We start from the raw sequence: 144179 nt of genomic DNA, 5'->3' as shown, positions 1-144179 counted from the left end.
AACAAACTTCTAAAATACAAAAATTCTCCATTATATTTCCAGTCCAGCATCATTTCTCTTGTGTTTCCACACAATTGTCCACATTGATTAAAAGAATTCACTGCTTTCCTAAGTGTAAAGCTACACATACCTATGTAAAGCATTTCCAGAGAGAAACTCTAACACATCATTGGAAAATAAGGACAATACTTTGTGCCTGTTTTTTTTTTGCTACTATGACTAACATTACTTTTAAAACAAACACACACACAAAAAAAACCAAAACCCCAAAATAATGTAAAAAGTTAAAGTCCTTATATTCAAGACAAAACTTTTCAACTTCTGCCAATGTGTGGAAGCCTCTAAATAGGGTCCTTAATTCAGACAAAGCATTTCCATACATTCCTAAGCCCATTCATATGTGGGATGCTCAGCTTCATGTTACACTTCAGCTCCATCAGCATCAGCAGCACAGGACCACGTGTTCAAGTGATGTCCTAAACAGGGACAACTTTCTGATCGGGGCCAGACAACAGACAATCGCAAAATACATCTCAAAATCCCATCTGACATTTCTAGAGAATGCTTTTCTTTTCGATTTCTCTTCTCTCCCTGGTAAAATGTTCAGGTTTCTTGGATGTCTCATGTATACAGCCTAATACGCAAGTTCCACCTTCCGGAGCACTTTTAGATACTTGCTTCCAATGTTCTCTGTCCCAGAAAACTTTTTTTTTATCCCAACAGCATTTAATGTGTTAATGCTTCACATAAAATGTTACAATTCCTGATTTCCCTACATTTTGAATACTCTTCCAGGCCAAACAGGAAGAAAAAATATGTGGTTCTTTTTTTAATTTTTTAAATACAAGAGCAAAAGTTATTTCTGCTACAAATACTTGTATCCTGCAATACTTCCAGGACTTTACCATCATGTTTCTTATATCTGACACAAATCTTAGTGGTTTTAATTTATTTTCCATTTAAAAATTCAAACACATTTTGTCAGGGGTACCCAATAGCTTCCCTATTTGTCTGAGGGGGTACCTGGTGCACTGTATCCTTCTTCCACCCATCCACAACAACTGAATGAAGGCCCTAAATTCCAGAAGACTCTGAGCACATGCTGACCTTACTGAGTCCTTTGCTATTACTTTGAGCAGAGTCCTGGAACTCATCCCAGATCAGTTTCTGCTGATCCTCTCTATGTATCAGTTAATCACTGCTAGGATATGAATCATAAAAACACAAAGGTTTGGTTCTATGGACAAGTTACTACAATGTAAGTGAACGTGTGTATTTCTAAGCATACTGCAGCTACCCTGCAATATCTTCATTGCATGTATCCTTATTCCACAGCAAACATGAAGTTGTGTATCTTCCCACCTCCATTGATGGGTAAAGCCACGTCACTTAGACTTGGAAGTAAGGACACAGATGGGGTGATTGTTACAGAGTGATTATTAGTGCAAACCTCCCAGGTTGCCTGAGGATAACTTTTGCTTGTAGCCTTTCCAAACACTACTCTCCCTTATCAGTTCCAGTGGGCAGAAGGTTATTTGCAAGCAGCAGAACAAACACTCAAAGCTGACAGAAACAACTCCAAAGGGTGTACATTTTAAGAGGGAGTTACACTATTTCTGAGAAAATGCACACGTTCTGCAATCATACACAAGGATGTAAGTTTTCAAAGAAGTTATAAATAATTTTTAGTTCTTTAAGGCTACATTGTAAGAGATAGGATTTAATTTTAAAGTTAGCTGCTTACAGGACAAACACTGACCTGGAAACAGCTGTGCGGCAGTCATGTCGACTAATGAGTTACTCCAAGAAGTATCTGGTTACTCACTCTCCAAACATGTATATACACTCAAGCTTTCAGAATGACTCAGTCAACACCTGAAGATGAGTCTTGAAAGCCTGTTTACATTGCTGCATAGTACTGCACATCCTGTGGCTGGTTGTATTTAATAATCCCAGTAGTTAATGCACATATCCATAAAACAGCAAATAATAAATATCTGGGTTCCCAGAAGCTGAAGAGCTAGATGCAATGTTAAATAAGGAATTATCATCAGGCCACACTGGAAATTTCCTTACACTCTTTAGACTCTGAGTGTGCTTCTGATGCAGACTCCCAGCTCCCCTGACATTAACTGCCTCATAATAGATCTTCCTGGATGAGTTAGCTCCGATGGCAATCAGACCTCCACTTCTACACATACTCCATGTGCTTAAAAACAAAGGTCATTCGGTGAAGATGTTATTAGTTACTGCATAAGATTTTGCAACGTAGACTACTGTATACAGTGATGTAAGTGGGAAAAATGATGGCAGTGACTAGATGTAATTATATGTAAAACCAGTGACACGCCACATACAATTCAGAAAGTACAACACAATCAGAGTGTCAATTATTTAAACCATAATTAACATAGCTCTGCATGTCTTTCCAGGGCTCTCACAGAACATAGAGCATTGTTATAGTGGAAGAAAAGAGAAAATAAAATATTAATGGAGGACTGCTTTGTTCTCAGCACAGTGAGATAGAGGTGGTTGTAAAAACCGGATTCCTGCAGTTGCTACCGCTTTAATTAGGAAGGTCGCTATCTTCCTAGACTTCCTTGGATTCCTTTAATTTCCACAGAGGAAAACAGCTTCTGAATTTTATTGAACACAGTTGAATTTTTATTTTCAAAAATCAAAACAGAAACATTTCTTGGCATCTGTTATGAGCACTGGGTGTTATTTGCTCTTTAGAGATAAAGCTGGTTTTATACAGGGATATAGCTTGTGGGGAAAAAAAGAAGGGCCAAATATATTCGTACTGGGAAAGCTGTTCAACAGGGATATCACAGTCAGCAGAAAATATCTAGCCAACCTAATTCATCCCATGCTAGAATCCACTTAAGGCCAAGGAAATACAATAGATAATATATAGTTTCACAACACTGATCCAAATGCTGTCTTTAACTCATTCATTCCTGGAATCTAACAACTTGTTTTCTGGCAAAACAGTACAACTTAAAATAGCACAAGAGCTTGGACATCTCCTTGCACTGGAGAAACAGCAGTTGTAGGGAATTATCTGTGCTCAATGACTAAATGAAAGCTTGGCTATTTTTCATCTGAATTACAGTCCAGACAGAATCACTGACAAAGCACATAAAATTAATACTGAAATACAAAACAGTGGCAGAAAAATTACTAATAGAATTTCTCATCAATTATAAATTACAATTACTTGGGGATTCAATTAGATACATGCTATTTGGCATAAAATTAGAAAAAACATCTCCCATGCATTAACAGATAGATTGATATGTTTTGGTTACTTCAGGTTTATATTTCTTTATAAGTCTTCATTGGATTTACATTTATGTATAGAGCCTATAATGAAAACAAACTATAAGAATAAGATGTATCTTGTTTTTATATTTTTATAGATTTTATGTCCTTTCATTTAAGTGTGTAATGGATTCACAGGTACTAATGGTTGTTCTGTTGCAGAATGAATTCATGAACCACTGCATAAATTCTGCATTTCAATTTTGAATGACATTTTTGCAGTTCATTCTTTACATCACTCCAGCCCAAGTTGCTTGAAATGGAAAACAAGAGTGAAAAATGAGAAGAGGTTATCCATGTGCTATTCAGGGTAGCTCCAACTCTAACATCTCTATCTTTAATTTAAAAAAGGGTTTCCTAACTCTAAGTCTGCAAATAGTCAGCACCACTCTTCTTTTGAGGAGCAAAGGTTGTTAGATGTTTGAATGAACACAGTGAAAATATGATTACTTTGCATTTACTCATGTAACTGAATACAAAATTTTCCCTGAATCCAAGACATCTGAATTGGATTAAAATTGCAGATGCTTCATAAGATGGCAACCAGTGCCACTTTCCACATATCATTATTTTCAGGTACATTCCATCATGTGGCTTCAGATTTTCCAGAAAGATGCATGGAAATGGCGCTCAAGACCTATTTAGAAGACTTAAAAGATCCATTGCTCTTGTGATGGTTTTGTGTCTGACTAAATTTCATTCAAGTATAGGTTAGCTTATTTATAGACCCAAACAATTCTGCTTTACCATTTTTACTAAACATATGTTTTAAAAGTAAATCAGCAGAAAGCACTCATCCTTTAAACTATCACCATGAAGCAATTCCCACCAGAAGAAATGCACTTGCAGGGTGCATTTCGAACAGCACATCTATACCTCAGAGAAACCATCTACCCCAGGGCATCCTGCCACACAGACAGATAAGGCAGGGGGTGGATAAAGACCATGCAAGCCTTACACACTGGTTTAGTAACACGCCTTGAAAGTTTCAAGTGTCTTCTAAAACCTGAGTGTCCAGAGACCTATCCATAAGGCAGGTGCTCATCATGGCACTGCACCTTCCCTCAGGGTTGACATAATTTCTCTTGCCGTGCTGTGAGTTTGCTCCTGTTTATTCTGCTTTCAAAGGGTACTCTGAATCATGCCTGTTGAAACATAATTTCCAGATGTTTTTCTTGATTTACATGAGGCAGGTCTTCTGAGTATAACAGCAGAACAGGTTACTGAGGCTGCAGGTGGGAACTGGGGCCAGCTCTTGATGGTGAGTGGGTGCACAGCAAAGGTCTTCAGCAGGAAGAACAAAAAAGGACTCATGTCTTTGACAATATGATTCACTGCAGATTTCACAATGTGCCGGTTTGGGCTAGGACAGAGTTAATTGTCTTTATAGTAGCTGGTATGTGGCTACGTTTTGGTTTGTGCTGAAAACACAAATAAGCTGATCATTCAGGGATGTTTTTGTTATAGCTGAGCAGCGCTTACACAGAATAAAGGCCTTTTCTGCTCCTCACACCACCCCACCAGGGAACAGACTGGGGGCACACAGGAACCTGGGGGTGACACAACTGACCCCAGATGACCCAAGCTGAACGTGACATCATGTTCCATACCATATGATGTCATCCTTAGCATACAAACCTGGAGGAAGAAGGAGGAAGGGGAGGACATGGTGGTAGTTGTCTTCCCAAGTAGCTGTTCAACATGATGGACAGCTCTGCTTTCCTGGAAATGGCTGAACAGCTGCCTGATCATGGGAAGCGGTGGATGAATTCTTTGTTTTCCTTGTGCACATGGCTTTTGCTTTACCTGTGAAACTGTCTGTATACCAATTCATGTGTTTTCTCCCTTTAACTCTTCTGATTCTTTCCCTCACCCTACCATGGGGGAGTGAGAGAGTGGTTGTGTGGGGCCTAGCTGCTGGCTGGGGTTAAACCATTACACACAGATAATAGAAACAATCTCATCTGGTGACCTTCATGCCCAATCCTATCCCCACTGTAATTACAAAATAAACTTAAACTGATTTTAAAGAAGGCAAAAACACCTCTCTTTGTGTATTTATTTTTGACAGCAATTTTATGGATTCTCTGTGAGGCTCTGGCTGAAAATACTTTTGTCACTGACAGCTATGGCTCTAGTTACTATTTGTACATGACTTCAGTAAATACAAACCAAGAAGCTTTTAAATTAGTGAACTGAGATCATTTCCGTATATCTTTCAGTGCAAAATATTAAAAAAGCTCAACAACTCAACACATGGAAATAGCTGTTTTATGAAAGAGACTACCAGGTAAAAAAGGAACAAAATGGGATAGCTGAAAGGAACTTCCATAATTAATGTAAAAAACAAGAACATGCATTAGTAACAAGACAACTCAGTGGCCTATACAGGGACACTCATTAAATGATGATAGTGTAAGCTGACATTAGGAAGAGAGGGGTTTTATCAGTAAAAATGGGATAAACAGCTTAGCTAAAGTAGTGTTGTACTTATTTCAGCTAGGATAGACTTAATTTTCTTCCCAGTAGTTGGTACAGTGCTGTGTTTTGGATTGAGGATGAGAATGATACTGATAACACACTGCTGTTTTAGTCCATTCTGAGCAGTGCTCACACAGTGTTAAGGACTTTTCAGTTTCCCACCCCACCAGCAAACAGACTGGGGGGCACAAGAAACTATGAGGGGACAAGAAGCCAGGACAGCTGACCCCAACTGACCCAAGGGGTATTCCAGACCATACAACATCATGTGTAGTACATAAAGCTGGGGGAAACCTGGGCTGGGCACAGGTCAGCAGGTAGGGAGCTATTGTCTTCTGTATCACTTTTTTTTTGGTGTATTTGAATTCTTTCACTATTATTATAATTATTATCCCTTTGTTTTCTGTCCTAGTAAACTGTCTTTGTCTCAACCCAGGAATTTTACCTTTTTTGTCCCCCAATTCTTTCCCCCATCCCACTGGGGGTAATGATGGGGAAGTGAGCAAGCTGCTGTGTAATGTTCAACTACTGCCACCAACCACCATGATAACTATTTCCCACATATTTGTTTCACAGGTAGTGGAAAATATTATTGAAGTCCTACAAAACCTTTATTTTATTCTAACCCTTCTTTTTCCGTTTTTTTTTTTTAATCAAAGAAAGATTTTATTTTTAAGTGGAAATTAACTTTTTTCTTTTGTTTACTAAGAATAAAAATGGCAATTAAAAATTTAAAAAAAATAAAAGACCAGAGGAACTGTTCCAAGAATAATGTAGAAGCCCTGACATCATTCACAATTTCAGCACAAAGAAGTGTCCTTTTTATCTCCCCTTTTGAGGACAAAGAAAACCAGTAGGCATCAAGTTCACCACTACCTTGTAGGCAAGAAAATAATAGAGCAGACTGTATTACTGGAGTTAGAGTTCAGGTGGAATAATTATAAAATCACACTGTTCCTCCCCAACTCTTAAGACCATGGGCCCAACCTTGTCCCAAGCAACAAACCAGGCCAGTCTGAAAGCAGCTATGCTGCTAAGCAGGGAGGAAGGAGAAATCTACAGCTCCTACTTTTCCATGGGAATTCAGTCCTGGGAAAGCATCTTTAAGCTCCAGTAGGTGAGATTTTCAGCTGGCAGAATCAGCTTCTCACAGCAATACAGAGCACTATCCTGAACAGGGCTGTTGTGTTCCGTTTGCCTGCCTTGGTAGGCAGTGCCCATTGTTCCACTGCTCAGGCACAGCCCCACTGATCACCCAGTCCTTGGCAAGTGGGTGATCTGCAGTGAGGGACTCAAAGGGCTATGTTTGCACACTGTTTTCAATAGAATAATAGAGATTTCATAGTAAAAGGCTGTTAAATGCATGTATTTTGGACGTCCTTAGATACACATATTCATAGAACTCATAAGACGGGTTAGTGTAGACAGACACATGTGGTGACTTCATAAGTAAAGCACACAATAAATTCACAGGAATTGAGCACTGTGTTGTGTTCAGTGCAAGCAAACATGGATTATACATTTAAAAATTCTGCAAAGCTGGAGAGCACCTAATTACAACCAACAATTTAAAAGTGAAAAAAGGACAAGACACACAAACACAAATGCAAATTTTAAAAAGGGAAACTTATTCAAGGTAAAAATTTTATAACTTATGTTCAGGGTAAAACCAAAGTCTTATCGAGTAATATGTCCCAGTGTTTTGATTAAGGAACACCCCAAGGAAATGTCAGCAGGACAGCATACAGAGAGCAAAGCATTCTCTAGTAATGGGGCATGAGTTTATTAAATGCAAGAGTCGTGGCCTAAAAAAACCACTAAAGACAGACAAGAAATATCAAAAAAGAAGCTGTTCTGGCAAAATGAACTTCAGCTGTATCACTCTGCAGATACATGGTGTATGTTACTAATGAGGAACAAGACAGCATTGCTTGCATGTAACAAAAGAAGAGCTAGAAATACTACAGAGGAGAAGCAAGACCAGCGTAGCTTAAACTAGAAACTTTTACAGGTGGCAATTCAGAAGTTTCCAAATAGCAAATCTTGCAGGTTAAATATTGTATCAACATTTGCTTCTTTGTTATCTTAAGAAATAAATCTACCTAAGAAAATGGTATCAGGCATCTATTTTCTTCTTATTGTTGTCGGAAGAGAGTAATATAGCTGCAGGAATAAATAGGGCCAGGATAAAAATCTGGAAATAAAGAGGTGAAAATAACTCTTCTCTTCTGACAGTGCAAAGGAAGAACATCCTGTCCATCAGGTTGCTTTTAGCAATACTGAAGAGGGAATGATATGGGACTATTTGTATTACAGACTTTTTTACCAGTGCAGGAATAATTAAAGGTTCTTTGAAGTACTTAAGCAGTACTTCAGCAAACTATTAGAACATCTGTAGTTGAGGCCAGATACTACAGGGGTGTTTTACCACCCTGTATTCCTACTGCTGCATAGTCCATTTGACAAGTACTGTCAATAGCACTGGTCTGGTACTTATTCATGCTGGTTTTCTATATAGCTGGCAATCTAATATCGCCATGCTAACAGCAGAGGCTTTTTTAATTTATTCTAGTTACTTTGTTTAACTTTATAATTGCTTTTATCTCAGAGGGTTTTTGTTTGTTTGTTTGTTTGTTTGTTTTCCTGCCTGGCAAGATGTCCATGGTAAGAAAGTTTAGAAAAAAAGGTGAAGTCAACAAGCAGTTACTAACTGAGCCTTCCTTAGGTGTCTTTCCATTGTGAGGACAGGGAAAAGTTTACTAAATACAGATGTCACCATGTGGTCAGGGCTGATAAATTTTGACTATTTCTTAGAATAATACTTATTTTGTAGCTGTCTTATGTGGTCCTGTGGGGTTTTGTTCGCTGTTATGTTAGCAAAACAGAGACCCAAATGTGAAACTTTTCTTTCCTCGATGTGGGTGTTCAGAAAATTCCTTGCCTGTGAAATCCATAGGATATAATTGAAACAGTTTTGCAATCAAATGAGAGAGAACTCAAAATAGGGCCTTTGTGGTATTTGCACATTGAAAACAATTGTGAGTTTTGCCTGAAAAATAGCTAAAGTCTGAACCCCCAGAGCAATATTTTCCATTGCATGTAGTCAACACCAGCACACCATCAGTCTCACTTAGGCCTCAAAAACAAAGCTTAAAAGGACATAAGTGATATATAGGCCTTGTGCTGAGCCTCAACCCAAGAGTAAATTTCCTCCGAAAGCAATTTTATGTTGCTTTCATCATCACTGGCAAAGACACCGCTTACAAACACTATAAAGTGCTTTCCTGCTCTGAGCCTGATGGCAAGCAGTCCCTCTCCTAACTTTAACCAAATAAAAGTAACAATAAAACATTGCTTTGTACCCATCTGGGCAATTATCACTAGATGCTGGAAAGTAATAATAGTATGTCTGCATAGTAGATGGTAGCTTTTCCAGAATGAAATTAAAATAGGTCCAGAACAGGAACTAGTTCTAACCGCATAATAAAATTCAGCTAGAATTGAAAAATGCAGCTCAGTTAGGGAGCAGCGTCTTAACTCTTGCTGTTTCTTTTCTCCTGCCTCCATCCCTGATCCTTGCCGAGCCTTTGGTGCTCCACAGGGAGTTAAACAGGGCCTTTGCTCATAGGCCTCTGAAAGCTCCTTATCTACAGATCTGAGCACCTTCTTTTGTTACACTGCTCTCTGTTTGTTTCTCTGTTAATCTCAGCAGAGTCCTGTATTCTTTTAGCTTTTTGCCCTTTCACAGGACGGATTAACACTGTCCCTTGCAGGCTTTGGTTGAGACCTGTGTGCAGCTCTGAGGAGGTGCTGCCCCTGCAACTACAGCACCTAGTTTTTAAGAGGCCTCCTTAAGTAATACAACACCCCAAGCTCAAGAAATTTTCATCTGCGCTGACACATTAGTGGCAATAGTGAGGTGTGCATAGCAGAGGACAGCATCCAAATCTCTGTCTGATGGTGGGGACAGGAGCAATACACGGGTGCATTAATTGTGTTTGTAGCAGCAGCAGACTAATGCTGTGGGCACTAGCAGGACAGGAGAGACAGTGGGGCCCAGTGTGGGAAAAGAGAGCTGCCTGACAGGGTGTAGTCACATACAGCATGAAAGAGGGATGTTGTCAGTGCTAGGGTAAGCAGAGGAGGAATGCTATAGGAGATGAAGGTGGCTGGGGATCAGGTATCCTACAGCCTGCTGTGCAAGATGGGCTGCAACAGACAGGCAACGGAGTATGACACAAATGGTGAGCTACTAAGGAAAAACAAAAATCTCATGACAAACTGAAAGGGGGTGAAAGGGGAGGAAGGGGGATGCAATTATAAGGCATTTACAAACCCCTGCACAATTTCAAATGTTGTGAGGACAATGCAAAAATCATTGTGGGATCTGGCTCCAAAACAGCAGTAACAAGAATGTGTTCTGTAGTTTTACAATGATATAATTTATGCCATATCTATATCGAGAGGAACAGCACACCAAAAGCAGTATTTGATGTAGAATTTTTAACTTTGGTTTCACACTTATTTTCCATTAAAAGGAAAACCAGGCTGCTGTCAAATAAGCTTAGTCTTTCCCGTGGAAATTTATTTAATCTCTAGTTTTACCACAAGCCCTTCCCCTCCATCTTAAAATACATTCAGTAAAACAAAAATACTACTTTCTATTGCAGGGCAGTTACCTCAAATAAGCATGTTAGAAAACCCAGATTATTTGGCAGGGGCAGGGAGGGTTGTCAGTTTTTAAACCTGTGTATTTCCTTCTCTCTCTGATTCTTAGGAAATTAGAAACAAACCGATCAGCTGAAATTAAAACCTAAATGCTTTTAAGGAGGTTACCTTGTCCATTTTTTCTTTACTACTTTTACAGCAGAATCAGAATTCATGTTATTTCAAGTGTTGGCCTACTTTCAGCAGTGATTATGATGGTACCACAATGTGCAACTTGACATCTCCTCCTCTCCTCTCATTCAAAGTCTCCCAGGGCCCAGCCATTTCACAGAGGCTTGCTTTAGGCATTTATTAAATATGCACCTTCCAGTAGGGTTTAAAAACACCAACTAATCTCATCAGAGGCCAGAGACCTCCAGATATGTAAATCTACATCTGTTCCTCTTCAAAGGAAAGATTCTCCTGGATTACTCCAGGAGAAATGCATCCCACCCGGATATAGCCACTGAACCAGAGAAAAAGAACTCCCATGGCAAACGTGCCACCTCAAACTCACCAAGATCCAACAACAACGAAATTACACTTAATGTAATTCACTGTTAGCTTTAAGAAGCAATTAAGTAAAAGGCAGTACAGCACTTGCCGTAGGCTGTTGGTACCAATAGGGGCCAGTGGAAAGAGGCATATAATGTTAAAATTGGTAACGTTAGTATTAACATAAGGATGAACTGTAGGTGGCTGCTTGACTACAGTGCTGTAAAATAGCAGAGTCCATTAACAAGCAGCAATCTCCTGATTCATTTTTTTTGCCTTTTTAAAGTGTGCTGTCGATGTTTGCCAGTGAAAGCATGAAGCAATATAATTAAGTACTAGCTTTTTATAAAAAAGACAGGATTCCCTCTCTCTCTCACAAATGCTCCACCAGTATCTTCCCCTTCCCATACTGGAGGTGAGATCAAACAATTTTATGAACAATATTTCAAAGCTGTTAGAGAGGAACTACACATTTCACTGCAGCAGAGCAGTCTTGCATGTGGCACATGCAATTCCCAAGAATGAACAAGGCCTTATTTAGCTTTTTACATCTCATTTTGTATAATATAATTTAAAAGGTGAGCAAAAAGATTTTTCTCAGTACCAAGTCATGTTCTGTTCATGTACTATGAGTTTCACAGCAGAATTAGAGATGCTTCACACATGTCTAAAATCTAGCCTTAAAAGAAAGAAATTTATGAGCCAGAAATTACAGTGGAATCTCACTTTTCATTCAGTCCTATCTCTGTGGTTTTATTGGGTACAATTCAGATTCATAATTTGACTGTGATGAAAAGTAATCTGAGTTTTCTATTGTTTCTTGTTTCATATTTTTGCTTGGGGTACCTTTGGTAAGCTGCAGGCTTTTGGCTTAATCAGGCAAATATCAGTCTGTCTCCTTCGGAAAGAAGTGTACATGTAAATATATTAAAATAGTCCTGAAATATAGCACATGATTACATGATTTTGTGATTAAATAATTTACTCAAGTTTTAGCTACTTAAAACATATCTATTTCTCAGATTCTGAAAAATTTCTTGGTTGATGCCATCTTCTGCATCTAGAACTAGAACATATAACTGGTGCAATGATTTTAATACGCTTAAGGTTTATAGCAGCACAACTTTATGATTAAAGGGTTTCAAGATTTTGTTTTATTTATTCATTGAAAAGGCAAATGTAGCAGCTACAAAGATGTAGGGGAGATATCCCTTGAGAAAGACAGAAAAGAGGTGAAAACTTGTTTTGGAAAGAGTGAAAGACATTTTAAATTACTTAAAATAAAAGTTCATGTTTAATGAAGCCATCACGTAAAAAGTGAAACTCATATGTTCAATTAGGGCTTATATTTTTCTCACAGATAAGATCTGAGCAAACTCTTTAAAAGTCAATATTATCTGTCATAACAGCAGTTCTACCTCTCACATTGCAAACAAACTACACAAAAAGGAGGGAAAGATGAAACAAGGGATATGGGCAGTGTGAATGGAGCCTAAATCTTTTAATTAACATCCTCTGAAAAGCACACTCTTTTTCCACCAAACTAATAAAAAGTGTGAGTGTGGGGTCTTTGTTGTTGTTCAAGCCTTGCCTACACTCTAAGGAACTGAGAAAAGGCTAATCAGGGTTATTTAAAGCCACTTTCTACTTGCCAGGCTCCAATATCTCATTAATTCACTCTTAGTTAGCATCATTGTTTGATAGTGTTTGAAAATCACCAAAGAAACAAGGATTTCCCCTAATCCTGTCCATCAGAGGTAATGATGGAAGACGATACCACACCATAGCATGTAGGACTTGGAAGAGAAGTGTGTGCATGGGGAAATACCCCATTTTGACTGCAAACTACCATTCTCTGTGACTTAACACATAGCTGATAAATTTTATGAGAACATGCCTGTTTAGGCCTGAACTTTACAGAAAAAAGAACAGATGTTATGATGGTAGTTTTAAGGAATTATTCTAACTAACCTCTGTATGAAGCTATGGCCTGGGTTCTTTAATCATATTGGAGAGGGCTTGACACAGGCAAAATTAATGGCTGCCTATATGTGTATTTGACTTGAGAAAAGATTTTTATCATGGTCATAAGCTAGAAAAGCAATTGCTTCAATGACTTGTTGTCATAATCTACAGCATTCAATTAAAGATGAAGACTGCTGTTTTGGGGTACTTTTAATGGAACAATACTAACTCTGGTGACTGCAGAAAAACCTTGATTAATACCAGCATGTATGCCCTCAGCTCAGCAATCATCTTTGTCATGTCCACAGAACTGCACTTTAGCTCCCTTTCCAAGAGGTTTCTCCTCGGTACAAGCCAGCCTTTACAGCTGACGCATACACAACATTTCTAGTAGCCCCAGTTTCCTTTTAATTCCTGTAATGGGAACAAAATAAGATTTCCTTACAAGCTGAGTGCAGTCACACAGCCAATAAGAACCACAGCTGTCAATCTAGTACTGTAAACACAAAATGCACAGCTTTTAGAATATATTTTTGTCTCGTGATACTTCAATTATTTTGTAATGTGAACCTTTGCAATCTGATCACTTATTTTTTATTAGTTACAAGCCAAAGTTCAAAAGGATGATGTGAAATGTCTGGTATGGAGTTGTATCCCAGTGTATACAACTGTCATGACCATACCTATTATTTTGTGACTATGGATACTAAGCAGGAAAGATTCAGAAGTTTTAGCATATAAGACACCTTCTAAAGACATGCATGTCTTCACTCTACGAATTTCCCTTACAGTTTTCCAGACCAAATATCTATCTTCATTGTTGTATTGTAGGGTGAGTAAAAAATTCAGGAATAGTAACTATCCTAACTGGTACTGTGAATACAGGTGAATCATGGTAGCAGCAATATGAATCACCATAATACTCCCACCCCCCAGTTCAAATTCTGTCAGCCGAGCATATATTGTGGCCTTAGAGCTCTCAATGCCATTAATGGTATGTTTGTTCATAATTTATGGTTCATGGAAAACACCTGCAAAACAAGGTAGTGTTCCTCCTGCAGTTCCTGTTTCCCATCTTGGAATAAGAGCACTTGACACTGACTTAAATGTCTCCTGTTTCTAATTAAATTTTGTTCTTTGCTGCTCACAATAAAAGACTTTTAAAGTTAACAGTACACAAAATAAATAGTTATTTCTGTTTGCAAACTGAAAAAATAGGGCAGTGGCACTGGTTAGTGCTGTTCCCACAGTGCTCTGATACTCTTCTGACAGTATTTTGGCTCTTTATCACAAGTCCCAGACTCAAAACTCTTCATTAAGTTGTTTGCATTTCTAAGTGCAGCTTCAATTTTAATCCATATCTTTAGAAAGAGCTTACTTTGTCTCATGCATTTCATATGTCCTTTACTACGATGGGGAAGGAAATGTAAGTATTGATTCTAAACTAAGTTTACTGAATCACACAGACATATGCTGAAATTGCAGCATAAAATGTATTTTATAAAACAAAGAAAAATAAGTGGAAAATGATTGCAGCAGAAATTGTTTATGAATAGTTATAGAACACAGGACTGTATAAACCGCAAGGGAGAGAAGTTCTTATACCAAGCAGCATACAATCTAAATAATAAAAGTTTTCCTGATAAAATCAACTCACAGATAGAAAGAATATGCCACAAAGTTTGTAATTAGGTTAATATGAAGCCATGCATACCCACAGTGTAAGGGCCTGAAAATTCTGTCAAAAATAAAGTAGTAGCTTTAAACTTTAAATATTGGAAATACTTTGATAAATCTTTCTAAGGTTTGTGGCTTCATTAAAAGATCAGTTTGTATTTACATCATACCCAAGGAATTCAGACTGCAGAATAAGGTTTCACACTTTGTTTGAAATCTGTACCATTTCCAAATCTCCAAGTAAGCCAACTCTGAAGACACTTCAGAAGTTAAAAAATGTTAGATGTTTTGTGTATTTGTGACATAACAAGAATAGATATATCAATTCCCCCTATAAAATGAGAATCCAGTCAGTAGACTAATGTGGATAAATGGAGGCTTTCAATCCTGGTGGACACTTCACCTTATTTTATATTACAATGCTACTTTATTGCCACTGCTGGTTGTGAAATGTCACCGCTTCTCTGGCTAATTAAAAGATGGGCAGCAGATTGCCATTAATAAGATTTGGCTTCCACAAAATAAGGCTCTCTTGGTGTGTGGCTGTGTAAGTCAGCTAAGAGAATCAGACCTCCCCTTAGATGAAGGGAATCTGTACAGATCACATTGAAGTAAATCTAAAAGTAATCCGCTGTATAAATGAATGAGCTTTTTGCAATTGTGTTTCTGAGTGTATGCAGGGGTCCCCCTTAAGGTTTTACAGCCGCAAGGATGTCACTCACTAGAGCTGGGACCTTGGAAGAAATACATAGCTGGTAGAAAACAAAGATTTAGCTTTCAGGTCTGCTCCCAAGTATGACTATATAAAAAACCCCAAACCTAACTAAAGCTATTCTTCTCCATGCTTAAGCTGTACAACAATGGTGGGGGAAAGAAAGGGGGAAGATACTAACATTAAAAATTGCTGCTAAATAACTTCTCTTAAGACTTCTATCCCCAGTAAGACTTTTATTCTTCTGACCTTTTTCAAGATCAAAAAAGATCAATAGGGTGAAAAAGCTTGATCTCTCCTGTGGTAATGACCCTATTTTACAAAGCTACTGAGCCCATTATAAAAAAGAAAATAATATTGAGCTCTTTTAACAAGCCATTCCTCAAAAGACAAAAGGTACAGGTTCAGACCGAAGTTTGCTGGCTTCAGTAAAACTACACCTAGCCTGCTGCAGGTTGAACAGAAGGACTGTAACATCTTCCCTTCTGGAAACACACCAATGGTGAAGCCCTCTGAAGGGGAAGACTCAACACTGCACACAAAGAGCATCCACGATGACCCAATTCACTGTTGACCTCTTCTCTGTGCCAGGACAGGGATTTAACTTTGTGGGTTCCTTGCCTTCTGCCTCTTACCCAAAACCTGCATTTGCTAAGGAGTTTACCCAAGATGGGGCTCCCAGAGGTACTCTGTAAGATGTGAAGTTTTCCATACTGAAGTTGAAAAGATTTCAGATAAAACTGCATAGAAGTCTGTTGAAGGACATATGCTTGTACAAGTCCCCTCTTGAATATGTAAAGGTGGTATTAATCTCTTGAAAAGATTTTTCCTAATCAAGTTACATCTGGGATGAATTCAGCTCAAGATCCTTGGAGCTATTTTCTGTTCTCAAAACTTAAGCAACTTTCAACAACACAAACATATGCATAGGTTATCAATGCACATGCTCTAAAATGGAGGGCAGCAAATGTCTTCATGGGGTTAGAAAAATGTTTTACATTATTGTGTAATTACTTAATTTTTCCATTAAATGTGATAATGCTTGCTGGATCACTAGAAGAGCAGCCACTGTTTAAAACAGAACATAAACCTACACAGGCCATTGGGCTGACCCCAGATGACAGTTCTTATCTCCTAACCTCAGCAATATCCAATCTTTTAAATTTATATATCTTCCTAACATATAAAAGATATTTATGATATTTATCTATGATATAAAATATGCATAATATACACATATAAAACTAAAATGCAGACCTGTGAACTGATAAATGTAGACTGCCACTCCAAACCTTCCCAAAACCTTTTCAACATGCCTTTGTGCAGCTGTGTTTGACAATAGTCTGAGCTACAATTTGAGGGACTTGAAAGTTCAAAGTCATGCCATAGCTTCAGTCACCCCTTTCTTTCATGTTTGAATTGTGTCTGCTTCTGGTTTTCCTAGGAAGTATGTATTTTTAGCAGTTAGTTCAGGGGATTGAGTCAAATTCTGTTCTCAAACCTGTAGATAACATACTGAAAAGAACTTTGTCTTGCTTTTCTCATGCATAAAATAAGAATTTACATCACTGGGTTGAGAAATGATGGATCTTTTGAAGTATTTAGATGTCCATCAGCTCCATTCTGCCATATTTTAATAGTTTAAAGATGAATAGTAAGCAAAATATAGTCAGAGAAGTATTTTAATTAAAGGCACTTTGGTGTCCACTTTCAGGATACTGAAATTCCTATGAGACTGATGATGTGATATAAAGAATACATATATCACAGACAGAAGGATCAATAAATACATTGTTTTTTCTACCATATAAACCTTTTGTTTCGTCTCCCCAGTGTGCTTGGAGAATGTCTTGCCACCAGAATAGCTCATCTCCAGCTGACACCAATAAAAATACAAAGCTTTTTCTTGCCTGCATTTATGACTTGCCTGTCAGTGGTTAATATTTCCAAGTTTTAATTTAAAAGCGCAAAAGGAAATACTGTCCACAAAGGATATAGTCTTAATTTGAGAAATCTTCCGCTTAATAGGAAAGCTTAATTAAAACATCCATTAAAAGTCCATAATATTAACTTAGTGTTAAGAATCTGCAGAAGTGCTTGATTGGATTCTTTTTTCATGTGTAAAATTAACATTAGCGACTTTCAACAAATGTCTTCAGCAGCCATTGCTATTCAGAGAATGGTAGCAAAAATTAAAGCCAGGCAGAATCCTGGCAATTTTAGAAGTGGTAGATAGCTCAGCCCTGTTGGAAACACACCAAATATTATCCAAAATAAATTAATGTATTTGCATAATTCTTTGATATATATAAAAAATTCCTTTATTTTCCCACAAATGTCTAACCTTTGGCCCCTCTTTAGTGAAGCTGCATTTTCTACAGTGTACTCTTGAAGAACAAAGTACAACAGCAACTGGCAAAGTTTTTGAAAATACTACTGGAGCGAGGCTCAAGGAGCCAAAATCATTATTTTCGTATGGAGTGTTTCATACCAAACACAAACACTGGGGGGTCTTGACTGAACTCCTTTGCCCTCCTGCTGTTTATGCCTATGATACTGGGCAATTACACAGTATTGGCTGAAACAGTATGCTGGGTAAGAAATTTCTCACTTATTGGGGGGTTTGGACTTCACTTGTCAACAAAAATGAGACCATATAGTAATCCTAATGAACTGAAGGGGCAGATCATCTTGCTTCCCTCCTCAGATCTACCCTTCTTCTGTTTTTGCCTTCCTTTAAACAGGATACACTTTGCTCTATGCAGTTTGAAACTTAAAGGAAAACCAAGTTCCAAATTAATGTAAAACTGCACCACAAATAAAAGTTCTATGGCTGAAGAAGTCTGCGGGAGTTGCAGTTAATGAGACTTGGCAGTGGCTTTTGCCAGCATGCTTATACTACTGCTGAAATGTGCGCACACGCAGCACAACACAGAGCCTTCCACATTGCAAGAGAACTATAAAAGACAGGTTCCATTAATCAAACTTTTCTTTTACCTAATAGTTATTCTAAACATATTTACATCTTAAAAGGATTCCTGATGAAAGTGCTTTGTGTCATCTTCTTTACACATCTTTTAGGAAAATTTCAGGGTTAACCCTTTTCTCATTTTCATTTTCACTTTTAGAGGGGTGTTCCTCATGTGAAATTTCACAGTTTCTCAAAAGATTTCTGTGTCATTTCCACTCTACACTACAGTCTTTGTTCTAATCCATATGTATAGATCCAGGGGTATAGTACAATAGCAATACACATGAAGCTATATAACTCTGCCTACTTAGCTCTTTCCTTGCATTCCCACTGCCATCAAGACAACAGCGTTTAGCTGTGCCTTTAGCACAGAAGTTTATCTATTTTAGCTCCCAAACCAGATCAATTAAGAACTACTAAAACCCTCATGTTGCAGTTCCTTCACGCCACCTCTTTATGAGGATGTGCTTTATGTGTCAGCCACAAAAACACTGGCACTCTACAGGTGGCTTCTGCCATAGAGATAAATCAAATCCCACTCTTCTTAAGGCCAGTGTTATTGATTTCACTAGGAGTAGTCCTGGGCCCGAGCATGTGCATTGCCCTCAGTGACTGGCCTCAGTCATCACCAAAAAGTTAATTGTCTGTGATAGATCCTCATTTAGTACCATTTACTTGGTCTAGCAGGATGGCAAAGAGCTGTGAGTCATAAGTGGTGGTGAGGAAGACTTTCATATAATACTTGCTGCTAAGAAAAATTGGAAAGGTTTGTGCCTTCTAGAACTGATCTCCAGACATGCCACAGGACTAGCCCCAGAAAGCTGGGTGGGATTACAGACAAATATGAGTTTTAGAAGTTATTGGCTTCTGTTTCCCTCTGCTGTTCTGCACCTACTAGAAGCAGAAAACTTTTCCCATTGGGGCAGGCAGTGCCTGAATGGCTTGTGAGAGGCGGAACAGTCGCTGAGGCCAAAGAAACTGACATCACCTTTGTGTCCTATGGAGTTGATTAATTCACACAACAGCCATGCTGGGCACTCTCTGCCAAGCCACAGCTAGGCAACACACTGACAAGTGTCCCAGAATCAAACATGTTCTTTTCAAAAACACAAATTAAAAATGCAGGTTAGCTTAGTGGGTCAGCAGTGGCATAACTGCTGCGTTAGAAGGGCCAGCATGACCTTCTGGATAACTTATGGATATCTTATCCATTTTCTCATTGTTGTCTTTTAATAAGAGTCAACTTTGCAAATAAACTACTCCCCAAAAACACACACTGAAATCACTGAAATTAATCTCACTTTGTTAGTAGGTCTGATTGTTGGCTTTGTGTCCTATAGAAAGAACATCTAGTACGCAAGCAAGGTATTTTAGCACCCGCAGATAGTTCAAATTAAGCTATTGCTGTAATTTTCAAGTATTTCTTCAGAAAAAAAAATAGTGTTATTTGCAGCTATATTTATTAATCATTTTTCCCTAGGTGTGAGAAACAATACTTTTCCTTCTTACTTTCCTTTTTCTTAGTTACACTAGGTAAGGAAAATGAAGAGCTATATCAGCTTATAAGGTAGCAGTATTCCTGTAAATGGGTAAGTCATTCTGGCCATATACTGGCATAAGTGTGGTATGAAGTACTGCAGAAGTGTTAAGCTATCAACATCCACAGGCTCTGTTGGTTTAAAACATCATACTGAAAAGCAAATGATCTCTTCCATGATTGTAAACAAGACTAGTATTACTCTAGCTCTATAAAATCAATACAAAGATAAACGAGAAAACTAACTCTTTTTGTGACAGCTTTGATTGTTTGAACTACACCTCTTTTCTTGTTTTGCTGATTAAATGTACAGTAGATGTTAAAAATTATTATATAGAGATGGCTCAAAACTCATTTAACCCCTTTCCCAACTCAAAACCATAAATTTTCTATGATAAAATCTTCATGGAGTGACAAGTAACTAGGACAAGCAGAAATGTGGTAGAGCACACATCCGTTGTGCACCCAGCACTGGAGCATGCAGAGTTGTCATGGTTTAAGTCCAGTCAGTAATGCAGAACCACACAGCTGTTCACTCACTCCCCCCTTTTCCTCCCCCAGCTCCCAGAGGGATGGGGAGAACAGAAAGAATGGAAGTCCCATGGGTTGAGATAAGAACAGTCCAGCAACTAAGGTATAACACAAACCACTGCTGCTACCACCAATAATAATGATAAGGGAAATAACAATGGAAGAGAATACAGCTGCTCACCACCCACCAACCAATATCCTGCCCAACCAAGCAGTGATCTAGCCCTTACATGTAACTGCCCCCAGTTTATATACTGGGCATGACGTGCTGTGGTATGGAATATCCCTTTAGCTAGTTTGGGTCAGGTGTCCTGTCTCTGCTTCCTCCCTGCTTCTCCTCCTCCCCAGCAGAGCATGAGACTCAAAAAGTCCTTGGTCAGACTAAACATGACTTAGCAAAAACTAAAAACATTGGTGTCATCAAAGCTGATCCCAGGCTGAAAGTCAAAAAAACCAGCATTGCACCAGCCACTAAGAAGGAGAAAAGTGATTACTACTGCTGAACACAAGACAAGAGGCCAATGCAGTCTATATGTATTGTCCACCAAACACAGACCTCTTGAATCTGATGCTGAACCAGCTGAAATGAGATAAAAAGGATGGCCATTTATGGCTTCATCTCTTTTGTTATCCAAAATAAAATTTCAAGTTTATAGATGCAACAAAATGCATCAGAATGTTGCATTCTCCCATGTTTTATGTAGTTCTGTGTGGTTTTATGCAGACTATTCAAGTAGCCAGTTTACAATTAGAGCAAATATTTGCAGTATTCAAGTCACCAGCTACAAACAGTTCGTAAATATTTTACCTTTTAAACCCCATGGATTTTGTTGACACTTTTCTATTGCTCTGGTAAATTCTTTTTTTTTTTTTTTTTTTTTTAGATCAATAGGGAGATACAGAATAAGATACCAACACAGCTGCATGGCAGTGTGAATGGCAGCTAATGAATATCCAAACCCCCAGCATTACTGGAGCTTATTGTCCTGGTCGTCAGACGATTGGACTCATCATGGAAGTTTCAGCATGTTTACCTTCTCTGCTTTGCTTTTGCATAGCATTTTATCTAGAAAGCAGGCAAGAAGGCAAAGAAAAGCAGCCACATTTATATGTGACACTCCTCAAGCCAAGCATGGGGTAACTTGTAGGGTTTATCTATTCAACACCACCAGATCACCAACAACAGATGGCATTGAGAACAGAACCTGACCTGGAGTCCCAGCACTGTGCTGAGATAAATAAAAACTTGATAAAAACAGCAATTGGCTTTTAAATATTTTTACTCAATGAAAAATTTTGCTATGCTAGAACTATACTGAAACTGAACTCCAAAGGAACAAAAACAGAGATCATAGTCCATGTAACCAAGTTAGGACAGCCTAGATATTTCATCCAACAACAAACTACAATCTCAACCTTCTAGCTGTGAGGAATCTGTTTTAATCCCTGTCTGATAAGGAAGTGTTGAGAATAAATTTTCTATTACAGCACTACTCGATCTTGTGACATCCAGTAAAACCTTCTTAATAGTGCCAGTGAAAAAGATGTGTCTTGTATATATCATGATCTGCTGAAATTTTGGAACACCCTAAAGTTTTCAGAATATTAATAATCTTTGTTATAAAGACTAAATTACTTAGTCTTCATGTGCTATCCCTTTGTTCCAGTAATAGGATCCCCTCTGTTTGCTAAGGCAAAGTGTCTTACTACTAGTACTTGAGAGGAAAGAAAGATTGCGCAGCTCACACTGAGGGGCCTCTCCTTTCCTTGCACTCACAGAACTGCTCAGACACACACAGCTCCTAGAGGACTGAAAACACATGCTAAACACTTTATAAAGCAGTGAGCAATGAAATGGTTTAGAGTGGACCCTGAATAATGCCTGGACTAACTTCACTGATTTCAGTGGAATTAAACAGAGGTGGCTTTTGGCACAACCAGTCTATCAGTGTAGAGGTTTTTATTCTGAGGTCCTGATTTTGCTGCCTCCTGCACACAACAAGGCAATTCACTGAGCACAAAGAATAGCAACCACAGCAAGAGGAGCTATCTGCAAGGACAGAACCGGGATGAGGAATCAAACAGGAGCTAAAGAATGCCTTGTTTTTACTGCTGCATTAAAAAATAAATAAATCGGGCAGCATACAGCTTACAACGATGTAGCACTGCTGCCTGCCTTAAAGTCTTGGTGCTGTGCTTTAAGAGTATTGATGTAATCACCTGATCTTCCCTACTTACCATAATAATTAATGTACAAGCAGTGCTCTGGGGGACCAGCTCCAAGGCCACAGAGGGAAGAAGAAAGAGCACATTTCAAGAGGATTCCTTTTTTCAAACAAATAAAGTGGTACTTAGAAACCATATCAAATCTCTAAAGCTGAATTTAATAACCACTTTTTACAGAGCTTTTTTGTTTTCCATTGAATTATGCAATATCATTGGAAAAAGTAGCATCTATAATTAACTGACAGCAGCATTAGAATTAAGTAGGAGGGAATGGTGATAAATAGCATGCTTTCTATCCCCCATATTTAGTGAATTTGTGCTTAAACTGAGGAGGGGGTTGGAGGAGAGAGCAGCAAAAAAATTCCCAGTTGAATTTCTAAATGTGTACGAGACTGGTACTTTTTCTTTCTGCTACTCTAAAGTACTCTGCACATGGGAGACTTCACTCGTCTCCACAAAAGCCAGCTTTTATGGAGCAGAAAGAGCAGAAATAATTTAGTATAAAAGTGTCAGGTGTTTTTTGCTCTGCCCCATCATCTGCAGTGCCCTTGTCCTAAACTGATTCCATGGCTGTGACCTTGGGTAGGCAGCATGTAGCTCTGTAGGGACCTGGTTTCAGTCTGCCCTTCCTCTTCCTTACAACAACTTCTCCCAAGCATCAGCCTGACCTTGGTGCCTGGGGGGTACAGCAGCCCCACCTCTGAGAGACCACTGGTGCATCCATGACCACCTGTCTTTTCACTGACACTGGGAGCTGCCATAGGCAGTAATGGGCAAGTTACACATCAGAGAGGAGCTCCTCACGAGAGCACACCATTCCTGAGAAATGCCCCACAGAAGAATGCCCCTTTCATAGTGAATAATCTGACTCTGCCGAGCCCTTTCCTCCCTGAAGTTCTGCTTTTATAAGAAGGCATCCCCTTTGAAGATGAGAGAGTCAGAATAAATTATATTGTTTAAGGGAATCAACCGTTACCAAATCATGCAAATTCCTTAATGTAGACCAGGTTCAACAGAATAAGGACAGACACGTATATTATAATCCAGAGGAAACTGCATGGGGTGGTTAACACTTTACTAAATATTTCTGTGATGTTATAACAAAGAGTTAAGTTCTCCTGCAACTACAGCTTTGCCAGTCTCTTCTTTCTCACTCTGAACCCGTAAAGAAGTGGCTAGAGTATAACTGCCTCTTCAAATTACCTGGTGCTACTGTATGAGCATAAAGGCTACAGATCACTTACACAACTTTTCTAGTGATTAGCAGTACAGGTTATCATGAAAAGCAGACAGCTTCTGGTACAGTGAGCTAATTACATGGTTACTACAAAATAATGGAAACAGAAAGTAATTAAACTGTTGTAGGCATTACTGCTAACATGCTATCTCTTATCTTGAAAATCTTGCAGATAATTAGCTCATGTCAGTACACTGGTATTTTCCTCTGTGCACAGTTTTGTACCTCAAAAAAAGGTAGAAAAGTTCGGTGATTAATAGCTATGCCAGAAAGTTTATGAAAGACCCAACTGCTGAAGAGACAAAGGACCACAGAAGCTTCAGCTGGCCAAGAGATCAAGTACCAGCAACAAATGCACTCTGCGATGGAAAACCTGATTAAAATTTCTCAAAGAAATCATTATGGGTGAGAAACTAATTGAAAGACCTCCCTCCTGCCAGAGCTTTGCTAGAAAGAGAAGACTTCAAAGGCATAGAGGGAGAGCTAATGTTTTCACACTTAAAACTGAAAAAAGACAATCCTCATGTTTGTGTTTGTTCAGTACACACTTCTCAAATGTTGCCCCCTCATGCTCTAAATCTGCTGGGTGGAAGATCTAAACCTTGAATATACAATGCATTTTAGCTAGGGTGTATGGCGCTATTCTTCCATGCTGTGTGCTTGTCTATTCATACGCTTTTATTCTTTATTCTTCAGACTGATATATAGTAAACAATATGGTTAGCCACTTAAAATTCTCTAGGTTATTAAAATGTGAGTAGCATTTTTTTCCTCTCTCCTGGATTTCATCTGGAGCCACTACCTAATTAACATCCAGAACCCAGCAGGAATCTGAATAATAATAAAAAAAAAACTTTTGTTGTTCCTTGAATAAATCTGTGTAATTTAAACCATAATCATGGGGATTTCATCAAAAGTAACTTGGTTCTTCCAAATCCCACATCATCATTACAAACAACTTTGTAGTGCAATTTCCAAGGCAAGATATCTCTTCACTTTCATACTTTAAAAGAAACATTACAAATGACAGCAAGGATGTATTTTATATGTAAAAATCTAGGATCTCAATGGTTAGAGAACAATGTACTTCCCTGTATCTTCTACCAATGCATACACTGTATTGTAAAGGACCAGCTCATACAAATCCTTCATTCTCTCAAAGACACATTGTCTTATCAGTGAAGAGCGAAGGTGCAGTTGGAGTATAATGCAAGTCCATTCCTCACAAGCTTAGAGCTTAAGCTCTTTGTTATTGGTTATTAGGGCTGGACTCCTAGAGATAAACCTACAACTACTGTACACCAGTGAAGGGCAAATAAGTAAAATCCCTGACAGAATTCTGTTGTAAAATGATGAATAAGCCTCCTAAATTGCCATAAGGCGCTAGTCACAATGGAGTTGTATTTGTCAGACATGCATTGTAACCCTAAGGTTATCATAGTGGGCCAGCAGATACAGGAGGAGTGCTTAACACTATCACCCCCTAATCGTATCTCTTACAGACTAAAAACTCTGCAGGAGCATTACCACTTAAAGAGGTGGTAGTGTTCCTATCGACTGAATGGAGACAGCATTCAGTAAAAGAGCACACCATAGAAAAGACTGACACATTCACACAGGCTGCTCCCAAGTATACCCTCAATTTAGATCTAAAAAAAATTCTTGCAAATCATATCCCCTAGGCTGGGGTTCTAAATAATAAAATACTGTAGATTACTACTTTATTAGTTTTTTAAAAGCTTATGAAAAATTATCTTTTGCCTGTGGGAAGACATTTTATCTGAAGTTATAACAACTCCAACAGTTTTAAGATATCAAATTTAGAAACTAAACACTGTAAGAAACAGATGATATACCCTTCTCTTGCAAATTAAATTTTCAGGTTCTAGTTCCCTACAAGTTATTTTACTGTATTTATCTTAGATTTGACTAACATCAATATACATCAGAAAGCATGACAAACTAGTGTAATAAATGCTATATATTATGGGAGGTGGCCAAACTCTTTTCCCAAATAAAAGACACTAACTTTTCAGGAAATGTTTGCCCTTATACCAACTTTCAGACACATGCAAGCAAGTTAAAGTGGTTCCAAAATAGTCCTTAGCCTAATGATTAGGACATTCCTGCAAGAATCATGGATATATTTGCAAGATGCAGAGGAAGGAACTGAACTTGTGCTCCTCTGTAGCCCAGATGACTGTTCTGGTCAGTTGGCTCTATGGTCATTCTTGCTCACTGGCTCAATTCCTCCCCTCTCTGCCATGACCAGTTGAACATTCAGTTATTTACACCAAGTGGAACAATTCCAACAGGAGAGGTTGAGATGCACTTGCGTACGCCTGCTCTGTCATTCATATTTTTCATCATAATAAAAATTTCAAAAGCTTGACTGTTTTAGGACAAAGGATCATTTTCTGGCCAACCATATACATTGTGTAACAAAAGAGAAGGAAAAAAAGGCCACAACATTTGTAACAGTGCGTTTCGGCTTCATTATAGTTGTTTATAACTGTATGAACTTAGGAATACATGCAAAAAAAAAAAAAAGAAAAATCAAAATTAAATATCTATGATCATTCTAATACATGTAAAATAAAACGGTCTTTGTTTCACATGACTGAATACTAGGTAGATCTTATTCTCATTTCAAGAATTATCAGCTGAAGAGTACTATTCTACTTTTAGAATATTACACATAGTGTTAAGTACAGCAGAAACAGTAAAATACAAACATATTCAATGAAATTTACTTTAAATACACAAATAAAGGGAAAGGACTGCTGTATTAGTGCAGCTTTAAAGCACAATTTCACATTATAACAAACAGCAAAGCGGTAGAGGTATGCAGTGCAACTCTGCAGTATTTGTGATGATTTAGAAACCCTTTTGGATTCATTCATGCTTAGGTGAAAAAAGAAATTTAAATATCAACAGTTCTACAGTGATACAGCAACACAGCACAAGTGTAGATTTTGCTGAGTACATGAACACATAATTAAAAGCGATTTCTGGGTGCTCTTTAAGTGTTCTCTTCAATCTTCCCTATGGTCATTCTTACAGATCTCTAGTGCTTTAGGCTAATATATATCTTTTCCTGATTTCTTACTTATTATGTAAAACCAAAATCAGTCTACTTCAAGCAAAATATGGAAAAATAACCAATTACCTCAAACTGTGTTCAAAGAGGAGAAACTGGGTTCCAATATTTATGAGATTAAAATAATAGAAAATATTATGTTGTCTTACTAACATAATAGTGAACAGCAGAATTGGATGCAACTATAAATCAGTTTCCTGGACTGGGCAAGGATAATACTCTGCTATTAGGCCATGAAGGACAAGAAAGACAGAGCCTTTTTTGTGATGGGTATCTCTTACCCCATGTCCCACTGGTTCCACTGCAATGTAACATGATGAAGATTTACACCTCTGGTGTCTGTAGCAACGCATTTCAGGAAAGTGAGCCCACTTTTTGGCTTTTCAAGGCAAGAATTCAATTTCATTGATTGCTTGATTTATGGAGCAAAACCACTTATTGCAATTTACAGTCACTACTCTCATTCTTCCTTGGTCTAGGGAAACCATTGTTTAAGTATCAGTGACAATGGGCTTTTGCCATGGAAATCAGTATATTGCTGTTCCTCATTTAAAAGCAAACATTAAGCTTATCAAGAACAGTAAAGGGATAAGACAAAGAATTCAAAACTGTGCATGAAGAAAAACTCTTATCAATGCACATTTGTGAATGTCCAACCAAAATTTTTCTTCATTTAATTTCTAGGCTTACGTAAACTGAGATAAAACACTTTCTAACATATTCTAATCCTACATGTATGCAGAGAGACACTTAATGTGATGTGCAATGTGAACCCCACCAAATCAATGCTTCAATATTACAGCATAAAATATTTTTTCCTTTAGAGAAAGAACTAACAAAACCTCTCATACAAGCTGAACTCCCTCCTGCTTTTTTTAAGCTGCATTTGACAAGCCGCCAGTTCAAGCAGCTGAAGTCCTTGCTCAAGTGGCAGGCAAGTAGATAAAAGCTCCGTGCTTGGAAAAGCTGGGAAAGATTTTACAAGGTGCTGTAAGTTATTGACATCGCAGTTTCGTTCTAGAGGGACGGGATTGCAAAGCTGGTGTTTAGATTGGTGAGGAAAGGATTAGAAAAGAGACAAACTTTCCTGTGTGATAAAAGAACAAGAATTCACGATATATCTATTTACAGCTGAGGAATACACATCCTGAGGTGTACAACTTATATCAGAGTATCTTGTTCTGCATTGCAGATACATGAATAGCAACCACTTAAGTAACTTTTGAGGCTCTAACCCCTTGGACTAGTAATGGTACATCATGTTTTCTTTTCTGTTCAACCCTGAATTTACACACATCTTCCTTCCAAGATCTTGGTCTTTCTACCAGTGCTTAGTCTCAATGGACACACAGATGAGTTACCCAGCCTCCCTGATACCCACAGCAGGCCAACTGCTACAGGAAAACAGGTTGAAGAACTATCACCGACATCATTAACAGCTGCCTGTAGTATGTTATAATGGATGATGATAATGCCATTTTATGCAGGACATCAGCTTTCCCACATCTACAAAACACTGCTGACTAGTTATTCATTGGTGCTTAGGTCTCCAATAAATAGCACATCCTTTGCCTTCAGTGGTGATGCCAGCTCCACATCCCAGTGCAGAGATTCAAGGCTGGCAAGCACACAGTCGAGCCACTGTCCCCCAACACTGGTAACAGCAACACTAAGGCATTGCAAACACAAATGGAGAATAATTTATTTTATAGGTAAGGAGCAGCAGATGGCACTCTCCACTCTGCCTTATCACAAAGCAGGATCTCAGCAGGGGGCAGTCTGTAATTAGAGGTAGTTTTTGGTGCAGTTCCGAACCCAAATGCCTATCACTTACAGCCATAAACAGGCTTGTGATGTTTTTCCACAAGGAAAAATACTTATCTCAACATTGTAATCATGTACAGAATCATAGCCATAATTTCCAAAGACTGCTCATGTGCGAGGTTCAAATAATTCTGCACAGAGCTACTGGAGAGTAACTGCTCCTACCACAGAGGAGGCTGTACTTGAGGGATGGGTGACCTCTGCCAAATGGCCTACTCTGCTGGTCTATGCACAGCAAGCTGTGGGTGGCCACCTATGGAGAAGGATCATTTTTCCATATCAGAAGTGGACATTAACTGGAAGAAGATCAAAAGTGGAAGGAAGTGCAAGAAAAAACAATAGGAAATTGGTTGGCTAGGAAGGCTGGAAAGAGCATTACCTCAACAAAATTAAACAGATAGACAGACTGGCCAATTTGTGGTATCTCTGTTTATTTTGCCTTGTTACATGAAAGAAGATTATTGAAAAGTGATGCACGCTTACTCAACAGATCTGCTTCCTAGGTCTGATCCTTCATGTTCAGCCCCTACGGGAGCGAAAGGAAGTTCTTCACATTTTTATTCAGGGATTGCATTCAATCTTCTTTGCTAAAGAAAAATTATTTCATTATGAGGTTCTATACCACACTAGCAGGATTTTATATGTTTTTATGAATTATGTGTGCATACCCACACAAAACCTTCTCAAGCAATAGCTTTAATTCACACTGAAAATAAAATGCCATCTGGCTTACACAGTAGCCTGAAACTACAAATCCTTGGCCTTTTCTTCCACATTTTGCTTGATGTCCATCCAGAAACCCACTACAGTTCAAATTCCGCATTTCTCAAGCCATGTGGAACCTTCCACCAGCATTCATTCAAATGCATAGCATGCCCAGAAGGTTGATGGATGTCAGCAGCCTGGGACAGGGGAACAGAGGTGCAAGGGAGAGACGGAATAACCGAAGTTGAGCAGGTCAGATGTTTCCATTCATCTCAGTTGTGGTATAAATGTATAGGTGCTCTCCTGGGTAGCCTGGTTTGAGGGCTTTATAAATCATAATGATAGTTGCTCAGAAATTTTCCTGAGAAACATGTTTCTGGACGAAAATGCCAATTTATCACTACTAAAGCATTCTGAGCACATGGATATTAATTTCCATGTGAATGGTGAAGGACCACCACCCGACAACAGATTTACAATTGAAATCTCAGTTTCCCACTAACTTACTTGTCTTGCCTGTTTGCAATGCCCATTTACCTGTGATTGCTTGTCCCATGGCAGTCATCTTTCTGAGCCATGAGGCTTGAACATAAGGACTACATGCACCAACCTGGTGCACATGTCACTGTGTAGTTCCTAAAACTACCCAATTCCCCATACCTGTGCTAGCAGGGCTCCTGCTCACAGAGCCCTGCAAATATCCAGAGAACAAATAAAGACAAAACAGTCTCTCAAGCACTCAAAGAAAATTAAATCTGGGAAATGTGAGGTCCCTGTTTCTACAGATCTCCTGGGTGGTGGGGAAATAGCATATATTGATGAATAAAAGGAGGTATGCCAAATCACCAGTGTAATTTTCAAGATTAGCTTTATCAAATAGTCACAAGAAAAAATGTCTCATGTTGGACAGTAGCATAAAGTTCACGAAGTTCAGGATTTCTAGTATTTACCAGAAAAGTGTCTTGGACAGTTTTGTAAGTTTTTGGGTTTGGATTGTTTGTTTGCCTTTCTTTTTTTTTTAGTTTGTTGGGCGAGGGGGGCATCATTCCATCCCAACACACCCAGTCTGTTGCCAGCACCTATAATAAATGCTCGGAGCAATGTAGTGATATTCTAGCCACTCCAGCCAATGAACCGGCTTCATTTGGAGCTCGGCTCAGATGCCTCTATACAAATGCCCATAGCATGGGGAAAAAACAAGAGGAATTAGAGATGTGGGCACAGCTACGGGGCTATGATATAATAGGCATCACAGAAACATGGTGGGATGGCTCCTATGACTGAAGAGTTGGAATAGAAGGTTACAGGCTTTTTAGAAAAGACAGGCCCGGTAGGAGGGGAGGGGGAGTTGCCCTTTATGTTAGGGATAGGCTGGAGAGTATGGAACTCTCTCTGGGGACAGGTGATCAGTTAACAGAAAGTTTGTGGGTCAGGGTTAAGGGGAAGTCGGTAATGGGAGACATTACTGTGGGGATCTGTTACAGACCGCCTGATCAAGAGGAACCTGTGGATGAAGAACTCTACAGACAAATAGGAAAAGCCTCACACTTGCAGGCCCGTGTTCTCATGGGGGACTTCAACCACCCTGACATCTGTTGGAGCAAAGGTACAGCCCGGCACAAGCAATCCAGGAGGTTTCTCGGTTGTGTGGAAGACAACTTCTTTCTGCAGGCAATAAAGGAGCCGACGAGGAGAGGTGTCCTGCTTGACCTCGTGTTCACCAACAGGGAAGGGCTCGTTGGAAATGTGACTCTCCAGGGAAGTCTTGGATGCAGTGATCATGAGATGGTCGGATTCCAGGTCCTCAGGACAGTGAGAAGAGCATGCAGCAAGCTCACTGCCCTGGACTTCAAGAGAGCAGACTTTGGCCTCTTCAGGAACCTGCTTAGCAAGGTTCCATGGGATATAGCCCTAGAGGGCAAGGGGGGCCCAAAACTCTTCGTTAATATTCAAGGATCACCTGTTACAAGCTCAGGAGTGTTTCAGCCCAACTAGAAGGAAGTGCAGCAGGAGGGCCAGGAGACCTCCTTGGATGGATAAGGAGCTGCTGAGAAAAATTCACAGGAAAAAAGAGTCTTATAAAAGGTGGAAGCAAGGACAGGTGGCCTGGGATGAATACAGGGATGTTGTCAGGGTAGTTAGGGACAAGGTTAGGAAAGCTAAGGCCCAATTGGAGCTAAACTTGGCAAGGGATATTAAATATAACAAGAAGGGATTTTATAAGTATGTAGCGGCTAAAAAACAGACTCAGGACAATGTAGGCCCCCTCCGGAAACTTTCAGGAGAACTGGTTACACAGGATTTGGAGAAGGCTGAGGTTCTGAATGGCTTCTTTGCTTCGGTCTTCACTGGCAAAGGCTCTGACCGCACCACCCAAGCCTTGGAAGGTGGACACAGGGACTGTGAAAACCTAGACCTTGGACCCACTGTACGAGAGGATCTGGTTCGAGACCATCTTAAGAACCTGAATGTACACAAGTCCATGGGCCCTGATGAAATCCATCCGCGCGGCCTGAAGGAGCTGGCAAATGAATTTGCAAAGCCACTGGCCATCATATTTGAAAAATCATGGTAGTCAGGTGAAGTTCCTGACAACTGGAAAAAGGGAAATATAACCCCCATTTTCAAGAAGGGGAAAATGGATGACCCAGGGAATTACAGACCAGTCAGTCTCACCTATGTGCCTGGCAAAATCTAGGAGCAGATTCTCCTGGAAGGCATGCTAGGGCACATGGAAAACAAGGTGTTTGGTGATAGCCAGCATGGCTTCACTAGGGGAAATCCTGCCTGACCAATTTGGTGGCCTTCTATGATGGGGCTACAGAAATGATGGACGGGGTGGAGCAGTTGACGTCATCTACCTGGAGTTGTGCAAAGCCTTCGACACTGTCCCACATGACATCCTTGTCTCTAAACTGGAGAGACATCAGTTTGATAGGTGGACCACGCGGTGGATAAAGAACTGGCTGGATGGTCGCACTCAAAGAGTTGTGGTCAACGGTTCAATGTCCAGCTGGAGATCAGTAACAAGGGGTGTCCCTCAGGGACCAATGTTGGGACCGGTCTTGTTTAACATCTTTGTCGCTGACATGGACAGTGGGATTGAGTGTGCCCTCAGCAAGTTTGCCAATGACCCCAAGCTGTGTGGTTCTGTTGATACGCTGGAGGGAAGGAATGACATCCAGAGGGACCTTGGCACGCTGTGAGGTGGGCTGATGCCAACCTCATAAAGTTTAACCATGAAAAGTGCAAGGTCCTACACCTGGGTCAGAGCAATCCCAGGCACAGCTACAGTTTGGGCAAAAAGAAAATTCAGTGCAGCCCTGTGGAGAAGGACTTGGGGGTGTTGATCGATGAGAAAATGAACATGAGCCAGCAGTGTGCGCTTACAGCCCAGAAAGCCAACCATATCCTGGGCTGCATCAGAAGAAGTGTGATCAGCAGGTTGAAGGAGGTGATCCTGCCCCTCTACTCTGCTCTCGTGAGACCTCACCTGGAGTATTGTCTGTAGTTCTGGTGTCCTCAACATGAAAAGGACATGGAACTGTTAGAACAAATCCAGAGGAGGGCCATGAGGATAATCAGGGGACTGGAGCACCTCCCATATGAAGACAGGCTGAGAAAGTTGGGGCTGTTCAGCCTGGAGAAGAAAAGGCTGCATGGAGACTTCATAGCAGCCTTCCAGTATCTGAAGGGGGCCTACAGGGATGCTGGGGAGGGACTCTTCACTAGGGACTGTAGTGATAGGACAAGGGGTAATGGGTTGAAACTTAAACAGCAGAGGTTTAGATTGGATATAAGGAAGAAATTCTTTACTGTTAGGGTGGTGAGGTACTGGAATGGGTTGCCCAGGGAGGTTGCGAATGCTCCATCCCTGGCAGTGTTCAAGGCCAGGTTGGATGAAACCTTAGGTGACATGGTTTAGTGTGAGGTGTCCCTGCCCATGGCAGGGGGGTTGGAACTGGATGATCTTGAGGTCCTTTCCAACCCTAACTATTCTATGATTCTATGATTCTATTTATCTTTTTTCTCAAACAGAAATAAAGAATTTAAAAAAAAAAAAACAAGCAAACAAAACACAACAGCAACAAAAATACTCAAAACCAAAAAAACAAACCCAAAACCAACCCTCCCCCCCAGACTAACAGTTCAAATGCCTGGGTGGGGAATTATTGTGAATTTACCATACTGAAGATAACTCTTCAAAACCATCAAAATGCCACAATCAAATCTTTGGCTACACAGTTAGAATTAAGCAAAAAAAAAAAAAAAAGCCAAATTCAGCCCAACACTCACACTTTCAAGTGCAAAATACAGCGTAAAAGTCAAGATCAGAAGTGACTGTCTCTGACAAGCCCACTTAGTGACAAAAGGTGTCAGATACAACTCTGTTGCCACATGCTGCCAAGTAATTGTTTTGAGAATGAAATCTGTTAATGCAATGTTGGTGAAGGGAACTGCTGAACTCTTCAGTGCACCTCACAGCATTTGGAGCAAGCTTTAGATGAAAAGAAAAGACAGCAAGCACAAAACTGTTGAATAAAATGTTCTAAAGAGACCAAAAAAAAGACATGAAGACATGACTTCAAAATAAAGTGAGATGTCTTTATATGGATGTTTGATTAATAGGTGTAAATAAGTTGTAAATAAGTGTACTGGAGAAATCCAGTCTTCTCTCTCCCTTATTGGCATCCCTTAGCAAAAGCAAAGTCATAGCTATTGTTATGCTGTCAAGCTACATCTATTTATATACTGGCCTAAAGCTCTTCTCTGTACTGGTGTCCTTTCACCCGCTCAAAATAAATCCACCTCCTCACGAAGAGGCAGATTAGTTACTATTATGATAGTTCTCAAACTGAAAACCATATATTATAAGGTAAACGCTTTTCCTGCATAGACACCAAAACAAATCCAGTGATTTACTGAAGTCACTTTGGAATTGGAAGAGGGCAAATCTGGCTCCATGTCATTTACAGTAATGGTTTCAACGCTGACAAAATATAGAAAGTTGGAAGTCTAAATTACCATGAATTCAAAATGGGAAGTCTGAATTATGAGTGAGGAGTGTAAGATTAGAGAAATATGCATAACGTAAAGGCACATATGATCTGGACTTCATTTTTCCAGCTTGCAAAGGAATAATCACAAAAATATAATAATGCAAAATTATGCTTGAGTTTCTTCCCTCCCTGGGAGAAACAGCGACATTTTGTAAAAGCTCAAGCTGGATGTAAAACTTACTCCGATATATATACAAGATTTCTTTCTTCTCCAAAAAAACCCCAAATCCTAAACAATTACAGTGAATCCAATGATACTGGAAGTATAAAAAGTTAAGAAGTTAATACTGATATTCAACTAAGGTGGCTTTTTGTTTGAGGGTTTGCTTTTTTTTTTGAAGTCAAGCGAGCTGTCAATACTCTGCAGTCATTTGAGGTGTAATACATCTTGGAGCCACTGGGCAACTTTTGATCAATTTCAACAGATTTTTGTATTAAGCTCTTAGTAAAGCCCATTATTGGCCATCTTGTGACTCATATGGAAAAAAAAACAAAACAGTGAGTTTTATGACTAAATCCCCCAAATCAATGGTTAGCATCCATTTATATTTTGTTTACCTTCATATTTGAAGCTGCATTGATGAAGGAAGAGGTGGGGAAGAAGAAGGGTGCCCTGCCGATAAGGCACTGGCTCTTCTCCCTAGAGGAGAGGTAATTGCAAATAGGCCTTTGGTATGTGAAGGAGTAAAATGCCATTTCCTTCTCAGCTCTGCATAACTTAATTGGAAAACATGGGGAGAGAGTTTTAGAATTGATTCTCAGATAATCATAAAATGCAGGGACAAATGGGAATTTGCAAGGGGGCCTTAGAAGTAATGGAGAGATCTGGCAACCAAACGTGTTTAATGTATTCCTGTGTTCCCTTTTGTATATTTAAACATAGGGCTAGAAGGAATCACTATGATATACTAACCTGACCTCCCTGTCCAACAGACACTGCAAGTCCTGCCTGAAATAATTCCTGCTTGAGTTAGAATTTTGTTTTTCCTAAGGGAAGAAGGTGGAGGAGGACTCCACAAATGAAATCCTTGCATCACTTCAGCTTCCCCATCAGGCACTGGATCCCACAGCATGCTCTTCACCAGCTCTTGTTATGTCTCTACAGTAAGTTTTAATACAAATAGGTGACAGTCTAATCCTTCAAACAGTGTAAAAGAGGTCAGTCATTGTATTGCCACTGCCCAGAGTGGTATGCCACTGACTAACTCTAATGTGTTAGCTTATTTTTTGTTTTTTAAGCAAGCTGAGCAGGGCTCAGTCCAGAGTTTCCACTGTCATTGCAAGGAGACTATTGCTTTAGGACCGCTGTGGTCTGAACTACTTTCAAAGCCTTTAACCCAGTTCTAATTTTGCTGTGAGTATATCTTTAAAAAGAAAAATTGTTATGATGACACCTAAAGAAAGCTGAAGTCTCTGGGGCCAGCATTATGTGTTCACATCAGGAAACTGACCACTGTTGTTAAAAACTAAATGTTTGACATGAACTAAAGTCACAGAAAAATATGATTCAGTCCTTCAGCAAGCACTGTTTATGAAACCTTGAAAGAGCTGAAAGCCCAATATGATTTATATCCTGGAAGCTGGTATGCAACCTTAAACATGTTCTTTTTTCAAGTTCATCTTGTCATCCACAGATAAATATAGATTAGGACAAACCAAAATAAATGGGTGGGTACCAAAATCCACAAAACAACTAACCATAATCGAAATGCTTGTCCTTCTATTCAATAGCAAAACCAACATATACTTGGTTTAAATTGCTGGTTGGGGTAAAATGAGTATTACTGGACAGGAACACTTAGCCAGTATGATCCAAACAAGTCAAAAAATAGCCAGAGTACAACCACATAAAATAAAACATTGACCAGATTTAAGTATAATTGGTCACCCTCCCATGTTTTCAGATTCTTATTATTATAGCTTAGGAGGCTCTGTAATGTACCTTTGGAAAAAGTCAAATGGTTTCACTGGGTTTCTAACCTTTGCACTTCTGTAAAATGATCCACTGAGAATGTTACCGTATGAGACTAAAAAAAACCCCAAAACTAGAGCCCACAAAACCCACCTTTCCTCACAAAGGTGCATCAGACACTTACGTGACTGTGAACCATCACCAGTGTCTCCAACCCTGTTTGCTTAACATATCCGCATTAAGAAGGCAATGTGTGAGCAGTGCTAACTTTACGTGATCCACCACAACAAGCTGTCCTATTTTCAACATAAAAATGGCATTTAAATAAACATTTGTGATTTGTCATCGGGAAATAAATGTCAGACACCATCCCACTGTGTTTCCAGGATGGGCAAATCCAGTGATCAGACCACAAGTCCCCAAGAACACTTGTCTGGGACAGCAAGGAGGATTATTTAGCAATGTTATGTAACCCAGCAGGCTAAATGGGTCCTTTGTATATGGGAACAAACTCAGCAGTATTTCCCTTTTCTTTAGTTACCCTCTTCTAACCACTTCAGCCTCTCCTGTTCTGAGCCTCTCTGATGAGACACCTGAATTTACCCACATTATTTATGCTTACATTAGTACCAAGCCCTGGGAAGCTCTCCTCATGCCAGGAAGGACTGCGTGCCCTGAAACCCTAGCAACACAGAATCACAGAACACGAGGAGAACATCAATGCAAACCTGTCACATGGCACTGCTATATCCAGCCTTGCAGGGTCTTCCAGATTAGCTCTCACAAGCACCTTCACAGTTGAAAAAAGAGGGCATGTAACACATTAGTGACATTTCTTATTGCAATATTTACAGAAAGGTTGCATGTATATATAGGGAGAAGCCCTACAAAACTTTGCAAATATCTGGAATCTTTCAGAACTAGAGAGCACAAGAAATAGGAGGAAGCACTTAAAGTCATTGATAGGCTGAGAAAGTTGGGGCTATTTAGACTGGAGAAGAGAAGGCTGCATGAAGACCTCATAGGAGTCTTCCAATATCCAAAGGGGGCCTACAGGGATGCTGGGGAGGAACTCTTCACTAGGGACTGTAGTGATAGGACAAGGGGTAATGGGTTAAAACTTAAACAGGGGAAGTTTAGATTGGATATAAAGAAGAAGTTCTTTAAGGATGGTGAGGCAGTGGAATGGGTTGCCCAGGGAGGTTGTGCATGCTCCATCCCTGGTGGTATTCAAGGCCAGGTTGGACAGAGCCTTGGGTGACATTGTTTAGTGTGAAGTGTACCTGCCCATGGCAGGGGGGTTGGAACTAGATGATCTTAAGGTCCTTACCAACCCCAACTATTCTATGATTCTATGCACACGTTAATGTGTCCATATTCAGTGATTTTTTTTTAATCATCATACATGATTGTCTCCATAATTTTTTCCTGGTCTTCAGCCTTTACCTATCTCCTTTTTCTTCTCACAGCTTGCAAGATCCTCTAGAAGGATTCTCTTGTCTTCAGTGTTTAGAAAGGGCGTAACAAATCACAGCCACTAAATAAGCATGTATTAAATGGCATCCCAATTTTAAATCCTAAGGGACTGGAAAGTGCCATTCAAACAGCTGCTTTTTTTCATTTATGCATATCCAAAGGTCAAACATGAGCTTGAATGCATAATACATAATCTGCCTGTGCTCATCAAAGGAGAGGTACAATCTTTGATTATTTTAGAGTGGAAAGAAATGGGTCTGGCTAACACTGAGCAAGATGCCCTGTGAGAAGTAAACCTGGCATGAGAAGCAATGCAGGTGATAGTCAGTTCTTCATCTAATCTTTACAATAGTTGAATCACGTAATGCTTGTGTTTGAAATCCTCAAGAAACAAGCAATATATAACCTTTGGCATCAGGAAAGCGGACTTTAAACTAACATAGTTTCCTTAGACAAGTAACTGAAATTTTGTAATGTACAGAATCTCACCATTAAACATAAAAGCTGTGATAAGTCTAAGTCTATTGATAATGCCTCTTTGTTTTGCATCTTCTTTTAAATAATAAGCTTGTAAGTCATCAGTAATAAGATTAAGACATTTAAAACATATTTGTATGCAATATTTATAACAAAATTTAAAATACATTATCACCTGAGGTGGCAACAACTGTTTATTAGAGAAGCATAAAGATATTGCTACTGAATTTACAAACCCACATTTAACACAGTATGTTTGATTTTGGTTTTAAAATTTTTAGTTCTCACTGAACCAGATGGGAAATTGCAAATTAAAATAATGCATGCTGCATCTGGAAAGGAATGTGGCATATTCTTTCCACAGAATGAGGCATATGTAATTCACAGCCATGAAAAATTTACAGAAAAATGTGGTCCTGGAAAATGTATAATTAAGAATACAAATGGGCAGATCAGTAGTTTGGCAAAATGTATGTTGTGTAATTCAGTACTGACATATAGAAATATTTTCATTCAAAATTTGAAAACCTTTAAAAAATTATCCTGATATAAGCAAGTCATCTACCTGTAATTTATTGGCAAAGAGATTTGAGTGGGTGAAGCCAAGGTGATAATGTGAAAGCTTATACATTCTATTAAAAAATCACCAATTCTCTGATCTCCGGATCCAGGCAGACCTGCTGGTCAGCACAGTGCAGCTATTCTTTCATCAGATGAAGGCTTGCAAGCCACAAACACTGCATCTTATCCTAAACAAAATTTTTATTCTATCCACACTGTCAATTCTCAGAAAGGATAAGAAGAGAAACTAATCCATGGATTCCACTCTCTCTAGTAAGCAAAGTAAAACAGACAAAATTAGTTCAAGAAGATGCTCAAATAATATTTTGTACCATCATATCTGTATGATCTACTGTAATTGTGTGATCATCATAACTACCATCTGGTGAGTGATGAAGACAGTTGACGTACTGATATGGGCTGACAGATTTCCAAACTGGTAACATCTAGCAGTACCATTGTTTCTCAATAATTTGACACCTTGCTAGCAGTTTGGTGTTTCAGCTGCTTGACAACTAGTTTAATACCCAAAAAGATTTTTTATATCCCTTAAGCAGCTTAGTGAGCAAATAGTAAGAATTAAAAATAACCCCATTTCTCTTCCTGGCTTCAGGTATCAAAATAGCCCTAGTGATATCAGCTGGACTGAAGTTTACCTTGAAGGTCACAGTCTGTTGCTTAGATATTTGTAGAGCTGTTAGACTTACCTGTCAGACCCAAAACCAAAGTCAAAGAACAGAGATTTGACTTCATTATTTTTATTAAGTGGCATTAATGATACATACACATGCTTGCTTACAGCTTTAATAAATGAGAATAGAAAATTGTAGCAAGCATTCTGGGACAACTATGCCACACGAATTCTGATTGTTATGGGTGAAACAGATGCAGCCTAAGGGAAAAAAGCTGATGAAGGCTATATCGTATCAAATAACTCAAGAAGTGGCAAATAAAGATTTAGAAGAAAAACACAAAAAAAACCCAAACAAACCCTAGAGCAATTTACCCATTGAAGAAATGTCACACTGGGGACTTTCAAGGCCAGACTGGACTGTGCTTTGAGGAATGTGGCCTAGCAGAAGGTGTCCGTGTCTGTGGAAGTGTGGGTTGGAGCCAGGCACTCTTCAAGGTCCCTTTCAATCCAAACCATTCTATTATTCTATGGCTTACTCCATTTTCAGTCAAAACTTTCCTAGGTCATAGTATCCATAAAAAAAACACTGGATCATGTTTAAGATCTCTCTATGTTATGCATGTCTTCTTTCTGCAGTAAGGAGCACATTTTCTCTGCTAGAGAAGACCCTTGTATTTTTTCACTGCCAAGGGACTTCAACTTACACAAGCTTGTGCTTACACACACCATCATCTCTTGTTTAGTTAGACTGCACAGTCACAGACAGTTTCCCTTGAACAAATGGCATGCTAACAGTTTGCTCTGAATGTAAAAGGGTTGTCACATCCCAAACCTGAAACCCCCAAGCACAGAAGAATACGGACAAGCCTAATAGATTGCTTGAAGATGCCAGATGACATTTTAGATGTATGAACTCAACTCTTGTCTATGCTATATGAAGAACACCATGTTGAGTCCCTAAAGAAGAAATTACCTCTACCGAATGCATCAGTCTGAAAAAGGAAACTTAGATTATAAATCTGGTCAGTTTGGGAAGAAAAGGCTATGAATCCTACTGAGGGTTGCATGCCAAGTTCTGATTTGAGAGTCCAAGCAGGGGTCCTGTTGAGCAGTGCACTATACACAGGCAAATCTGGCTTCCAGCACACAGACTGACACACTAATAAATCCATAGATAAAAGAATAACATAAAAGCTACTACATAAATAATTCAATCATATTACCTGATTTTAAAACTTTCAGTCAGCCTCACAGAGAGTTTCATTATGGACCAGTTCTAATTCTGAAGTATTTTAGCAAGGAGTTTTGTCATTTATCCAGAAGTCAAAGTCTTTGCTCCCTGATCTTGTTTAGAGTAAGGTCTTACCTTACCTTGGGGTAAGATTCCTTCCACTGGATTCAAGAACAAACCTATGATCAATGATGAAGATTGGAGTAAGGACTCTGGGATTTTGCTTGCTTCTTTGCTCTTAAATCATCGTGTCTTCAAATTAGTATGTTGTTGAGTACGTACATGAGACACCAATTCTTTGTTCAATTAGATGCTATTTTTCAACATCCTTTTAAGTTTTAAACATATTTAAAACCTACTTCTAAAACAATCAGCCAGAAATCCAAGAGCTTGGGAATCTCCCATTAGGGCAAACTTGCTTTTCACAAACAGCATATATTTAAAAGGGCTAATTTTAATTTTCTCTATCATGCATATGGCTAAATCCAAGATGGGTAAAGATGGTATGTCGAGTGCTAATGACAAAGCACAGGAAAGGCTGACTGGCTGGTACCATTACAAGAGAGTGGGGTATGAGACTCACAAAGTGGGGTCAGAAATATCTCCTGGCAATGCAGTACTCAAAGGTTATTGGCAGGAAATGGGTATTAGCAACTGCTAGCTAAATTATTTTTAAATTTAATGTGCTGGACAGAGTGGGCAATTGGCCAAATTCTTCTCTCAGCAACATAAATGTAATTCTGAAGTGACTCCATTGACCTGAGCACTGAAGTAGAAATGTGAGTCTATTTCTATCTTAAATATATTGCAGACTGTCACATTAGTTCTGTCATCCTGTGAGATCCTACAGGTAAACAGGTCAAGACCTGTCAATAAGCAAATGGGAGATTGTCAAACAACCTCTAAATGTGTGAAGGAAGAGGAGCTGGTACCATAAGAGGCATCACTTTTGAAACATATCTCCTAAGGGCTTTACCTGAATGATGTCCACTTAGGCCCAAACATTCACCTTACCTTAGCTATAGTGCAAGAATCCCAAGAGAGATTTCTACTCATAGAAGGATAAAACATATAATTTCTTCCACTCATGCCTTTTGATGTCTCTTAAGTCTTCTTCAGGTTACACTTCTGAAGACTGCTATCCTTCTCCCTCATACTCAGCTGGGCAAGCTGCTCCCACAAACAGACCCTATTCCTTTTTCATCAGGATGAGGTTTCTCACCAAAGACTTATTTTCTGAATTACTTAAACCAGCAAACATCCCTGGGACATAGGAAATGAATGCACCAGTAAGTCTGCTACTAGATTTAAGGCAAAGTAGCAACAGGGAGACAATGACCTCTTCAGCTGCATCCCAGATGGAATGCCTGTCATTGCTGGGTACTTGGGTGTCTGTGGCAAGGCAGGGAAACATGTCTTGCAGGTCTTTGTGGTGAGATGGTCTAAGAATCGTTTTGAGACAATTTAATCAATTTCAGACCTTGCTTGCTCTCAGAAACATTCCCTCTATCAGAATGGTCTGCTTGGCTCTAGCCCTTGTAAAAGCAGCTCTGATCCCCACCAAATATTTTTAAGTACTTTAGACGGACAGTCTAAAATATGGGGAAAATTCCTTGACTGATCTGCAGTGAAGATGAAGTGAATTTTTGCTTTACATGTTGTTAGATGGCAGTATGCTTCTGTGTTAAAGACCTGGTATGCCTTCTAGTGCTCTAGGAACATTTGGGATATTAACCTTGGAGTTTCAGTCAGGTTACAAATTTTCATTCTACTGACCTACATTATTGGTGCAGTCTTAATGCCTGCACTGGTCTTGGTCTCTTGTCCCAGGCTTCTGTTTTCTGCACAGACAACCTGAGAAACTTCAGATGCCATTAGTCAAGAAAGATACTTAAAAGTTACAAGAGAAGAAAAAGTCAGAGAACTCTCTTAAATCATAACTGTTTTGTTCAAGTTATAGCACAATTTTAAAAAAAAATAACCTATTTTGGTTCTTATCTCTTAAGGAAAGCACCGCAAAATATCAAGAAACACTAATAAAAAAATAAAACACACAATCCATCAATACCGAGATCTCATCTTTCTACAAACAATAGATCCTTCACTTCACAGTCACATGGAGCAACCTCTGCTAGGCCTCTGCCTCCAAACAGTGTTTCAGTATTTTTATTTCCTATGGTTATGCATATATATGTGACAATAGGATCAAGCCTTGCTAGCCAAGTTATCTTTTCTTTCCACTTTTCAAAAGCCACTAAACTTTGAATGAACTAAGACATCACGATCAGTTCTGCTGTGCTCTCATTTTAACACCTGAAGTTAGCAATAATCAATAACACTGAACAATCTATTATCTTAAAAATAAAAGTCACATAAATCTTCTATAATCAAAAATCTCTTTAGATAAGAAAAATATACAGAAACTGATTTGCTAAGCTTGGCAGATTATAAATAGCTGTAGGTACATAGAAAATCTTTTTGATGCTATTTTCAACACAAACCTTCCAACACGCAACCCATTGTAAAGAGTATACATCAATTTATTATCAGCTAAAAACTGCCATAGCCACCTGGTATAAAGTGCTTGTCTGGTACAACCCTACTCTGCCAGTTCAGATTTGACCAAAATTGTTTGATGACATAATTTTGTGCTAGCAAGCACATACTGGATCAGGTATCATCTGTCTGTACTGCTCAGAGTTTAATGCCAGATAAAGTACAGAGTGTCCTTCTATAGTCACCATAAAAGCATAAAGCCAGGACAAAGCCTGTGTAATGTGCTTTGACTAATTCAACAGAAACATGATCATGCCAAACCCAGTTCAAAGTAGACCCGATGGGTGATGCAACAGTGCCCAGGTCTAGTGTTAATGATTGTGAAAATGACACAAAACCACCAGAATTTATTTCTCTGCCCTCACCCACAGAACACTTTTTACAGCAATGTGCACAGATCTGAAATTATGACTTTGGTTCTAAAAATCAGTTTTGGGTACAACTGAGACTGCTTTTCTGTAAACACGTGCATAGTAGAACTTGGCTATGACTGTGCTCTGGATCAACCAAATGGAAAATAAATATTGAAGTGGAAAAAAGAATATACTCAAATCAAGCAAACAATTTACAAAATTTGGTTCTTGGTGTTTGTTTTCCCTAATAACCATCCTTTCCAAACCTAGATATTCTATGATTCTATGAACTTAATTATCGAAACCTCAGGGTCTTGTTCAAGGATGCAAGAGGGTGACAGAACACTGGCCTTACCAAGGATGGTAATTTGGGTGTCCACACTCCCTGCACGGCTCAGTGGCTGCTGCATCACTCTGACAGCAAACCTCAGGCCTGCTTGTGATAAATGGTGTCCTAAATGTCACATGGCCAGGGAGCAAAAATGGGTGTGAGATAAAACTTACCTCTGTGCCCTCTGAAATATTTCTTATCAGTGATATGCTCACTTTTAAACCAATTCATTTACCAGCTGCTGCGAAACACTCCTCAGCACACAACACAAGCAGAGTGGACACAACAAAAGCAGAGTGGAGTGTGTTTTACCACACGCATTGCCCTCTGGCAAGAAGGGGACAAGCTCTAACCAAAAATTACGTCTTCATTGTTGTGTCTTTTATCCACATGCGATACCCACTGTATGGGAATGCTGAGGCTGTGAAACTGCAATATGCAGAAAATTACATGTTAGCTACCTCCATTATAACAGGCTGTCATCTTTCAGCACAGAGCAGCCATTAATCATCCAACAATCATTCAGCCACCCTTTCGGTGAAGCATTAAACTGTGGCCTTTTCTGTTTGTCTCTGGTGATCATCCAGGTGGAAATTAGAAATCCCAGAGTGCTTTTCAAAAGGAACAGGGGCTAACCTGGGTGACCTTCAGTAATAAAAGAGAAAACCTGTTTCCATTGTCCACAGCTGTGTGTAAGCTATCACCAAGTACATAATAGATGCCACATTTACCTACACAGTCATCACTTCTCTAGCATTTAACTCATTCATCTGTAGAGTGGTTTGGGACACCTTGAGTATGAAATATGCTTTGTGAAATCAAATTCCATTATCCTTTACAGCATGTTGACAAGCATTTTCAACCAAAAATTTCATAGTGCCCCTGTGATTCAATCTTAAAAGAATCTCCTGATGTAGCAATTTGCAGTAGTGCTTCACCTTCTTTCAGGGAAGTAAGTGCTCGGTACATCACAAAACATATGCTAATAACGGTGGGCAAAAGTCACTTAACATGGACAAATGTTTGTTATTGGTTTCTCTCTCTTTTTCTTTACTTAGATTGATTTTCTTGTTAAAATTATGATGCCTGTGGTCTCTAGATTGGATGAAGTCTTGTTCTTTCAGAGCTTCTGGATGAAAGACATTTAGGGACTTAGATAATCACCTTCTTAACTAGATTTTGAGGTCATTTTCATGCAGTAGCTTAAAAGAATTACAACAGAATTTAATCATAAATTCTGTTACTATAACTTAGCCTTAAAAATTTGCACTTACATTGAGCAAGTAATATTTTTCATGTTTTATTCACTAAAGCCCAATTCTGAAGACATTTTGATCCATAATCAGCAATGTCCTAAAGCATATTCAACTTTTCAGCACAATGGTGAAATTTAAAACTAGAAAAAAACACGACAATGGAATGTAATTAAGTGTCTAACTGATTAGAAGTGGGTAGAAATAAAATACCCAATTCCTTAATATTTTTATAGTTTCTAGCCAAGTGCATATAAAATATGTGCTCAGTGTTAAGCAGGTCTTGAAGAAGGGGCTGCGACCTGCAGAGGTCCTCTCTATCCTTCTCTCTTCTCCCATTCTATGTGCTCTGCTACCTGCTCACTTGAGAGAATTTGCAGTACAACAATTGGTTTATAAGATTGCAACAGGTTTTGCACCATAGTCACTACAACATTATCCAAGTGACAAATAAGCTCACAAAGAAGCAACCAGTGTGATTTTTACTGAGGTTGCAAAATTAATTTTTAGCAATGTTAAGTCATATAGGGAACAGGACACACAAGCACAGCCACATGAAATGAGAATAAATATTGGCATAGGGGACATACCATTATGCATGCTTTGTGCCATATATCTGAAAAATCTCACAACTACAGTTAGATTGAGGCAGACATAAATGAGTTGTTATTCCCTCTCAGTTTTTTTCAAATGTACAGACTATATGGACTGAATTAATTTCAAATTGTTCCCTGATGTGCACTGGAAGGCAAGATGCTCATAGCAGGAGGTTCCACAATCATGTGAATTTGTGTACATGCGTGTGCTTAAACTTCATACATCACGGACACAATTTTAGAAATCAGTTATCATTAAGCTCTACCTAATCTGTGTATAAAGTTAGTAAAGTTAAGCACATGCATTTCCTGGGGAGGTAAACGTAGTTAAAGAGATGGAGAATAAGAAGATTATGAATGTGAGATACAAATACTTAATTCATTTGGTGCTATTGCTTCTACAAGCACTGAGCTTTCAAATATGTTCTTCAATAAGGGAGCACTTACAACATATGTTGGGCAATTGCACATTCCTTTTTTGTAACACCATCAGTTGAAAAAAAGACAAAGTAGGACAAATTGTCTCCAAATTCAAAACTACAGAAAGTGACATTTAAAATAGCACATTGGAAACTGCAATGAACAACAAAATGCATGAAGTCATGAAGACGGCCAAGGTGAATTCAGCACAGAGACAGATGTACGTTAAACCACACTGGCCCAACAGCCCCTGGTGTCAAAACTGCAAGTGTCCTGCCTGCAAAGAGCAAAAGAAAAAGGACTGCTACTCCCCCACTTGATACATTGCTGGTTACTTGACCAATGATTTATATCAGGTGCCTAGCGTACCCACTCTCAATTCTTCTGCAATTAAGGAGGACAGGGCAGGCCAGTGACAAACGGTTTTCCTACAGCGCTTTTGGCTTTAGCTATTATCCCTTAGATATCTTTAAACTAATTCATCCCTCTTTAGAATCCCAGGTTTGGGTTGATAAATCAAGTGAGACCTGTGTGTGCTGGGAGCTGATTACAGGGTCATTCCTCAACAGAAATGTTTGACCATAGTTTCCCAACTTCATATTTTATCTAGCAGCTGGTGATGTATCATCACTAATCCAAATGCAAAGTATCGGGAAATAAAAGAAGGAGGCACTGTTTATAATAAATCACTGACAGGGAAAGCCTGACCTTTTCATTTCCTACAAGGTATTTCATTGTTAGACCACAGACAAACAGAATTTTTCATCTGGTGCTTAATATGCATCAGAAGAGAACAAAGGTTCATAAGAGAAGAAGAGGAGGGTACTACCTCCAACTAGAGGACACTTATCTTTCCACAGATCAAAAAGACAATGTAGTTAATAACACTCTTTCCTTAAGAATCCTTTATTGTTTTTATTAGACCATAATTTAATGATAAAATGCACTCCATACCTTTCATCCTGAAGGGAGATTCAGAGACTTTGTTAACTTTAAAATGCTTCTTTAAAAACATGTGATTTTTTAAGACAAATGCTTATCATTAAAAGCAACTGTAAATGACTGGCACTATAATGATATATAAACATGAGAAGATAACATTGCTATTATTAATGCTCAAGCTTGACATGTATCAGCCATATGTTATTATTAGTACAGCAATTGTGGCTGCAGATGGGAGCACTGCTAAGACCGGATGCCGTACAAACACCTAATAAAAGGCTTCCTCTGTGAGGAGCTTCTGTTTCACCTTTCACACACAAAGGTTGGAAAACAGAGGTACAACCTAGACAGGATTAACCCAACACCTTTTTTCAAAAATAACAAATAAACAAACAAATAAACAAAAAACCCAAACTAATCTGTTCAGCCGAGGTATCTCCTCAGTCTGCCTCCCATAATCCTCCATCATGTAATGTGGTACCCAAATGCAAGATTCTGCCCCCTGCTACATACAGCAACAAGAGCATTGTGTTAAAAATGTGGAGGCTGTTGAAATGCCTGTTTCCTTTCCTCCTGTTGAATAGCAGGACCCACTACTAGAATGAGACACCAGCTATGCATGCCTTTGCAGCCTGGAAGGATTCAAGCCATAGCTCTGTATGCCCTAGTACCAAGAAATCCTAAACACTCATTCATACACACTCATGCAACTACAACCATACAGAACCAACTCAGGATCACACCATCAAGTCCCCTATACTGTCTCTTTCTCTGTAGAACATCAAATAGTTGTGTGCATAGGCTAGAAGCTGGCTTCAGTTCCCTTGAAAACTGGTGAATTTCTGAGATTCTTTCTAAAAAAGCTCAATTAGGAGCTTGGAAAACCTGAAGCCATCCATGTGTTACCAGGCAGAACATGAGCATTCAGCTTCATTAGCTGTAAAACACCTACTGCCAAAGCACCCAAATGTGTGCATAGCTTCTATCATTAGTGCTGGGATTCTTTGGGTTTTTTTTCCCCATTCTTCTCCCTCCTTAAGAATCATACTAGAGAAGCTTTATTTGGGCCTTTAACAGACTTTTCCTTCTTGTATCTTCAGATGCTTTACTTTGGCCTACTTAGAGTCCCAATAAGGACACCAAGATTGCTGGCAGCTGGTGTCTCCAGTGGTACCAGCATCCTGAAAAGTGACAAGAGAAAAGCAGAGCAGTGGCTTTGCCCTACTAGCAAGTCTCAGAGAGTATTCTAATACTTAGGAAACATCAGCTTAGATTGCTCAACAATGAAAATGATACTGCAGCAAACCCTGTGGGTGTTTCTGTTGTATTGGTAGTCTCCAGCCTCACTCTCACAAAGAGCTGCTGTATCGCTACTGCTAAGCTGCATGTGTGTTTTTTTTAATTTGCCAGCATCCTAATGTATTTTACTATCATTAGCTGCTACTTCTCCTCTCACACAAAACAAGTTTAGAAAATCTATTTTACTAAGAGCTAGTATATCTAATTTGTACAAATTTACTAAAGCTTGTCAGTCACACTAAAGCATTTAATCATCTGTGACATTAAAATAAAACACTTTAAAACCTTTGGCACAGAGTGCTCCTGTTAAGAAAGTACTGTAATAGTATTCACTCTGCTGGCAACACAGAAAAGAGCAGCAGAAAAATTAACTTGAACAAAATATTCATTCTTATGAAACTTCCACACTGGTCAAAGTTAGAAAATCATAGAAACTTAGAATAGTTGGGGTTGGAAAGGACCTTAAGATCATCAAGTTCCAGCCCCCTGCCATGAGCAGGGACACCTCACACTAGATCACATCACTCAAGACTCCTTCCAGCCTGGCCTTCAACACCACCAGGGATGGAGCATTTGCCACTTCTTTGGGCAACCTGTTCCAGTGCCTCAGCTCCCTCACAGTAAAGAACTTCTTCCTTATATCTAACCTGAACTTCCACTGTTTAAGTTTAAACCCACTACCCCCTGTCCTATCGCTACAGTCCCTGATGAAGAACCCATCTTCATCACCCTTGTAGGCCCCCTTCAGATACTGGAAGGCTGCTATCTGGTCTCCATGCAGCCTTCTCTTCTCCAGACTGAACAGCCCCAACTTTCTCAACCTGTCTTCATATGGGAGGTGCTCCAGCCCCTGATCATCCTTGTGGCCTCCCCTGGACTCGCTCCAACAGCTCCATGTCCTTCTTATGTTGAGGACACCAGAACTGCACACAGTGTTCCAAGTAGGTTCTCACAAGAGCAGAGTAAAGGGACAGGATCATCTCCTTCAACCTGCTGGTCACGCTTCTTTTGATGCAGCCCATTATCTTGGCTTAACATCTTGGATGTTATTTCAAAGAACAGCTCCTTCCCATTGTGATGATTTGATATGTTTCAGCTTCCTGCATACAGCAGCCATGTAGGCAGGCAGAAGCTATTACAAAGTCAATACTAGGGGGTTTTGTGTAATTAGAAGTCATCATTGCCCAGAGGGAAGGAAAAAAAAAAAAAAGAAAAAGAGTAGGAAACTTTCTCTCTGCCTTTATATTACTACTGACAAAAAAATCTGAGCACCAAAATTAGAGAAGTTATCTTAAGGGGAATAGCTTTTTGCCCTCCTATGCTGAATCTTCACTGCAGTCAGGATGGGTAGAAACTGCCATTTAATTTCACTCCTCTTCTCCTGCCTTCCCTTTAGAAAGAGAAAAATAAATTGGAATTGTCACATTTACTTCATTCCAAGACTCAGTCTCAAGGAACATGACTAAGTATAATGAGACTCAGAATTAAAATAGAATGAGAAAAGATAAGTCCTACACTGTGTTATTTAGTGCTAGGTGTGTAGCACTACATCTTACTCAGGAGCAGCAAGCAGGTAGATCTCTTGGTCACCAGCCTAAAGCAGAGGTGAGAGCCCATGTGGGACCACAGAACAAGAGGGTGACATACTGGTCCCAGAACATCAACCTTGGGGGTCCCTGAAAGATTAACACCCATGTTCAGTGAGGTTACACTCTGGATTACAAGATTTGTAGTGGTGTGGCCCATCTTCTTTAAAATTAGAAAAAACTAAAAGTTAAAAAGGAGTTGTTATTTGCTGTAGTTTCATATGCATAAAAATGCGCCCTATGAAACACACTTTGAGGTTTGCACAGCTGCCTGTAGAGTACTATGAATTGTATGTAAATACATTGGAGACAATATCTCTATAGCTTGGTTTACCCCTCTAATTTTCTTTATTCATGTGCACAGTTTCCATTGCTGTTGATGGGAATCCTATTCATGTATTAGCAAGGGAATAAGTTCTTTAATTTTCAAATCACAGCCCTATCTTCTATAAACTAGAATCTCCTCCTCCTAATTCAATTGGACTCTCTGAGACTGTCACCAATAGAAGGTGAATCAATCACTTCATGAAAGGCACCTCTACATGACTGTTATAAGAAAGTGATCCTTTTCTTTAAGCATTAAACATGTCCAAGGTAAAAGAAACATAGTAAGGAAAAAGAAAGTACATGGTAATTTGCCAAATTCTAAGTTAGCTTAATTTGGGTGTTATTATACAAAGGCCAAGGTAAGTGTGCATATTTCATTTAAAAAAAATAGCAACACTTCACATTTCCAGTGAACTCATAGGTAGCTGGAAAAGAGTTAATCTGACACAGGAGCATCTTTTACAAGGGAAATCTCCCTCTTTTCTCAGAGCTCTACATCCTTTATGGTAAAACATCTACTTTCTCCCCATTTTAGTTTTACTACTGTAAAAGACAAACATCAGCTTTCTTTTGGTGAGGATGTTTGACAGTGTGATAAAATGAAGAGGCAGGGGCCAGACCAAGCAGAAACTGAGCATCTGTGATTTCCACCAGCCCATGAGCAAGGGACACAGAATGCAGTTAACAGGCATGCAGCATGCTCACAGTGACTGACAGAGACACCCAGCATGTAACACCCATTTCAGTCATGCAACTGCCTGTGACAGAACAGTATGAATGATAACAGTTTCCATTGCTTCAAAAAGCAAATGGATGAATTCTTAGAAGAAAAAATGTGCAACCAGCACTATTAAATTGAGAATTGCTTAGGAAACTCATGAAACGAACTCCCCATGATACTCATGGCAGACAGTATCTGCGAGAGATACTGGGAAGACAGATCTCTTGCCTGATCTGGTATGGCAATTCTAACAGAGGGCTGCATGACCAGATTGCTGAGCTTGGACGGCACACACATGAGGGCCTGAGGCCCTAACTTCACCTGTTTCCCTCCATCCTCATTTCCACCCTGGTGAAGATGAAAATCTGCTGCCCATCCCAGGTGTAAAACTGGGAGGGGCTGAACAGCCATGTCACTGCCAGAGCCAGGAATGGAGAAACCAGTCCTGCATGTCTCTGCCAATTGCCCTGGAAAAGTATTCTCATCTTCTTCCCCTACAGCCCGAAAACAAAATCAAATAATTTCAGGGCTGCCTACAGCACAATCCTAAAATCTTGCTGGTAATTCCTTGAAGTGCTTCTGGTGAAGAAGTTTATGATTTTAATCCACCATCCAAAGCCTGGTTAAATATCCCTTTTTTAAAAGCCTCTTTCTCCCCACAAAGAGGAGGTTTCCATTTCCCTTCCGGGGACAGGCAGAAGTGTTCTGATACCCAGCAGCTTCTCCCCAGCCTGCTGAGACTTTTGTTCTCTTTCTGCAGCACTCATGGTAGTGGTGGCACTCCCCTCTTCCCAGGATCCTGCAAGGGCAATTCCTCCACTCCAAAACACTTTCCTGAAATGATGGATAATGAATACTTGGACTTATTCAGCACTATCACTACCTCCTCTGTAGTGGTCCAAGGCCAAGCAAAGCAAGGCATGAGGACAAATGTGAAATATTAGACTAATATAGTTGGAAAAATAGACAAGCTCTTTGGTGCATAAATCTCACTTTAGGCAACCTTGTGCGCCCAAACTTTGTGTTTCTTCCAGACAGTTGTTCTAGTAGACCTGTCTTTTGGGAGTTACTTTGTTTTCATTTGTCAAACAATTCAGTAAGCTTGTCAAGAATTAATTAGTTGGCTCAGGCAAAAAAAAAAAAAGAGTAACAACAATCCCCCACCTCTGTTTACAGCAGGACTGTACCAGCCTAGCTGCACCCGTATTGCTGCTGCCATTAATAAAATCTGTATTAATCTGCAGATTGCCTTTCCTCACAAAACCCCAACAGCTCTCAGTCTCCTCTGCTTCTCTGTTTGGCAAAGCAAAACTGAGGGAGGAAAAAAAATATATGGTAATTAAATTCCCTCTCTGTTTTAAAGGGACAAGCAGTCCTTCTGCACTAATCTGCTCCTTGCATATTCAAGACAAATACAAGGGAATTAATATCTTACAGCTCTTGCTAATGTACTAATTATAAATTGTTGACTACCAAATGAAAGGTAGGAACAATGATACACAAGTTATTAAAAACCATTTACAGTAACAGGAAGTTAACAATTTCTATCCAGAGGATTCTGCTATAGCAGATTGGATTACACTGCAAAAAATAAAATCTCCAATATAATTCTCCAATTCTTCCTCCATCAATCCCTTCAAGATTAAGGAGGTTTTAAGTCATGGTAATTTGGAACAGGAAGGATCCAAACATGTTGGTACTCTCAGTATCAAGTAAAACCTGGAATTTTCCTTAGGCAAACAGTGAAACTTAATTAACAGGTCAAACAAGTGATCTGAGGGATTTTCGTAGCACTTGTTTCCATAGTCACAGAGGGAATACTTACCTCAGTATGTAACAGCACCCACAGTGACTACAGGCCAATCCCACTAGACTGGGTAAACTGATTGTCTGATTTTACTCTCAGCATAGTTGCCCCTTCTCCATATTCTTGGATCTTTGTGAATTTTTTTCTTATGTTCCCCTGCAAAATGCATCATAACTGTGTAGAATTATTTTTATTTTTTCAATTTTGATAAAATAGAATATTGTCCATCTGGGTGTGTTATTGCTCAGAACAAAAAGAGGACTAGTGGCTGATAGAGGATAACACTAAAGTGTCACACCAGAAGTATTTTTAGCTTAGCACATGTAGCATAGAAGATTATTGTTTTCATAGCGTATAACTCAAGATTTCGGATGGATTCATTTCATCCTACCTCTAGGATTCAGCTCTAGATTTGCATTTAGACCCTTCCATTTCATTAGAAAAAGCAATGCAAATCCCTTGAAGCTGCAAATTTTGAGGTACTGTCTCTACAGAACTGACAGCACAGCAGACTAAGCCAAGAAGTCTCACATCTGCTGACCTAGATCAACCCCTGTGATACTGTAAAGGCCAGGATCAGCCATCGTTGGCTCTAGCATACAGACAAAATTTTTCACCTAATCATCAAAAAAGTTGAGGAGCCCAATTCTCAGCTTCTCATGAAGCTTCTCACTGAAGTAAAGAAAAGACCCAGAAGGAGAAACAGGCATGTAATGAAGAGTCATGCGAGATCAGCACAGCTACACCTTTTATAATAATTACCTTTGTAAACGTTGCGTGCACTGGCACTTTTACCTGATCAGACACTAACAGGCAAAAGGATTCTTGGTGGTTATCCAGTTTTTCACAGAATCACAGAATCCCAAGGGTTGGAAGGGACCTCGAAAGATCATCTAGTCCAACCCCCCTGCAAGAGCAGGGTAACCTAGAGTACATCACACAGGAACTTGTCCAGGCAAGCCTTGAATATCTCCAACGTAGGAGACTCCACAACCTCCCTGGGCAACCTGTTCCAGTGCTCTGTCACTCTTACAGTAAAGAAGTTCTTCCTGATGTTCACATGGAACCTCCTATGCTCCAGTTTACACCTATTGCCCCCTGTTCTATCACTGGATATCACTGAAAAAACCTAGCTCCATCATCCTGATGGAGCTAGGGTGGGATCCACCCACCCTTTACATATTTGTAAATACTGCTGAGGTCACCCCTCAGTCTCTTCTTCTCCAAGCTAAAGAGACCCAGCTCCCTCAACCTCTCCTCATGTTCCACTCCCTTAATCTTCCTTGTGGCTCTGCGCTGGACTCTTTCAAGCAATTCCCTGTCCTTCTTGAACTGAGGGTCCCAGAACTGGACCCAATATTCCAGACGTGGCCTCACCAAGGCAGAGTAGAGGGGGAGGAGAACCTCTCTTGCCCTAGTAACCACACCCTTTCTAATGCACCCTAGGATGCCATTTGCCTTCTTGGCCACAAGGGCACATTGCTGGCTCATGGTCATCCTCCTGTCTAGCAGGACCCCCAGGTCCCTTTCCCCTTCACTACTTTCCAGCAGGTCAACCCCCAACCTGTACTGGTACATGGGGTTGTTCTTCCCCACATGCAAGAGTTTTTCACTTATCTCACTAAGATTATTCCTGTTTGCTTTTACAGGTCTTGTTTGTACTGATCCCAGGGTAGGACTCCAAGGAAAGTGCTCCAAAAGGTAGCAAGACTGTCCTCTGTGCTGTGGCACTCACACATTTCATGGATAATGTTGTGTTGGATTATCTGTACTCTGTATGCACCTATGTTGTAAATAAACTTTCGGCCTGGGCTATATCTCCCATATTGCAACAGAGCCTCATCATTTGGAAAAGAAAAATAATAAAGCATCATGCAAGATGTCTGACCAGGGGATCTAGTCACTAAAAGAGTATATGTAAGCGTGAAATCATGAAAAAGCAATTACTGTGAGATACTACTGCAGGTTTTTTTAACCAAAGGTTTCTGGGTCTCCCTCCCCTCCTCCCCCTCCCCCCTAGTGCTGACTTGTTTTAGAAACAAAATCAATGTACTTGAAAGTCTACTTTTTTTCCTCTCTAATTATAGGTGGCCTGTAAAATTGCTTTCCTAATCAGTCCTTTCATAGATCCTTACACGTACAAATAATGCTACTGAAATCAGGAAAACATGAATGTTTCTATCTGCATTAATATGACTGCCATATTAGGCTCCCAACCAATCAGCACACAAGATAAAGACATATGGAATTAAGTTGATTGTGTTCAATCAATAACAAGTGAACTCGAATTAATGATTCAAACTTTAAAAAACACACTTAGGGATATGAATTGTGCAGAGAGGTACGTTTTGCACACTATGTGAATCTACCTGAGAGAACACATAAAACATTCATTTCATTTTCTGCTATGTGCTTGTTTAGTACAATACACTCAGCCATAATGAAGTAGCTAACAATTTTACAGTCTTGTATGATTCATGCTGCAAAGGATACCATGCCATACTGAAACCTTTTTATTATCAATCACTGGGAAACACAACCTTGAAGACTGGCATTAATTAAGGGTATAAGGATTTACAAATGCTCCTACTTCATTCTCTAAATATAAATATTCATGGAAGTATCTATGGATCACCTCTTGAAGTAAAAATTGATCTTGGAAAATGAGAAGCTGTAAAAGAAATAGAAACATAATTATAAAAGGCTGCCTTCAAACCTTACAACTTGAACACTTTATAATAATCATTTTCAATTTTTTGCAAAAAAAACCCCACAGAATGATTATGGAAATACAACAAAGGTGACCAAAAACATGGATTCCTTATTAAAATCAGTTTAAAAATGAAAAAATATTGCCTTTCTACTCACTTTCTTCTTTTTCTTTATCACCAGTTTTTCTATGGGCTCTTTGTGGTCTGTTTCTCAGTGCAGAAAGCCTGTTGGATATGCATCTATCATATGTGCTTTTATATCTCTTATCTCCATTGTCTTGTGTTCAGACCAAGATTGCTGTCACTTCTACCTCTATATCTTCCTGAGCAAATATTAAAGTTTTTTTCTACATGTAGTCCCAAGCTGGGCATTAGCCATAACTACAGTAGTTGCTCTTCATTTGTATTTCTATTCCCAATTCTCTATGTGTAAGCAATTATAGTAAATGCATGCACATTGAAATGAGCTAATGTATGTAGAATAATGTATGTAGAGTAATGTAGAAAATAACTAAATGCATTATTTGCTTAAAAACATTGTATTTGTTTTAACGTTTATTATTCCAAAGCACACTAATATATACATGAAAAAATTACATATATAACAATAATAAACATAAAAGAACTGGTTCCATCTCAGCTAAGGTATGGATAAATAATTCATTTCTTAAAAAAAAAGATATAAAAAGATTGGCAGCAACTACTGATGCCTGTGGTAAGGAATGCATTCCTGCAAAGAGTCTATACCTCATTAGACTGAGGTAAGACAAACCCTTTAGTAACTACAGATCTGAACAAAGCACAGAAATTCAAAGTTTCTCCTAGCTTTAAACACAAACAGAAAACTAGGTTTCAGCTACACTATTTTCTAGGTCGTCAAGAAACAGATGTTTTTCATTTAACATTTCCATAAGTAAATAAAACTGCTCCTGCTGATAAACTTTCAAGCAAAATGACTGAAAACAATTGTCCTGAAGATAAAGTGAGCAATCTGAACTTGCCCACACTTGAGTTCTCCAAGTTTAAAATCTGCCAGCTAACAACTGGCAAAGAACATGATAAAAATCAAACCAAATTGACTTATTAGCTACTTTGATTTCTTTTTCTCCTCTTTTAATGGTGTTGACAAGACTAGTAGATGATGCAAAAATATCTTTCTGTCTCTTCAAACCCCTTGTTTATCTACTTGTCTTTATTATTTTGTTCCAACAAGCATATCCCAGCTTCTGGAATTCATCAGCCTAAAACATTATTTAGTCTTTTCTATCCTCAGACCAGCTCTTATTAACCTGAACCATTCAGTGAATAATGCTTATTCTTGTACAGCCTGTGATTAAAATAGAACTGTATTCAGGACTTTCATGTATGAATTCTGCTTTGGAGAAAAATTGCTGTGCTGCTGGACAACACATTTGAATTTTCTTCCCTATCAAAATTATTTATTATTTTTATTAGCTAATGTTGTTCTACTCCTAATTATGGGTAATTAGATGATAAGTTGTCAGCACAATCCATTCACTTAGAAGCCTCTACATTTAATTAACTCAAGATAATTTTGAACACTTAAATGTCAAAACAACATTTAGAAAACAAAACATTAATATGTTGTTCATTGAACTGTACATTATAGAATGTGATTTAAAGAACCAAAGATTTTAGTGTGATGACAGCTCTCAAATCCTGCTTGTGGAGAGACTAAATTTGCTGTATGTTTTGACATAATGGCTTAGGCCTTAGCTGGTCACCTGTTACAAGGCTTCAGAGCTGATGGCAGAATACAAGCTGCTGTGGGGCTTGGTGGATAATATAACAACACCCTTACCAAAACTAGCATGTAGGAAGCCTTCTGCAGACTCAACCTCCACTCATTTTAATGGGTAAAGCATGAGGATGGTTCCTCTAGACAGAAAATGTGAAAGAATGTTAGAATCAAAACCATCATCAACAAGAACAGTTAGTGCAGTTTTCTGTTTCTGGCAATAGCCTCAGTTTCCTTCTCCTCAAGGTGTACAGAATTGCAGTGGAAGAAGGGGTGAAGGATGCCAGCCCAGCCAGACAAGGACACTAGGTACCAGCACTATATTGTTCATTAAGAATAAACATGGATTTGGCCTTTGGGGCCATTATGGGCCCTCATGGAAATAAGAGATCAGCGTGGGAGAAAAGCTTATGACCTGTTATGGTTTTGAAAAGATACTTGAGAACATCTTTTCCTCAGACTACACTGATTTTTCAGGGTACTGAGCCCAGGCTGGTCAATTCTAAGGGGTAATCCTTATTCCTACAGTGACTAATTGTAAGAGTTTTCATAACAGAAAACCTGCCAGAGGGCAACTGGGATATTCAAGGTAATATTTGATGGGGAGTTATCTTTTCCTCTTATCAATGGGACTTCTGGAAGGAGGCTTGGAAAAACTTGTGAACTTCATGCCTTGCTCACAGCCAACTAGATCAGTGGATGAAAGTAGATTCTTGCACTGTGAGCTTCAAGGTTACACATTAACACACAGTGGCTTTAAAGTTGTCTTTGCCCTGACTGAAAAAGTGATGCTGTAAGAGATTCCTCTCCTGAAGATTCAGAGTTGATGGGATCTAACCTGCTGTATCAAAGTTTCAAACTGTTCTCCAGGGTCAGTGCTTCTGGTATTGGGAAGGGCTTTCTATAACATAATCTTTAGTATGGTTATCTTTCAGCTGATACTTTTGTTTGCTTAAATTTCTCACAAAATCCTCATGGCCATCCAAATGCAGCTTTGTAACACTGAACAAAGCAGCAAAACAAAAAAAAAAAACAAGTCACCAAGTATACTTCCAGCACTAGGTCAAGTCATAAATATTTCAATTCACATGGCATTTGCTCTTTCACATCTCTGAAAATTCTCCTACTTTTCACTCTGACAAGCTGTCATTGTTTCTAGTAACGCATTTTTGTTTCAGTGTTGGGAGACTTTTCATTACCTTCTGTATCAGAAGAACTGTTTTCTACAGTACACATCACAAATGCCTGAGTGAAAGAACAGCACCTGCTTGCTTTAGTACCAAAGCTAGAATTTGAGAGCCAGCACAAATGACAATAAAAAGAAAATACTGAGAATTTGGGGTGTCTCATACCGAGTAGACAGAATAACTTTAAGGCCGATAAAATAAACACAATTTCCTTCTGTTGTACAGTAGGCATTATTCATTACCAGTATGGTTTTGTTGTGGCTGAGCTGTGTTTTGGTACTGAACATCAACAACATGACAGAAATATTTCAGCCTTTCTATTCTCTTTCTACAAATGTGGATGTAACAGTAAACCCAAGTGACAGGTACTCCCACACAACCTGGTATTCAATCAGTAAGCACAGGTTGAACAGCATGGGGCCCAGATGAAGCTGCGTAAGCCAGTACCTATTAGCTGCTTCCTTTGACTCTCCTGCTACTGCTCAGGTAGTGTGCAGGACATTGCATTAAAAACAGACAAAAAGATATCCCAAATAAAAGGTCAATAAGGTAGTCTGGAAGCTTTTTCTCTTTCACTTTCTGATTTTTAAAACAAACAGTCCTGTCAAGATCTCTGTGGTTTTTCTGTGCCTGAAAGATAATTCAAGATTTATGTAGAGTTTGGGAAAGTTAAAAAAGTGCAGCATGCAGTGTAACATTTTGGAGCCACTCTTACAAAACTAAGACATGAAGAAGTAATTGTCATGAATGGATTTTCCTGCTGTTATTCTTTCTCTCTCTTCCTAAATTCCTTTCTATTACCGCCTGTAAGACACAATTTTCAACACTAACTTCATGTTACAAAGATCCTGTTATGCTCTCCTAGTACTGGGGATGCCACTTCTGCCTTTCCCCAAACTAACAATTCTTCCCATATATTTTTCAGCTCCTACCAATGTCTAGAATAAGTGAGATAATTTTGTAGCTATGAAGTTCATGACTGTGCATTTCTCTTCCTCATGATATTTATGTTCCAGACTCTTGAATGAAAATCCACCCTTTGTCAAATGAATAAATTTAGAAATTTAAAGTGCATGTTCTGAATGAATTTGTATGCACATACATGAACATATATAGAGGAAGTCTTAGGCAACCCAGTAAAGTTTCTCACTGTGTGCTCTTTGAAGCTCTATGCTGTAGAGTTAGACATGCCAAAAGCTGAACATTCAGTAAGACACTGAAATAAATTAAAAATTAACAACAATAAATTCATAGAGGCTGGTAGGTATCTTGGAGAGCCTTAAATGGCCAATGAATTTCAGCTTGCACAGTCGCTGTGCCATAATTGCATGGTTATGAACTTTTACTAGTTGATTGCTCCCTTCCAACCTGCCCATTTTTTAAATCATCACAGGCCTGTCTCTGCTTGCACCAAAGCCAATGGCTATGTTCCAACTACTGCTCCTGGCACATGGGGCAGGACTGCAACCCACATTGCATGCTGCAAGCAGAGGAAGGATCTGTGAAGAAAGAGGTCCTGCTGCCCCCATTGAAAAGTCCCCACCTAAAATACTCTCTGTTTCCATCGAGGGTCCTGGGTGCAAATGTGTTTCCTAAATGGGTTTTCTGGAAATTGTTCATAGAGAACTACAAAGGGATTTCCCAAACCACAAGAAAATCAGCCTACATCTGAGCTGGTCATAACAGTGCAAGTCTGACAGAGTCAGGGTAACACAGAAAATCTCCCTCAGTTTTGAGGCATGTTTGGACAGCATTGGCTGCATTTCTCTAACACCAACATATTTAAATGAAATACTGCTTTAGGCAGGCACCTTCCTCCTCATTAAGAAAGACATGGAGTCCTGATCTTGGCTAAAATATTTTGAATCTCTCAGAATATAACCACATGCATAAGTAATAACTGGGGATATGTTTTAGCAGTCCCTCCATCTCTGTGAAGTACATGTAAGTGGAATCAAAGTACTGGATATTGCTGTTCTCCAATACTTACATAAATCATTACTGTTTTGGACAAAGTTCTCTATGTTTGCATTAACATTTGTGGCTTGCAAAAGGCATTTTTCTATGCTTACACTTGGCATTCCTAGTGGAATTATAATACTGAGAAATCATCATAGCTATCTGAAGGGGCTTGTGCATGAAGTCCCTGCTCCCTTAAACAGTTTTTAAGCCTGAATGACTAATGTTTTTTTTCAAGGATGACTAGATTTATGAATCTTCCCTGTGAACTCAATGCTCCCATGAAGCCAAGAAACCTTTTATTAAAACATAGCAATATAGTTACATTTTAGTCTCAATACTAGCAAAACCTGAGATTTCTACAGAGTAGAATACTTCCAGAAGATCAAACTGCAATAAAAAGCAAACCACAAATGATTAAAAATCATACTAATCTCACAGAAAACTGGTACTGTGGTTCCAAAAATAAATTCCAGTCCCAAACCTACCCTTCCATTCCCACAATCAAATACAGGTGCAGCTGTACAACCGTAATCAATGGCGGATACACACAGATGTGTGACTGTCCAATCTGCAGACAAAGGATGTACATGTCAGTAGCATGGACAACCATGTCTTCACTTCAAAGAGTTCAGTACTGTTCTTTGGCAGGCAAAAACATACATGTGTCTGGGAGGCTCAACAGTGCAAGAAATCATCATACACTAACTAATCAAAATCCAGCTGATGCTTTCTTTGAATATTTGGCCCTAAATATTAAGCAGTGCCTGGGGGCTGATTAAAATTGACCTCTCCAGGGCATAGACCATGAAACTTAAGAAAACAAGCTGAAGAAACAGAAGCAAAGACTGCTGTTCTCTGCATCTTTATTGGTATGAAAATTCTTAAGACGCCAAACAAGGGGGGGTGCTTGAGGGGAGACGTTAATATCTGAGGAGAGAGATCAAAAGCAGTTAAGGTTCCTGGCACTGCATTGTGCCATGTGTATCTTTATACACTTAAATTTACAGTGAAAAAAAAAAAAAACCCAAAAAAAACCAAAAAACCAGGAGGGGTGGGGGAAGAAACTTTTCTTTGTTAAATCAAATATTGCCACATGTTACTCATTTTAAGTTTGCTGTCCTAAGATCCAACTTAATTTAGTCTGCATTGAACATTTCTGATCTGAACATTTAATGTGGCAATGTTTTGCTCTGCCAGGAATATTATCTGAATGTTAAACATGAACTCAATTTATTTGTCAGAATATGGCAAGCATGATACCAAAGGTCATTTTGTTTATATTGTCCTCTAGCTCCATAACTTACAGCCTGTTTCTTTCATCTTCAGACCTCAAAACACTCAACAATATTGGATGTTACAGTGGGGTAAGAGGACTGGACTCACGCTTTTTCTTTTTTTTTTTTTTTCAGCCGTTTTATTTGGAGCTGGGGGAAGGAAACAGCCTTGTTCAGCAGCAAGGAATAGCACAGAAAACATGAAACACATCTGCTACGTTATGAACTGGTAACAGATACACAAGATAAGCTTGCCCTGATATGAAGGATGTGTAAGAAGAGGTATGCATTACACCTTAATATTCACAATGCAATTATAGCTTTTTGATTCTTTAAGTAAGTGCTGATCTCAGGCTCATCAGTATAGAACCACAACAACCACATACACATTTTTCTTGCAAAACATGGCCACAAAGTCTTCACAGAACCCGTGAGCCAAATTCTGATATTAATTACACTAGCAGAACTTTGCAGTACTATCACATGCATATGCAGCTCCAGTGTTCAAAACTGCACCTACAACAGCAGCCAAGATTAGCTTAGAAACTGGACCTATTTCTTACAAAGCATCATATGTTGCTTATATTATTAAAGATGATTCCACGACTGAAAATGCTTGCTCCTACTCCCTTCAACACCTAAAGACAGCTTGAACAAAAAAGAATTGAACCACACACACGGACAAGCAGATAGATGAAAGAAATGTGAACAGGAGCATCTATTTCAACACAAGCAAAACAATTCACTTCCTGAAGTGACAGAAACATATTTCCATTCTTTACTATTCCTTATTACTTCTAAAGAATTATTACAGCAGATTTCACCCCACCTGCTGATAATTCAGTGTTAGTTTATCACTGAAGTTGTTCAGATGTGAAATTTTCTTTTGATTTATTGAAGAGTCATTTCCCTGCTATCATATTGAATTGACAGCACTTTCACACACTTGCATATTGGCTATAACAAAAGAAATACCCATCTGTTAATGCACTATCAATAAAATCTGAAGAAACAAAATTGATTATTGGTGCTTAGGCTTTTCAAATCCAGTCCACAGAAACATTCAATATTATTGATACTTCCCATCAAAGCACTCTTCCATGCACTTATAAAGGGGAGACTGAAGAAAATTAAAAGTCTCAAACTTTACCAGAAGGAGCACCTTTACAGAAAACACAGGACAAAACACCCTTAATGCCAAAGAGAGAAACATCCAGAAACATTGCACTGAGGGAAACCTGAGCAGGCAATGTGATGAAGACATTCAGAAGTTCAAGAGGACCAAATCTAGTGCAAGTTCCTTTCCAAGAGTCTCAGCATCCCATCTAAGAGTGGGGCTGATCCAGAAAGGCATTTTCATGACAGTTGGATTTTCTAAAACTTGAAGCAATGGGCTTATTCAGGGTTTAGTGACAAGCTTGCCAAAAGCATTAGGCATCAGACTAATTCTGCCTTCACTGAAGTCAATTGTAACCTTACCTCTAATATCAGTGATGGTAGAATCAAGCCTTAATCCCCCCTTAAGCGTATACCTATAGTGACAATTTAGAGCATTAACGTTGTATTTAAAGTGTGTGTATTAGTAGATCCTATAGTTCTATTTCTCCTCAGTCATATATATATTATGCAAGTAGTTAGTGACCTCAGCAGTTTGTTCTATTCATTCAACGTTTTCCATTTTAAATTTCACAGATACAGCCACCTTAAGCCTAATGATTTCAAGGATTATTATTTTCTTTTAAGTGACAGACAGCCATACACAAGTGTGTTAATTGACTTACCTCCATAATACATTCTTATGTTTTATATACAGGTAAGCTTCAAGAGTGCATTTCTTAATCCAATGAAATATTTATCAGATCTGAGATCTAAAGTGTACATACTCAATTTTTTATGCACACCTTTACATGATTCATGAAATTCACCCATAATGTGAGTTCTTTTCATTAAATTTTGTTTTTATGCATCATTGTTACCCTTTTTTTACAACCAGATTTATATTGAACTGACAAATATCATTCAGGTATCTGTGAACAAAGTAGCGCTTACCTTTTGATAGAGATCATGGAGCTTTGGCACCTGTGGTAGATTTTTCTGTAAACAAACAAAAAAGAAATAAATCCAGGATAATACTAAATTTGCAATGAAGCACAGTGCGTCACATTGCATGAGTTAGTTTATTAAGAGTTTCTTCATGAATGCAAAACGGTCAGTGTGATGTGGAATAAGAGACATTAAAAAGAATATACTGAATGTACATAGAAATGCACAGTCTTACTTAACCCAAACTGGAATTTTAATTGAACATTGTTGGATTTCCAATCAAAAACATCTAAAAGCTTAGAATCATAAAATAGTTAGGGTTGGAAAGGATCTTAAGATCATCTAGCTCCAACCTGCCTGCCATGGGCAGGGACACCTCACACTAAACCGTATCACCCAAAGCTCTGTCCAGCCTAGCCTTGAACACTGCCAGGGATGGAGCGTCCACAACTTCCTTGGGGTTAGCTGAATTTTCAATCAAAAGTACACTCTTGTAAAACAAAACTTAGACTTGCATCACAAATACAGGGAGTATAATTTACTGGTGAGAGACAGTTTGAGACATATGTCAATTGGGGTTTGCCACAGAATGGACTCAGTCAGAGACCAATACGATCAGACAAAAAGCCATTTATTGCAAAGCATTAACTCCTTGTATACTATTGCTTACACACACCTACAGCAATTTGGCATATCATGATTGGGTACTTGTCTTGAAGACCCTTAGTGACTAACATATAATTGGTTAAGCACAGGTGTGAGAACTTGACCTCAAATGCTTGCCAACAGTCCACAGTTCTCATAACTCAGTGAATTCCAGCTTCTTCTTATCTTGCTTGCTTAAGCTTCCTCGGGCCTCTCATGGCTTTGCTGTATCTTTCAGAGTTATTCAGAGCTCATATACCAAATTCATTCTCCTGTGAGAACACTGTCTCCACAGGGGTTTGTGTTGGAATTTTGGTGTTTGTTTTTACTTGTAGTTCTGCTGCAATATAGGTAATGCACAGGCTTTTGTCATCATTTTACAAACTACAGCATGGAGGGTAGGTATATGGGACCTATCTCACACACAGGATAGAGGACTGTGAGCTCTGTTACCCAAGGAGCAGTAACTGATCCTGGTTTGTTAGAGCTGTCTATGGCTCCACGTCCTTCTGCGCTGCTCAGTGCCTCCCAGCTCCCTCAGTGAGGTTACTGGGAAGTGCCCTCCAACACAAAATAGGTATTCCTTTGGCTGTCTATAGAACCAGCTACCCAAAACTTTATCAACATGGGCTTGAATTGAAAGCCACAACAGTCAGGAACCCATTTTATTACTCCAGAAAATAAGTAAATACGGCAGCACACTCATACCTTGAAAAATAAGAAAATTTCATACAGTTCAGCCAGCACCATTAAGAATGCAAGGCATTTATTTGTATAGTAGATGACATCCCACCTTAGCCCTTCTGTACTATTGCCTTTTTCTGCTTTTTGGATACACAAGGTTTGGTTCTACATTCTAAACACATCTTTGTGGTACTCTCAACTCACACTGACTCAGTGGGAGACAAGGGCTGGCACTGTATATAATCTAGCCCTCAAAAATGCAAGTAATGAAGAGTTTACAATGTTATTTTTCAAACTGCTGAATAGCATAAGACTGCTGATATTGCATTACAGTGTCACAAAATCAGAGGGAAAATGCTTTAACTTTCTAAATCATTTGAGGCACCAAATTGTACTACTTAATGCTAACTGCACATTGTATTTGTTTTAGTTAAGAGAAGGAATACTTTTAAGTACTAATCCCAGCAACTGACCCTTTACATGAGCTAATTCCTCAACTAACATTTGAATCACTTTTTCTTTCCCTTGATTTCAATGAGTGGAAAAGAAAATCCAAACACCATCCTTCTTTCCTTCATAGTTAAGATCAACAGTTGCTCAAACATGAGTTATAGACAGAAGACAGAATTTCTCTCCCAAAAATGGGCGTAGAAAACAATTCTTATGCTAGAAGTTTGATTGAAATTCAAAACCAGCAAAGGAATTCTGTCTTATAATACTAATTCCTATAGTTAAATATGCTTATTGCACACATATCTATATGCACAGTGTGTATAGTTTTACATGTTTTATATATATGTTTCACTTTTAGTAGTGAACTGGTTGAGATCGGAATTTTATTTTTCCTTGAAAAAATTATTGTCACCAATAGTAGAAAATACTCCTGCAATAATTCCAGTGACAGGACTACCTGTGTAGTCAGTGGTCTGAGCTCTGTTCATGGTCCAGAAAATAAATGCTATTTTTGCAATTAAGATGCAATAAAAAGAAGAGACTTGCTTAATGGCTGAAACCACAGTAAACACTAAGGTCAACTACTTACAGTACAGACAGTGACTGCAAGATTAGTTTTCCTTAAAGTTTTTCTCTATAAACTTGTAACCTGGTATGCCAAGCAATACATCCACTTCCAAGAAAAACATCCAAAACAAAAGATTTTTCAGATTTGGAACATCACTAAGCCTTCAGAAACACAGTCCAATACTACTTTTAGTTACTTTGCTAAGTTAGCTACAGATCCTAGGGCCACTTTAAAAAAAATCCAAAACAACAAAACAAAAAAACAAAAAACAAACCTAATTGTCCAGTGGTTTCATTTCTCCACTTGGTCAGGATTTCCTAAACTTGCACAAAACCTTCTTGTCATCTCTAGCAACTGGCCATAAACTTGCTGGCTTTCAATACCTAAGGGAATACCCTCACCCTCCGGAATAAGAAATATTATTTGGACATCAAGATCACCCTGAACCTCTAACTAGAGAGAAGAAAACTACACAAGCCTGGAAAAAAAACATTCCTCAAGCTGAGCATGAATGCCTGTGGCTAGGTTAAATCTTTTGTTTCACTCTTCTGGAACTCTTTCCTGAATTAAAAAATATCAGTGTTGATAGCTCAATCTCCAGGAAATTCTGTCACTTATGCCATCAGACAAAACTGACATTGATTTCCTCTTACAGCTCTCATTAGTGAGGACAAAGTCTGGAACAGAAGCTGACTTCCTCTTTCTCTCTCAGGAGAGGATTATCACAGAGGTGTCCCATGTAGGAGAATACAGGGTTACTAGCCTAGTGTATGAGACAGTTTAGATTCATTTAGGAAAAACTAACAAATCCAACAGAGATGCTGCCACTCTTTTGCTAGTTCAAAGCAAAAAAGCACTTAAACAATTCATAGTTTATAACAAAGCAGATCACAAAGAATAAAACAAAATAAATGCTACACAAATCATGTAATCTCTTTCCCAATGCAGTTCCTTAAGAGCTTCAAGAATAAATCAAAATAACATTACCAAAAAAAAAGAAAGCTGAGATAATTAGATTTGTAAAGCCAACTTATTGTGTTAGCATTCCAAGATGCCTTGAAAAGCACACCAACAATTTTTTAGCTAAAAGCATTACTAGAGAGAATCCTTTCCCTTTGAAAAACAGCTTAGCATATAAGTAACCCATTCAGAGTGACTCCACATACTGCTCAACGCTGCTTTTTCTCTTTCCCAATTTTAAAAGCAAATGCATGGTATGTTCAGCTAAATATCCAGGGTAACAAAACTGAAGAGCTGAGTGTCTGAAGTTACCAGGGCACAGAAACTGTGGGCAGGCCACATTCCTTTACCCAGGAAGGCAGGAGACCTCAGATTTTGTGTTTTCACTTATCCTAGAGAAGGGAAACATGCAGCGAGTAAAACCTCCTGGACTCAACACTTACTCACAGCCCTGGAGACCAGGGATCTGTTTTTCTTGGGGGTTCTTTTGTACTTTAAAGCCATAGTAGATTCTTACAAGTTCAGTAAAGCTGTGAGGAATAGCAGCTGAGATATGCCCCAATAAGCAGCTGCATACTTTAATAAGTTGCTACATCCTGTACACTATATAATATTTATATGTCTTAGCATTTTTCACTTCTCAGAAATTTCTACCAATGAAAATTTTAGTAATTTGCCTGTGTCCGCCCAAAGCTTCTTTGGTATTTGTCTGCAAAAAGATCTTTTTTTTTTCCTGAAAAGGTACTAGCATAGTCTATGAAAACTAGCATTTTTTTTTTCTGGGCTTGAAAATCATAGGCACTTTCTAATGCCAAAGTTCCTCTTCTAGTTTACAAATGAAAGACAGGAGACAACAGAGGAAATGTGAGTCAAGCAGAAAAGTGTGTCAAAATCTCCCCAGATTTATGTTGTGAATTTGTATGGAACACAACAGAAATATCCCTCATTCCAAGCCAAACACTTCAGTTTTTATTGAAGTGAAATCATTAAGTCAATAGACTAAATCCTAGTTTCAGTTAAGACTTTGTATGCCTAAAATCTTACACAAATGCTGGGGAAAGTACTGCAGAAGTTCACCTTGAAATTTAATTTCTCCCTTCGTAGACAGAGTTTCCAGGAACAAAATGAAGCATGGTGGTGACGCTGATGGTCATGAAAATCTGAGTATTTTCACTGCATATACAAAGAAACCTTCAACCCTGAATTAGCATTTAATATGCACATCTATATATACAGGACTGTGCCTTCTTCACTTTGTATAAGACCCCCAGGTAGGGGTTCCACACCACCATCCCACCGTGCACACAGGTTCCTCACACATGTAGGAACCACCAGCACATCTTCCAGGATTGCATACTGCATCCCAAGAGGTCAGCTAGTATTATACAAATCATTACAACATCAGCTCAACTGTCAGATACTAGAAAGAAGGGTAGAAGCAATGATCCATAACCTGGGTTGACATGTCAACCTGTGAGTTCAGAAACTACTCAGGGACCACTGGAAAATCCCTGGTGCTTTTGTCTACCTTGTATGTAAGGTGAAATAATACTACAGCTATTTCACAAAACTGAAAAAAGAAATATTACAAACATGGGAAATTTGGAAATTATCTAAGATTCACAAGTGATATAAAATTGCAAGGAACTCTAGTATGCAAAAAAATCTGCAAATGCAATAATTAGGACAACCAGAGCCAGGTAAGCAGATAGAAAATGTTATTTGAGACTAGAAAAGGCATCAGGAAGTTCTCCTCTAGAAAGAAACTATAGTCACAAACCTTTCTTTGGGGAAAAGAATAGCAGACAGGCAAATAATAAAATGTGTCAATCAAACCAGAAACAAAACTAAAAACACTTCAGCAAGATGTCAAGTACTTCATTTCAACCTATTAACAGTTCTACAAAGTCTCCAAAAACACAATCCAGAGTCAGACATTTGCATAGCATTCTCTGGAACAAGCTATTTTATAGTTTAAGAGCAAGGTGATTAAAAAAAGCCCTACCTTTGTCATGTGTAGTCTTGAAGCATGCACAAGAATACTGTTTCTGATATTGTGCTGGAAATAAAGCCCCAGTAGTGACAAATGAAGGCAAGACCCAGCAGGTACAGCAGAGCAGGCTAGCATGTGTCCTGCTTTAAAGTAATGGCATTATTCTTTGTCAGTTGCCTTTCTACATTACAAAATTCTGAGTAACTGGAGTTGTTCTTTACTGTTGCAGAGTAAGTTTGTACTTTTCAGATGCCAAGTGCAACAGAATAAATCTGTCATGTGAGTTAGCCAAATAATACAAGAATCAATCATTTTTAAGCAGAGGGCTAGCAAGAGATGACATTAAAGAATCAAGCTCACAAGCATTCAGCTAACTGCAGATACCTCTGAAAGCATTCACTAACTGAAAATTGCTGTTTGCGTAGTAAGTATTAGTCTCTTGGATTTTAATCTAACCAATGAGCAGAAAAATCACCATATGATTTAGATGACCAACTATTTACAGGCAAGAACTAACCATTAAATGATATTTATAGTCATTCATGAATAATCCACAGCCTGAACTTTGTTCTCTAACTATATTGCAGATACTTACACGATTATGAATACAACTGTAGAAATCAAAATGATACATGACAGAGGAAAAATGATAAATGGATCCTATAAATCACATGAAATATATAAATTGACTATCAGTAAGCACAACCCTTTATTTAGCAGTCAAAACTATTGCTCCTTTTGTGCTTTTATATGAAAGTGTTTCCCAACACTTTTGCATATTGCTTCATTTTACAGACTGAAGCTGTGACAGATGATACAATTTCCTGGAGCAAAACCCAACAGTGGAGCCAGGGATGAACCAAGATGTCTTAATTTTCAATGCAGGAATTATTCCAGACTTCATTCCTTCATTCAGTGCTGAAGATGGATGTTACAAAAATAATTTACACTGCTTTGGATTTATTTTTTGGATTTTAGTGAAATGGCCCTTTTACTTGGTAAGTGAAATTAATGCAATGTAGGCCTTGAAATAAATTCTCCCATTGAAATTATGCTTGGAAAAAGGAAGTCTAACCTGTTATTTTCACAGGAAATGAAATCAAATTTCAAAATAGCAAATTTCAGCAAAATAAATTAGAAGAGTTCAACCAGTCAATTTTTCTGTTTGAAAGATCAGTTTTGAACCTCTGACTTTCCTCACAGGATGCATAAGGAACAGGTTTTCAAGAATATTATTGTCCATTATGGATGCACCGACACTTGCATTGATTTCTTCTGTCAAAATGCACTGTGTTGTTGAGAGAGATAGTTGGTGACTTCCTCACAATGATTAACTTTAGGTAATATGAGAACAGATAACAGGTTTCATCAGCCATCCACCAAAAGAAGTCTGAGAGTTAAATTTCATAGAATCATAGAATAGTCAGGATTGGAAAGGACCTCAAGATCATCTAGTTCCAACCCCCCTGCCATGAGCAGGGACACCTCACACTAAACCATATCACCCAAGGCTTCATCCAACCTGGTCTTGAACACTGCCAGGGATGGAGCATTCACTACCTCCCTGGGCAACCCATTCCAGTGCCTCACCACCCTCACAGTAAAGAATTTCTTCCTTATATCCAGCCTAAACCTCTGCTGTTTAAGTTTCAACCCATTACCCCTTGTCCTATCACTACAGTCCCTAATGAAGAGTCCCTCCCCAGCATCCCTGTAGGCCCCCTCCAGATACTGGAAGGCAGCCATGAGGTCTCCACGCAGCCTTCTCTTCTGCAGGCTGAACAGCCCCAACTTTCTCAGCCTGTCTTCATACAGGAGGTGCTCCAGTCCCCTGATTATCCTCGTGGCCTCCTCTGGACTTGTTCTAACAGTTCCATGTCCTTTCTATGTTGAGGACACCAGAACTGCACACAATACTCCAAGTGAGGTCTCACGAGAGCAGAGTAGAGGGGCAGGATCACCTCCTTTGACCTGCTGGTCATGCTGCTTTTGATGCAGCCCAGGATACAGTTGGCTTTCTGGGCTGTGAGTGCACACTGCTGGCTCATGATATTATGGTTACCTTTAAATGTTTAAGGTAAGCACATGAGGGACTACTGGATACAAATGCAAGAGAACAAATATGGAATTGTACTGAGATGATGCCACTGTGACAAGGAAAGCAAATCTTAGGAAGGTGTCAGGAGCAGTTCTACAGATACAAGTGTGCTGTCACCAGAAGTAGTTCTACAGAAACATGCCCCAAGGGCAGGCAGCCTGCCCTTCTGCTCCCCCAACTCTGGCCCTTCAGAGTGTCCTGGCACCTTGCTGCTGACCCAAACTGAATTCCAGGTCTACAGCTTGAGCTTATTTCTCATTTTAAAAGTCTTTTCGTGGTTAAAGGAGATATTTAAGCAGGAGGACAATCTGCAAGAATTCATGAAGACAGAAGTATAGAGTCAGGGCAAGAAAACGTCTTTTGGAATTGCCTCAAATTCTAATATTTTTCCTCAATAACTTTGCCAAGAAATAACAGAGAAAAAACAAACCACAGTCTGGCTTCTGGGTGGCTAAAGTGGTTATATCTCAGGCATAAAATACCAAACAAAACTATCTTTTAATAAAAAACTTTCCTTCAAAAGTAAAATTGATACTTTTTTTCTGGTTTATGGAAAATTTAGCTTGATTACTATAATTGTCAGAAAAATGCTGAAATATAAGTCCCCTCTTCTTTAAACAAAGATTGTCTTACACTCTTGGGATCAGTCCATTGACTCTTTTGCATTGATGGAATAACACAGAGGGTAAAGTTTTAACGAGACACAGAAATTTGCCTATCCTGACCCACTAAACAGCACTGGAGCATGACATTCCCCATCAGTGCTTAGTGCAGACAAGATGAAATAAGCCAGAAGTCAGCACCACCCAAAGAATTGTTCAGCTACAGGAGGGGGGCACACAGGACTAGATCCTGGCTGCAGGTGCAGAAGCAGCATGTGTGACTTTTGTAGGTGTAGGGAGTGCAGAACATTTAATTGTCCACAGCCAGCGGAGCCGGAGGCAGGCTGCTTCTGTCACACTCCTAAGTCAAAATATTTCAAGCCAGTCCCCTTCCTCACCACCCCAGTCATGAATAATACCCTTTAAGACACAATTTAAACTGTGTGGTTGCTTCCACGAGAAACCAGTTCTCTGGATGGTTCCCTGAAAAACATATGCAAGACTCTGATCCAGACGACATTGAGATTTTTCAGGCTCACAAGGTTAACTTCAATACCTAAGTAGTTCCCATTAAAATACTGACAGCATTAAATATTGTACACTGACAAATGCATCCTCCATTGAAATTATATCTAGTAAAGAGAAATACCACACATGCTCAGCCTGAAGTTTCTGGACTTATAGTTCCTTTGTAACTAAAAGCAAACTCTCTTACAGTCTCTAAAGTATTAAAGAAACTGTCTGAAGTTTTACCTTGTTGTAAACTTCTTTTCCATAAGTAATGACTTACTGAATCGTTTTTAAATTGCTAGAGTAAGTCACTGTCTGATGTAGCTTGTCCATGTCTGGCTCTTATATTATACTCTTGATTAGTGAGATACCACCTTTGGAGGAGGTGGGGGAAAAAGCTGGTTAGTTTTAGCTAGTGCAAAGCTTGAATCAAGCCCGAACACTGCTACAGGATGGTGTTCCTTCATTGAGAATAAACTACTCATTCACACATTTTGCAGTCTATCACAGTCTTCCCCTAGCTTCTCAGTACTAAGTGAAATATGTCCTCACCTAACAGCTTGTAAAATGGCACCTTCTACTAAATGAGGTCTGGAAAAGGTTAAATTGACTTCTTCTGCAGCTTTTATCTGTTCTGTTTACTTTAAGTGGACATGAGGTCAGAGCTTCAACAGCAACATCAGACACTGATCTGAGAAACAATGGTGCTGAAACTGGGGTGAGCAATGTGTGTGTGTAAGGGTTAACTTCCAACTAAAATTAGACTGCAAAAATGAGCCTGATAATATTCATTTGAGTTCCTGAGAACTGAATAATGAAAAGTCTGCATAGCTCTGGCCTCTACTAACAGGCTCCCAAGCCATTGCTCTCTGCATCAAAATGTTCTCTATGCACTTTCCTTTAGTGTCATTTTTCACGATAGTCAAGTCAGAGAGTGATAACAGCAACTTGCTGCAAACACTTAAAAACTGAGAAAAATTCTTTGTGTTACCGATGTAGTCTTTTATAACATCTTAAGAATCCTTTAAGAGGGTTTCCTTGTTGTTTTTATGTGTGTATGTTTTTAAACTACAAGGTCTACTTAAATATTCAGGTCAAGCCTGGACTTTTGCAACATATGTTTTACATATCTTTATTTATCTGTTTCCTCTAACAGCTTCTTGGGTTCTGCCACTCAGAGTAAAATATGTAATCTCCCTGAAAGCTCAAATAGCAATAGAAATACTATTAAGACACTAGCAAACTCTTGCTCAGCAATCCATTATTTAAGTGATAGATCACATTTGGCATTTCTACTGTTGCATAACTGCTTTGTTCAGAATGCTTTAAACTTATTGTAATTTATTAGGTTCTCATCTAGTGAGCAATTTGCTTTAATTTGCTTGAAATATATACTTATCAGTTATAGATTACACTTTTTTCTGGCCCTCCAATGTTTCAGTTTTGTTCAGCTTGAGATAAAAAAAGTTCAGCCCCAGAAACTGACAGAATTTACAATCTATTCAGATTCTACATACAATCTTCCTATCAGCAGTTCATATTAATTATAGAGAGGTGAACTTTAATGTAGCTTTCATGAAAATAAAAGACAAAGAAACACAAAAAGAGAAAACAATGAAACCAAAGCCAACCATAAAACATATACATGGACAAAAGCAAGAAACTGTAGTATTAATAAACTGGTAAGAGTGCTTAATGTGAAATTAGACAGAGTCTTTGCTACAAGTGGTTCTCCAGTTTGGAGAGTACAACTTACTATTGATAAGACTGCTTTCCACATAATGCTCCCAAGGATAAAACAAGCTCCCTTCATAGCTTGTCTGCATGTTGACAGATGTCTGCTGTTAACAGGGGAGTCACATACTCTGTTCTCTCCTGGAGTTTTAATTTTGTTCTTTTATTTCATTGTCAGTTGCTTTTATCTACAATGAAAGTCACACATCCTGAAAGCACAGTTCCTTATACATATGGAATACTTATCTCTAACATAACCATATATAGACACACACGTGTTTTCTAATTCCATTACAGAAAAAAAATTAAATAAATTAAGGCATAATCTTTGGACACATATTATTTACATCTTTTGAATCTGAAGTTTGGATTTCAATCTTCATTCACTGCTGCAAAATTGTCCTAAGCAACCTTTGATCTACCAGTTCCATGTACCTCATTTGACATGAGACCTTCTTGTGAAAGATAATGCTTAACATTTTGTCAGGTCTCAAATCCCCAACCCATCAATAAAAAGCATGCTTCTGGTATACAGGGGACAAAACTCATCCCTGGAATACCACCACAGGGGCTGCCTTTTGTACATTACATGAGCATTATTTAGCACTTGAAACAAATGTGAATGTCAGAGAAGTTTTAAGAGCAGATTTCTATTTTATATGTACATTAACAAATCTTCAGAGGCTACCTGGCTAATTGAATACTGTCATAATTTCCCTGCACTGAGCCTGTGGAAGAAAGTGCCACTCAAACATGGAATGGAAACAGAGACTGCAATATGACAAATTTAATACAAAGACTTTTAACAGTGGTTGCCAGAGGAGGTCTCAAATTAATCACTTTCAGACAGAACAATGTTGCTAATTCCTATTTAAGTTTGAATATTTAACGCACTGATCTTTTCAGAGAGTAGTTCAAATAGCACACTCCTCCTCTGTAGAGGCAACTAGGGACTTAGTTTCTGTAATAGGGTTGCAAGAGCACCAGAGCAGTTCTACAACAGATTATAAAGATGGTTGATTAGCCTGATTACTGGGATACTTACTCCAGTTTAGTTCAACAGCAAGATTTAAAGAAAAGAAAGACAAAATAAAGCATTAACTATGGTCCCCTTTTCTGCACATCATCTGGGCTCGTCAATGGCTGATGTCAGAACAAGCTGAGGCCCAGGTCTCACCACAAACAGCAGGCCATACATCTATAAATTAGACCTGTCTGGTTTCCCAGAACATGCTGATCAGTTTTTATATCAAACCGATGCACATGTAAACTGCTTATTGTCAAGTCTTTCTTCCTTTTATGCTTTGCTGCCCTTGTCAAATAAACCTGCTTAGGTTGTATGTCTGATCATTGCATACCAGCTACCACAACTTCCTGCAAGGAAAAGACATGGGTGCCAAGATTCAGGTGAACCAACCAGCTAAATGCTATCAAGACACCCAGAACTGCTGTAAGGCCTGGCCAAGCATACATTTCCTAAGAACAGGTAGAAATAGAAATTAATGGATACATCAAGAAAGACTATGATCATTATGTTAAAAGCATAATGCTTATACATTGAAAAACCTTTGCTAACATTTATTTATAGTAAATAAGAACTTGAAAGTTTCATTTATTTTGGTTTTATTCCAAATTGCATAGGATTAAAATGACATCTAAACACTCAAGTGAATCCCAGCTATACCATAATCTCACTCATCTTCCTCTTGTGGAAGAGGATTTATGGGCTTTAAGTCTCCTAATAAAAGTCTTGAGCTTGTTATGGCAACATATATTGTTTACACTGTAACACAGTATACTGTGATGTGTACTGTGGCCACAGTGCAGTGTGGCACATGTTGCATGATCTGCAGAGCCTTTGAAAGGAAAAGACCTCTAACCAGCTGTCTGCCATTGTGGGGGACTGAATCAGGAATGTATAAGTTCCAGTTATACTATTTCCTTTTAAATAACATCCTCAAATACTTATACACAAACATACATAAGCACACACGCATACAAACTTTCGAAAAATGCTGGCAAATTATTTACTTACTACTCAATATTGTATGCTTTCTAGAATACAAAATTCCAGCTGCATGAACAGTTTAGCAAAAGTATATATTGAAAAACAGCCTCAAAGACTGCAGAAGTTAGTATGAGTTCAGTGAACTAAATTACACAGATTCATCTTGTTGCTGTTCTGTACATTAGTTTTCATTATGTGAATCCTGCAGGCTTTGGAGTATAAGGCAGCTCTTGTGGAATGAACAATTGTTTCATCTTTTCCATCTATATTTGATGCTTATTTTTCAAGTAGGTACAGCCAAAACTCTATAGTATGTATCCACACAGCACTTTTTATTTTGCTAAAATGATGATCATGGTATATAGCAATTTATCTCCTACAGTCATAGCCTTGGCCTATCAGAAGCAAATGCAAATGGGATTAATCCTCATCCTACACAAAGATCAATTTCTAAACCATTATATCCTTCTCCAGACATCCATAGGCTGTAGCCACTGGGCAACACAGCAGCCACCACAGTCTTGTCTCCTCTCAGAACAAGCACGACAAAGAAAAATTCTGGGAAGTCCTCTAGTTCTGCTGACAGTTTATTGACTGAAACCCCAAAATTAACTCTTAGCTGCACACTACATATCACTTCTCTTTACAAAGAACACTCCCTACAGCCTGCAAAATAATATTAAGGTTATTTTTGCACTCAGTCCTCTTGCAAAGTTTCAGTAAAGCATACAGATCTTACATTCTTCAAAATATCTGGTGGCCAGATTCAGGGTGGACTTTTTAAAGAGGACCAGATTATTTGCTTCTTATTATTTTATGCTAATGCTTTATCATCACACGTTAATCAAGAGGGAAATATAGATTCTGTTCTTGAGCATGTTAGTGTACAAAAAGTACTGATTTTATAAAACTATTCTTTTAATCATGCACTTGAAAAACTGCTTAGATACATGAAAATTAAATAGATCTAATGAAGTGAAATGGAGTGCTAAGTTTAATTAAACAAATCAAAAAAATTGCAAAAAAGATATTAAGTGATCTTTTGAAATGGAAATGGTATATTTAGTTCAACACTTTATGTTAAGGTCACAGCTGAATGGATAACATACTCCCAAATGCACCCTAGTAAATTCTGCAGGGTAAACAAAGTGCACCTCTGCACATACAATTTCTTATAAATATTTGCTCAGGTGAAAAAAATCTTTCTCTTCATTTTACTTTTAACAGACAACCTAGGAAAGATGATTTCTCAATGCACATTTTTCTACAATGAATTTTACTGAATCTTACAGATAATAACTTTTAAATTAATAAACTCAGCATCATGCACACAGGTTTTCAGAAGATACATGTGCACTGCTTGCTCAGATACACAACTGAAATGTACCTCGCAGGTGACTTGTCACATCTCTCCAGCATTGTCCCAATGCTTTCACTCATAAGATGTTTCTCCTAAACCATCTGCAACCCAGGAAGTGTGCAGAAATTGTATGCTGCAACTCTGAACACACACTCAGAAAAATCGCAAAACTGAGATCAGGCTAGAAATGAGGACATTAACCAAGTTATTAATTGTTTAACAGCATTTTTTCTTATCTTTCCAATTCTACTTCAGCAGTGCAATCTTCATTTTTTCACAGTCTCCCAACAGGTTATCAGGCAGAGTGACCTACCTGGCTCCAAACAGGTACAAACAAGTCTTTTGCAGTGTTGATAAGCAGCCCTGTAAACTCATGGCAACTTTTAGTTTTATGTGTTTTCTCCTTAAACCTCCAGTTGCACTTAAGAAACGTATACCTCATAATTTATCTACCCACCACATTTGCTAACTGTGCAGAAGATGTGCGCTTCATGAAGAAACCCCCTCAACCAAAATGACAGCACCTCAGGAAGAAACTTTCCTGACTCTCCTGGATCCCAGAGAAGGGTCTATCACCTCACTCCTCCTGAGCTCTTTGGGGCAATGTTGAGCCCAGAGCTCAAGGATGTTGTTTGAGGCTGAACACCCTGCACACCATTCCAAGTGTTACCATCTCCAGGCTCCCTTCAGACACCAGTGGGGCACAGACAGCCACCTCAGCAGACCACGTTTTGTTTCTTTTAAAGCCATAGTTTGAGATGTGAAAGACATGCTTGACTTTGAGCCTACCGCTACAGCTCCTTTAAATAAATGGGGCTCAGTGTGTCTGCTTTGAGATGAAAGCTGCACTTTGACTGCCACTGCCACTACTGGGCACAGAGTGTGGTAAGCACAGAGGTGCTAATGGCCTGAGGATGGAGTAGTCTGTTTCTGTGCCCTTCCACAACTGAAAGCTGCTGTTTCCTTTCCAAGAGCCTGTGTGAACACACCTAGACCTTCAGAAATACTGAAAGGCCCCAGTTGTGGTTACTTCAGACCAAAACACCAACCACAGCACTGAGAAGCAGCCTAAGGTAAGGTGAAATCTGGCCCAAAAACCTGACCCCTACACTGACAGTAATATCACATGTAAATGGTGCCTTTTGCTTACTGCAATGAGGCCAGAGCTGAGCACAGCATAAAATGGGAGCTGTGAGCATGAATGTCCCCTGAGATTAGGGCACCCTGTGCCAGTGATTCTGGTGTGGGAAAACCAGGATGGGTTTTAAGGTAAAGCAGCTCTGAGGAGAGCATGCTCTACCCATGTGGCTCCAAAACACTGAAATCCCAGCACAGACTGCCTCATTCCAGATTAAAAACACCCTCCATCCTCAAACTAACCAAATACTTCAAAATAAGGCACAGGAAACACTGTCCAAGGTCTTTGATTGTGATTATTAGCTTGGAGAAAAGGAGGCTGTGGGGAGACTTTATGGCTCTCGACAACTACCTGAAAGGAGGCTGGAGCAATGTAGGGGTTTGGGCTCTTCTTCCAAGGAGCAATTGATGGGCCAAAAGGAAATGGCCTCAAGTTGTGCCAGGAAGGCTTAGATTGGACATAGGGAAAAAGTCTTCACAGAAAGGGTTGTCAAGAACTGAAACAGGCTGCCCAGGAAGCAATGGAGTCACCATGAAAGATGCATAAGATGTGGCACCTGGGGACAGGGACTAGCAAACTGGACTTGTCACTGTTGGGTTAGCGACTGGACTGGATGATCTTAAAGGTCTTTTCCACCCTATGATTATTTCTTCCCCCACACCACTCCCAAGTGCAACTAGTTTTGAAAGAGAGAGAAAAAAAGGACCTTGCCATAAACCCTAATGCCTGAAGAGCTTTCAAAAAGACTTAAAATAAGCATTTGTCTCTCTTCATAATGAGTTGAGCTCAGAAGTCACAGAAAGGTCATATCACAAAGGGAGTGGCTCCTCAGGCAAAGGGAAGCCTTTATTACTTTAACTAACCTCCTTGAGGGCAATTTCACATCCACAATACAAACTATTCAAACAATGTGCAATGAAAATAGGTAAATGATCACCTTGTATGTGCTCAGATTTTGATTAGCCATCTTATTTTGCTCTATTTAAAACCTGGCACAGCTAATTCTTTAATACAATATTTTTAATGTACTCAGTTATATCTGAAACACTTTTTTTTGTTGGCACAGCTGAATGGCATGGTGATTAATAATAATCCAAATGATCAGAGCTTGCAAAATATATTATTACTGAATAAGCAGAATTGAAATTCCATATAGTAGTATTCTATCTAAAAGTAATGCTTGCATGTCTCTTTAAAGTGTTATATTTAATAGATAAAATTTGACTGCAGTGTGGCTATCTTTTAGATGTATTGTGTAGAAGTAGGAATGTTTGGTAGCATATAATATTACAAATGTACAGAATTTCTACAAAGGCCTCATATTTTGTACCACCTTCTTCCTGTTAGCTGGAGATCTTACAGTCATATTGCACTTGATAAAGTCACCTCTAATTCATCTCCCCCCAGCTGCCCCATAGACCTACGAAAGGACAAAACAGGCTCCCTGCTTTGTATCATCTTCTTTGCAGAGTGCTATTTGCCTTCTTACTTTTCAGGTTGTAAGAGTATTTGCTTTGTGTGCAATCTTACCTTTATCTTAATATAGCATAATCAGTATTGAGAGGAATAATCACGTTCAATGTTTTTTGTCACAGAAGCTGCCAGGTTTAATAGAAGCAGAGATGAAGTAGAATAATACCTCCTGTGTATACAGTCCATCCAAGAACTACAGCCCCTTCCAAAGATGGTTTAGTATTTTTACCTCTGCTTGGATGTGAGGAAAACAGAGGAGGAGTATCAATTACCATCAGTGGTCATGGTTTAAGCCCAGCCGGTAACTCAGAACCATGCAGCTGCTCACTCACTCTCCTCCCTGCCCTTCCTCCCCCCACTCCCGGAGGGATGGGGAGGAGAATCAAAAGAATGTAACTCCCACAGGTTGAGATAAAAACAGTCGAGTAACTAAGGTATAACACAAACCACTACTGCTAGCACCAGTAATAATAATGATAAGGGAAATAACAAGGGAAGAGAATACAACTGCTCACCACCCACCACTCAGCCTGACCTGTGCAACCCTTCTGTGTAACTGCACCCAGTTTATATACTGGGCATGATGTGCTGTGGTATGGAATACCCCTTTGGCTAGTTTGAGTCAATTATCCTGTATCTGCTTCCTCCCAGCTTCCCCTCCTCACTGGTAGAGCATGAGACTGAGAAAGTCCTTGGTCAGAGTAAACACTACTTAGCACAACTGAAAACATTGGTGTTATCAGTGCTGTTCCCAGGCTGAAAGCCAAAAACACAGCACTGCACCAATTACCAAGAAGGAGAAAAGTGACTGCTACTGCTGAACCCAGGACATCCATATTCAAAAATACTTAGGTTAATACAAAAAAGCTAATCCCACTCCCACCTGGTGTCTGAAAGAAGAAAATGCCCTCTGACTTTCAAGTATAGCATATGGCAAGAGCCCAGCTGTCCAGACACTTATGAGCTTGAGCACTCCAAAAATGTTTTCATGCTACGTAGAAACATCCCAGGTGTACTGCAGATGGTTTTTGTGGGTTGTGTTATATACTAGCAATTTTTTTCCATTTCACACTCCGTGAACCCCTAAACCAGTTGATACCTAGTGAAAGGCCTTCCTGTCAAACACAATGGAGAGAGATTCTGAAAGAAAACTTCATTAAAAATGGAAAAATCATAACCAGTAACAACAACAATTAAACCCCCAAAACTGAATCTAAACAGACAAAAAAACAAAACCCCAAAACCCATGAAATCACCACAGGGAGAGAAAGGGAGGAAATATCCTAAATTAATAAGAGATTAGTATCATTAATCAAGGAAAAAATGCTTGAGCCAGAATCACTGTTTTAGAAAGTAATAGAAAATGTGCTTTAACCAGAATCACCGTGTTAGAAGACAGTAATAGAAAACAGTGGAGAAAAACAATGGATTCTTTTTTTTCTTTTTAGAAGTACTAAGAAAGAAGACTCTCAGACAAAATTTGGTAACATTGGCCTTTCTTCCAAACAAAAGCCCTAATACAGAAGTATCATGAGTCTTGCAGTAAAAGACATCACTGTTGTACCACATACACTGTTTTGAAAGGCTCAGCGGATATTTTCTTTTTGGGAAGATCATATAGAAAATAGGGTCCAAGGACTTGGTCAGTGTTCTTTAGTGCCTGCCAAAGCCTCATTCTAGCTCTACTTTTGAAGTCACTAACCTGGGTGTCTACAATGCTCAAGTGCAGCACAGATTTATATTATGTTTTTACTTAAAAAGAAGAAATAGCCTACAGTACCGGGTGTGAGATGATATATATCCTGTTCTGAACAAACTGCTATAGCGGACATTTAAAAGGAGCAGTGAATTTTAAGAACACAGCTTTAGAAAAAACACTCCACCAGCTAAACCTATTTCATCCCCACTTATATCTTATTTTTAAGAAGAGAAGACAGAATGAATTAAATTCAAAGCCATGTAGTAAGTCTTTAAAATTTTCACAGAAGTTTATTGAACAAAACTCTAAGAAGCTGCTTGCTTTTTTATCCACAGAAACCTATTTATAGGAGCTGAATTCTAATAAACACAGATTGCAGTGCAAAGAAAAAAGGTCAGCAGTGTGTGCTCAAAGCTTTATTGATGTCTTGTCAATCAATCTCTTATTTTGTTTTTTAATTTTTTTTTAAAGAAAAAAAATGCATGTAAGCACTTTTTCTCCTAATACTGAATTTATTGAGCATTTCAACAAATCAGATCATAGATACAATAAGCAATGATGGCTGATTATCAACTTTGTGTTTTCAGGTCAGATTGTAAGTTGACCCTGTGTTCACTTCTTTCTGGGGAATAGCTGAGGCCCTTTTCAAGTACGATAATTTCCAATAACCTTTTTTTTTCCCATGCATTCAACATTCTAGAAAAGCAAACTTAGTGGGGAAAAAAACAACTCTGCTGGACAAATATATACAGTCATGTATATTGTCTCCTTGTAAGCTAGTTGAAATAATAAAGCTGACTCTTAAATCTAAGATTAGTGAATCCAAGGGACATGGAGCGTTAGAGAATGGCCTTTAAACCGTAGTATTTTCCTCACAACAGTTTCTGTGAGCTTTGCAGAGCACAGTAAGAGACCTCAGTTCTGATCCTGTGCATGAAAGGCAGAGCTGCCAAGCCCTCCTGACTCCAGTTAAGTGATCACACTTTCTTTCTAAGGCAAGCCAGCCCACCTCTTCCAGCTGGCTGTAGCGCTTCTTTAACATTTTTTTCCCCAACTTTTCCAACATCCCTTTCAGTTTTGTAGCATCAAGAGCCAATGACCAGTACCTGTACATAGTAATTCAGACAGGACCTGCCCACGGCATTACTCTGTTATTTGTCACCTATTCCTCTTGCAGTTTCACCATTCTCTTTAATTTTTCATCTGCAGTTTCACATCGAGAAGTCGACACTAAGATGTCTAATGAGATAGTGGTTCCCTTGCCTGAGTCGACACAGTTAAATTAGCAGAGTGCAAAGTACAGTGATAGACTATTTTCTTCCCTCCAACATACATTAATGTAATACTTGGCATTCACTTGTCATCACATTGTCTGTACACCTCTTTATTTAGGTCTTTTGTTCTTTTAAGTCTTCCCAATATAAAATAAGAACATGCAGACAGAAGAAGCCATGGGCATTGCCAGAGCCTCTCAAAAGCCCAGAGAAGATGGGAAATAGATTTTACTCCATGAGAAAAATCCATTCCACAAAATACCTAACAACTGATAAAACATTTTGAAGCTACTGTCCAGTTTGACACCACATACATCTTAATTTTACATTATGAGCATTTGTCTTTCCTCCTTAGCGCCTCACAAGACAGTCTCGCTTTATAAGGACCTACAACTGATTCTGAATAAACCCTGTTGTGGTTGACACTAAAAAGTAACAAGGGCAGTACATATGACTGGGGTATTTTGTTTTATTTTATAAGAAATGAGAATAGCTAATGTAGGTTAATGAGAGCTACATGATGTTTTCTGAGGGGTCAAAACCAAACTGATTACAATATCTTACAAATATTTTATGAGCAGCTGTTAATTTCTGTATATGTGTTTGTAATTTACAGATCTCATCAGAACAATTAAAATTAGTCTAATAGTATTCCTGGAAAGAATTGTTTCATATTCCATTTTCTAATTTTGCCATTAATGGCATTTGATTAGTTACTGAATGCTTTCAGCTGTCTGACTGGATAGCACAGTATTATTGCTTTCAAAACAGAAGTGAAATAGAACAATAAATATGTAAATGCACTTCATGTTCAAACTTTTATTAAACTTTCACAACATTTTGACGTATACCAGTGGCCACATGAAAATTCATGACAACAGATAATCAGACACTACAATGAGCAACAAATCACATTTGAGTCTCCCCCTCAAAAGCCACTTCAGGAATCTGGTTTTTATTATTTGGACAGCTCTGATTCTGTCTCTCATCATGGAACAAAAAGCTCTGTCCAGGAAGGAGTCCTTCTGGGACAGATCTTGATGTTGTTCTTTTTTTAGTTAGTCCAGCTGATTTTAAAAAATGGTGAATCTTGCCTTAACAAGATGTTCAGAAAGTTTTCAAAGAAAACATCTGGAATTATAAACTGGGTCTAGAACTATTCCAGCACATCTCAGCAGGGTTCATCCCTCAGATGCAGGTGAATGTTTCCCTCACAAGCAAATGCCAAGATAAAAGGCTTCCTCAAGGAACTATTGTCCCTCTTTGCTTTCTTTGTCTATGTTTCTACTATGTGGGGTAGAATTACACTGTTGGAACAAAAATATGTATTTACAGTATTCCTTTAGGATTTAGAACAGTAAGGCTTTCATTTTGTGAAGCAACTTAATTAAGAAGATATCTGCAGTGGGAGTCTGCTACTTTGGAGTTCTGGGTTGTCACTACAGAAAATTTAAACTCAGACTTAAACTAACCCTCCATTGTTCATACAGTAGAATTACATTTATTTTATAAAATTGACGTAGAAGCCACAAGTTATTTTCTTCTTGCCAGATCCCTCTTATAGGATGCATATTTCTTTTTTGTTTAGAAAGCATAAATCAACAATGTCATTATATACTTCTATAATGTACAGATTTAAGCTTTTCCTTTTGAGAAGTAAATAAATACTGCTCCAGAATGTAAGAAAACAGCAGCTCTAAGAAAAACAGTGGCTTGTCATTGAGTCATTTACACTAAAATCCTGACTGCACAGAAGTCAATGGTAAAAGTCCAAGTGACACTAGGGTATAAAATTTGCCATTCGTACTTTATTCAAGCTGCCATACATTTAGGTGGCAGAAAGCTATTAAGAATGATCAAATCTCAGGTTTGTCCTGCTGTATATAGTTTAACAGTATGTATGAAATATTTGAAGATTCACTCACTCTAGAAATTTTACAAAAGAAAGTTTTCTTTTTCTATCACCCATTTTCACACTAGGGATCACAGATGAGGAAGAAAGAGACCTCTAGTCCAAGTGCCACCTACTCAAGCAGGGCCAGAAGGAGTAGGGTGTCCAGGACCAGGTCCAATATCTTCAGGATGGAGACTCCACAAAATTCCCTAGGCAACCTGTTCCAATATTCAATCAGACTTGAGGTGAAAAAGGTTTTTCTTTTGTTTAAATACAACTGCCTCTTGTGCCGAATCAAGCAACACTGAGAAAAGCTTGCCTCCATCTTCTTTACTACCCCATGAAATATTTGTACACACTGATAAGGTTCCCTCTGAGCCTTCTCTGAACAAGCTCTGCCACCCTTCCTAAGACAAACTCTCCTTAATCATCTCTGGTCCTCTGCTGAACTCATCCCAGCATATCCATGTCAGCCTTATACTGGGAAGTCCAGAACAAGCTCTGAATAATATTACATTCTATATCATAAAACCTGGGAAATGCAGATATGTGAGTATCTGTAGATAAACTAACCAAACATTTCATTATTATTCTTGCGTGTTTTATATAGGCTTTCTGACGGAAATGACACCATGTAACAGAGAAAATGTATGAATGCAAAGAGATTCCTTGGCTATGATAAAATATTTACTTGCCTCTGCCAATGTAGCCATTACTATATTTATCTTTTCAGCATCCCTTTGAGGTGAGGACTACTGATATACACATTGTACACATGGAAAACAGAAGGACATGGTGACCTACCTAATATCACACAGGAAGTATGTGGAGGGAAGACAAGGAATGTCTGAGTATGAGGCTAAATGTTTTAAAGCAGATGTGCAAGATATATAGTAAAAGACTTAAATTATTAGTGCAGAAAACTTAAAAAGTTGCAGGATCCATACGAAAGGATTTCCTAGGGCACATATTCTGGTTTCCCAGCATTTCACATTGCTTCCATGAATGCATGCAGAACTTTACTACCCCTATATTTTCATCAAGACCCTCACTAGTCTGAGTGAAAAAAAAGAAAAAAAATCATTTTAAATCTATTCAAGAACTATTGTTTTCTTCTATGTTGTCAGTTAGTTTAGGTACTTTTCTGTGTGTCTCCAACTGTTGTATCCTAGACAGAAACCATAAACCCTTAGCGTTTATTTTGCTGTGCTAGAACATGTAAAATCCTTTTGTTTCTTCTCATAAAACAGGCTTTTCCAGTGCCTTAATAATCCTTATGACCCTCCTCTACATCTGTTCCAGTTTTACTGAACATTCCTGTCCATGGGTGACCAACACTACACAATATTTCTGAGGTTGTACTACAGCCTCTATAATAGCGCTAGCATTTCTTCTCAAAATACCACTCCTAATGCATCTTCAGGTTGCATTGCACTTTTCATTGCTGCATCATTTCTTAAAATAATTCTGTTTATAACTCATGACACAGAGAAACAGAAGTATGGAATCACTATAATTGAAATATGGTTGGGTTTTAAGGAATTTCTTTGAAGGAGAGAGCAGTGGGCACATTTCATAGATTAACTGAGAAGTCTTTTTCAACTGAGAAGCATATGAAGATGTGAGAGAAAAGAATACATAGAAAGGGAGAATCAGTGGGTGTTACATACAAATGGCGCAGGAAAATGAGTGCACAGGCACAAAGTTTTCTTATGTGCAGGGCAGGTACAGACTCCCTTTCCTACTTGGAAGTTCTCTAAGCAGCTCTGCACAGATAGAGGCTGGCCTGGCTCTCCTAATTTCTAAGTCAAAGGGGCCAGTTATGAAAGAGCACCTTTTTTAGACAGCTTACTCTGTGAAAATGATAGATGTCGATAAAATGAAAACTTCGGGTCTACCTGTTTGAATAAGCAGAATGCAGCAACAAGGGTCTGAATGAGCCAGCAGCTTCTTAATTTTGGCTCAGTATTCAGAAAGAGCTATAGAACTTGTAAGGGCAGACCTTCATGCTGTCGTCAAAACTATGCTATTTTTGGGCAATAAATAAAATAATTACACAGTTTTGTTACTTTAACATACCATCAAAATTAAGATAATACTCTTCAATGTACTCACTAAATGTAAAAGAGCAATGTTTCATAGAGCTGCCACAGTCAGAGAGCTGATAAAAATCTAGAATTATTTGGGAATTTCAGACTTTTCTTTTTTTTTTTTTTTTACCCTCTAAATAAACACAAGGAATTTCCTGTGACAAAAAATTGGCTTAATGCCATTGTATAGTTTCCTCTGCATGTGAAATCAATGCATTAACTTTCACAGTGCTAAAATATGAAGTATACTGTATATGTATTAAATATACATCAGTAAATACAAAATGATGTATTCAACACACTCCTAAAGTGAAATTAGAGAGCTGACAATTGATTTTGACTTTTTTAATATAAAGATTTCAGCAGCATCGGCATGTTTCTATGGAGCGCCTTTCAGCTTAACTTCTTGGTTTTCAAGAAAAAAGTTGTATTGAATTTTTATTTTTTTTTAATCTCTAATGAATGTCAACTGGCTTTTTCATAGATAAAACCTAGAAATCCTTAGTCAGTCAAAACCCTCATTGATTGCATCCTCTGATCTTAGAAACTATTAATTTCTACTATATTCCCAGAAAGGAAGATAGATTACATTGAAACATGAACAAATATGTACTGATTAGTCATGCATCTTTTTGTACAGTGTTTCTTTTTCTTACACAAACTACTTTCTGAACAGTTACTGCCAGATGAAGGGAGCTTCACATCTTGCTACCCTTATCAAGAACCTCAATCAACTTGCTGTATAAAGCCTTCAGGTCAAGGAGAGACAAGGCCACATAATGTGACTCTTAATGACTTATTTACCCATAGCTTTATTAAGGCACAAATAACCATAAAATGACTCAGTCTATTGATTTTGAACTCAGCATACGACTTATTTCTAAACTCTGAGGAACGATGGTGGGGAGATAGAACATCTTTAGCCAGGGTAGTAATTATTACCATAGTTAATTATCATCAAGATTCACTGTCAAGTAATCAGTGTATCTATAGGAACAATTGCCTGGGACCCAGGAATGTGCTTGCCCCCATCCAAACCAGGACAGCGTGGAGAACACCCACACTAGCTTTCCTTCTGCCCTTAAAAACCTCAAACAATGAGAGTGCAATTCTTCCAGTGCCAGTAGATCATAATCTAAAAAGTTTGAACTCTGCCAATTTGAAATTGTTCCTATGGGTCAGTTAAGTGGTTGTCTGTCTGATCTCTAACTGGGCTACTGCTGGCTGCTTCAGAGAGGTGTAAAAACAGATACATTATGGAGCTATGGAAAAGCTTACATACAAGGAAGATCTTTTTACACACTTCACCAATTAGAAACTGCCTTTGCTAGACAGAGTCTTACATGACTTCTGAAAGTCTAGTGTTATCTTACATCCTTATCTCTTTCTATATATACTTATTTCTGGTTGAATGTGTATTCCATAATTTTCTGTGACTTCTGTCCTTAAGAATCCCTAAACCAAAATCACTGATGAATGAAAAGATAGATACCTTTTTCACCAAATGGGAACCTACAACCATCTGGTTTCTGACAGGATCACATTGTCTTTTAAATAAATATTCACACGCATTATTATCTCCACAGAACCTCTGCAGGATTACTATTCCTTAGCTCTGTTTACTAATCCTGCTTCTATCCCAAGTCTCTTGCTCTCTGCAAGACATTGTGACAATGAGTTTTATAACCAATGCGATTCCTGAGCAATTTCCAAAATCAAGAATCAATTTACTTTTCCTTCACTTGTGATTTCACATTGCATTACCTAAACTTCCTAACACTGCTTTGTCCTTATTCTTTCTCCATTTAAAAATTCTTACACTGCAATTAAAGAAATTTACAGAAATAATGCAAACAACCTATATTGCTAATGGGTCTATTTACATCTTTAATCTCTTCTTTGCTATACATGCATAATATATATGATAGTACCAAACCTTGCTATGCAGGTTGCTTCTGGTTTTTCTACTCAAAATCCATACTAATTTCTACAGCAAAATTGAATTTGCCTGTGCATATGTTAACAATGAAGTTAGTAAGGAATAAAGCACTAAGAATCAGTTGTGCAATCAAGGATTTAACATATTTAAAATCACAAGGAGGATTTTTAATTACTTTGAGAAATAACTTGGTTAATTTCTGCTTTAATATTAAACAATTCTAAAAGTACTAAGCTGCCTTCCATGCTTAACTAAGGGCTTGATTTAACTGAAAACTAGCTGAAGCACCATCATCAATTGCAGTAAGGTATCTGCTTAAACTGTAGGATATCACAACATCCTTGACAAAACAGTGTTAGTACTTGAAAACTTCATGGCATGCAGCAGAAAATTATAGCATTCTTGTATTACAATTGTGTTAATAGATAAATTTTTTAAATCACCACAGGAGACTTGGGAATAATTTACAGTGTTCCATAAAAACTGATGAGTGTGGTAGAAACACCATTTAGGTAAGAAAAGGCATTAAAAGTGAAAGAAGAAATTGTAAATTAACAAAGTCCTGAAACTGAAAAATAACAGTATCATTTTGACCAAATGATTCAAATATTGCCTTATCTATACAACTAGTTTGGGGTTTAATTCTCATGAAAACCGGATGTAGAAAGGAAACAGGAGAGAATTTTCTTGTCAGTGCATAAACACTCAATGGCAGAAGTAACCACCAGAAAAAGCCGGTTGCAGCTGGGAGAAAAGAAAAAGAAATGAAAAGTCAGTATAAATGATTGGGAGGGGATGTTTGTAAAATTGGTATACAAGTAACTAAGATTGTATCAGTATTTCCCTTATAAAACTCCATTTTTAAGGAATTCATATTACTTGACTGTTGAAATATGTTTTGAGGCAGAAACATATTTTAACAGTCAAGTAATATAAATTCCTTAAAAAAAAGTGGAACAGAGGGTCCTGTACATTGCACTGACCAGACTCACAGAGAAGTCTGCTGCCTCCCTGGGGCCAGGGTAAGGGACTTCAGAAATCTCATCTAGCATGGCCCTGCAACTATTATCCTTTATTAGTCTTCCAGGTGGGCACTGAGGAAATCTCTTCAAGAAGTCCGAGGGGACTCAAGAAGGACTTCAGGGCCCTGGGGCTACTGGTGCAGGCTTCAGGAGCTCAAGAAATATTCTTATCCCTCCTGCCAGTCACAATCAGTGACAATGGTGACATCATAAAAATCTCATTAATTAATTCTTGGCTCTGTGATGCGTGTTAGCACCAGAATTTCAGGGGTTTTGACCATGGGTCAATTTATATAGCACCAGGCCTAGTGCCAGAAGATGAGGTAAGCCTGTTCCAAAAGGGGAAGGGATTCTAGCCCAGGGGCTACAGGGTTTATAGATCTTTAAACTAGGTTCGAAGGGGGAAAGGGATAACACCGGACTTGCAAGACATGAGCCACTGGGCAGCATGGTGCTGTTGGAGTCCAGATCCACAGGGCAACTTAAATGCATTTACACCGACGCCTGCAGCATGGGCAGAAGACAGGAAGAGGTGGAAGCCATTGTGCAGTGGGGAAATCGTGACATAATCACCATCACAGGAGTGTGGTGGAATGATTTGCATTATTGGAGTACTGCAATGGGTGGCACCAGGCTCTTCAGAAGGGATAGGAGGTAAAAGGATAGGATAGAAGGAAAAAGAGGTGGTGAGGTTGCATTCTACGTCTGGGAGTGCATCGACTGCCCTGAAGTCAGTATTGTGAACAAGAAGGCTGAACGTTTGGGGTGAAGATCAGAAGAAAAGTCCACCAAGCAGACATCCTGTTAGGAGCCTGTTATAGACCACCCAGCCAGGATGAAGCTACAGATGAAGTGCTCTTCAAACAACTGGGAAAAGTTTCATGATAGCTTGCCCTCATTCTCATGGGGGACTTCAATGTACTGGTGCTGGAAGTACAGCACAGCAGAGAAGAAACAATCCAAGAGGTTCTCGGAGGGTGTGGAAGATAGAAAACTTCCTAACCCATCTGGTTAGTGAGCCAACTAGGGGAAATGCCTGGCTATATTTGCTGTTTGTAAACAAAGAAGGACTGGTGGGTGATGTGACAGTTGGAAGACGTCTTGGGCAAAGTGATCATGAAATGATAAAATTTTCAACACTTGGAAAAGTCAGAAGGTCAGTAAAACCTCCACCTTAGACTTCCAGAGGGCTGACTTTGGCCTGTTTAGGACTCTGGTTGGCAGAATTCCTTGGAAAACATTACTAAAGGACAAAGGAGTCAAGGAAGACTGGACACTCTTCAGAAATGAAATCCTTAAGACACAGGAGCAGGCAGTCCCTATGCGCTGAAAATCGAACTAGTGGGGAAGAAACCAGTTTGGCTGAACAGGGAGATATTGCTTGAATTCAGAAGAAAGAAGAGAATTTATCACCTGTTGATGAATGGACTGTCACCCCATGAGCAGTACAAGGATGTTGTTATGTAGAACAAAAGTTAGAGAGGCAAAGTTGGATGGAACTGGATCTGGCCACTGCCATAAATGTTTAATAAAAAGTACTTTTACAAATATATTAAAAATAAAAAGATGGCCAAGGAGAACGTCCATCCTTTACTGGATGAAAAACCTAGTGACAGACTGAGGAAAAAGCTGAGGCACTTAATGCTGCCTTTGCCTCAGTCTTTAATAGTCACACCAGCCATCCTTAGGGTACTCAGCTCCCTGGGCCAGATGGTAGAGACAGGAGCTGATTGAAACCCCCATAATTCAGGAAGAAATGTTAGGGAAATCCTGCTCCACTTAGACACATACAAGACTATGGGACCAGATGGGTTACACCCAAAATTGCTGAAGAAGATGGCAGAGGACCTTGCTAAACCACTCTGCATCATCTACCAGCAGTCCTGGTCAAGTGGGCAGGTCCCAGAGGATTGAAGGTTGGCCAGTGTAATGCCTCGCTACAAAAAGGGCAGGAAGGTAGACCTTGGAAACTACAGGGCTGTCAGCCTGACCTCAGTGCCAGGGAAGGTCATGGAACAGGTGAGGTCGTAAAGCAAGTGTGGGAAAATGGAGGGATCAGGACCAGTCAGCATAGATTCATGAAGGGCAGGTCTGGCTTGACCAACCTCATCTCTTTCTATGATAAGGTGACCTACCTGGTTGATGAGGGAAAGGTTGTGGATGTTGTCTATTTAGACTTAAGTAAAGCATTTTACACTGCCTCCCACAGTGCTCCCCTGAAGAAACTGGCTGCTTGTGGCCTGGATACGCATATTCTTTGCTGGGTTAGAAACTGGATGGATGGGGGAGCCCAAAGAGTGTTGGCAAATGATGTCACATCTATTTGGTGACCAGTCATTAGTGATGTCCCTCAGAGCTTGGTGTTAGGGCCAGTGTTGTTTAGTATCTTCACCGATTATCTAGATGAAGAGATTGGGTGCACCCTCAGTAAATTTGTGGATGACACCAAGTTTGCTGGGAGTGTTGATCTGCTGGAGGGTAGCGAGGCTCTGCAGAGGGACCTGGACAGGCTCAATAGATGGGCTGCTCAGAGGAAAAGGACCTGGAGATGCTGATTGACAGATCTGAATATAAGCCACCTTGTGCCCAGGCAGCCAAGAAGGCCAACGGCTTCCTGGTCTATATCTGCAACACTGTGATCAGCAGGGCCAGGGCAGTGATCATTCCCCTGTACTCTGCACTGGTAAGGCTGCACCTTGAATCTGTGCCCAGGGCTGGGCCACTCACTACAAGGAGGACATTGAGGTGCTGAAGCAGAGCACCTCAGGTCCAGAGAAGGGCAACAGAGATGGCGAAAGGCCTGAAGAGTAAGTCTGATAAGGAATGGCTGAGGAAACTGGGAGGGTTTAGTCTAGAGAAGATAAGGCTTAGGGGGGACCTTATAGCTCTCTACAGCTACCTGAAAGGAGGTTGTGGTGAGGTGAGGGTCAGTCTCTTCTCCCAAGTAACAAGAAGTAGGACAAGAGGTAATGGCTTCAAGCTGCACCAGGGAAGCTTTAAATGGGATATTAGGAAAAATTTCTTCACAGAGCATAATCAGGTATTGGAACAGGCTGCTCAGGGAAGTGGTGGAACCACCATTTGTGGAAGTGTTCAAAAACTGTGTAGATGAGGCCCTCACTGACATGGTTTGGTGTAGAACTTGGCAGTCCTGGGGTAATGGTTGGACTTGGTGATCTTAAAGGTCTTTTCCAGCCGAGCTGATCCTGTGATTCTAGGCAGAAACAAGGGTACACTATACATGATAAATTTTTTAATTAAAAATGGCTTCCAAAATTGTTCCAGCAATCTTCTGCACACAATTGTTTCCATGTGAAAAGATTCACATTATTTATTCATGGAAACAGCATATTTTAAAGGGGGAAAAAAAAAAAGAAAAAATGAATTTACCAATTCAGCACTCAATCATAAGCAGTACTATGAGCCTCAGTTGTTACTGCCACAGATGCACACGCTAATATCAAAACTCAAAAAATACCAAATAAGAACAAAGCCAGACATAACTGTTGGTAGATCTGCCTCTGTATTTGCATAGAAACATATGGCAAGTTTGAAAGTGCAGTTTTTGAAGTAAATTCTAAACCAACCCAGGGATTATTTAATAGAATCTCAAACCACAAAACAATTTTTTCCTAATGTATGGTTATGTCTCTTGGCAAATATGCCAAAAGTAGAAGCAAAATGAGGCTTTAGGTTTTTAATATATTTTTCAAATATTCATTTTTATCCCCTAAGTGAATAATGTGAACTAAATCATGCCAGCTGACTATCTCTAAATTAATTGTTTTGTCCTAACGTTCCCAGCCATTCTACATTTTAGCTAGCTAGTTTTCTTGGAAGACAGAATCAATGTTACAAACCATTGTTTGTGTATCAATGAAGATGATATAACTACAAAAAATGTCATCACTTTTAAGCAAGATAAACAGTTCTCTTAATACAAAGTGTCAAAGCAAGTATCTACATTTGTTAAACCCAAAAGTCTTTTTAAAAAACAGCGTAACATTAGGAATCCATGTCAATAAATTACAAACCAAAGCAGAGTGAAGTTGCCAAACTTTTTGTAGCTTCAATGAGAAAAAACACATACCCAGCAGCGAGCATTTGTCATTCCCCTAAATCCTCAGTTTATGTGCAACATAGGTAAATAGATGAATTGGAAGTGCCAGATCAGTTAGTATAGATAACTCTAACAGTGTCAGAACAAGACTGTCTAGAATAAAATGCAAGAAATCTCAATATAGGAAATTATACCTTCCTCCAGAAAGAGTTCCCTACAACTGTCACTTGTATATGTGTTTATAAGTGTGTATACATATACGGCTAATTTTAAAAATTATTCATTTATTTGCTGTTTGTTCTAGCATGTGCATTCACTTGAAACACTCATATGAAGGCAGTTTCTGCAACACCTTTCCACAGGCTTTGGGAGAAATAACATGATTTCTCTTTTTTTTTGAGTTTGGATGCCAGTTAAGTTATTCTGCGTGCACATGGCTGGAGTGCAATCTACAGATGCAGAACCTTTGCGCTCTTAATAAAGAATCAGTTTTAGTTTAGAGAGATGTATTATTACACACCATGTGGTACATGAAACAGCTCTCAGTAAGGCCTGAAGCCTCACTGCTGTGAAAGCCTCACAGCACCGAAAACTGTAGGCACACAGATGAAAAGACAAGGCCAGCCAAAGGCTTGATTATGATGCAAAGGTATTTGCTACTTGGAACTGAAATATGGCTCATCATGACAAGCCTGGAAGCAATACCAGTTCACTGAGCCATTTATAAAACTTAAAACTCATATTTTTGGATGTATTTTCTCCCATAGTTTTAAACTGTGTTGAACTAGTCCTCATCTATAGCAATAATTGAACTAACTATGCCACTGCAGCCACTAACCCTTTCATATTTACTAATATGACCATTTTAATAATATTACTATATAACATTATTACAAAGCTAGACAATCAGAGGCATATGTTAAAAAAAAAAAAGAAAAAAAAAGGGAAAAAATCAAGTATTTCCCCCTCTATTTTCCCTCAGTTTAGGAAGTCAATCTAGTATTCCAGATTCAAATCTAAATCCTTAGGCACCTTTTTCTCTCCCACTAATTGTTATTATGTGATCAGTGTTATTTTTGTCCAATTTTGCCTGTTAATGATATCTAAGTTCACAAACTTGAGAACAAGACTGCTTCCCAGGGGACTTTTCCCCAAGACCTTCTAGTTCTAGTACTAAGTCTTTAAAACATGGGATGAAACACCATATACACAGCAACATTAGAGTTCTTTTGAACTGCATCATCATAAGTGATTTTTGTTGTTCTGTTATGGGTTTGTTTTTTTTAATGCAATTCTCTCCCTGCTGTTTCAGAACAAGGTAAGAACCAAAGTGAAAAGTAAAAATGCAGTCTCTTTGACTTTCCAAAATAATCCCCAAAATGCCCTGTTAATGGAAAATATTTAATAATCTGCTATCCTATGTAGAGAAACACAATATTGTGAATACTTGGAAGAGCAAGTAACACCTCTTTATCACTCACAAGTTCACTGTACACCCAACTTCAATTCAGAATTTTTCCATACCTATAGTCCTGTAAGCCGCCCAAAAATGGGAAAGAAGACTAAATTTGGCTACAACTGTCTGTTTCTCCGAGGACAAGACCTTTTAGCTGGTGTAAAGAAATTAACCTGCTAATTGTTCCTTAGCACTGCTACAAGATTAGAAAGGGGTTGCAGTTGTGGAAGAGATCACATCTGCCAGGCATAACCTGAAGCCATAAGCTTAACAGATGTAGAACTGCTTTGAAAAGGAGTCTAATAGCCAGCCATGCATGCATACTAGGTGTGATGCCACTCCCACGGGACCCCTTTTTCCACTCAGGTGATTTAACTATGTACTTACAAAGCAATTTTAGTATTTGACTACCTATGCACAGGCAGATGTGGGGCAAAATATAGAGTATAAAAAGGGAACCTAAGCACATAGATCATTCTGTATGTGAAGACCTGCATTGTGTCTCCAGGTGTGCTCTTCCCTGTCTTTCAGCAAAGCTAGTGGAAATGAAAGATAAGGCCACTTCACACAGCCTGAAAGATGGAAGCAGGTGAAACTGGGGGTAGGCAAAGGCAACCACTAGTCAGTGGCAAAGTAGAGCTCATATTATTCATTGGCCCCAGGCTAGCTGCTTTTCACCACTGCTTCTGCAAGTTCTAGCACTTTGGAGATTTCCATGGGAGCAAATCAGACGCTGAAACCTAAATTTATGTCTCTGATGTTCCCAAGTTTATCTGGAGCTGAAGCCTGGTAACTCACAGAGCCCTAATCCCTTCTCAGACAACCTGTTCTCCCTCCATGGCCTGTCATGCCCCTCATTGCAAGTGTTTTCATCCCAAATCAAATAGACTCAGGCCAGGGAGGGGGGAATTTTCCTTTTTGAATCTGGAAAGATATTATTTCCCCAAAATCTAAAATTCAAGGTCCTTCATCATTCCCTCCAATATTTTAACTCAAGCAGCATTTTCTCCTGAAGTGACTTCTCTTCTGATTATCTGCCACCAGGAAGCAAAATGAGTACAAAGGACAAACCTCCACAGAACAAAGAACAAAATCAGCCATAGGGAAAACAATACAAAGATATATCAAGTCACTTGCACCACAAATTATACTGGCTCTGCCCTCTCATCTCTCCAGCAGACCTGACTATCAATATAGATCATTGTCCAGATAGATTCTGTATTAGCAGAGAACTCCTTACTAGATTTAACACACAATTTCAAAGAACAGACATTGATTGCATGCTTTAGCCCATCCTTAAACCAATTTAAATACTTTCATTGTTTGCTGAAAGGGAGCTGTAATTGCTTTTATAAGTAAATCAGTGGCTGATTATTGATGCTGATTTATCATCTGCAAGCATAATAATATACAGATCAGCTCACTGTAAGCATACAGAAGGCTTCTTCTCAAACAATATTCAGACTAAACAACAAAAGTTAAACGGTTTTAAAAACATGTTTTCCTACAGCTTCCCTGTGAAGAATGCTTAGAAGAGACTTCTAACCCAGCCATCTAGGGCTTAATGCAACTGTTGAAGAAACTGGGCTGCTTTGAGTTCTTTTCAGATGACAAAATACTTAAGCATTTGGAACCAAAGTTTCACAACTGCATTTTCTAAGCTGACAACAATGGACATATGTACAAGCCATTTAAGACTAATACAAAGAACAATATAATTTTATAGCTATAGATTAACTATCCACAGGAGGCAGTCTTGGCTGGACTTATAACCTCTTCCCTACTTTATACACATTGCTAGCACTCTTCCAGGAAATATTGTGGCTGGGAAGAGAATTTTGGTTCACAGACTTAAAACTGGTTTTCCTTTCTTGATTTAGAGATGCCAAGAAGGTAGAAATATTTTTGAGGAGTCTCTTATTATTCAAAGCACATGCATGCTTTCATCTGTAGCATGCACATACTAGTTGGTTTTGTTTTGTTTTTTCATGCTGTACTCAGCCCACACTTTTTTTTTTTAATTAATAAAGTAATTGTGCTTAGAAAGCCAAATATTGAATCTTTGGCTATATTAAGGTAATTCTTTTCAATACAGAGGCAATGCAGCTGTTCAGCAACTTAATTTGACTCAGGAATGAGAGGATCTACCTTCTGAGCCAGAGTATTTCTGTAAAATACTAGTGCTGAGTGCTCAGCTCACAAAGTGGGCCAATAATATAAACCTTCTCCCTCAAGGTACATAGACACTCCTATAGTTCAGTGCGAGTACTCCCATGTACAAATGCTTGCATAATAAACAGTATTAGTAAGACCTAGCACATCCATAAACACCTGAGGTCAACATACAAAAAAAAATCTGCTAATCCATGCTTTGGCCCAGAGGAACACAAACTGAGCAGTGTATTTTGCATATTCAGGCAACACAAGCCCTCCCTTCCCAAAATTCCAACTTTTAGACTGAAAGAAGCAAATCCAACAAACTCCTGTGCTTTTCATTAAAGCCACTGTTCTCTTAGCCCATCCATCCCCCTGGCTGGAGCACTAGAACTAGAGGTATAGGATGGTATATCCTTGCTAATGCTGACTCATCACTCTCCCATCTAGTCCTCACCTCAGTGTTTCAAAGTGCTGAAATACTAAGGAGATTCTCGCTCTTGTAAAATTTTGAGATATCACATGATGACATGATTTTGAGATGATACACCTCTCCTTAAAATTCTCCCCTCCTTAGTGCAAATTCAGCTTCTAAGGCAACACACCTTTAGTAGCTAAGTCTAAGTATTTCCAATTAATAATGAAGTATGTGAATTGGGATGAATTAATCAAAATTTCACTAGTTTAGTTGTACCTGGGTATTTCATTACCTAAGTTATTTCTTAGATTTAATTGTTTGACCATTTTTGGAACTTGATCCCCTGTAAAACTTTACTCCCTACTTTCAGAGTGTTTCCCAGCCAGTCACTGTGGTATTATACTGAGGGTAGGTCACAGTCATTTACCGGTTTGTATCTCAGCAACTTCGTGATATTGTGGCATTAGAACAATGGTTTCTCTCAACACACTGGCTCACATCACCTCTTCCCTGTGTGAAGACCTTATAGCAGCCCTCCAGTATTTGAAAGGGCCAATAAGGAAGCTGGGGAGGGACTCTTCATTAGGGACTGTAGTGATAGGAAGAGGGGTAATGGGTTAAAATTTAAACAGCAGAAGTTTAAATTGGGTGTAAAGAAGTTCTTTACTGTAAGGGTGGTGAGGCACTGGAATTGGTTGCCCAGGGAAGCTGTGAATGCTCCATCTCTGGTGGTGTTCAAGGCCAGGTTGGACAGAGCCTTGGGTGACAGGGTTTAGGGGGAGATGTTCCTGCCCATGGCAGGGGGGTTGGAACTAGGTGATCTTAAGGTCCTTTCCAACCCTAACTATTCTATGATTCTAGGTCAAATAGTAATCACTGTTCCAGCAGAGGCACTGTGATTGAAAACACTAGCATTATTTTTACATTGGAGTGTCTCTGCTACAAGTCATAGATTTATTCATTGATCAAAATGAATCCCCTAACTCAAGTTCCAGGAAGTGCTTTTACCTGTGTGTAATTTTAAGGTGTGGGCAGGTTCATGAATTCAAAACTTCTGTGTTTTCCTGGACTGGAGTCCTTGCCAGATATAATGGAGTTCAAAAGACTTGCTCTAAATTGGTAGTCCCAGAAAGCCTGCCCATTGCTATACATTTCAAGGGATCAATAGCAGCATATGTTGAAATGATAAAGGAATGAATACTTTGCTTTGCTATTTCCCTGCAGCATCTAGCAAGCCATTATTATCAATAATGGCCGATAATAACTGTCAGAAACCTCTCCTGTGTTGCCTCTACTGTTTGCCAAAAAAATCCCCTCTTTTTCTATCTGTAAGTCAGGTCAGCAGGGCAGAAGATGCTAATAACATTTTGAAAACTGTCTTTTTCATCTAAAGTGACAAAGACCTTTCCCCCAGGACACCAGCAGAAAACACTAAAACTCTGTAACTAAGGTAATAAGTAAGAGCAAAATAACTAAAACCTTGGGATTTACAACTTTTTCCAATTGTCATTTTCCACAGTCCCTGTTCATCATATTTATTACTTACCTTTTAGCTTCACAGTGTTTCCCTTTCACTTGGGATATTGGGTTATTGCTCTGCAAATTGTATGTTAGTATTGCTAACTTACAAATACCTTAGGTATGATCCCAAGGGCAGTGCTGTATGTGTTTTAATGAACACCTGAACTTTTAAAATGCAGTAGCTTTTATTTTATCCAGAATTAAAAGACAAAGTTGAATTCCAAGTTTCATGATCAATTTACTGTTATACTTACAGAGAGAGTGAAGTAGGGCAAAATTTGCTCCTATGCAAAAGACTTGCCTTTTTAAGTTTGAGTTCCATTTAAAAAACCCAATAACAGACAACAGAGCTTATACACTTGAAAAAGCCAGTCCTGACACACACCATAAAGAGAAAATTATTAGCTGTAGCTAAGGGAGGAGGAATAAAAAAAAATATTTAAGAAACAAATGTCTGCTTAGAAAATTTGGGACTCTAACAGTTTTTGAAGAAACCTGGCAAACTAGTTTATAAAACAAGCAGTTGTTCCCTCTTTGGATATTAGTGAGACATCATGAGAGAATTAGAAGAGCTAAAGTATTCTCAGATGTTTGCAGTGATCACTCCCCAGTTGAGTGTTTGGAAAATCCAAATGTGTAATATTTCCCATAAACAAAAGGACTTTAAGAATGTCAGTTCTGGGATGTTCTTGGCTGAGATTGCTGGAACAAATAGGAATAGGTTTATGAATATAAATAGCTGATATGGATTGTTCTTGGGAATATCTGTGCTAATAAATCAAACTTAAAAAGTACAATTACAATGCAAAAAGTGACAAGACCTGGAAAACCTAGAGTTGGGATTGCCTGTCTATTTTTGCACATTCTGTTACAACTCACAGTGGTAGAACATGTGGTACAGAGACTGACACCAGACCAAACCAGAACCAAACCAGTCTGAAGGCTCCCAACCAAGTTGTATAAAAGTGCGTGTGAACCTCCCATCTTCTTACAGTATTGCTGGCCTCACCCCAAGTCTTTCATGCAGTACACAGGTGACATTATACTTTTTACATACAGACATTTCTCCAATTTCTGCTAGTCACAAAAGCTTGAGCATTTTTCCTTTCACAAAAGCAACTAGTGATGGATATTCAAATTCCAGGAAAGTGTGTCTATGAGATGACAGGCAAAATTTTGGAAATACATCTGTGAGCAGCAGTGAGGAGGAGTAGGAGGGACAAAGCCCAAACTCTATGAAAAAAGAAGAGGCAGCTTCATACCTTTCAGTTGTGATTTGATTAGCAGCAACAGCTCCCAGGTTTAAATTCTGGCTCCTGTCTCAGAAACCTAGGAAAATTAAGCCAAACTGGTTGAGTGTTCAGTGAATGATACTTTCATCCTTGCCAGTGAATTAAAAAGCATAACTTCACTGGAGGGGCAGAGAAGAAAAAGTAGACAATAAAACATTTTGTGAACAGCTGTTTTTTCCCCCAGGTACAGTAATAATTAGTCAAATAATTATTCATTCACAAGTTTAATGAGCTTGGGTTAAGGAAATCTTTCTTGACGAAAACCTCTATCTTGACCTCATTCAACCTAGAAGGTTTCACATCCACAAGCTTCAAACATCAGATATTAATTAGTTCAACTGCATCACAGTGACAACAGCTAGATACAGGATTACCAAGACTTTGCTGCTTCACTACAAGCACATAATGTCATTGGATTTATACCTTTTCTTTCTTTCTTTATCTTTACAAGAAAAAAAATAACCCAAAATAGGCAAAACAAAACACAAAGTGAAGGTGTTTTAGACCTCTCTTTGTACTCCTGCCAAGAACATTCCTTCTGACCATCTGCTGTCTGGAAGGGGCTCTTCACATCTTTTGGGTCTCAGCTGTCAGGTTTTTCTGCATTTGAGAAAGAAAGGTGTCGTGGTTTAAACCAAGTCCCCCAACTCCCAGAGAGTTAGGAAGGAAAATCCAAAGAATGTAGCCCCCACGGATTGAGATAAGAACGGTTTAATAGCTAAGGCATAACACAGAATCACCACTGCCATTACCACTACAAATAATAATGATACAGCAAACAACAAGTGAAGAGAATACAACACCCCACCAGCCACCGACCCATAACTCACTCCACCCTGCCTGGCTGAGCACCGCGTGCTCCCTCCTCCATTTTCCTGCCCAGCTTCACCCCTCCAGCTCTCTCTCTCCCAGTATGCATCCTGGGCATCACGTGCTATGGTATGGAATACCTCATTGGCTAGCGTGGGTCAGGTGTCCTGTCTCTCCTTCCTCCCGGACTCCCCTCCTCCACCTGGCTGGAAAAAACCTTGAACAAAAACACCCTCAAAACATGCTCAAACCATGACAAAAGGGTATGTGGTTGTGCCTGCACATGAAGCCTTTTACTTGGAAACTATAACAAAAATTCTGTTGTAAAAAAAAGTCTTTTCTCTAAAGCTGGAAACAGAAAACATTTCAAATCACAGTTGCAATCACAGCTAAGGCTGTAGGTCAGTGCAAGGCAACAGAAGAAGCACCTCAGCTAGGATTAATTACTGACCATCAGCCTGCTTAAACCATAATCTCTTTCCACCACTACCTTGGGGGTTCTCCTTTGCGCGGCAGTTTAATCTCTGGGTTCAGACTTCAGAGCACAGATGAGTGTTACACAGCTGCCTTTAAATCACTCTTTCAGTGTGCTCAGCATGTGAACAGCTATATACAAAACACACTAACACAGGTCATGTCTGTAGCTCAGCTCATTCTCCCAGTTTTCTCTCTCTGGGTGACCCAATGCTTAGCATCACTCCTGCCAGGAATGGCCTGAGTTCACATACAAGCATGCCACAAGGCAGTGTAGTAAGACCTAAATTTTAATTATGCCTGCCTAACATGCCAACACATGCAGCAAGCTCCTTCAAAGCATCCAGTCATCTGTTTTACCGCCAACAACTCGACCACAGCAGCAATGAGTGCCTACACAGCAAAGTAATTCTCTGCATCATGAGAACCCCATACCAGACCCAGGAGCAGCTATAAAAGCAGGCAAAACGGGAACCAGAGGTCGTGTTTCTCCTGCCAAGAAGTAACTTGGGTGGATCAGCATGCCCCAAGGCCATTGTGCTTTTATGGACAAACCAGCCTGCCTTTACAAGATCTTTCTAACTGAATACTGCACACAAAGAAACCAAACACAGAATTACAGAATCTTAAAATAACTTAGGCCAAGAGAAACTTCTGGGGTCATCTTGTCCAATCCATGTAAAAACTGGGCTGAGCTGGATCATATTAAGGCCGACAGGAACCACATGCATACGTATCCCTGATTGTATTTCATATCACATCAACTACAACACCTATAACAAGCTGATAGATAGAGGGAGGAAATGAAAAAACTACCAAAGAGAAATATCATGTCTGCAGCCAAATTCAGACCCATGCTTCCTTATAATTGCAGCAGAAATACTAATATGGGTCCAAAGCATCCAATGCTACTAAAAAGAATCACACCAAGGAACCAAATGTGGTATGTTTGTATTATACACTTTGGCTTTGCTGACACATGTTTAGTCCAGCAGAGTTTAGCAAATATGGAAGTAAAAAAGAGACATGTACGTGTAAACACCATACGTTTATAAAGAGCCAGCTGGAGTGCATTTATAGTGCTTAAAAACACTGGAGTATTTCCTGTATCACACTCCATAATAGGAAAAAAGCACCATATCTGGCAGGGTCTGTATTAGGAACTAGGGTTTTCATTCACTACAGTTTTGCTGAGACCTGGGAAGCATCACCTCAAATGAGGGTTGGTGGAAAGGGCAAGACAACAAAGAACAAACATCTCCAGCCTCACCCAGGAGCTGGAGAGTACAGGTAGGAAGGGAGTACGGGTAGGAAGGAATAGAGCAGAGTTTCTTACTTGCTTCCATAGCTAGCAGCATGAGCATCCTGATCAGTTGTATGTTTCAATAACACTGTTTTCAAACAGCTTAGCCAAAAAGTTTCATCTGCAAATTTCTGTCTCCTCCCTAAATGTAATGCCATAACTTTAGCAAAGATAGAACAGGGAAAGATGCTGAACATATGGATACTAAAGGAAATGCTTTCTCTAGCAATGACCACATGAGAACTCTGAGAATTTCCTTCCGCAGCTCCTGACTTTTTAGTGGTTTGGATGACCTTGATAGGAAAAGCAAATATGAAGAATCTGATCTGAATTTTCTATAACACGTCCAGTAAATGACAGACAATCCCTTCCATTTACCATGGTGTCAATAGTACACTGAAGCAAGTACCCATTTATCCAGGCTCTCTAGAGGCTGCATATACAAGCATCTAGAGAGGATGTAAGAAATTCTTAGGCATTTTTCTTCAATGTTCAAAAACATCATCATCACAGTGCCAAATAATAAATTACCATTATTTTTTACTAGATAGACCTGTCTTGGGTCTTTATGAAAATTCAATAGGACTTTAAAGTTTTGAAAGCATTTTTGCTCTTTGAGATTAAGGAATACATGAAGTAGTGGGGTGGTGAGGGTCATGTCCAGATGTTTTTGATGTCTACTGTTAATAAGTGCACTGATAGCTAGTTTTAAGCCTTTTTCTAGGGAAAAAATAAGTAATAACAAAGCCCTGACAGCATACATACAGCTTATGCTCCTGAAGACCCAAAGAAGGCAAACTGGTAAAAACTACACAGAATAATATTCTTCAGCTGGAAACAGAGACATATAAATATTCTCAAGTGACATCCTATTTCAGGAGGGCTCAGAGCCCTGAGATGATAACAGATATTTATCTACTAGATTTGTAGAACTTGCCTTCAAAGCACAGGCCATTACTGCCTTCACTAGTTTGTATGAATAAGCTTATCCACGAAAGAAGAAATCTTTCCCCTGTTTCAGCTGAGAATGTTTCCAGTGAGCTGTCACATCTCTGGCCAGACTGCCACAGCAACAGCTGACTGCTGAAAACTTGCCTCCTCTCTAATCTGCACATGCTTCCAGTTTCCAGGCTCTTGGTGCTGTCAGTGTTTCAATTGCCAGGACTGTGAAGTCCAGCGGATGACAAAAGTGTCCCTCCATGCTGATATTTGTTTCCATATAAATAAACTTAAACACAATGAGCATTTGCTGCCTTGCCAATTACTTTTTTCCACTTACTTAAATTTAAAGTTGTTTCCCTGACCTTTATTCCTGCATAAGCTAATTAAATTTTTTTAATAATAATGATGATTTTGTCACAGATAAGAACAAAAGCCTTTTCTGAAGGAGATTCTCTCTCCTTGTGTCTATATTTACTGTGCATTTTCTGAACGTTTTCTCCCTATGTAATAGATAGCCAGAAAATCATCTGTCAGGGGATGATGGATGATGAAGTCTGCAGCTTAGGCCTCAGGGCCTGGTCCTGTTGCTATACTTAGCCTTCAGTAGGCACTAAGTGCTCTGTCACAGTCATGCCAGGGGAAAAGCATATGCCTGTAACTCCCAAAAGTGTGGGAACCAGAATAAACAGAGGCATTTTTAACAATACCACACATTCTAAATCTGCTGTGTCACTTTCCTGTAAGCACTGTCCACATTTTTGCAATATGTGCAGTCATTGTGGGTTTGTGGCTCTGTGCTTCTTTGTTGTATACTAACCAAAAAAACAAATGAAAAATAAAAGGAATGCACAGAATACATGACAATTTAGCTGACTACTACACTCTGTTACCAAAGCAGAGATGAGTTCTAGGGGTTTTCTTCTTTCCCTTGCTCCCGACAATGCTTTTGTTGGTGTGTTGCAACAAGGCTTTTCTCACCTCACAGCTTTATTAATTCAGCTTTTTTAGAGTCCCCTTGGGTGCTGTATCATCACACGCAGATATGTTACCACAGGGCTATAGTTAAAAGCAGACTTCCACTCCTCTTTCCACCCCAAAAATTCCATCAATCACTGCTTGAATTGGATGGACCACAGCAGGACTCTCAAAATCTCAAGTATTTCCATTATGAGCCCCATGTCCAAGGTAAAATGATGGCTTAAAAATAATGCCAATCATAAGTATGTTTTTTCCTAAGGCGTATGTTTATGCCTAACTATGAATTATTACCAAGCTTTTAAACCATTTTTCTTAAAAGAGAAGGGGCCAAATGCAGCCATAATTGGATTTTCATTCTCCAGAAATTCCTCAGTAGTGAGTACCATTGTGTCTCCTCCTCTTTCATCACTGCTTTCTTAAGATAAAATACCATGAGAAGTATTAAAAGGTTTGATTCCTTAATTAGGAGAGGCCAAGAGAAAATGTCATAAAAATAACAGCATTTCAAATTACGCAAAGTAATCTTGAGGGTTGTTGTTGGCCACACAGTGCAGGTACTATCTTTACCCACAGATATCAGTATATACAAGCTTTATGAAAAACATCTCTAAATTAGTTGCCCCTTCAGTTCAAAATGGATATTCCCCATATTCTCCAGACATGATTTATCTGGATTATCACTGCATAATTTCTGAGGAAGGGGTTTACCAGCATTTTATTTCCTTCTTGCTTACACCTTCTCAGAATTAGCAGAATTCATTGAGGTCTAACAGGCCCTAAAAACCAGTTATCTTTATGTTTTCTGATCAGTCACATTAACCTTTCCAGGCATCAGTGGGGTTCCTGCAGCACGAAAAAGATACATAGCAAGGCAAGTACTAGAAACCATTGAAAAGCAAGGATATTTATAGGCCAGAATCAGTCACAACTGAAGCAAATTCCAAATTTCTTTGGCTTTGACAGGAATATCAGAACATGATGCCCATTCTAGAAAACTAGCTTTCCCTCGTCATAAAAGGTCATATGAGGATTTGTCATTTGCAACCCTCACACTGAAAACTGAACTCATTTTGGGTTTTTAGCTGAGCATCCACACCTCCATAGTGTTACTAGGGATTCCTTTTCTATGGTACACATGAATACAAATAGATACTCAAAGTTCCATTCATCTTGCTTTACGCATGGGTTTAGCTGACAGCTATGTGCCTGACTTGTCTTTTATATCAATGCATCCATCCCAGCATCACCATGTGTTTCCATACAAAACATACATGTCATTCAACAGCTGCAGAGGATCTTAAATGCTCTTATCTACTCACTTGAAATCCCTTGGGGCAAACTGTTCCCCAAGATGATCTTTACCCTTCTCTTGAATCCAACGCACTGAGACCTAACAAGGCATTACAGCCAGAGACTAGTGTGTAACTACAGTAACAATTACCAGTTCAGCAAATAAGCTTCTCATTGCAAGTACTGCTAGTGCTGCATGCAAGCCAAGAAGAACCTAGAATCATTGTGTCAGCAATTCTCAGAGACTATTTTAAATGCCATCAAAGTTCTATTAAACTTTTACAGCAGAGCATGGAGTGTAATTTGTGTTCCTTTGAAATTGATGGAACAAGCCAATTTTTCCAGGTTTGTAGACATAACTTTATTAAATCATAAAAAGAAAATAGCTATTTAAAATACCATGAAATGAAAGACTATAATATACATTTAAAGGTCAACAACTGCACGAGTTTCCTTATTATATATTTTATCTGAGAAGTACTGGGATACAAAGGAGTTCTGGCACCATTCATGTACAGCTGCACACTGTCACTACTCCCTGTTTTGACTTGGACAAGGAACTACATACTGTTACAGGATGTCCCTGCTTCACCTGAGTGTCTTGTTGAGAACTATTGAGAACTACTGAAAGCTATTTTCTCCTATTGATATGGTGACTTACACCCTCTAAATAATTTCCACTCTGTGTATTAGATGTAGAGCTTTTGTAGCTGTAATAGCAAGGTCAGACTGAAATACAGGGATTATATTCCATCTCTGCACTATTCTTTCTTTAGAGCTTTCATTAAATCAGTTATTCCACCTCCACTCCAATTTCTTTGCTGCGAATATGGAAGGTTAATATGTCATTTACAAGAGAAAAAAGACTGTTAACTCACATTGCCAAACAGAATCAACAGAGACGAGTAACAAAGAAAGGCAAATGAGAAAATGCCCAGATTATGTGGAAAATTCTTCACTACAAGACTGGGAGGAATTGTGATCTAGATTTTGGGTTTAAAAGCATTTTGACACTTCAGCATAAAACATTTTTATTCCTTCCTAAATATGCTTAAAATCAAAACTTAAACTACAAGAAAAATAATAAATATCACTGGTTTTTCCCACGTGCTGTTTTTCAGTGAACCTCATTCCATATTCTAGTCTCTTCACCTAAACCGAATAGGTACTTCGAAGTATTTCAACAGCACTTTTTTCTCTAGCAACACTTAGAGCAATATGTCTTCCTAGATCCCGCACAACAACATGGGCAAGAGCCCAACATCAAGCCTGTTTTGTAAACACCTTGAATTTGTTAATAATTATAGCCAGTTTTCCAAATTCATGATGTAAATCCCAGTGTCGTAGTACATTGAAATATTTGCTTCATGATACAGACCTGCCCTGATTTCACAGACCTCAGAACTCTTCATTAATGTTCCTTTCTAATCTGTGGATGTATGCATATATATTGAATATGGAGCCTGATATAAATCCATTGACATCTATGGAAGGCTTCAATAGAAAGTAATTTGGATTGGTATATGCAACCTTATACCTTTAGGCTACTAATCAGCTTGCAAGCATTAAATTCAGCTGGCTTAAACAATATATAAAGAATATGGAGAGGCACTTGTATAGTATTCATCAAATAAATCAAATACAACATAGAAACACTATCACAACACCCAAATCCAGGTGTTTAATGATGAGTGTTATAAAATTGGCACAACTTTAAAAGCACAGCTGTAATTAGGATATAATTATCTTATGCAAAAAATCCATTTCAGAGCTATAATTCTTTGCTGCTAGCGACAGGAACAGATTTTTATTCTTTTCCACTCACCTTAATTCTGCAAAGTCTGTGCAGCTATAAAAGAATGATGTGGATTCTAGTCCAGCTCACGGATCTAAACATTTTTTTTTTGTAACTGATTGAATAACAGAAATTTCTTGTGAAGAATGTAGCTTTAATTTTGGATCTCAGAGTGAAAAAACAGGGCTGGAAGCAAACACACCTATTATTTATTACTGGATATACATAGTATGAAAATAATTGAAAGAAACAAGTATGCCACAGGTATTTGTCAGTTACACACCTGATTAGCATTGAGATTTTCTATCTCAAGGATTTCATCACATCAGAAAGACACTATAGTATCTGAAAAAATTCTACTCATGTATGAATGCAACAAAACTAGGATGCACAGGTTATGTGCTGAACAAGCTTGCATAGTACATTCTGCATAGACATCCACACAAATGCACATGTATACCATATGTATACTTATATCTTTCAGATCACAGCCTGTTGCCATTCGAATACAACTGCAAAATTGCACAAAAGCCATATTGTCAAAATTGGCACAAGGGAGGCAAAGATATCGCTACAGATATATAAATCTCTTTCCATCAGAAGTCTCTTTTGATACAGAAGGAAAAAAAAAAAAAAAACAAAAAAACAAAACAATAAGAAAAACACACCATTAAAACCCACTGTCCTGTGTGAAGAATCCTTCCTGAGCAAAACACGCTGAATACAACTAAAATCCCCAAAACTTCAAAAGACTTGCTATTATAGTGACTTAAAATGCTTAAAACCCCACCCAGCCTCTCTAATTTTTTCTCCCTTCTAAATTTTGAATGCAAAAGATCAAATAAATATGATCCAAAGATATTCCAGGATTTAAAAATCACAACATATATATAGGCCATATGATTTGCAAAGCCTGTAAATTAATATCAGCATCTCCTTCTGAGACAAATGTCTATTTTTGAACCATTTTTAATATTTTATATGCACATAAAACTGCAGATGAATTTTCTAGTAGCCATAAAATTATTATTATTTATTCACAAAATGATTAAGTAATATTAATAAATTAAAATAATGGAAGTCTAATAATTCAGTTTGTCCTACAACAACACTAAAAGTGAGTAAAAAGACTCCATCTGGCCATTGCAATTAAAATCTCCTACATTATATTAAAAAAATTATTTGGAATTAATACAATCAAGTGTATCTGCCAAAAAATCCTTTGCTCTAAAGGACTGACTAAACTCTTTTCAACTCTACCATGGCCTCTGGCCACGAGAGAGAAGCTGCATTGGGTTACACAGCACTATTGAGACATCTTCTTTAAACAGGAATTTTTAAAAGTCATGATCCCCTTTTCCACTAGATGTTCCATAAACACTTGGGAAATGAATCACTCTTTTTCCATAGAATATAAGAAGAAAAAAAGCACTCATAAGTTGAAAAAAATAGCTGTATTTCTTGAAAGAGACAAGATGGCTTTCTGTAATATGAAAGCTCAGCTTAAAAGATATGTTAGATCCACAGAGATCTATTGCTTAAGAATGAAATTCACCCTCTGTGTAAAGAACCACCACAAGATTTACCTAGTGATTAATGATGATTAAGTGGTATTTTACAGATTTAGGTAGGACATAACTGAAAATGGAAATTATGCTGGCCCTCTTCTATTAGCATTAATATTACGATGTAGAACTAACTCAGCATATCAACACCCAAGTTACACATCATGAATTAGCCAAAGTGAGGATAACTGTGTTGCAAAATAACCCCTTCTAGACCCAGTTTATTACTTTGCTCTCTCCTTAATGGTATTTAGACTTCCCAAGCTGTATTTCACAATACTTTTAGAAGCTAAAAATCAGTTGCAGAAACCTTAAGTCAATTGTAGGAATGTAGCATACAGACAAAATTGATTGAAACACTCCAGGAGGAATGGCACTGAGTTCAACCTACCTTCTGTCCATGTCACCCATGTTTAGCCAGTAAGTCACACCAACAAAACAAGTCACATTCAAACTGGAACAGGCTTCCTAGAGAAGTGGTTGATGCTCCAGGCCTGTCATTAGAACATGTTTTAAATTTTGGTCAGCGCTGAATTGCTCAGTTACTTAGACTAGATGATCATTGCACAACCCTTACAACTGAAATACTCTATTCTTCATTTTGCCACTTCTTTAACAAAATCTAGCTAAAGTACCAGTGCCCTAGAGCTAAGGAACACTTCTGGGAGAATGCTTGGAAAGTTACTTGTATTATAACCCATAGAAGTTGAAAATTGAGGAGCCTATGATGGAATTTTGAGGCTAAGATGGTTTGCAATTGACTCAGAAATCACTGAAAGTCCTGACCTTGCAGTGACGAGACAGTTCCGCTTATAGTGGTGTGAATGCAATGGATTCATCCAAAGGCCACAATTTTTCAAGAACCAGAGTGTTAGCTGGGTTCTGCTTATGTCCCTAATTTCTCATGGCAATGAGGAGATGAACCATGGAAGCACTTTCTAAACTCTACAGTTAAAGTGGATTTCAGCTGAAGGAGGGATATTCCACATAGAAGTAAGCTGCACTGGTTTATTGACTCAGGAAATTTCTGTTCTCAAAAGGTTACTAGAAACTCTCAAGCCAAATCAATCTCCAACTAAATTTTACTGTTTCTGTACCTTTCGCTAATTCTTAGTAGGAGAATAAGAGAGAAATGTGCACATTGTTTTAAACTGTTCCTTGTCCTCTCTTTTTTCTTTTCCTGCTAGCAGAATAGAGAGGAGGAGACAGAAACTGCAAATTAATTATGGTAAAAGATTATTTCCCTGAGGTTTTTCAAGCCTCATTAAAAAACCTCAATTCTCATCAATTTTATAATCCAGTAACATTTGTTTTGAGACTTTGTCTCTTCCCCAAAACAGAGAGAGTGCCAGTAAACTCAGTTCAGACTCTGTATTAATCAAAATAACATTGAGTTCAGCAATTATTAAACCCAGTTAATAAATGTGGAATCTGCGACATATACAATAAATGATGTAATTTGTTTGACATGCCTAGTGGTCCAATGCATTAATTAGAGGCCTGACAAGTTTATGGGAAGTGTTCTCTACACATAGGAAAGCTCAGATCAGGAAACATTTATACAAACAATATGGTACTCACAGCCTGAAATAGGAACAGAGGTTGTTGGATGGAGGAGTTAGAGCATGACTGAGTAGCTATAAAGTTATCTGGGAACATTTAAGTCAAGAACTATGATTTTTATCTACAGAACGTATGAGGGGTTTGGTAGATCTCTAGACTTACTCTGTAAATTTGACAGGAAATAATTTATTGTATGCAATGCTGGTTTTTCAGATGCTAATCATGCCTTTGGTTTTGGATGTGAAAACATGCAGGTTGGTTTTGATAGATCCCCCTGTCGTCTTTTGTGGGTGGGGCGAAGTTAAGAGTACACTTGAGGATTTGGAAATAAAACTGCAAGCCATCCCCAAACAAGGAAAAATAAGGGGGGGAGGGGTGTGGAAACATGGATTATGGTGAACAATGAATTGAGTGTGGCAGAGTTTTCCTCATAGAAGGAGACTGGTAGATGTTGGGGAAAAAAAATCTTCATAATTATTGACACTTCTGTTGGAACAAGTCTAAGCCAAACCATTAAGCTGTTCAACCACGAAAAGATGATTAAAATTGTTTTCAGAATCTGGCTATGGTTTTCTTTTGGAAATAAAGGTGAGATGGAAAATGGAGCTTATGCATGGATAAACAAAACACAAAAAACATGTTTTTATTTTTAATTGTTGGGTTTAGGAGGAGGAAAGTTAAGGTAAAAGAAGGCATGGGAGTATTTCTGTGGTGATGAAAACCTAATGTATTATTTTGCAATTAAAACATCTGAGGCATTTCTTCATTATAATGACAACATTGAAAAAAAGCTCAAGGGTAGGATTCTCAGAAACAGTGATTTCCAATAAAATACTATCAATGTAATCAGCATGCCAACTAAGAAGAGAAAAAGGCAATAGTGAACTTGCATTATCTTAAAAAAATGTTGACTCTCTAAAAGACAAAAAATAAGACAAATAACCCCAAGCCAAGAAAGAGAAAGGCTTTCTAGTAGCCAAAAGTGAAATTAGTTATTTCTGAGGAGGAAAAAACTAACCAAACATTTCCCAATATCACCCTTTGTAACTGGAATAAAACCAGATTAGTTTAACTGTGTTGAGCTAATAATCTTTTTTTCATGCTATGTTTTGCCTTTATGCATACATCTTGTTCCAATTTTGGTTTAATCCATTCCCATTTCCAAACAACCATAACGTTCATATAGGTTTGCCATACATCAGATCCCATCTGTCCTCGACATTGAATAAACAAGGGGCCTCTGATGTTCTTATGCACTTCAAACCACTTTGTCATTTCCAGTGATATACGAGCCACGCTGCAGTGACATGCAGTAATTACTGGTTTGTGGAAGTACCTTTCTGCTTCTTGTCTTGATGTAAGTTTACCATAGAACAAATTTACTGTAATCTTTGTGTTAACTTTTGCTTCCTTACAGAGTGAGAAAGAGGTCAGCAAAACAGCACAGGAGGCTGAAATAGAAATCCTGCACATACAGAACCCTGACAGCCCAAAACAAGGGTTTGTCTTTAGCAGAAGAAAACCAAATCATACAAACCCCATCCAACAAACCAATGATGATGAGAAGAACGTCTTGAAAACAAATATTGTAAGGAATTTGTTAACTGATGGCCAGATAGCAGCTTTGTTGTGGTGTTTTGTGTTCATCCTATTACATTTCAAGGCTGCTATTCAAGGCTGTTGATTTTTGGCATTGTCAAAATGAAACAGATTATGTGGTACCATATGTCAGAGAGCTGAAGCAAAGGATTCCTGGTCTAACATGTTTGCCTTTCCTGTCTAAAGGGAATATTAAAACCAATGGAGCAGGTGAGGTGGATGGGCCAGTGCAGGGTGGGAAAGGTGTTTTAGCTCTTGTCCAGGGTCTCAGCAATCCTGCTTGCATGTGTGAAGACAAATGTCTGGGTGTTTTTGCCCCTACCAAAGGCAGGAAATAGTTCATCTTTTCCTCCAAGACAAAAAGAATAACACAAAGCAAACCCCTTCAGCAATTACTTTTTAATGTAAATGCATGTTTATTTCATGCCCTCAAGCCTTTTAGTCCTGGTTGTTTGTGACAAACATTCCACAATAGACTCTTTAAAGTCTGGCGTATGTGCCAGTGCTAAAAAACATGCAGCAGAAGACATAAGACAATTAAAATGAAAGACGACAACAACATGCTGCTAATGGTTTTAAATTATTACATTGTAGAATACTTACTGGTACACCATGGAAGAGCTACCCCCACAGCTCTACACAAACCTGTGCTCTATCAATAAACTAATCATTATCATGTAATACATTGGCTTTCTTCTAGTGATGTTTGTGTTACACACTCCAGCATCCTGTAACTGTGGCTAAAGGAAGGACACAGCTACACACCAATTAGCTCAGGTCTGTGCTTCAACATATGACAGATGTTCATGGTCCACATCCTGAGTCAATATCCACTGAAGAAACACCATTGATTGACTTCTAGGGTTGAGCTGTACTCAATAACTGCAACAAGATGACCTGCATGCACCAAGATGACAGGCTGCAGGCACCTGAAGTAACTGGCAGAAGAACTGATTTTTAGGAGCAATCTGACCAAAACAGTATCAAAGGTATACTGTGAATCAACTCACAGAGGACCCTGTGGACTGTAAATTGCAGCCACTGGTGTGCAAGCTCATTTTCAGTGCTGGCTTCCTTATTCTATGACAACATTGCAGTGTTCAGTGATCCCAGTTCAACTGAATGTCCTTAACAGCCAGTATTCTGACAACGGGATTTAGGCACCTGCATGATGTTGGTATTATTTGCAGAAAGCTACCTACACACAAATAAATGTACAAGAATAATCAATAATATTTTTCTAATTCAGCAAGGAATAACAGTGGATTGTGATTAACTTGGCTCTACAGCATGAAATCCAGAGAAGTTTCAATGCCTGTTCTTTCTCTTTAAGTTTGGGGCTTTTTAGGTAAAAAGGGAAATGAAACACAGGAATGTTTCAAAACAACTATTGCCAAGTACCTAAGGGCTCTTCTGGGAAGCAAAAACACTCAGGTTCAAGTCCTCTGTCTGCCCCATTCTATACAAATGCCCTTGTCACTATGTTACTCACTGCTACTGGGTATCTCACTGCCCTTCATACAAATGGTAAAACTAATACTTTTAAATAAAGGTGTTTAAAAGTCATATTTCAACAACTTGCTGAGTGTAGCTGCAGTTGGATTTAATAGATGTCACCGCTTTTTGAGAGATAAGTAGTGAATTACATCCTCTACTTTAAGTTCTACCAAGAACTAATTTTTCTGGTTCTTCTCTTATGCAATATCTGTGCTTTATAAATATTACAGGAAGAGTTTTCAATGCAATTTTAAAAATAAAGATAGCACATTCAAGAAAGACCAAACAAAAAAAATAATCTTAATATTGTCCCTTTATATTACTGTCAAAGCTAGCAGCAGAAGCATATTTTCCCCTATCCAACTTATATTTACATAATGATAACTAAGCACGTTAATTCTAAAGACACTCCAAGCAGCTCAAGAAAGTTTTTAAAGAATAGGAAAGATTTTCACAGAAAGCAAAAAATTTTAGTGTGGCTTCTATCCATCCTTCCTTCCCCTTCTCCCAGACTTAATTTTTTTAACCAAAATGAAACCACACACACACTTGTCCTCAGGTTAACACCATGAACAGAAGTAGTTTTAAATCCCATGAAACAGACAAGTCTCTATGAAGTTTATCTGCTCTAAATTATTGAAGTATTAGAGAGACTTGGAATTCTTAAGCAGTCATGAAATACATTTGTCAGGAATAATAGCACAGTTTTAATGGAAAAGAAATATGACTTTCAGTGTCTTGGTAGCTGGGATCACAGCAGAAGCTTGTCTAAGAGCCCATAAGAAATCTTCAAAGAAACCATGCTGGGTTAGTGCATGAAGCAAGTGCTATGGTCACTGGCCCATCCTTCATCTCCAGAACTCAGTAAGAAGTTAAATCCCATTTTCTTGTGGACAACTGCTAAACTTTTCCCTGTCACAGCTCACCCTTATGCAGGCTGAAACCCATCTGGGAACCCAAGCACCCACAAAACTCATTGCAGTGTTCTTTAAAACTGACATACTCAAGAGCACTCCCTGCTTGCAGTTTCTTGTATAGTGTCTCCTGTCCCTCCTGAGTCACATTCAAAAACTTATAAACCGTACTAGAAAGTGAACAGTATCGACTTACATATCTCTGCTGAACACAGTGAGAAAGCTGATTAATTGCTTGTACAACCAGACTTTGGACAAAGAACTCCCATTGAAAGCAAAAAAATTACCAATAACACCAATGCCTTCCATTCCCTAATTCAATTTCACACAGGAATAAGGTATTTGTATGAAAGATGCAGCAGTCTACACCTTCCTCAGAATGTTGTTGCTTTTGCACACTTTCTTTGCAGCCTCACACCCACTGTGCAGTATCATTAGAGCTAAAGACAAAGTTCCTGGAATTCTGTCTCTTGGCAGAAAGTCCAGGATGCAACTTAAACATTTTTTTCCAAAGTTCAAGACAGCTGGATGAATTAATTATCAAAATAAATCTCACTATGCATTGTCTAAACCATCTGAAGCAGATAACCTGAGAGGGGAAGGAGATTCTCTGATATAAAGTGTGTGGGACTATGAACAAGTTCACTAAAACCCTGAAGAAACTTTCCATCAGCTTTCATTTTTTTGCATAGGCCAAATTCAGCAGACATTTAAGTATAGACTCTGCAGAGTTAATTTGGAGCCTGAAAAAGACCCAATATCTATGAAAATAAACTTGGATAAAGCTTATAAAAAACCCAGACCTATTAATACTTTAAAAAAGAGGATATATTTAAAGTATTGCTGGTGAAATATTTATATAACATGCAAAGACCAAACTACTGTAATGTATGTTTCAGGCAAACCAGAAATCCAGTGCTCAGAAGAATAAACATTCATAAACTCTGCAATCTAATTTTATACAGCAACAAAAATGTACAATAAATTTCACAGTCCAATTGATCCTAAAACCATTGGCATTGCCCCAGCAATTGATTTAGTCATTTGATCAGCTCTAGAAAGGGATGGGGAATATAATATTTTAGTGGACTTCATAAATTCAAAGCCTCAGCTTTCAAGTCCAACCAGTAATACAATAAACCATCAAGATCATAAATGGAACAACTTGAGTTCTGTAATTACAACATGGTTTATAATGTAATAATTTAGCAAATGGCAGACATGCTTGATTTACGCAAGATGCAGAATAGCAGGTTGTTTCTCATCAGAGCTGCAGCAATATATTTTCTAGATAAATATTTAGAAAAACAAGTTTTTGCGTCTCAGCCTCTCCAAATGGTGATTGCTCGCCTGGCATTGTCCAAATTCAGGGGGTTTCACTTTAAAAGTGAAACAGATATATTTCCTATCTTCCTTAGACTGATTTTTGAACCTGGTGTTTGTGTGTGTTTAGCTATATGGAATGAAAAGGTTGGGGGTTTTTTCCATGACAGTAGGACCATTAAGTACTTAAAATAGTCACAATATTTTGCATTGCCTGGTCAGTCTACAAAGGCTTAGAAATCACACATCATCAGCCCATCTGCTGTTGTGTTTCTGCAGGAGGTAACAGGAGAATAACATTACCCAAGATGCCCACATATGTATATACATATATACATATATATATACCCCTACCTCCTCACAGGGCATTTCTGCTTTGGGTGCTTGTCTCCCTCTCCAGCTTTGAAAGACAGGGCAGGGCACAAGATGCTGGCCCAAAACAGCCTCCCAGTGGGGCTCTCCCTCAGTCCCACCAGCACTCAGGGGAGGCTCTGTGCACACCACTGCTTCCTCAGGCCAGAGCTCAGTTCCTGCTCTTTTGGAAGACAACAAATGTGCTGAGAAAAATGTCCTACCTGAGAATACAGCTGAAGCTACACAGCCTCTTACAGGCCTGTGGCTTTATGGCACCATCACAGCTAATGCTCTCCAAGGGCATTTCAAGAGACTTCTAACACATGAGCCTGCATTTTCTTTCTTCAAATTTTATTTAAACACACTTTTTGAGGATTGATTGTTTGTTTGTTTGTTTTCAGAGACACCAGCAGATCATCCCAAAGAAGATCAGGTAATAGATGCTCTCACTCAGTTTTAAATCTAACCCTTCAGCTACACTCCCAGAAACATCTGCTGCAAACAGGTACGATGAGTCCAAACCCATGTCTACCTTTGCCACTGGGACAGCAGGGTCAGAGCACTTTCCAGGTTAGTGATAATTTTGTGGATACAAAGGCTTATTAAAAGTGGCTTCCAATTTGTGAAAGGTCAGACTTTTAAAATGATACACTGAGAACAAGAAAGCCTGCATGCCATTTGGTAGAGCTGCAAGTCAAGCTGCAACCACTGTGGCTTTCAGGAGAGTGTTTCAATTCGTTTGGGCTTCACATCACAAGCTTGTAAGCAGAGAAAACACATTCAGCTTGCTGTGAACTGGGAATAAGAGAAAAGGGGTTATTATGTTTGGCCACTGATGTGTTGTTCACCTCAGAAAACATATCTGTACTGAGAGAAAAGAAACCTTAATTCTCCTGATACCAATACATCCATTTTCATAAGTTCATTTCAAACTTAAGGAAAACCCCAAAGCCAACAGAAACAAACCAAAGCACCAGCCCCTACAAAATCAGTTTTACTGTATTGAAACCCCCACAGCTGTTCCCAGGTACAGTACAGCAAAACTTGGGAAGTTTTGCAGTACTCCTAGGAAGCTGGATTTACACAGCACAGATTCACCTTTTTGAGCAATGCAGAGCAAGGGAATTACTCAAGCTGCTGCTCTTGTCCATGGATAGGTTCATATTTGAACAGGAGCAAATACTACAGCAACATGTAATCCTGTGTGAGCCACCATTCTCCTGTTAGATATGTCTATTGGGCTCTAAGAAAACTTTCCACTATTTACTCTATGGAGAATTCTTACATTTTGGTCAAAAAATCAATCTGCATACAGATTTTCAGAGGAGACAGTCAGTTCAGGAAGTAACCCCATTTAAACTCACTCTTTCGTTACAGACCCTCTGCATCAAACACAGAAGTTTAGAACTCATGTAGGAGAGTCTCTACGCTGTCCTATGCCTGTACACAGGCAAACAGTTGTTCAGACGGTAGTGAGCTGGGATAATATTCAAGAAGCATCCTAGTCCCAAGGATTTACAGGCTTCATAAAATTTATTAGCTCCAAACTTATTGCAGCTTTTAAACAGAAAGTCATGTATTGCTTAATCCTCTCTGTAAAAAACAAAGTAAGAATTCCCACATGAAGAAACTTGCCAGTGGCGTGAGCTCCCCTGGTGACATGAGAGATTCTGGGAGGCAGTCCCACAGTCTGGTCTGATGTATATTCGCAGTTCAGGATAGCATCATGTGAATACCTGCCTGTGATGGCAAGATCTCATCCCTCTGAATGAAAGGCACCTGCTGAATGGTTCAGCGTGAAGGTGGAGGCTAATGTCACCACAGGCCTGCATGAAATGGCAGTCTGACAAATATCATCAAGTATAAGACTTATTTCCATTAGCTGTTACTTCTAAAGAGTCCTCCCCATTTATTAATCTTCATTTCTAAGCACTTCCTAAAAAAAATAAAAAGATCCTCTTGAGTTTCATCAGAAATGACTTGGATGATCTTCTGTTAAAAGAATGACTTTTATCCTCATTCAAATACATATTGTATTGGCTTAGAAACATCAAAGAGGCAATGTCTTTACATATTCTATTCCTAAGAAAAGGAGTTCTTTCTTTATTAACATTGGTAATGTTGAATCTTATAATGAAAAATGCACAAAAGCAATATTTTTGATGAATAGGTAATAGAACAGCACCAAGTAAGAGAGCATTAATATATTTTTTTCCCAAAGACTCAGATAATACATCAGGAAGGTTTTGAACTGAGATGAAGCCACAAGAAAGATGAGGTCGGTGGTCTTCCACTTTCCCTGTTACAGCCCAGTATTTGTATTGACCTTGAAAAACTATCACACAGTTCAAGCGCAGCTATCAACATCTGATAGTCAGAGCCCACAGCCAACACAGCAGAAGTGCTTTCTCTCAGGCCAGAATTAGTTTGCAGGGGATAGATAATGCTGTCTGATCATACCAATATGCAAACATTACCTAAGGCAATTTCTTGAATTAGTTGTGGAACAGAGTGGCATATTACACATAACATTTTTGTAGCCATTGATATTTTTAGAGTTTTTATTACACCAGCAACTGTTCTGCAGCAGTCTACAGCGTTTTCTGGTAGAGGGTGGCCACGTATTCTTTCTGTCTCTGCTGTGTGTAACACAATAAAGCCTTTGTGATGTACCCCAGAGAACCTATTTATGCACTCGGATTTTGAACATTCCTTTCTCTTTTTGTCATCTTTCACCATTGTCTTTGAACCGCTCTGATAATACAATAATAAAGGGCCATATAAGCAGTTAGATTGGAAAACAAAAAAGGAGAAAGAAAAACAAAATTTTAAAATAAATCAGGCATGACACTCCCTACATTTTTCATTACTTGATTATAGTTAATAGAAATAAAAAAAAATCTAAAATTAATTTGAAAAATGAACTGTCTCAGTTGAATTCTAAGAAGATTTCTGTTGAGGAGTGCAAAAGGGATGTCATAGGAAAACACATTGTACTGGAGTAACAGCAACATGTTTTGGCATCTGTGTTGCCTCTGGAATATGCCTTCAGATGTATATACAAAAAAGACATTACTTTATTCTTCAAAATGTTTTTATTAAGCTTTGAAATTTCAAAAATCCCAATGAAGCACATTTGGGAAATCAAGACTTTTTCTGTAGTGATACCTTCAAACCATTTTCTTTTACATAAAAAGAAAATTTGTGTTTTGGAGTGATATACATTACAGGAGTAAACATATTCCTTTCTAATTCTTCCACTTTTCCTTTATTTTATAGTAAAAGAAAGAGTTGATTCATAATAACAGTGCCTTGAAAAAGTAAGATGTGCTGAGATCAGAGTTTGTATGGACAGTAAGTATCTATGTGAAATGGCAGATGAAGAGTAAAGACGTGTTAAATAAAATCAGCATGAAAGAAAAAGCAGAGCAGTGTCAATAGATCTGTGAGAGGCACTGCTGAGAAACTGCACCTCACATTCATCCTCATGAATCTCTTGCTTTTGTGCACAAATATATTTTCCACAGAGGGTTTAATCTTCATCTCTATTCAAGACCCAGTTTTCTGCTTATTTGTCAGCTTCTCCCCCCATCATTTTGGTGCCTAAAATTGCAAGCTACAGCCCCAGCATCAGAGCTACAGTCACAGATGTGAACCATTCAATTGCACTGGCCAGGTTCTTACTCCATTTGTATCTCAAGTCCTTTGCAAAAGCAATTCTACTGCACTCATTACATTAACTGACATAAAATTTGCCTGCCTTCCTCCCTGTTTCCCTTTTTCATATCTCCCTCTACTTGTCTGTCTTTATCATGTACAACACTCACAGCAAGGACTTTCTCTTTTCAAGGCTTGAAGCTTGTATCATACAGGGACCTACCATAGATAAATAAGACAACAATTTAATCTGCACTCAATCACTCTGATCTATGGAAGATCAATGTCTTGTTTGAAGTGTGGTATTACATTTGGAAACAGCAAACAAGAAGCTAATTATTTTTTGTGTTTGTATCTGTCACTCTTTCCTACAGATTGCACCACTGTCTCAGTCTGCTGACTTTGAGCTTTAGAGAAACAAGAGACCAACAGGGCTGAACTATGTTAGTGGGGGAAAAAAAAGTTCAAACAAAGAGAAACAGTAAATCTAAAGATCTACCACTTCTGATGTAGTGGCTCAGAACACAAATGTAATGCTAAGTTACATAATGAAACACTGGCATTTTGGTGATTATGGAGTTCAAAAGACGTCCACAGTCAATCAAATTGGAATTAACAAATGGAATACAAACTGCATCAGGATATGTAAGTGAGAAGAGAGAAGAAGAAAAGAGTACTGGGATTAGCAGCGAACTCACAGCTTCAGTAGGCTCAGAGGGTCTGTAACAGCTACTATAATTTCTGCATGAGAATAAACACTTCAGAGATGGGAAGAGGAAAAAAGAGAAAAGAACTAACAATGAAAAGAAAGGGAGGCAGCAATCACTCCCTCTGCTTTTAAAAAGTAAGCCATTAGCAGGAAAAAGTTTCTAAAGTTACTTTCAAAATCAAGAATCATAACAGCTCCCTGTGCTGTTATTAACCAAAGATTTTGTCTTAAAAGGGACTAGGAGAGAATTTTCTCAACAATTATTCAAAACTCTGCTTTTAATGTACAATAAAAGTTATGAAAACAGAATTTGCACATGAGACTTTACAGAGCTGTGAAAAATTAAACCATATGGGAAATAGCCAAAAGAAATGTTTCATATATTTTTGTAAACATTTTGTGTATGTTCCAAAACAGAACACTCAACAACAGCTGAGATGCTTCCCTGCCACTTATGAAAGTGAAATCTCTCCTGAGGATGGAAAAGATGGTATTTTGCTCCAATGTGAATCCTTGCTGTTTCATCTGCTGTTGGATTCCACACCAACAATAATATATATACCCCAAGATACACATTGACAGCAAAATATGCGGGTTCAAGAATAATCACTGCATCACAGATTCACATAAGGGATGATATTTGTCAAGACAGACTGTGAAGTAACTGAAGCATTGACACAAACAGACTGCAGTCTGCAATCACTACCCTGCATGGCTGGCTGTTACTACTCCAAAGAAGAAGCAGAGACCTTCCGTGTTCACCATTCCCACTGCTCCCTGACTATAGGCATTTCAAGAGTGCCTAGGAGATTTGAGTAAACCAAATCCCACCATTTTGCTAAATCCCTACCCATTTGTTTAGCATTTAAGAATTAAATTCCCGGAAATATAATTACATCCAATAGAGACTTTAGGCATTTACTGGCAGATGTCCTCTCCTCCTGCTTCATTTCTGCTGCAAATGGGGTCCACTGCAAATATTGCAGTTCTTGAGTGCATGCCTTCAAACCATTGCTTTCTAAGGATGACCAAGCATGCCTTCCCTTGCCATGAAGAACGCATGGGAGAAGCTGCAGGACTCACTCAGAGATATGGAGGCAGCCTGCAGCAAAGCTGGAAGATGGGTTTTTTGGCTGCACAGGCCAGGAACAAACAGCCTGTTTGCTGCACCTCTGGTTCCACCACAAGCCCCACAGATGTTCCAGCCCACAACAAGACACTGCAGATTTTCATTAGGGGCTTTTTTTAAACATCTGCCACCAATTAATACATAATTGTGTTTTCTTTTTAAAAAATAGGACAGAAGATGCACAAGCCATAAATCCTACCCAGTTCAAAGATACAGCCCTATTTAATTATTATACAGCCACAAAAGAACAATTCCTGAAATCTTCTAACTGAAAGGAACACACTATAGCCACAAGGTCAACAACATAACATGAACTCTCAATTGACAATGCCAACTGTATTGAAATAGAAATAACAACTTATAACAACAAAGAAAGGGACAAATGAAGGATATAACCACACAGAGAAGAGATAGGAAACAGAGGGGATGATTTACAGGAGCGTTTACAAGAATATCCAGGCTCAACAGAACAAATCCAATTTCCCACCTCCTGAGACCCTAGCACACCATTACCTTACCTCGTCAGTGGAAGAGAAAGAAGGATGAAGGCATGGGAGGAAAGCTGGACAAAGTCATCCCAACACTGCTGTGGGCCTGGCAGCACCAATCTGTCAGACTCATCTTTGCCTCAAAGAGAGGCAAAATAGTAGAGGTGACTAAGTAGCATCAGAAATGAGATCTCACACTAGGAATGCCAAGAAGAATTGGGATATAACTTGTCCAGAGAGGACAACAGTAAGATCCGTCAGTATTAAGGGTGATTAATGTGATGCTGGATCTCAAGGTCTAACTTTGAGGGGCAGCATCAGCAGAGTTCAGCTGAGATTTCAGGGTCTGAACCAATAGAATACCAAGATAACTAGGAAGCAGTAAAGTTCCTGAAGCTGGCATTACCATGCTTACCACCATCAACTTGTCCACCCACAATGAAAATTTCAGAGAAGCTTTTGGGTCTTTGTCATGGCTTAAGCCCAGGCCGTAATTCAGAACCACTCAGTCTACCTCTCCCCCGCTTTCTTGCCCCAGCTCCCGGAGGGATGGGAAGGAGAATTGAAAGAATGTAACTCCCATGGGCTGAGATAAGAACAGTCCAGTAACTAAGGTATAACACAAACTACTACTGTTGCCACTAATAATGATAAGGAAAATAACAAGGGAACAGAATACAACACCTCACCGACTGATACCTAGCCCAACCCAACAGTGAACCAGCCCAGTTTACATCATGGGCATGACGTGCTGTGGTAGGTATTCCAAACCTCTTTGTCTAGTTTGGGTCAGGTGTCCTGTCTCTGCTTCCTCCCGGCTTCCCCTCCTCCCTGGCAGAGCATGAGGTTCAGAAAGTCCTTGGTCAGAGTAAACATTTGAGCAGTAACTAAAATAATCCATGTTATCAGTGCTGTTCCCCGACCGAAAGCCAAAAACATGGTGCTGCACCAGCTACTAAGAAGGAGAAATAATGACTGCTACTGCTGAACCCAGGACAGTCTTCCTACCTTTCTCTGCAGTAACATTGTTATGAATATCGCTGTTGTTGTGAACAGAAAGCTGGAAACACACAGAAAGGTGGAAACAATGAGTCCTGCTTTGGCTGTACTCATTGGAGACAAAGCTATGGGTTTCTGTCATGTATAGACTTTAGGTAAGGGATGTTTTTAATTTTTGTCTTCAAACTTTCAAGATTTCCTCCTAGTCAGAGCTCTTTCTCCCAAAGAAAGATGACTGCACAACTGCAGCGTTATAAATTAGTGGTCAGTTCTGACAGAAGACGACAGAAATTTTTAGGATTCTCAGTCCACTTACACTTCACAGACAAAACATTTAACATGAAGAGGGGAAGATGACGATTGCACTGAATGAAGGCTGTAATAAGTTTTGCTGCTTATTCAGACAGCTGCATATTGCACAGCTTGAATGCAGGAACTGGGCCACTATTTCTGTCACTCAGTCACTGCTGTGCTATAACTTTCCTATATTTCAGCAGCATCTAGAAACACCAGATGTAGTTTAAGTCCTGTGAGATTACACAGAACACAGGCCTTTAGAAAAAGACCAGTTGCCTTCACTCAGCTGCCCAGGTTTAGGTGACACGTAGTGTGAAAGTTGCTCTCAGCCTCAGAAACTGACTGCTCCAACTGTTCTGTTCTTTGAGTTTGCTCCTCTTTTTTTTTTTTTTTGTTAACAGAAGGAAAACCAAGCCATTGTACATAATTTCCCAAGATTCAGCAGAAACAAACCCCTGATTTTCTGAAGTTGAGGCCACCTCTTCACAACACTGTAGATCACCTACCTTCCTTCAGTTACTGCAGTCCCCTTCTTTAACAGCAAGCAACAGTGGCTCCTTCTTTCTAGGCCACCAATAACTGTGGTTAGGGGTTCCTGTGGTACTTCTGCATGGAAAATTATGGGAGAAGCCTTGCTTAGAGCTGTAGACACCTGTGGTGTTAAATCCTGTCTTGGATTTTAAAACATTTCCAGAGTCCATCCACAGTGAGCTGGCAATAAAGAAAATCAAAGTATGTAGGAAATGGTCAATCTGATTCCCCAAATGTCACCATTAATCTAATATGTGCAACCCACAGCCTGTCATATGGAATACCACAAGGCAAGGACACCCTGTATGAAATGCAGTACTCTTGTTAATCCATGCAATTACTAGAAAATAATACATTAGATAAGAAGAATACCAGAAAACACAAGAGTGCTGTGCTAAGCAAGATTGCCCATGGCTTGTTTAAAGCTTTTACATTACACAACATGGAGATGCACTGGCGTCTGTGCAGTCTACATGACCCCTGGGCAAACAAAGGTGGAAGGTCCAAGACATTTCAGTGCAACTCTGTCTAGCTTGGAAAGTTCTTAGTTGCATCTTGACTGCCCTCCAGTCACATAGGTTCAGAGGAGACACAGAGATGCTGGATTTGGATAGATGAAGAAAACCATGTTGGTCAAATCTGAAAAAAAATCTCAGAACCCCAGATCTACTGGGAAGTTTTTCAGGACTTTAAATAATAGGCTTAGCTTGTGTCCAGGATTCTACTGTATCCCCAGAACCAAGGATTTTTACAGCACAAATGATTTGCAAGCACAAAGGCAACTTGAGACAACCAGAGAAAATTAAAGGACTCTCACCTTGCAAGGAAAACTCTTTTGCTTGAAATGATTCATCCACCTGAGCTCAGTGCTGAGCAGTGACTTCCCTGCACCTCTACACTTTTAGTTCCACTTTTGAGTATCTCCTATCTGCTACTATCACTGCAGTACTTGGAGGCCATGAGTTAGGCTGGGCTTTGTTAACCAAAATCAGACTTGATGAGACCAGTGTTATATTAACAATAATTTGGGACTCCTTAATTGATTTTAGAAGCTTGAGTGCTAGAAATTTTACTTTGAATGAATAAGAAAAATCTTGTATTTTCATTGACCTTAAGAACTGGGACCTTAAGAAAATAACCTTTTCATAGGAATTTCACGAGACCATTCCGATTTCTCCAAAAGGACTTCCCAATCTCTGAGAGATTCTGAGTTTATTTCTCTCCTATCTGAGGTTCTTTTGTCTGTCTCCATGTCATGGGTTGAGCAGTAGCAGTCATTTTTTCTCCTTCTTGTAGCTGGTGCAGTGCTGTGTTTTGACTTCTGGGTGGGAACAGTTGCTTGATAGCAAGCATGTTTTGAGGGTGTTTTTGTTCAAGGCCTTTTCTGAGCACGTGCTCTGCCGGGGAGGAGGGGAGTCTGGGAGGAAGGAGAGACAGGACACCTGACCCACGCTAGCCAATGAGGTATTCCATACCATAGCACGTGATGCCCAGGATGCATACTGGGAGAGAGAGAGCTGGAGGGGTGAAGCTGGGCAGGAAAATGGAGGAGGGAGCACGCGGTGCTCAGCCAGGCAGGGTGGAGTGAGTTATGGGTCGGTGGCTGGTGGGGTGTTGTATTCTTTTCACTTGTTATTGGCTGTATCATTATTATTTGTAGTAGTAATGGCAGTAGTGACTTGTGTTATGCCTTAGCTATTAAACCGTTCTTATCTCAATCCGTGGGGGCTACATTCTTTGGATTCTCCTTCCTAACTCTGCGGGAGTTGGGGGACTTGGTTTAAACCATGACACTCCATTACAGGAGCAAAACACATATTTCTAAAGTGGCAAAAGCATCATCATTATTTGTACTTAGACAATTTGTCACGTATAAGGGGAAAACTTTCTGTCATAATAAATTACAGCACCTTTATAACTACCTGCCACAGCCAGCAAAAGATTACTTGAAAGAAATAATTTCAGGACACCAAAAAAATTGTTTGCTTTTGCTCCGATAATTTATCAGCTTGTTTTCTCTGTAGAAGACAGTAGGAGTACTGCCTTGGTATGCAAACATGGAGCCCAAATTCATCTGTTTATATCCATCCCTCTTTTCAGATGTGCAGGGTGCAAACATGCATAATACATATGGGTCAAGTTTGATTGCTTAGGAAAGAGGCAATAATGCTGGACTAATTATTTTTCTGACCTGATGGGTAATATTTTATTTAACTCCACACTAGGGAAGTAAACTAGGTTGTGGGAAAGAGAAAAGTATTCTCAAAGGGATAATGCATGTTTATGCAGCACCTTTGATTCTGCATACACTCCATGATTGAGATAATTTCAATTTATTATTTATTCATTATGTTTTTATTTGGGCTCGGAATGCAAGGGTTCCATTTTTCTATTCCCCTCCCTACGCCTAATATTTGTTACAGTTGCATTTTTCAAACCATTTACTGTCTGTAGGGTAAGTAGAGTGACACTGCTCATAATGTGCAAATAAATGTGAAATAAGCTAGTCAGCTCAAGTGGAATGAATTACTGTCACTGGTAAAATAAGGCAAGAGGGAATGGCTGCCTTGGGAGCTAAAAAAGACTCTAGCCGGTACTGCTATTGAGCGACTGGAATAACACTTACTATGATTTATCAAAGACCACTTGAAAGCACTTCTGAGGCATTAAATAGGCATGAAAACAGGCTTTAGTGGCGACGGGACTATGCCAGAACTGAGTCATTAGGAAACTCAAAAGCTTGACCCTAACATGTATAGCCTATGAAGAAGGGATGCACAAAATCTTCAAAGACTTGTGGAAGAGAATGCAGAGCACAGTCATTTTGGAGGAGAAGAGATGACCACAGAGCTATTGGGTCCCCATTACAAAAATCTGACAGTGTAACTATGAAGAAAGGAGAAAAACCCAGCCCATGATTACTACCACAGCCACACACCAGACCACCAGAAAACAGCTTTGTGTAGGAGTAACCACATAAATCAGAGAAAATGTTTAAAATATTTTCATTGTGACATCACTGGTTTTACAAAGACAATTTGCTGCACCCAGTGTTTTCACAGCTAACCCATTATTACAGCAATGCCTTTGTGGTAGAGGCTGGAGCAGTGCTACCAGGTAACATGGTGCCTTGGCTGGGCTCCCACAGTGCTTGCTGTCTTGACATGGGGTCACAACTCAGCTTTTCAAGTCAAACATTGTGCTTCCAGATCTACCTTGTCTAGCCTTTTCTTACTCTGATGGCAAGAAGCACGCATTTTGATGTTGAGCAAGATTTTAAACTGTCCCACTCCATGCTGTGGATCCCTCTGCCTGCATTGTACAAAAATATAGGCTGGAAGATGTAGTAGCTCACCAACCATACAGCCAGCAAATAGCCTTTCCCTCCACCCCAGCTAATGTCATAGCAAGGGTGTGTTGCAATGTGATCCAGCACCAGTGTTTCTCAGGAAGGGAAGGGAATTCTTCAGTCTGCCCAGGGACATGGCAAGGACTTCTCTGCTAAAGGTGAGGCAGCAACTGTGAGATACCCAAGTTGCCAATCCTGCTGAAGCCTTGCACCACCCTCTGCTTCAGCCCTTGACTTCACTAGCAGAAGTGTTCTCACCCACTTAACATTGCACTTCAGCATTATTTTCTTCATAAGAAAATAATTCGTTAAGCAAGTTACTAAAGTGTTCAGAAAGGAAAACCTTAGTGTGAGCTGGCATGCGGCAGAGCTCCCAGTGCCTTGTCTCATCTTCTGAAGAGCTAGAGACTGCTGTGGGTGGGGAAAAGCAGAAGAGCATTAATGGAGAACTGAGAGGTGGATGGGGGAGTATAGCATTTCTTTTCAGACTGCCTAATAAACTACATTTCATCATCCAACTTCATGATTTTCTGAAAAAAAATAGCTCCCTACTTCTCAGCAGAGATTTAATAGCAGCAAGCTGTAAAGTGAGCTCACATTTCTAAGACTTCATTATTCTCACAAAATATACTATTGTAATTTTCTTGTACATTATGAAGTATTATCATAAAACAAATATTTCAAAGTCATTAGTATGAATTAGTGAAGTCCTGCTGTCTATCCAAAGACTACTGTGTCTATTCTGGGTCTTTTTAAGACCCATTGTGCCTGAAACCAAACAATGCTTGAAAAATACATCAAACAAATGCTGATATTGCGATGCACAAGGCCCATAGCATTTCCGTACATTCCCAGGAAGCTCTCTGATCGGTTAACACCATAATAATCACACGGAAGATTTATCACAATTTTATCCTTAAGTAGTCCCAAACAGCACAAAAAGCAAAACAACCATATGACCATCCCTCCATGGCTGGTAAAACAAAGGTAAAACAAGATAACAGCTCTGCTGTTATTTTAACAGGAGGGAAGACACCAAGACAGAGCAGAAGACTTTTCATGAGGTTCTCCTACGGAGGAAGTTGCTGTACAAAATGTCCTGAAGTTGCAGATGTGCTTCAAGGTCCCATCTGCATTGAAAAAGGCAATAGCTGTGGGAGTCACAAGGCAAGAGATGCAACAACTTGGATTCTCTGCTTTGAAAAATCTGTTCTAAGAATTTATTTCCCATAAGTGTCCAATTACAGAAATACGAGCCAGCAGTTTTGTAGTGCAGGCAAGCATGGTTTCCTCAAATGAGATGTGTCAATTAATTTGCATATGCACAGAACACAAGACAGTCACAGAAAAAGCTCTCCTTGCAAAGCAGCTGAACCTCAAAAGCCCCTCATATAGTTTCAGTATATCTCAGACAGTGTTGCTATTGTTTTTTGCTTTTTATTTCTAATTAAAAGTATTTCTATTGTGCCACTAAAGACGCAATCTCAGAATATGGTCCTTTTACTACAGCATTAGTAGGATTCCCAGAGCTTTGACAAAAACAGAGCCAAAATCATGATTACCATCAAAATGGTGCCAGTGTAGGTGACCAGCCATTTTAGTAGGCCATGTTTTCTGGGAAGCCCCTAGGAGTCCTTTAGCTTTTGTGCTGCTGTGGGGGTGCAGAGGAGTTTCTCTGGAGGAATAACACTACCCCAGCGCTGCCCATTGGGATCACTCGCTCAAATCCCTCCACAGAACAGCTTAAAGGAAGGAAACTTTTATTTCAACTCTTCTTTTTCTGGCATCTGCTTTCTAACCGCGAAACAGCTCAAAGGCCATGCCAGTGCTGCTACACACCAGAACACCAGAACTGCTTTACACCACTGTATGCTTGCCCAGCAAAAATATCTGAAAACATCATAGTATTTCCCCACAAATAACTGCTTTTTAAAAGCTAACATTTCAAAGAACAATGTCATTAACTAAAATAGGTAAATTATTTGTATCTGCAGCTGATAGTGACAGGTAGGAAGAGCTTCACAACATGCGCAGCTTTAGTTACAACATCTCTGGAAAAGTCCTTGGGGATTTAGAACAATGAAACTGTAATTTAGCCAGTCAGTCAAAAAAAAAAAAAGGCCATAAACAGATTCATAGAGACACTTCTGTACGCACAGCTCCTTGTATATTTTATGAGGGAAGCATTGTCTGCCTTCCTGCTCCTTCCCAATCCCTCTCTTCCTTCACATCAAACTCACAAACAAAACAATGCAAGTGCTAAGAGAGAAAAAAAAGAAAAACTTTATCTTCATGGCATTGCTCAGATCTTATAAAAAACATAACCCTCAATGCAATTATTTATTTTCAAAGAAAAACCTTGTTTTCAAAACCACAGAAAATACCATCAGTTGTTCTTCTTCTATAAGGAAGGTTCAACTAACAAAACGAAATGAAAGATACAATGACTTTGAAGACAGTGCTTTGGTTTCTGTACTGTAATTTCATTTGATAGCAGAGGAGCTAATTTATAGAACATACAGCATTGTTTTTACACAATCATGTTATGTTATGGCAAATATTTCTGTCCTTCCTTTATCTTTCAAAAGGCAAAGCTCCCATGAATATACACAGACTTTGTAGGACTTGCTGGACAAGAATTAACAAAGAGACACGCATGTGGAAATCTTCACTCACAGACCCATGCGTAGGTTTGAGTTAATATTAGTTTAGTTGAGTAGCAACTGCAATTAGAACTGCAGTTAGAACTGGTGCTACAAACTTGAACTGGTTCTCTACAAACCCCTGTAATTAGATCACCAACAGCTGCTTAGCTTTGGTGACCTCCAGCAGAAATAATAATTATTTCAACTGAAAAGGCTTCAGTCCCAGAAGAAATGGGACAAAAAGCACATCATCAAGTATGAGCATCAGGGAATTAATCATTATTTGATTATTATTCTGAATCTTCTCCTGACAAGGCTAAGTGATAGAAAAATAAAATTTGGTGCCAAACATAGAAAATTTTGTTGGAGAAAAAAGAATGTTCTGTGCAACAGAAAAGGGGGATTCTCCCTGAAAATACTTCCCACTCTTCATCATCATATTGCCATGCATCTGAAACACAGTCTGCCACAAATGACAAAGCTAACATGATACAAAATCCACAACTGAGAAACATGGTTCAAATTTCAGTAAATAACCCATTTTCCCTCCCCTTCTCAGAAATTACAACTTATAGGTTTTAATACAGCTTGCAAACAAACATATTTTTAATAAACTCTTGAAAGAAAAACAAAGGGAAAGCAAACGCAAACACGACAGAAAAGGTGCTGGTGATGATGCACCTTCTTCTAAGGCTGCATATGTGCATTGTAAAGCCTATTTACAAAGGCGATTGAACAAGGCACAACCTGAGCCAGCCCTGTAACAACATCTAGTAAAACTGGTATTAGATATAACTAGACTAATCCTTAGGAAAGCTTAAGCCAAGCTCCTGGAAACTGTTGAAAAAGAGAATCTATGCTGCTGACAAATCATCAGTGGAGGAAGCATGGAAGAAGGAAATCACCTATGATTCAAGAATATTGAAGAGTACATAGAGTTTAGCTTCAAGAGCACAGCATGGAAATAGAGCTAATATAACAATATAATATAATTACATCTAAAATACCAAGAATAGCCATGGGACTCCGAGTGTAGCAGTAGTTCACCTCTCTCCACTCATTTGTTGCTGGAACAAAGTGCTGGTCAGTGAGGCTCCTCAGCTGCACATCAGCAGTGACATGAAGAAGATGCCCTCCTCAGGGCTGTTTGTCAGTGCTTGGCAGTGTAACGGGTGGCTGTAAGAATACAAAGTCCTACAAAAATAGAAAGTTGAAGGTGTTATCCTTTTCAGTCCACTAACCCAGGCAAAGTAAGCTCATCTATTGCATGACCCTCCTCCAAGTAATTCTTTCAACATTTGGTGTGGCACCCCACTGGGTTTTTCCCCTCCTCTTTCGGATGAATTTCTCTGAGCTGCATTCAACCCAAATTCCTGACCAGTTCTAGAATGATTAAAATATTTTGCTTATTGCATTTGCTTGATATTTTTACAGATTTTCTATTCACTAAACTTTGCTCACTGCACTTCTGGAACAGTATGCACTGTTAAGTGCAAAAAAAACCAAACAAATTTTTGTTATTAAGTGGAAAAATTGTTAGATCAGCTGTGCTCAAATATGACAGGCATATTTGGTTGTGGCAGCCAACAGTATATCTTCAGGGAACTTTGAAGAACCAAGTTTTCTCACAACTTGAGCTAAAATCCCCTTTCTCTGTCTGTTATAAATTTTAGATTGAGCAACTGAAATATTCTCCTTAGTCACACTTTATAGAAACTTGTGTAATATTTGAGGGAAAAAAGATCTGTGTAGAGATGATGCTCAAGAGTGGCTGACACAGGCCTCTGCCAGTCACAGCTCTAGCAGCACAGCCCACATGTTCTGCTGTCCACCTGCCCACAGGGACTGCCAAGAAATCCAGAGGCTCCCAGCCATACACATGGCAATGCCAACCTAGCCCAGGTACTCTTCTCCAGACTGCCCAGATACAGTGTGAGAATCGGTATGTCACCATTAAGAAGATTTTAATGGGCTTTGGAGACATGTGATACTATTTATAATCAGCCCTCCTAGACAGTTGTTTGCATACTCCTCCCTGATGCAGCTTCCCTTGAAGAGAACTGCTACACAATCATTACAAATTGATTGCAAAAGAGCTAACAATCATGATTAAATCATTAAATTCTTGTCTACGCTTCAGAGAGCTGAGAGAAAATTAACTTCCCACCAACCTAATTTTTTCCTGAACATGAAATAATGATTTTCTGCCCGTCTAATTACAAAGCCAACATCTGATCAAGCCGGCATCCAGAGGGGATTATCACATGCACAAGTATTAGACCTCATTACCAGCTTGAGTGCAAAATTATTACATCTTGTAATTGGATGGTGAGATTTATATACAGATCGGCCCGGTTTCTGTAAGATTGTAATTACAAGCTTCGTTGGTTAGCTACTTATCACTCAGCACAGAAGAGAGGAAAATAAGCAACAAAAAAAGCATTTCATTAACCCATAACCCTATCAAGGGAGAACCACTGTAACATCCATGTCTGCATTAGGGAGAACAGCTAAATTCACAGATGAAACAATTTATTATACTCTTTGCAAATGGGATTTCATTTTGTTTAACCCCTAATGAACTATTTTGGTAAACTGTATAAGCAAACCATCCATTTTATAGACAACTAGGTTCAATATAGTAATTATAAGGGGTAACTGACTGAAATAAATACTCATCTGCTTAGGGGCAAGGTTATTTGATATACAATTGCACATAGATCTGAGCATTCACAATAGGCAGAGTAAATAGGGAGCTTGCCTTGGCTTGTTACAGAGACTGGAAACCCCCTTGCATACAATCAGAACTGGGAGAGCATAAGAAAACCTGCTGGTGAGAGTAAGACATACACATACAAATTACCAAGAAGCCAAGACAAGCAGGGTCTGCAAGGGCAAGTCATGTTCAGAGTGCAATTAAAAATACTGAAACATCCTGTACTGCTGCTTTGGGGATGTCAAGGTGCAGGTACATACAAATATCAGAATGTGAGAGACATATGAGGGGCAGACACATAACCTCCATTCAAACACTGATTTTTAAATCATGTTTCTAGGCTTTTTAAGCAGAACAGGCAAATTGAAAAGAGTAAACACCAACACTATAGACTCATTTGTGCCCACATTCTGTTCCACCTTCACTTTCCAATTCCGATGGCAGGATGTAAATAGATGTTTTCTTGCTGATTTCAATTCCTGCTTTGAATAAGCTCTGACCTCTTTAGGTGTTTTTTTAAGACAGCTTGACTTTAAGTAGAAATTACTGTAGAAACATAAATTTCTCTGGTTTTAACTCTCTCCATCCACCCACATCTCCTCCCCCAGTCAATATTACTTATCTAACCGGCAACAGTAAACAACACACTCATCCTCTCAGATACCTAGAGCAGAAAAAAAACATAGCATTCTGCACAGGAATCATTATGGCAAACATTAGGGATCTCCATTCTCTTTTCTTGTATCCAGTAAAAAGTTTCAGGAAGGCAAAATCTTTTCCATTCTGTTGAACTATAACCTGTTTATTTCATCACCACCAAGTGAAGAAACAAAAGCTGGATTTGAATTAAAAACAACAAACAAACAAACAGCACCATAAAAAAAACCCCAACCATTGAAAAAAGCAGGATGAGTAGGTGATCTAACTAACGGTAGGGTATCCTGGATATGAGGAAATGTTCTGCTTTCTACCCTACGTCAAAATCAAGGCAGTCAGGTTTTGTTGTAAATCGATGGTGATTTTGTGTTACGATGTGGAAATGTGGAGTGATTCAAAAAGACGCAGGATTTTAAATCTTAATGGAACATTTCCCAACTCAGGTCAGTTTTGGAAAGCAACCTTCATTTCAAAGATCATTTTTATCGCAGATCTAATTACAGCGTATTTTTATCTTATGTCCACTGTTAAACATTCATTGATTTGAGTAGTGCAGCCCATCAAAATTATCTGCAGAGAGTGATGATTTCCTCCTATTAGTTCCAGCTGTAACATTCAAAGATTCCAGCTGTGCTCTGTACTGTCCTGGACACTTATCACACAGATAACAGAAAATAGCAACTGCAGAGGTCTTATAGTTGGAGGCAACTGATATAGAAGAGAATGAAAATGAACTGCCAACTCAACGAGGTCTCAGCACTGTAATTCTTCTTCATACAAGCTGTTTGCCTGACAGATCCTTTCTTTGTTATTACCCTCAGCTTGTGTATTAAATATTTCCATGTACTTCTAAGCTCTACTAGCCTTTTGTGTACACTTATTCCCTCTTGTCAACCCCAAAAGTCAAAATAGATGCATACACAAACAGAAGAAGAACCCAAGCACACTTACAACAGCGAATTAAAGAAAGAAATAAATATTGAGGTTATAATTGTACTTCAAAAAATATATATATGTTTTATAGAGACCAAAGATTGGAATGAGTAGATGGTCAGTATTGTTATTGTGTGGGGGGAAAAAACATCACAAAACAACTGGCTGAAGCAAATACTACAAATTCAAAATACTTTAGTAGAAATGAAGTCTAAAAAACACAGAAAGTCAGGTGGCATGACTGGAGACAGTAGCAGCCTGGACCACAAGGACAGAATCAAACTTCTCAGGGAAGAAAAGTACTCTGTAATACAATCCATATTTCAGGAACAATTTGTCCTCAAAGCAGTCTGAAAATATTCTAGTCTACCTCTGGGCAAAAACAAGCACACAGTAACGTGGACTGCCACCCTGCATGGGTGCATGGGCAGGTTCTGCAGGAGGAAGAAAGGCAGGCAAAATTTGGGTTGTAAGAAACCTTGCACTGGCTCTGTTGCCTCTTGCATCAGCCTGTCCAGTGCTCACCAGCTTCAGCATCCTTACTGCATCAGAAAGATTAATTATAGAATCCTGGTCTGTTTTGGTTGCAAAGGACCTTAAAGCTCATCCAGTTCCTGCCCCCTGCCACATGCAGGGACACCTTCCACTAGGGCAGGTTGCTCCAAGCCCCGTCCAACCCAGCCTTGAACAGTGCCAGAAATGGGGCAGCCAGAGCTTCTCTGGGCAGCCTGGGCCAGGGCCTCACCACTCTCATAGTAAAAAATTTCTTCCTAACATTTAATCTAAATCCCCCCTCTTTCAGCTTAAAGCCAGCTTTGTTGCCTCCATCTGAGCAGTAGAGAGCTTCTGTGGTTAAGGACCCATTCATATGTTTGAGCATACCCCAAGCATTCTCTGGTAGCACCAAGCCAAAGAAGCAAACTCATCATAGGGTCAGGGAAATTCCCAAATCTTCTTGTAGGCAGAGCAGATATCCAAAGCTATATGCTTACCAGTTCTTATGAACTGAAATGCTGGCATATAAAAATAGTCATAGGTAGCTTCAGGAAACTGGAAGCTAGCTTCAGGAAAACCAGAATGAAAAGAATATATTACCTTAGGGAAATGTAAATTTTTTTTTTTTTTTTGCATACTACCATTTTATTTCAAGTCTTCTCTACATACACAGCAATAGCCATTTGCATGCATTCACACTTCACACTAAGAGAGAACAATGAAAAAAAATCTTCATTTGTAAAGCTTCCTCCTACTCTTCCTTCCTCTGGTGCAAAGGCTGCAATTGGAATTCAGGCAATGGAGTTGCACATGTGTAAAAGGAGCATGAGCAAAGACAGTATCCAGTGCATTTAGCCTGCTACTCAAATAAATACTTGCAATACTAGTTGGTGGTGGTTTTTTTCTTTTTGATTGGCAGATTTTCAATGCATTATTTATTAAGTTGCACTAAGGTCATGTCTCAGCCTCAAGTTTCTTCCCCCACCCCCCATTTATTGTTATTTATTATTTGCACTGTAGTAGCACCAAATAGTCCCAGCCATTGCCTAGATCTCTTTCTATTATGTACTTAACAGCTAACCAAAATGCAAGGATGCACATTATCTGTGTAGAAGGCAAATACACCTAACATTTTTGCAAGCGTGGACTTGCTGAGTTTGTTGCATTTTTCCAATAGATCCATTTTCCCTATAGAAGAGGCATGTGGAAGAGAATGAAAAAATGGAACAGTGTCCAAGTAATAAAAGGCTTAAATAAACAAGCGGAAAAAAAGCCTGCACATTTGCACACTCACACTGTTTCTACACAACTGTGCATGTAATGAGCATTGTCTCACCACACTTTGTCATGTGAGCATCCAGGACACTTAAAAGATGCATCTGTGTCCGCAGAACAACAAATTTCACAACCACATCACAACAGTCATGAATGTGGGACCTTGACTTGAAACAGAGCAGACTGATATTCCCCTGAACTCAACAATTTTCTCTAACGAAATTAAAACAGACAAGTAAAAATACAAAAGTATTCTCTATTGAGAAAGATATTAAGTCTAAAGAAAAGTGTCAAGACAGTTATTGAAGTGATCATTAGCATTTCTCATTGTCTGCAACAGCAGACTGGGTGGGGAAGCAGGAAGAGTCTATTGCATCGTTGGGGAACCTTTGGTATCATTTGATTGATACTCTCTTACGTTTTTGGAGTGGGAAGAAATGAAAGCTATGTTTGTTTTGATCACTGGGGAACAGCAGCCTATTTGAAATTTCTTGTCAATCTTATTTTTCACCCAGACCCCAAGTTAAAAGCTGCAGTAGAAACCTGGCTTCTGCTTCAAAGCACGCAGGCTGGCACACAGCAGAGACCAGCAACTCCCTGCATTTACCTCCTCCCATACTTCAGCTTAGATTTCTGATAAAATCCTGAGTAAATACACATTTCTAACTTTGCAAAGCAGCTTGCTTTCAGTTGTGAAGAGTGGAAAAAAAGTACACAGATGAGTTCCCTTTCTTTCCTCTTCTTCACTCCCCATTTTATTCTCCATTATATCATATGCCATACAGCCTGTTCTAGTCATACTATAGGCAGTCATGGAAAACTGGCAGCAGTTTCCATAGTAATCCCATTCCATGTGGATGGTTACATGGTTACAGAAAACAAGGACTCATTTCCTTTTTTCTCCCAGAGGTTCATGGACATGGACACTGTCTCCAGTGGTAACTGCTATAGTACGCATGTAGATGGTCTGTGTGGCTGGATCAAGTTATACATTCAGTCTGCAAAGTCTAACTTTAAGGTAAGGCTTCATTACGTAGTTTTTAGGTAATGAAGCTAATATGGCATTCAAAGATGACTGCAAAAGCATTCTTTCTGGACTAGTAAATTCCTTTCTCTTTAACATGCTTTAGAACATGAATACATCTGTAAACTTTCTTAAAATACTTTGACTTACAAATTTTGGATAAAATGAATAAAACCTGTAGGAATTACTGTGGATTCACATCTCATGCTGAACCTGAATCCAGACAAAAAAAAAAAAGTGCATTTCCTTCATTTCGGTATTTTTGGTGACATTTTGTGTTTGCTTTTTTCTTTCAATTAGCACTGTGTTTCTAATCTCTCTCTCTTTATCTGGATTCATTTCCTCAAGGGTCTGTGAGAAGCAAGTTGATATCAATGCATCCTACTCCATGCTTCACACCCAGATTCTGTGATTTGGAGCAACACCTTCCTCACCCTCAATGTTACCTCACTTCCTCTTTGATTTCTCTCCTTAACATGATCTCTTCTACTTCTGATTAGGATTTCTTCAGCCTTGCGCAGCTCTGTGGGAAAACAGAATCCTCTGGTCTTATCCCCTTACTGCTTGAGAAAAAGTGAAATGCAATAAATCCCAGCAAATCTGGTGCCTTTGTTCAAGCATTTGTATCCTTATTTAATGCTGCCTAATAAATTCCGCATCATGAAAAATTAAGGTTAGAAAGGGAGAGAAGAGGAACTTACATGGCACTTCTGAGAAATCTAAGCAATCTAGCTGATAGGAAAGCATGACAAAATGGAAAGCAGGTGAAAACAAACTACTGCTTCCCTTGAATTTATTGGAAAAGTAACAGCTAGTCAATTCCAGCAGTGCCTAGGGGTCCATGAGAGGAGTGGCAAGGAGAAGTTGTCAAATTTACCAGGTTAAAGCAGGGAGGAATATATATAATGCCGGGGGAGGAGTAGCATAACATGTTTAGGTATTGTATTTAGTCCTTGTTATATCTCTGGAAAAACAAACAAAACAAAAACCTTAAAACAGAACTCAAGGGAATGGAAAAAACAACAAAAAGTAGAGGGGTAGAAAGCTATCAGCATGAGGAGAGGTGAGTTTGAACAGGAAACTACAAATAAACAGCTGATAACAGCCACAAAGAAACAATGGCACAGCAAGACCTTGCAGGCCAGGAACCAGTCAGTTCCTGACAACAAGGTGTTTTCTCCAAGGCCTTTACCCATCCCTGCAACTCCATGGCTAGGGCCTTCCATAATGCAAAACCACCAGAGCCCAGGCCCGCAGGGCGGAGCACATCCCTTCTGTCATATCCTCACAAACGGTGCTTCCGTTACATGGGCTGGTTGTGAAACACACACCGGGTGGACTCGCAGGGATTTGTTCTTTTGAAAATGTCACTGCACACGGACAGCTCTTACAAATTCATTCAAGCATCAGTGTGCCTGCACACCCTGCAAACGTCCAACTTCATTCTGAGCACAGTGGTTCCCCAGACCAGAACATGCCATCCTCTTCTGCTCACAACTGGCCTGATGGTGCAACTTGGACCCTCCATGCTCACAAAACATCTTCCACTCCGAATTTTGAGCTGTATTTCTTGATGCTTAAAATAAGGGGGCACCTAAAGCACAAGTTTCAAGGACACACCATGGCTTAATGACACCAACCAACGCACACCTGAGCGTGCCCTGCCATTCATTCACAAAGCAATTAAAATAAAAATGACTGCATTTAGCAGCGGCACAAGCACTGTGAGCCAGGCAACAGCAGCTAGGAGCTCTCTGTATTCACCGTGGCCCCTCATTGTGTACGACTCAGAGAAATCCTGCTGTTTTCTCTGCTTGCAAGGAAGCCTCAAGCCTTTTCTCAGCAGCTGTCACTTGGTTTGCAAAAAAAAAAAAAAGGCCTCTCAGCACCATGGCGATTAAATACCATTATAACTTTCCTCCTTCTGCATACTACAGTAGGCAATCAATATGGGCTTACATTTTATGAGACAAGGAGTTAACTTGTTCAATTACAGTGCAGACAGCTCTATTCTTTTGTAACAAGTAATCTGGGTAGGGAAATCGATACTGACAGGCCCGATGCAAGCCAGCTAATTTCATATTATCCTCAGCCAATCAGGTACCTGCGAATAATAGAGTTGTTGTTACAGTTCATTATGGGGAGGTGGGATCAATATCGGTACAATAAGAGGATTGGCAATGCATCTGCTGCATAAGTAACCCTGAAGGGAAAGAAGGTCCCACCAGTGCAGCCAACACGCTCACATATACATAGACAGGGAAAACACAAGTGCCAGAGAGGTCCCTGCTCCCTGGCCTACAATTAAAGATGAAAACATCCCAGAACTGGAGCAGGATAAACAAAGCTCCCTCGCCTACTGCCAGCATGAGACAGGCGGGGGGCAAAGTTGAAGAAAACGTTAACAGCAGATTAAAAGACATGCATATGTTTCATAAAATGAGATAACACAGGCACAGCTAAATGAACCAGAAACAATCTATTATTTTTTGACGCATTACATTAATATACAATGTATGTTTGACAAAATACAAGGCAGAAAGGGAGAAAACATGCAGTCACATTCTGATGAAGATTATATGTATATTATACACATGATATTTCATGAGAATGTTTTCTTTGATGAGGCAAAGTCCTACCTATGTTAATGTTTGTTATGCAGGGTGTGTGAACAGGGCACAACAAAAAGGAAAGATTCTGGTATTCAAATTAAAGTTTAGAGAGTGAATTCTGTGGTATGTGTTTAAAACAGCTTGAGAGGTAGCAGCGTAATTGTTATCTGGTTGACTTAAGAAATGCAAGTGGAATAAAACATTTTTTTATTAACAAACTTTTTTTTTTAAAACAGCAGATGCATTGTTTTGAAAGAGATGAGTTTCCTTAGATAGCAAAAAATTAATTTTTACCTGTCCTCAGCCACAGAACTGATACTAGAAGTATCCTGGAAGTGAACACTTACACCTAACATAAAATTTCTATTCTAGCAGGTACCTGATCTGAGACTACACAGGTTTTGACTTCAGAGACAGTGAAAGCTTGCAGTCTTAACTGGCTTAGAGTGGAGCTGCAACTATTCAGTAAACTCTACCCCTAAACCAATGGCAAAAGTTTGTTTGGCTTCCCGGGGACAGAAACCCACCAGAGGTGCCAAAAACCACATCCCAGTTCAGGAAACACTTTTGAAAATACAATGCTGATCACAGCGAAAGATAACACATACTGAGATGAGCAGTTACTGGCAGGAACCTAATTTCAAGTGTGCACTGAGGATTAAGAGATGAAGACTTAAGTGTCAGATTGTCCCCCAAATGGAATGTAAAAACAGGGGATATCAAGAATATGTAGACTTAAAAAAACCCACAACCTGTTCCAAGGACTTTCACCTATATACTCATTAGGCTTTTGTTCTTAATCATCCACATAGTTTTATTTCAGCTTCCCTTAATTTTACTTTCTAAAACTCTAACAGCTCTATACCTGGATTTTTCTTGTCATTTTGAATGGCCTCTGTGAAGGACACAGCACCACCTCTCTAAGATGAACCTCTTTACAGTCCACCAGAAGCCAAATCAGCAGCAACTGAGGACTTAGAAACTCAGTGTTCCATCTTAACTCATTTTGTGTATTTTGATCCTCAATGATCCCTTCCTTCTCAGGGTATTCTATGATTTTCTTGTTAAAAGTTATCTTCTACCTGCATTCAAACAGCAGTGTGAGAATGGAAGACAAACTCACTTCAAATTCTGGAAACTCTGCAATCACAAGGTACCTGAACTTTTAAATGGGCTCATTATGTGCTATATAAATGTGAATTTTCATCAGTTGCTGATTTTAATGTTGAGGAATGGTATCTCTATTTGAAAACCAACACAGGCAGGATTTTTAATCCAATTTTATCCTTTTTTTTTCTTACTTATCTTTGTCACAAACCTTTGAAATTTTGCAATAGTGGTAATATGCCAAATTGGCTTGATATTACAGATCTTTTCACATATTCTATCAATTTGCATTCAGAGAAACTGATCAAGAGAAAATCCAGTGTGATTTCCTTACATGATCTGCCTTTGTAGAGAAAATGAAAACAGCGTAATCTTAGACAAAATTAGAAATCACAATATATTTTGGGTTGGTGCAGATATATTTTCAGATGATTCCAGTGAAGCAGTCTGAGTGTCCTCAGGAAACCAAAGTTGAAGCCTGTCTTTAGGTCTCAACACAATTAAGTAAATTCAGTGGTTTCAACAATCTCTACTAGACATTTATCCACATAAAACCCAAACAAACCACTACAGAATTTGGTACATTTCAATCTGTCCATCCATTTTACTCTTGGAAGGCTCATGTGCAGGGATATCGGCACACCAGGAGTAGGCTGTACTGGCAGAACAGCTCATCCAGCCTTCGTCTGGCACTCTAGTACTGCTCAGCAATTTCTGAAAACCAGAATACTCATTGGCTCAATCCCTCCCCTCCTCTGCTCATACTCCATGCAAAATTCTGTACAGGTTGCGAAAGTGTCATCAGTATTAATAGCTCTTTTGAGGCAGCCTTCAAAGAATAAGTTTAACTCTGCAGATCCTTTTAACACATTACAGCCTTTGGAATAGATTACAGGTAACATAGTTTCAGTCATTATTTATCCTGGACATTTCTGAAATCATATCATAGAACTCTAGAATGGTTTGGGTTAGAAGGGGCCTTAAAGCTCACCCAGTCCCAGCCCTTGCCACAGGCAGGGCCACCTTCCACTAGACGAGGCTGCTCAAAGTCTATTAAATATTTTTCATCAAAATGCAAACCAGGCATAGCTGAAGAGGGGGAAGCCGCCCTTGCACATGCTGGATCCACACTCCACACTTGTAACTCTCACCAGCTCAACTTATGCAATAAACACAGACTACAGGAAAGATTTAACATATCTGTCACTAACGTGTCAAAGCCATCAAAAATGGAGTCTGGAGAAGCCTCACTTCAAATAAAATTGGTATACGTATTCTAGAGAAAACAACTGCTCTGCCCATGCCATAGCCACAAAACAGCTGCCCCCAGACTTTGCGGCTGCAAAATAACGTGGTGCAAAAGATGCCTGAGAAGAAGACTACATTTAAACATCAGAGAAAGCAGTCCTCAGCTGTGCAACACCTCCAGGCTTTGATGACATCAAGCAATTATACTTTATTTTTCCCACATGTCAGATATACAGAATACAGAGTAATAATGCACCGAAATACATCCAAATGTTTTAAAATTACATCTTGTTACCACGGAAAAATAAGCATAGAAGTTGTAAAAGTGTAGGAGAAAAGAATTAAACTCTAAATGCTTAGCTATCTCAATAGTTAAGCAAGGTAACATAGAAGACTGATCAGCAGATTCTCGTCTATCTTCCTGTACTGCAGAGTAAAAGTAGATCATATATTAGCTGGGAGCAACCAGCAGCAACCAGACTCCGAGAGTCTCTCCAGGTGCACTAGTAGGCCTAAGTAAGAAATATGTGCATTTCTCAGTAAGGGAAAAATGGTTCTAACTTGTCCTCAGAGAGCTCTCCTATGTATCAGCTTTACTGTTCTCCTGATGCTCATTTCTTACAGTAGTGTGTCATAAATATGGCTAACTTTCATATCATAGCTCCCAAGTGACCATCCTTTTAAATTCCAAATCATTAGAGCTCTTCAAAACCTAGTTAAATTAATAGAGGAGTGAAACAAGGTTTTGTTTCAAATCCTTAAAAGCTGTGGATCTAGAGTACTACAGATGGGCTCTCCCCCCGTGTTCAGCATGGCTGAAGTGGCAAAATAAACTCCTTTCTTTTTTAAAGAAAAAGAAAAAAAGGATAAATCAGATTTATCCACC

The 144179-nt window shown here is 38.9% G+C and overlaps 1 long non-coding RNA gene across 1 annotated transcript; it reads right to left on the bottom strand.

The window, feature by feature from the left end:
* Positions 1–55534: 55534 nt before the first annotated feature.
* Positions 55535–101615, bottom strand: LOC115947024 (uncharacterized). The gene is made up of 4 exons (XR_004081012.1): positions 101522–101615; positions 100986–101052; positions 63977–64021; positions 55535–55705 (listed from the first exon to the last, which is right to left on the bottom strand). It is a non-coding gene; the product is annotated as an uncharacterized lncRNA (long non-coding RNA).
* Positions 101616–144179: the final 42564 nt, after the last annotated feature.

The sequence above is a fragment of the Melopsittacus undulatus genome, chromosome Z (genome assembly GCF_012275295.1).
Source record: "Melopsittacus undulatus isolate bMelUnd1 chromosome Z, bMelUnd1.mat.Z, whole genome shotgun sequence".
Lineage (NCBI taxonomy): Eukaryota > Metazoa > Chordata > Aves > Psittaciformes > Psittaculidae > Melopsittacus > Melopsittacus undulatus.
The sequence above is the reverse complement of the archived record's forward strand: the minus strand, read 5'-3'. Positions and strand labels throughout refer to the sequence as shown.